Source organism: Dipodomys merriami, unplaced genomic scaffold, assembly GCF_024711535.1.
Source record: "Dipodomys merriami isolate MVZ:Mamm:240054 unplaced genomic scaffold, mDipMer1.0.p SCAF_273, whole genome shotgun sequence".
In the NCBI taxonomy this organism is placed as follows: domain Eukaryota; kingdom Metazoa; phylum Chordata; class Mammalia; order Rodentia; family Heteromyidae; genus Dipodomys; species Dipodomys merriami.
The window spans coordinates 690,713-830,947 of NW_027204193.1; the positions used below are offsets into that span (position 1 = coordinate 690,713).

Consider the following 140,235-nt stretch of genomic DNA (forward strand, 5'->3'; position numbering starts at 1 on the left):
CTAGTCAGGGGCGCGCGGCCTGGTCACGGCTGTGCCCGGCCTAGTCAGGGGCGCGCGGCCTGGTCACGGCTGTGCCCGGCTTTGGGGGCGCGCGGCCTGGTCACGGCTGTGCCCGGCTTTGGGGGCGCGCGGCCTGGTCACGGCTGTGCCCGGCTTTGGGGGCGCGCGGCCTGGTCACGGCTGTGCCCAGCTTAGTCAGGGGCGCGCGGCCTGGTCACGGCTGTGCCCGGTCGGGGGCGCGCGGCCTGGTCACGGCTGTGCCCGGCTTAGTCAGGGGCGCGCGGCCTGGTCACGTCTGTGCCCGGCTTCGGGGGCGCGCGGCCTGGTCACGTCTGTGCCCGGCTTCGGGGGCGCGCGGCCTGGTCACGGCTGTGCCCGGCTTCGGGGGCGCGCGTGCGCCCAGGCGGCGGCCGCGAGCGACGCGCAAAGCGGGGCCGCGGCGGCCCGGCCCCGGGGGCTCCGGGAGGACGGGGTCAGGAGCGCCGGGCGCCGCCACAAAGAAGCGCGCAGAGGAGCGGGCGCGGCGCGTCCCCCGGGCGCCGCGGAGGGAGCGCGCCCGCACCGCCGCGCCCGCGCACGCCGCCCCCGCCGCCGCGGAGATCCCCGCGCCCGCCGCCGCCGCCCAGCCGCGCCCTCGGCCGCTCTGTCCGCCCCGCGCTCCGCCCCGCGCCCGCCCCGCGCCCGCCCCGCGCGGCCCCGCGGAGGGGGCGGCCGGGCCTGCGCAGAGCCGCCTCCTCCCGCCCCCGCCCCGCCCCGCGCCGCGCCCGCCGCCGCCGCCGCCGCTGCCGCCGCCGCCGCCGCCGCTGCCGCCGCCGCCGCTCGCCGTCCGCGCCGCAGTGCGAAGGGGCGAAGATGGCCGGCTGGCAGAGCTACGTGGACAACCTCATGTGCGACGGCTGCTGCCAGGAGGCCGCCATCGTCGGCTACTGCGACGCCAAATACGTCTGGGCGGCCACGGCCGGGGGCGTCTTCCAGAGCATCACGGTGAGCCGGGGCGCGGGCCGGGTCCCCGCGGCCAGGCCGGGCCGGGCACCCTCCCCGGGGGTCCCCATCACGGCCAGGCCGGGTGGGCAGGGCAGGGCCCGGGTCCCCGCGGCTAGGCCTGGCCGGGCACCCTCCCCGGGGGTCCCCATCATGGCCAGGCCGGGGTCCCCGCGGCTAGGCCGGGCCGGGCACCCTCCCCGGGGTCCCCATCACGGCCAGGCCGGGTGGGCAGGGCAGGGCCCGGGTCCCCGCGGCTAGGCCGGGCCGGACACCCTCCCCGGGGTCCCCATCACGGCCAGGCCGGGTGGGCAGGGCAGGGCCCGGGTCCCCGCGGCTAGGCCGGGCCGGGCACCCTCCCCGGGGTCCCCATCATGGCCAGGCCGGGGTCCCCGCAGGCCCGGCCGGGCGCGCGGGCGGCGCGGGTCCGGCCCGGCCCCGGTGACTCGGCGAGGCCGCCGTGCGCGGCCCCGGGGTGGACGCGTGCGTCCCGGCTCCGGCTTTGCGGGGTTTTTCGTGCTTTAATTCTACAAGATGGCGAACTGCCATGGCTCTCCCCGTGGAGGGCCCCCCGCGCCCCGTTACCCCGCTGTGCCGCGGGGCGGCCTCGGGCGCTTCCGAGGGTCCGCGCGCGGGCGGCCGCGGGCCGGGGTGGCGGGGACGCGGCGTGGCGGGGACGCGGCGCCCGGCACGGCCCGCACCGCCCCGCGGCCTCCGCGCGCCCGCCGCGCTCTCCCGGCCCGGGCGCCGCTCATTGTTCGGCGAGCCCGCCCGGCGCCCCGGCCCGCGTCCGCGCGCGGCCCCGGAGTCGGGTGCGCCGTCCCCCCGCGGCGGCCCCGGGACCCACCCCGCGTCCCTTTGTGTGCGGGCCGCGCCGGGCGGCTGCGGGCGCCGGAGGCGCGGGGCCTGCCATGACTCGGCAGTTCCGGTGGGGGCGACGCCGCCTCGGGAGCGGGGCGCCCGCGGCCCGGCGCCCCTCCTCCTCCTCCTCCGTCCGCGCGGGCCGCGGGAGGGCGGGGACCCCCTCCGTGACCCTGACCCCGCACCCCCGCCCCGCCCCGCGCCAGCCGCTGGAGATCGACGTGGTCGTCGGGAAGGACCGGGAAGGGTTCTTCACCAACGGCCTGACCCTGGGCGCCAAGAAGTGCTCGGTGATCCGGGACAGCCTGTACGTGGACGGCGACTGCACCATGGACATCCGGACCAAGAGCCAGGGCGGCGAGCCCACCTACAACGTGGCCGTGGGCCGGGCCGGCCGAGGTGAGCGGGGGGCGGCGGCGGGGCGCAACCCCGCCGAGGAAGGGCTCGCCCCCCCTCCTCCCCGGCCTCCCCCTCCTCCTCCTCCCCGGCCTCCTCCTCCTCCTCCTCCCCGGCCTCCTCCTCCTCCTCCTCCTCCTCCCCGGCCTCCTCCTCCTCCTCCTCCCCGGCCTCCTCCTCCTCCTCCTCCCCGGCCTCCTCCTCCTCTTCCTCGGCCTCCTCCTCCTCTTCCTCCTCCCCGGCCTCCTCTTCCTCCTCCCCGGCCTCCTCCTCCTCCTCCCCGGCCTCCTCCTCCTCCTCCTCCCCGGCCTCCTCCTCCTCCTCCTCCCCGGCCTCCTCCTCCTCCTCCTCCCCGGCCTCCTCCTCCTCCTCCTCCCCGGCCTCCTCCTCCTCCTCCTCCCCGGCCTCCTCTTCCTCCTCCCCGGCCTCCTCCTCCTCTTCCTCGGCCTCCTCCTCTTCCTCATTCCCAGCCTCCTCCTCCTCCTCCTCCTCACCGGCGCCACGCGAGACCCCCGTGTCAGGTGGGGTGAAGCCGTGTCCAGTAGCCGCAGGTGACAGTCCTCCCGGGCCGCATCTCAGCCCCTGGCCCTCCCGGGTTTAGACCCTGCGCCTCCCCTCCTCTCCAATGAAGATCCCTGACCGCCCCCCTCCGCCAGGAACATGCTGGGAGAGCGGGCGTCCGACCCGGGCTGGAGAGGGAGCTGATCAGGTGCGGGTTGGAGACCTGATCAGACTCGGGTTGGAGAGCTGATCAGGATTGTAGCGAGCTGATCAGGTGTGGGTTGTAGAGAGTTGATCAGACTCAGGCTGTAGAGCTGATCAGATGTGGGCCGATCAGATTCAGGTTGTAGAGAGAGTTGATTAGGTGTGGGTTGTAGAGCTGATCAGGGGCAGGTTGTAGAGCTGATCAGGTGTTGGTTGTAGAGCTGATCAGGTGCGGGTTGTAGAACTGATCAGGTGCGGGTTGTAGAGCTTATCAGGTGTGGGTTGTAGAGCTGATCAGGTGTGGTTGTAGAGCTGATCAGGTGCAGGTTGTAGAGTTGATCAGGTGCGGGTTGTAGAGAGCTGATCAGGTGTGGGTTGTAGAGAGCTGATCAGGTGTGGGTTGTAGAGCTGATCAGGTGCAGGTTGTAGAGCTGATCAGGTGTGGGTTGTAGAGCTGATCAGGTGCAGGTTGTAGAGAGCTGATCAGGTGTTGGTTGTAGAGCTGATCAGGTGTGGGTTGTAGAGTTGATCAGGTGCGGGTTGTAGAGCTGATCAGGTGCGGGTTGTAGAGTTGATCAGGTGCAGGTTGTAGAGCTGATCAGGTGTGGTTGTAGAGAGCTGATCAGGTGTTGGTTGTAGAGAGCTGATCAGGTGTGGGTTGTAGAGCTGATCAGGTGCGGGTTGTAGAGCTGATCAGGTGCAGGTTGTAGAGCTGATCAGGTGCATGTTGTAGAGAGCTGATCAGGTGCATGTTGTAGAGAGCTGATCAGGTGTTGGTTGTAGAGCTGATCAGGTGTGGGTTGTAGAGCTGATCAGGTGCAGGTTGTAGAGCTGATCAGGTGCGGGTTGTAGAGCTGATCAGGTGCAGGTTGTAGAGAGCTGATCAGGTGTTGGTTGTAGAGCTGATCAGGTGTTGGTTGTAGAGCTGATCAGGTGTTGGTTGTAGAGCTGATCAGGTGTGGGTTGTAGAGCTGATCAGGTGTTGGTTGTAGAGCTGATCAGGTGCAGGTTGTAGAGCTGATCAGGTGCAGGTTGTAGAGCTGATCAGGTGCGGGTTGTAGAGCTGATCAGGTGCAGGTTGTAGAGCTGATCAGGTGCGGGTTGTAGAGCTGATCAGGTACGGGTTGTAGAGCTGATCAGGTGCAGGTTGTAAAGCTGATCAGGTGCAGGTTGTAGAGCTGATCAGGTGTGGGTTGTAGAGCTGATCAGGTGCAGGTTGTAGAGCTGATCAGGTGTGGGTTGTAGAGCTGATCAGGTGTGGGTTGTAGAGCTGATCAGGTGCGGGTTGTAGAGAGCTGATCAGGTGCGGGTTGTAGAGAGCTGATCAGGTGTTGGTTGTAGAGCTGATCAGGTGCAGGTTGTAGAGTTGATCAGGTGCGGGTTGTAGAGAGCTGATCAGGTGTGGGTTGTAGAGAGCTGATCAGGTGTTGGTTGTAGAGCTGATCAGGTGCAGGTTGTAGAGCTGATCAGGTGCAGGTTGTAGAGCTGATCAGGTGTTGGTTGTAGAGCTGATCAGGTGTTGGTTGTAGAGAGCTGATCAGGTGCGGGTTGTAGAGCTGATCAGGTGCAGGTTGTAGAGCTGATCAGGTGTTGGTTGTAGAGAGCTGATCAGGGGCAGGTTGTAGAGCTGATCAGGTGCAGGTTGTAGAGCTGATCAGGTGCAGGTTGTAGAGAGCTGATCAGGTGCAGGTTGTAGAGAGCTGATCAGGTGCAGGTTGTAGAGAGCTGATGAGGGCAGGTTGTACAGAGAGTTGATCAGGTGTGGGTTGTAAAGAGAGTTGATCAGGTGTTGGTTGTAGAGACAGTTGATCAGAGGTGCAGTATGTCAGAGATGCCAGTTTGAAGTCAGTGCATGCTTGGTCCAAATATTCTGTGGCCAACATTAAGTATTCCCACTTTTTCAAGAGAAATCTGAGATTGAGGGTTTTTTTTCCTGACATGTAATCGATATTCATATTAACCTGTGTAAGTCATTTAAAAGAAGGTCCTGTAGCCTGTTTCTGAGGAGTCAGAGCAGGCCTACCCATGAACAAAGGCTTTGAAGCTGGAGCAGGAATTTAAACCGTTCCCACTTCCCTGTGACCACCTTCAGGCTACTCCTGCTAGGTATGAGGAGCCCCAGTTATCTATGGGGGATCGATGTGATTTGAAATAGTAGACAACTGTAAGCATGAGCTGCTCTCAAAAACCTATTCTAGAAAAAAGGGAAGCCTCAGCCACAGATTTTCAGACGGCAGGTGCTGCTGACATCTAGTGGCAGTGAATGTGGAATTGGACAGAGCACCTGTACCTAGAGCTAGACCTCCCAATTGCATTAAAGCTGTTTCAGGACTTTAGACTCAAAAACAAGTGAGGATTATCTGTATGGATGAGACTTAAATACTTATACTTTAGGTTTTCCTGGCTGTTTAAAATTGTCACATTTCTCTGGAAATAGTATTTACTTGTTTATTCACACTTAACATTCTCACTGGTATGTTTTAGTGGAGTTTGTACTAAGTGTGTTAAAAATCTGAGAATTTGTAAACAAATTCTTTAAAGCTTGTACTTTTGGGAGCAAATATGAACTTGTCACATCAGCTAGACCTTTTTGCCTTAAAATGGTAGATGTGGTCACCTTTTTCTCCAGCTAGCGTGGACAGTGGTGTGCTCTACTGAATGTGAGGTGACCCCGCTCTGCAGTTTCGGGCTGTTTGTAGGTTTCAGAGCTCTCCATTCTGACTTTAGTGCTTGATAGTTCACGGGAAACTAACTTGTTAACTCACTGATCAGGAGCTATCTGCTATGTGAACTTTCTGGATTAACACTCTTTTTGAAACCCCTTTCTCCTTTCTCTTTCAGTCTTGGTCTTTGTAATGGGAAAAGAAGGGGTCCACGGAGGCGGATTGAATAAGAAGGCATACTCAATGGCAAAGTACTTGAGAGACTCTGGGTTCTAGCTGCTAGGCAGACTGTGAAGTATTAGGGGAAATTGCTCTTACACTTTCCTAGCTGTAAGCTTAAGTCTTATTCTGGAAATGTTACTAGCAATGCAGGTGATGGGGTGTAAACCTGTGTCTCCTTTGTATCCCTCTGTCGGTGGGGAAAGGCCTTTCTTTATGCTCCCCCCCACCCTCCCCCACGCCCGCCCCCCTTGGTAATTCTGCTCACTTCTGTTTTGTTTCCTTGTGTGCTCCAGCATTGGTTATAGTCATGGGAAAGGAAGGTGTCCACGGGAGGCACACATAACAAGAAAGCGTGTGAACTGCTTTATCCCCGAGGCAGCCTCGTGCGTGAGCGGCCTCTCCCCGTCCACCTAGCCGAGGTCATCACCTCTTGGTGGCTAGTTTTTCTTTCCCTGTTTTCTAAGGTCATGATTCCTGTTTGCCCAATGGATCATTTGTATGTTAACCACTGTTTGTAACCAACCCTTACCTGGCAACATAATTGCAGCACAATAATGATTTGCATGATACCTTGAAATTGGGGGGAGGGGGCATGCCAAGTTGGGCATCACTTTGTCTTAGCAATTAATGGGATATTGATTACTAAAATAAGTTAATATTAAGCAAGGTGCCGGTTGTACAATCTCTAATTTGAGCGACGTCTTGTCCGCACTTTGAGCATTTACTTGGCTCATTTAGTCTTCCTTTTGTAAGGCATGGTTGGGAGGAAAACGTGCATGCATCTTTCCGTCACTCCTTCCTCTTCTCTCAACCCCTCCCTTCGCAATAAGGTATTTGGTTTGCTTCCATCCTCTTTTGTGCAGTGCCTGGTTTATTTAGCCAATTAATACCCCTTTTGTTGATGAGTGAGAGCTGCAGTATTTGCTTTTAGTGTTGTGGGTGCACTTGAGACAGTTATTCTGTAGTATCACAGGAGGTGACACAGGAAGAGCACAACTGCAAAACAAGAGCAAAAGGCACTTCCTCCCATGACCTTATAGTAACCATAGCGACTGAATCCCCATCATTCTGAACTCCATCTTTGCAATAGCTCAGATTTGTGTTCCTGTCTTCCGCTTTGCACACCAGCTCCACTCTTTAGTGACACTGAGCAAGGTTGCCATTATGGAATTAGGTACCCCACATAACCATCTGGAGTGCGTCCGGTTTGTTCCTCATAGGACCAATCTTTATTTGCCGCTTTGGTTTTTATATGAAGTTGCATCATTGTGGACTTGGCTGTCTTGTGATGATTTTTTTTCATAATGTACTGTGTGCCATACTATTGTTCAAATGAACTGTCGCTATTGTGAGATGGATTTTAACTGACCTATTAAAGGGTTTCTTTCGAATGGCACTACCTTAGGGATATTCTAGTAACTGCTTCTATTGTTTAGGCCTTGTGGATAATGTACAGATTTAAAAAACAGATCTTGTTGCTGGTTTGTCCATTTCTTTCCCTGCACTTTGTTACATCTGGGATACAGTCTAACTCATCTGATTTAATATGCATTTAAAAAAATGCCATAACTATTAAACACCTTGTTTACAGACAGATGAAATAAATTTATTCCAACCAAATATTCTAGACTCATGTTGTTTATGCAAATTGTTGACTTACTGATAACGTGTGTGTGTGTGTGTGTGTGCGCGCGAGCGCGTGTGTGTACGTGTATATGGATCTCAAGTGTGGGCAGCCATGCTTGGCTATAGTTGACTTTTGACACAGTGGGAATATAGAAAACAAGCCAAGTCCTAGGAGGGCCAGCATAAAATTTGAGTACCTACAAATCTACTTTTCGTAGGCTTTGGTCTATTAAATGTGGCTTTTAGTCATTTTGGGCCTGTTTTCAGGTTTATGAAAAAATGGACCTACCTGCTAGAAAGAAAGTATTTTCTTCTGTTAATCTAGTTGATTTTGAGAGGCTCCACGAGACATTATGGGTTCTCCTGGGTTGAACTGTCAGGGCTCTTCTACATCTGAGCAGAAGCCAGTCCAGAGACTGGCTTCAAATCTAAGAGCATTGAGGTGCAAGACCTTGCGCTTTGTGGCTCTCGGAGTAACCTATTGACCATGATCAGATAGTTTAATTCTGGAGTTTCGGTATGAAAGTGTAGCCAGTGGTGTAGATTTAGTCCTGTTTGGTCATTATTACCACGAGATATCAAGCAGACATTGAGAACAGGAGGCTCACGTCAGTGGGTCTGAGTGAAAGTGGAGCTGTACAGAGACAAAGCCCCACTGTGGCAACAAGGTTCTGTCAGTAAGCCAGGAAAGCCCATCTCAGAAATGATCACCAGGGCCCTTGCTCATCCTCCAGTGGCCTGTCTGCTGCCTTTGAGCAACAGTGGGCTTGGGGTTGCTTTCCTTGCTTAAAATGCACTGTACATGAACCGTTTTCTGAGCAGCTCTGAGGCATTCATTCTGAACTTGTACATGCAGGCTATGAGAATACATAGATTTAGGGCAGACATAGCCTGGAAACTGAAATCAATCGATTCAGCCTTTTATTTCCCACAGTGCAGTGTCTTTCCCCCCCACACCCCCCATTATTTTTCTTGAGGAAAAAGTACATTTCTTTTAAATTACATCATTTTTTTGGTTACAATTTTGGGCAAATGAAAAAATTTTACAATTAGGTGGTAGTTAATGATCACCATGGTGAAATCCTTAATGGAACCCCTGAGAGAGTAGCAGGCATGTGCGGGGGAAGGGTATAGAAGGGTGTAGAAGGATGGCTGACACTAGAATAGGAAAAGCTGGTCACTGGCCACCTGCCCAGTGTCAATAGAAAAACACAAAAATATATACATGCATACTTTGTACTTAATTCTGTGAAGTTGGCATAAAGAAATGGATATACATACTTGTACACCAAGATCTCCATACAGAGCACATAGGATAACCAGACTCAGAACACAGATCGGGGCTCAACGTCAGACAGGAGGTGGATAGATGATTTTGTTCTTTGAGCAAAATAGATATTAAAGAAAGACAGAAACATATTTTATGTACACATGTCTGAAGGCAGAATGTCCAGGTAAGTTTATCCCTAGGCTAAGTTTCTGAGTGACTACATTTTGATTTCCAGTGTTTTAAATGTTTCATAATCTGAACTGTAAAATTTGTTTTTTAGTAAGTTTATTTTCATTATTATTTATGGTCCCATTCAATAAGCTTATTCAATGAAATGATACGTAACTTTAAGTAAATAATAAGAGAAAAAGGACAGGTCTTAGCAAGTGCTATTAAAAAATACCTCATAAGTTGTTGTTTTACAACTAAAGTACAGATTTGGAACTTGAAAAAAAATCTTTGACCCGGAAAAACACCTAATTCAAATGGAAAGGAACCAGAGGTCATTGTTCTCAACTGTGGACTAAGAACTGAAGAAGTAAAACATACGATATATAATAATATACTACAGTGACTTTTACAGTTCTTATTGAAAATACTCTATTTTAAGCATGACTTTAAAAGGTTTTTAAAGCTAGTATTTATCATGAAATTATTTGCCACACACTGATAAGTGCTTTGAAACCTGACTTTAGGTTAGATGAAGTTAAGGTAATGATCAGAAAGGTTAAGGCCATATAACCAAGCACATTTCAACTTATGTGTAATCTCCGTGGCAACTGTTTCTCAGGCCCATGTTCCTCTTAAAGGAGCAAGGGGTGAGGTAGTAGCAACAATGTGTGTTACATTCAACCTTTTTAGAGCACATATTTGTGTGCATGTGCATGTGCTAGTCCTGGGGCTAGAACTCAGGGTCTGAACTTTTGGTGGTTAATTGGAGTCTCACTGACTTTCCTGCCCTGGCTAGTTTCAAACTGCTGTCCTCAGATCTCAACTTCCTGAGTTGCTGGGATTACAGGTATAAGCCCACTAGTGTCTGGCTTCAGATTATACATACATATGCACACTTCCAATACTTTTTTTTTAAGCCACAAAAGGGTCATTTCTCGTATATTTCTTGATTCAGTTTTCCATGTCTTACAGCTATTGTGAAAAGACACTATCATTACAGCACGGTATCAGGATATAACTTATTTGGGGATGGTTTTGGTTGTAGTCCAAATGCCATAAACTTCTAAAGTGATCTGTTTGATGTGGGCCGTGGTCCTTCTAGAGCACTCTACACGTAAGTTTAAGGCTAACGTGACAGTACAGTAGACACTCACTGGTCCTTAGAGTGGAAAACATATTTATTAACATCCAGCTCCCCTCACTCAAGGCCATATAAAAATCCTTAGCATTTTGATTATACATAAGTATTTTTTACATAGTTACACTAATGTATGATTTAGCTTTTTCATAATACATTGTTTCAATACATTAGTTGTTAAACATAAGCAGCACTTACTTCCAAATCCAATACTTGGGTAATTTCCTCCATATGTGGTTTATTAGCAGGGATAGTTAGCACGAGATGCTCTTTATCAAGAGGTATATGACCAAGTGTTATCAGCTGCTGAAGTGTGGTGTTCACATGCAGTGTCTTGACCTTGCTCTGGCCACAGCAGACAACCCTTGAGGACACTGGAAGCTGTGCCTAACGGCCAGACAGTGCTTTGAACAGCGGAGTCAAATTCACACACAACACTGCAGTACTAAAAACCAAAAGAAAAAAAGGTAACTTTGAAATCTACACTAACTGCAGGTCTTTCCTATGTGGAGAAGACAACTTGAGAACAGGAAGGAAAGACAGCTTTGTGTTTCTCTGTGGGGCTGAGAGGAGGAGAAGTGCACAGTTACCTTGCTGCCTCTTAGTAATGATGGCAGTCTGGGCAAATGGCAGAGCAAGCGTCCAGCTCCGCAGGCCGGGTGACTTTATGGAGGTGCGCTGGCCCAGGTCACGCCACATGGCCACGGCACTGACTTCCTGTGTAACACACACTATGCATACTGCAGTCATCTGGGCCTTCATCACAAGCTGTACTCAGGATTTAACAAAATTGTCTGGCTGTATCTGACCCCCCAAAGCACTAATTTGATGCCTGAGTTACAGCACTAGTCTGTCACTTGTTAGTAAAATGAAGTATGGGGTCAAAGCCTGTGTCAATCATCTGATGAAGCTAGAATAGCAAATAAGTTATTTCTACAGAAATCTAAAGGGGGCAGAAAACCAAGTTATATACCTAAATGAACATTCTGAAGACAGTAAGCCAACCACCACCTCAGTCACACGGTGTTTGCTATGTTGTAATCATGTTCACCAGGCTGCAGCTGGACCACAACACTGTGGTCGCTACCTTCATTCTCGGCGTCACTGCTGTCCGTGTCCTCGTAGTCCGAGGACTCGGTCACGTTCTGCTGGGAGTGTGCTTCCGACAGTGCTCCGAAGGACGGGGTGCTGGCGGAGGCGAATGGCCTGAGCAGAGGGGTGTGCTCCGACACTTCGTTCTCTTCTCGGCTGCTGTCGGTGTCAGAGTCTGAATCGCCTTGAGAAGGAACAACTTTCTGCTTGCAAACAGGACATGTTTTTTTGGTTTTTGTTAACCAAGGGTCTACACACTTGCAGTGGTAAGCTGTTAAAGCAAGAGAGACAACTTGAGTTAGGGCTCTATGGCTGAGGACATTGTATTTCATCTGTGTTTTACTTCACATTGTGAGGTACAGACATGAATGTGCACACCACCATTCTTCCTAGTAGAGAACCTGGCCTGTGATGTTAGTCCATCTTTCCTGGATGCACCAAACCAAATGCAATTATTCCACATGAAAATTCAAGGCACCACGTGACCTCTCCTACCATGGGAACAGGGGAGGATCCTGAGCTTGTCTCCATCCTCATACTCATCCAGACAAATGGCACAGACATCATACTCATCTCCTGAAATGGAAAATCATGAGCAAAAATTAAAATACATACAGCTTTTTTTGGTACTGGAGTTTGAACTCAGGGCCTTGTACTAGTGAGCCACACCTCCAGGCCTTACTGCTTTCGTTCTTTCTGGATAAGGACATACGTTTTTACCCAGGACTAGCTTCATACCTATTTGCTTTCTGTGTAGCTGCAATTATAGGCATTAGCCACTGCACCCAACAAGTAGAAAAGCTTTTTAGCTTTTCATAATCTGCAACTTTATTTTCCTTAGTTGGTTATTTTGAATTTTTTTTTTAATTATCTGATCTTTAATGATGCCTTTGTTGGTTTCTGTCAGACACAAAAGATCTGACATTTTAAGTGATTGGCCTTTTAGCTAAATTAAAAATGGATATTAAGTTTGCTCATCCTATCAATGGTTTTGATAAGATTCATATTAGAGTTTTACATAATTATTCAAGTGCTACTTTTGAAATACTTTATGCAAAGAACAAATTTCTTTCTCTAAGACGTTGATTAGTTTTTCCATGCTGAGGACAGGTCCCAGGCATTCTAAGCAAGCATTCAGACCAACCAAATATTTTTAATCTATCAATGAATAAATACAGATTTGAAACCACTTCTGCAATTTCTGTGGTGTTTTGTCAAATGTGTAATCTGACATCCATTTTCATTCATACAAGTGTTTTCCCAGCTTTGGATGGTGAGGAAAATGAGATAAGCAAATGGCTAGCCACACAGAGCCAGTCTTGGTATTTATTCCTAACATCACTGCCATTTAAATTATCTTACTTTTGACTGTACCACCTTTATCATCACAAAGGTGTAATTCATAGCTTCTTGAAACTCAAATTGTCCATTTTTAAAGGAAGCAGCAGTCTGGAAGTCTTTCTTAAACACAGCTGCTTTTCCAAAAAATTGGCTAATGACCTAGGCTGCCTTTGTGACTGCTTTCACTTCAGAGTCTTCCACTGGACAAACATGTGAGGGACCAAAGGCAGTTAAGTAAGCTCTATAGCACTGGTTAAAGGTCTGTGCCTCTCTGACCTTTTATTTCCTCATCTCTAACTAGAGGAGACAGGGTAAGAGGGATAATAACAGCACCCACTTCACAGAACTCTGAGAATTAATGTAACAGGTAAGAATTCAACAGCTGCTGTGTTTAGCTTAGCACCACGCTACACAGGCTTGATGGGGCAGGAGAACAAAAGGAAGTCTAGAAGTAGGCCTGACCCAAAGAAGTATTTTATTTAAGACATTGTTCAGAACCGCTACACATGGTGATAATAAAAAGTATTTCAGCCATTCATTATTTTCTTAAACTTCTGCCCGCTAGGCACCAAGTGGTGTATGCCTGTAATTTTAGCTATTTAGGAGGCTGAGATCTGAGGATGGTGGTTCAAAGCCAGCCCGATGAAGAAATCAGACATCTCCAATGAACTAGTTTCAAAAAGCTGGAAGTATCACTGTGACACAAGTGGTAGAACACTAGCCTTGAGCCAAAGAAGCTCAGGAACAAGGACAGCACTCAGGTTATTCAAGCCCCAGGACTAGCAAAAAATTTTAAAAATGTATGTACATACACTCTGCCAGAGCAAAAGAGCATCCCCCATAAACACTGTGTGGTGTTAGCCAGTATACAGCAGTGTACCAGTCATCACGTACATGCAACTGAACTAAACCTAATCACCCACCTTTCTTGAATTTATGTACAGGGAGTTTCTTGAGTTGGTCTTTACGAAGCCTGTTTCTTCTAGCTCTATGTCTGTCCTGGACAAATTTTGTGATCTAAAAATAAAAAGGAAGAAAAAAAGATATTAAACATGCAAAAAGAAAATGGCCATTAAAATAGCAAATCTTTTAAGTGTCTAGATTAAAATTAAAAGATAGTTATCAATCATACACTGATTAGTTATTGTACTTTAATTCTAGCAGCATAACTGGACAGAGATAATATAGAATACCCAACTTTCAAAATTACCAAGTAAAATAAACAAAGCACTTTACACTGTAAAGGAAGTACACAGAATGAGAACCAAGAATCCAAAACACCACCCAAACTGGGCTCTGTAGCTCACACATGTAATCCCAGACACTCAAAAGACTGAGATCTCAGGCTCGTAGCCTGACAGGAAAGTTCATGAAACACTTACAAAGAGCCACAAGTGGAGGTAAGAGAGAGCGCAGCCGTTCTAAGTGAAAAGGCTAAGTGAGGGCACCAAGTCCTGAGTTTAAGCCCCAGTACTGGCACGAAAGCAAAACCGCTCACCATCTGTCGATGTGCATTTATCATGTCCACTTACCATTTTATCCCAACAAAAAACAAAAGTATATGTCCACACACCATACATAACCAATCCTGCTTTATTTACTAATGCTAAAAAACTAAAAACAACCTAATGTACATCAATAGGCAAATGTACAAACTGGTATACAATCAAATACAATTCAGCAGTGAAAGGAATAATGTACTCAGTGACAGGTGAATTCATGCTGTGTTTAGAACACAGTCTTGTTAAGAGTGCACAGTTCCACTTACATAAAGGAAAAAAGGAAAAGTTAACCAATCTAAATTTATAGCGATAAAACAATCAGATGCAAACATTAAAATACAGAGGCACACAATAAATGTAGACTGACTTCACCAGATTTTTAAAAAAATAATTGTATCACAGTGTATAATGAAAAAAATTCTAACTGTATGCTATTTAGAGACAAGACAAAAGTGAATGCCACACTTAGAAAACAGTAGTGCAGGGGCTGGGAAGGTGGCTCAGTGGTAGAGTGCTTGCCTTGCATGCATGAGGCCCTGGGTTCGATTCCTCAGCACCACATAAACAGAAAAAGCCGGAAGTGGCACTGTGGCTCCAGTGGTAGAGCACTAGCCTTGAGCTGAAGAGCTGAAGGACAGCGCCCAGACCCAGAGTTCAGGCCCCATGACCGGCAAAAAAAAAAAAAAAAAAGAAAACAGTAGTGCAGCCCTACAAGCCCAGCACTTGGGAGATAGAGAAGGCACTTGCAAGTTCAAGGTCAGCATGGCTAAGTTGTCAAAACATGTCTGGAAGCCTGGCGCTGGTGGCTTACACCTGTAATCCTAGCTACTCAAGTGGCTGAGATCTGAGGATCGCTGTTCAAAGCCAGCTGGGGTAGGAAAGTCTGTGAGACTCTTATCTCCAATAATCCACTAGAAAACTGGAAGTGGTGCTGTAGCTCAAGGGGTGGAGCACTGGCCTTGAGCTGAAGAGGGCAGGGACAGCACCCAGGACCAGAGTTCAAGCCCCACGACCTGCAAAAAAAAAAAGTCTGGGGAAAAAATGCCTGAATGACACATGAAGGCAAAAGAAGCAAGAAAAAGTAAAAGGACAAAGACACACCAAGAATACAGTAAGCAAAAGAAGCTGGCATGTCAGATAAAATAGAATTTAAGGCAAAGGTCACCAGGAGACAGTCATGGCAAAGACAAAAATGACACTTTACCTAGAAAATAGCAAAACAGAGGAATGAAAATTCATAGACTGAGCAATGTATATCTGAAAGAGGCCAAAAAAAAAAAAAATCCACCAGATGAGACCTGCCTGGATTGGAGCTACCAGGGACATGTGACTAACAACTGAAACCTGGCTAGTCCAAACAGATGTGCATGTATATACAATGCAAACAGGATGACAAGACCTTCATACAACTAGCATATAAAAACATACTAGTTTTAAATGTTGAGATACATTTTATACATATTAGGTTAAATAATAACAGTATTAATCTTTTGTGCTAGTACTGGGGCTTGAACTCAGGGCCTCATTCTCAAACTTTTTGGCTCAAGGCTAGTATTCTACCACTTTCATTTCCAGTTTTTTTTGCTGGTTAACTGTAAGAGTTTCATGGGCTTTTCTGCCTGGACTGGCTTCAAACCTTGATCCTCAAACAGCTAGGATCCTCAGTAGCTAGGATTACAGATGTAAGCCACCAGCACCCGCCTCACCTATTTCCTTACTTTTTTAAATTTGCTACACAACAATGTAATAATAAAATGTGGCTCACAATATTGTTCTATTGCTTTACAGAATGAGAATCTCATTTAGAAAATGAGAATACATACTTGCCTAATAAGCATGAGGCTCTGAGCTCCAACAACAGTACTACCAAAAAGAAAATAAGAATATAAAAAAACTATATGGTAAAGACCATACAATTGTGTGAGTATACTAAAAATTACTGAAGTATGTGCTTAAATGGGTCAACTTTATACTATCTGAACTATATCTTAATAAAAATGTTAAAATACTAAAAAAAAGATTAAACCAAAACAAATGGACAGTGAACTGCATTCTATAAATCTTTTCATGTACGTGGGTAATATTTACAAAATGTGATACAAAATGATGGTTCAAAGGTGTTTGAAAGTAACCAAAGAGTCTATATATAGCAAAAGTGGCATCTTCTGATCACAATGCAACTGAATCAATAATCAGTAGGAAAAAAAAGGATACTGAAGACCAAGTATTCTGTCAATTTCCAACCTTCCTAAAATATTTCCTACGTCTTGGGACTAATCCTGGTGGGTGTGAGTGAAGAGGCCAGGCCCTCAGCCTGCCCTTCACCACTACGGTTCTGAACATGAAAAACAAACCAAAGAGCTAAGGAGGCCTTCCACACCTGGGAACAACTGAGCATCAGGACAAGAGAAAGGTCTGGGAACAGATAACCTCAGTATATTGTTTAAAATCTTAGAACACATACAATAGACAAGAACTTTTGATTTCATACGGCTAAGAACCATTTTACTAAACTTGTTACTGCAAACTATCCATTTCTGTATTTACTCAATACATCTTACATTTCTGCTCTTAATTTTTACATTTCATTTCAAAATAAGTAGTACGCATATGTATACTTTCCCCAAAATATTACAGCATGAATATTATTTCTTAAGCCATCTTACAGTTCTTTTGTTTTCTTTTTGAGGTATAATGTACATACAATGGAAAACACAAAGCCTAAGTACACAATTTGGTGGGTCCAGACAACCCAATTATATATGTTAGGTGTATATACACTTATACAACCCAAACCTCTTAATAGATACAGAATGTGAGCTGGGCACCAGTGGTTCATACCTGTAATCCCAGCTATTCAGGAGGCTGGGACCTGGAGGATCACAGTTGAAAGCTAGTCTGGACAGAAAAGCCTGAGACTATCTTCAATTAACCACCCACTATAAGCATGGCCGAAGTGGCAAAGCACCAATCCTGAGTGAGCAAGCAAACTCAGAATGGAAGGCCCTGATTTCAAGTGCCAATACTAGCACAGACACAAAAAAGACACAGAACATGACTTTCATCCCAGAAATCCCCTCACATTCTTCTCATTCTGCCAGAAAATCACCTTACTGATTTTTTTCCCACTCACTTTCTTTTAACCTTTCATAACTTCATACAAATGGGCTCATATAATGTCTACTGTTCAGGCAGGGCTTCTCTCTTGACAGTGCTATGTGCTGAGATCCATCTAAGCTGTTTTCTTTTTTTTTTTTTTTTTGGTCGGTGTGGGGCTTGAACTCTGGGCCTGGGCGCTGTCCCTCAGCTCTTCAGCTCAAGGCGAGCGCTCTACCACTTGAGCTACAGCGCCACTTCCCATCTAAGCTGTTTTCAAAGTCACTGTACATTAATTTACCTACCATGAAAATGACTATCAAGATGAGACAGATGCCCACGATGATGAGGAAGGGGATCAGATAGTACTCCAAAGGAAGGCTAAATTCAGGAACTAAGATAATGTGGCCCCTAGAGGAAAACAAAAATTAGTAACTGAGGTCAGTAACAGTTATCAAACTAGGATGTTAATGAAAACAAAGAGAACAATTTTTTTCTGAATAGCCTGAAATATAATTAAAAGAAATTCTTGGATTAGGCAAAAAGAATAAACCAGGATGGGCATACAGCCATTACATTCAATGTACATTGAAATGGAAACACATAATGTGAGGGTTTGGGAAAGATGGAGGCAAATTGGCAGAAGCAACCCTTCTCCGCTCTCCACATTCTCCACTTCATGACTGAAAATAACCATGGGATCATATGTGCTGTGGAGTTGTGCAGAACAGAATGCTGCTTAGGCCCTCACTAATCACATCAGTAGTTACTGGGACAGCACTGTGACACAAGTTGACTGCAACTTCGAAACAGAAACAGTCATCAGAGTAAGCACACTGCTGGTGCTACATGAGCGAATATGACGTGGCCTCAGAACTTTCAGTAACCTTTATTTGTCTAGGAAGGGTCACATCACTCAACACTAACTGTGCTACTAAACTAGCATGTGCCAGCAATGAATGCGACCGTTTCCCATGCTGGATGCTTTTTATTTTAAAGGTAGTACAGCCAAGTACTTCACAAGACAGGGGGTTCAAGGTAAAATAGTAATTTGCAGTAAAAGGGAAATTCAAACAGGTTGATTCCTTTCCTCAAAAGAATGATGCTTAGAATCCACATATTTAAATAACATAAACACAAGTTATTACGTCCAAAGAATTTGGCATAGCTTTACCAAATGCAAACAAGAAATGCTAGTGATTCCCTCCCAACCCTATTGGAATTCTGGATACAGGAGCTTGGCTTGCTTCAGTCACTTTCAGCAGAATGGAGGTAAAGGGTTTCACAAACGTGCACAAATACTAAAGTAATACATACACTAGCATAAAAAATGAGAAGGCAACAGCAGGCCTGGGCTTCGCTCTTTGTGGATAATGTCCCTGGTTCATGGCACAATTGCTCTGAGCCTCTGAACCAATGGTACCATTCTGGTCTAGGAGGCCTTTCTATGAGACAGTAATCATCTGTAGCCCCTGCTTCACTCTCTCCAACATGCTATAAATGAACACTGCTAGGGCGTAGAAGCCAGACTACTGCACAGCTGAATTCACCAAGTGTAGCTCTGTAATGTCTTAATAGTAGCAATGCTTATCCTCATGCATTTTCTTCTCTTTTTATGCAGATGTCTTCCTAAGACACAGCTGTCCTGTGTCCTATGAGGCAAGAAATAAGAGCTGCTAGGATAAGAATTGAGAAGTCCTAGCCAGGTGCTGGTGGCTCACGCCTGTCATCCTAGCTACTCAGGAGGCTGAGATCTGAGGATCATGGTTCAAAGCCAGCCTGGGCTGTTAAGTCCATGAGACTCTTATCTCCAATAAACCACCAGAAAACCAGAAGTGATGCTGCAGCTCAAAGTGGCAAAAAGAGCTCAAGGAACAGCACCCAGGCCCCTGAGTTCAAGCCCCACAACTGACAAAAAAAAAAAAGACTCACTGGCTTGAATTTTAAATCTAATATTCTTGGGGCTGGGAAGGTGGCTCAGTAGTAGAGTGCTTGCCTTGCATGCATGAGGCCCTGGGTTCAATTCCTCAGCACCACCTAAGCAGAAAAAAAAAAAGCCGGAAGTGGTGCTATGGCTCAAGTGGTAGAGCGCTAGCCTTGAGCTGAAGAGCTGAGGGACAGTGCCCAGGCCCAGAGTTCAGGCCCACGACTGGATCCAAAAAAAAAAAATCTAATATTCTTCATAACCAAATAATGTTGACCTGTGGTGTTTCAAAGCATTTCAGTTCATGGTCATGACATACTGTGGGAACCTGGTATAGTGGTGCACTTCTATACTCCCAGCTACTCACAAATAGCAGGTCCAGCAGCCAAAGCAAAAAGTGCAAGACCCAGGCCTGTGGCTTGAGTAGCAACAAGGATTCATTATGCGGATGTTAAACCACATAAAATTAATAAAAGGCTTTAAGCATCTTAAAAAGCTCAATGCCCAACTGACCCATCTTTTTCTTAGCCAAACTAATGGCAGAGGTGGTGAGGCAGAGAATGGTGGCAGTTATCAGTCCTTTGGCCTCACTTCCTGCCTGTCCTGGTCTCCTACTGCTAAGCCTGCAGATTCACCCTTGTCCTCATCTCAGGTTAATCTGGATTTGAAAAAAGAGGTATTTAAGCAGCTTCAGTAAGTATCTTGCCACCCTACCTTCACGTCCACCTCTGCATACAGTGCACTCCACTCCCATCGGCTCTGCAACTAACATTTGACCACTCAAGCAGCATCCGAAGCAAACTGAAGAGTAAGTCTTAGTCTCCTTTGCATGCATTCCCAAGCTAATTTCAAAGTGAGTGTCAAGGTCTACGTTGCTTAACAATAACCTTTTTATTTTTCTCATTGATACAGGAAGAAGCCCTGACTTGTCTGTTTTTTTCCTGACAGCCAACACCTGCTAGCCAATCTCTGAGCCTTCAGTGGACCTGCAGCCACACCCCAGACCAACTTGCCAGCAACACCTTGAGAGCAGTTCAACTACTGGATACCCCCACAACGCTAGCAGTACGTGGCTGAACTTGTCCCTTTAGGACAAAGCTCCTGACAGTCTCCCAGGACATCGGGCAGGCCCAGCCCTCACACCCTCTTCCTGCCAGCACAGGGGGCTCCTTCTTGGTTAGGACTCCTGAAGCAGCACAGGATTAGCATTTACTGATTATCTGCTCAAGAGTCCTGTGCCCAGAGGTAGGGTTGGACTATGACAAAATAAGAGTCCCTTGCCATTTACCATGAGAGAGAAGCTAGGGAACCTCGAAGTTTCCCTATTCTAACTCCCCATTCTCAAAATGAAAATGAGTCCACAGAGACAACATGTCCCCCTGAAGGCAGTATTCCAGCAGTCTTTCCAATGTCTGAACAGCAGATAGGGCCAATCTACATGTCTAAGTACATAACACTGTACGCACAATTAGGAAACTTAAAAAGCTTTACGACATATTTGCATGAATCCAATCTCTCAAGAGGAGGCATAAACTAACATGGGAAATCACAGTAGGTAAAAAGAAGATGGGGCTAGAGCTCAGAACAGCTCTGGAGGAGGGCAGTGCCAATACCTTCTTTTTCAATGCTTCATGTATTTTACCAGCACATATATTATCTTTTAATGTGTAAGATACAATTTCAAAGTTAAGATCAAAAAGATTCTAAAATATGTATTAAACTATGAAGGATTTTTCTAATGATGGAACAATATCAAGGTAAAAAGTATTCATTCTTCCTCAATTACACAAACCTAGCTGACAAACTAACATATCATTTGTTTTTTGATACATCAAAAATTAGATTCTCCTAAAATAAATACTTTGAGCATATATATGAACAGTACATTCGATTAGGAACACTGTGGGGGAAACTGACAAAAACAGTTGACAGGAAATACTCCCCCCTCCTAATCCATGTTCAGCTCGGATCTTTATGGGTTCCCCACTCTCCACCTCACACTTAGAACTGGATTTCAGAGCACTGGTTTCCCCTTGCCAAGCCTTGCTGATACGTGAGGGTAACAGCAACCAGAGGCTGCTGTGAGGAACAGCTATGGATATAAACCTTGTGCTCATGAATACCTGACACCTGCTAAATGCACAATCCATCTTAGTTGTGCCTTTGGTTAGTGCTTCTGTGATGATCCCACTTGGGTTCTGGGGGTCTGTTTCCTGGAAGGGTGCTGGAGGGCTCACGGCAAGGCCCTATGAAACGGCTGCTCCTTAAGTGAACTGCAGGCTGTATACAACAGCTGTAAAGATGTATGCAGCAAGTTCTCCATCCAAACTTTTAGAACTTCAAAATACTAATTTCATCCATTTTACTAATTTCAGCTAATTTATTATGCAAATTTTACGAGAGTATAAAATGGACAGTTGTATCTTTTGAGCAACATTGGTTCCAACATGAGCCTCTGTAGCATTAAATTTTTGCTATATAGTTGTACACAAAAGAAACGAGATAGCTGAGAACCAGCGGCTCATGCTGTAATCCTAGTTACTTGGGAGAAAGAAGATGGGAGGATGGTGGTTTGAGGCCAGCCTGGGCAGAAAAGTTCACACGTGCCTTTCTTAACCCATACCAGCACACAGCACCAGGAGCCTGCCATACTGTGTTATGTGGGAGGCTCAGAGTCGGAGGATCATAGTTCCAAGCAGAAAAATTTGAGACTCCATCTCCACAGAGGGAAGCCTGACACAATGGCTTAGATGTTCATAGCAGCATTAACAGGGCTGAAGCATAAAACAGGTGGGTCATGGACCAGGCAGAGAGGAAAACAGGCGTGCAGGCATGGCTCAGCAGTAGAGACTGCACAGCAAGCAAGAGAGCCAGAGTTCAAGTCCTAGTACCACCACCACACCAAAAAAGAAAAACGTAACACTATATACTAGAGTACCACACATCAAGTCTTAAATTCAGACTTAAAAAGTGAAAATTCAGCACAATAGAGTTCATCTAAAACATAATCTTGATTACAATTAACATTATATAATTTTATCCTTGAAAAAATTGTAAGTTACATGATTATTTCTATTATTCATTACTTACCCTTTTTCATATGTGAACTCATCTTTCAGGGAATTTGCTGATGATTCACCAATAAAGACAGATGGAATGTCAATTTTCTTTAATATATCAACTGTAGGAAAGAGTAATGAAATTATTTGTAAAAGCCTGTTTTCTTAGTGTACAATCAACTCAACTTTCACAACAGCAAAAACAACTGGAACCAATTACAGTCAACATGTCTATCAGTTGATTTTTCCAGACTGCAGATTTATTCTCATCATTGAAGTAGTTTAGTTTAGAAACAAAATACCATTTACAATAACAAAGCTGGTATTTTACATAGATACATTACCTCACTAAATTCTCTCAACAGGCCTATAAGGTTGAGACAATGTTTGAGACAAACTTTTTACCCTTAATATTTTCACCTGATTTACAGAAGGAAAATGAGGAAGAAATCCTAGGTTTTCTTCCTACAGATAACTTAATTGCTAAATAACAAAGATAAAAGGCTTTGACAAACCCATTTCCCTAAGAGACAAACAAGCAGAGACCGGGAGCACCTTCCAACAGTTCACACAGAAGCACGGCCACCACATCAGGCCCTCTGTGGAGGCAGGCTGAGAGGAAACGCCATCAACTTCCACTACCCCTGCAGCTCTTAAAGCCCCACATCATGACTGGTATCGAAAGAGATGTGAAACTTATACCCACAGTCACACCAAATGCCACCAAAAGAATTCTGTAAAATGACCCATCACTCAGGAATAGAAATAAAAACTATCATTTTTTAGTGTTACTACTAGAAAAAACAGCTTTATTATGGATGAGCTGTGAGTTAACAGACTTGGCCTTAGGGAAAGCCCTTTACTTTCTTTTCAGTTTTCAAAATAACTTCATTTTATTGTATCTTATACATAATATACATAATAAAGAACTTTGTTTTATAATGCATAGTCGGTATGCATTTTTTGCGGGAGAGCAACAAAAAACAAAGCACACCACACTCCTTCCCTTCCAAAGACACATTATATTGGAAGTTATCAAACGTTCTTGTAAGCCTTGGCAAATGAGTACAATTATCTACCACAACTGAGACTCAGAGTGTCCCACCAGCCTCCAAAATTCCCTCACTGTCTTTTAAATTAAATCCTGTCCTGACTATAGCAACCACTAAGCTGGTTGTCTTTTTGATCCTTATGAGACTGGTAACCTTGGCAGATGAAGGATTTTGCATACACAATACTGTTTTATGTTAATATAAGCACTCATTCCTACACACATCAGCCACACACAGCCCATGGAAACCCCAAGGAGGGAGGAAGCATCGTCACTATTTCTTTTTTCTCCCTTACCCTAGAAAGCTAAACAAAGAACCAGGCAATGTTCTAGATGCCTCACAGTTCTCACCTACTCAAACCTCACAGCACCCTCTCACAGATGAGAAGACTGTCATGTACCGGGCGCCAACCTGGTAGACAGCATCCAGAAAGCACTTCATTAGCTTAGTGACCAGTATGCAAGCAAGCATACTTTATCACTGCCTGGAACAGGCCAGCTGCACAAGAGTAGTGACTACAGGAAAAGGGGAGAAACAACTCAGAGGCACGTTCTAGCGTGAGGAATGGGCACCCTGGATCCAGGTACAGTATCCGGCTCCCTCGCAGGCCCCTTCCACTCTGCCTGCCAAGGCATATCCCACCGACCCTCCTGCATGCAATCCTTCCAACCCAGACAAGTCAAATGCAACGTCAAATGATTCCCCCTTTTATAGGTAAAAATAACAGGTGCAGAAAAGGTTAGATAACTTTTCCAAGGGCACAGGCTAGTTTGTGTGTTAACTAGCCTGGGATAAATCCACACTTCTTGGCTCTTACCACTACACTGGCTTATTCTGGGGTTCCAGTATGTCACCACTTTCTGGCTGAAGTACAACCAGCACACTTAGTACCTGAAGTGTTGGCAGCAAGATACTCTGAGAATCTCCTTCTAGACATGACACTCTCTACTCATGGACACACCAATGCTGCTTATTGCTAGGGACTGTCTTGAGAAGAAGAACAGACACAGGCCTCCTCTGATATATTCTCTAGTATATTCCTTTGCTCTTCAATGATGGCAATGGGATTGTGATTTCCACAGCATTTGTGCTGCAATAAATGAAATGCTTAAACACACACATATGCACAAGTATGGGGTAAAATATCTCAGAAGATGATCCAGGCAATAAAGTCCAGATTAAAAACTGAATGATGTTTGAAATGTAACAGTTGAAGCATTTCCATGGCAACAACAAAATTATAGCGTTATATGCTACTTTTAATATTTAGCACATTCTCCTTAGGAACTGACAACTATGACAAGAAAGTTTTATGGTATACAATGACAAACATGTGGTAGGGTACGGACATTCCTAGCTTGTATTGTTTTGGGGGAGGGGGCATGACTGCAGTTTGACTTCAGCTTCACACTTTCAAGGCAGACACTGCTGAGCCTTGTCTTCAGCCTGTTTTGCTCTGATTATTTCTCCTGTCCTCCCAGGCACACACCTGAGCCACGATCTGCTCATCTGAGGCTTCCTGTCATAGCTGAGATGACAGATAGGTGATAGATGTACTCTGCGATTAGTTGAGAAGGGGTCTCAAAGACTTTTCAGCACAGGCTGTGCTCAAGCTGTGATTCTCCCAAGCTCAGCTTCTTAAGTAGTTAGGAATACAAGAGTGAGCTCCTGGTGCCTGGCCCCTACAAAACTCTTATCAAAAAACATGCTGACACCAGGCCACCAGTGGCTCACACCTGCTATCCTAGCTACTCAGGAAGCTGAGATCTGAGGATCTTGGTTCAAAGCCAGCCCAGGTGGGAAAGTCCGTAAGACTCTTATCTCCAATAAACCACCAGAATACTGGAAGTGGTGCTGTGGCTCAAGTGGTAGAGTGCTAGCCTTGAGCTGAAGAGTTGAGGGACAGCGCCCAGGCCCAGAGTTCAGGCCCCATGATCAACCACAAACAAAAACAAAAAAACCAAAAAAAAAAAAAAAAACCATACTTATCCCAAAAGGACTGATGCCTGGGAACTACTAATAGAGAACATAATGAGCTGAATTTAAGGGAAATGGAAGAAGGAAAGCCCAGTTACATCTTAGTTTCTGTCAAACAGGAGAGAAGAAAAGTGATACCTGTACTTACTGTCGTTGGATCCCATGCTAATAAGGTCCTCAGACTCAACATTGTGAACTATGGCTGCTTTGTAGCCTGCTCTCTGTGCATTTAAAACCTGAAAGTCAGAAATCATGTAACATTAAAAATAACATATCTACAGATAGTCTTGAATATTAACTATTTTAAGAAAATTGAAGTATACCATTTTATAATCATTACCTACTGGTACATTCCTCAAAGTGTTTCTTTAATAATTAGGCTTTTAAGAATACGGAAGGTGGCTCAGTGGTAGAGTGCTTGCCTTGCATGTATGAGGCCTTGGGTTCGATTCCTCAGCACCACATAAGCAGAAAAAAAAAGCCGGAAGTGGTGCTATGGCTCAAATGGTAGAGCACTAGCCTTGAGCTGAAGAGCTGAGGGACAGCGCCCAGGCCCAGAGTTCAGGCCTCATGACTTACAAAAAAAAAAGTAAAATAACTCCCTAAAATAATTTCCAAGTCTAGTCTAGTTCTGTTTTAGTTATCAGCATTACAGTCATTCAAAACTCTGCTGTAATTCACTAATCAATTTAGAAAAACTCAGGGAAAGCCCCCAGAACTAAATTAGATCTGACAGCTAGGTAAAAGAAATGAGGCCCATGTATTCAACCTGTCAGGAAAGTTGGCTTAGCAAAGAGAAGCTCTTCAGTATTACCCTCGACTTCTCTAAAATCACCTGTAACAAAGACTTAATTTCTGAAAGGGACAACAGTGCGGGTTAATCAGAATAATTTTATCCTATTACTGAAAACACTGAAGAGGAAAAATGAGCCCAAGAAATGGATTCACTTATCCTGTTTGTTAGTCTCCACAGCACCAGCAGTAAGAACTCATCAAATGTCACTTGAACAAGTTGGATTAACAGGGCACATTAGAACATTATAAATACAAGTGATTAAACTGGAGAGTCAGGGATTTTTAAAGAATTAATTAAGGTAAGCAGTTCATCAGCACAGTTCCTACTACTCTAATGTAAGGAATAAAAGCAGAACAAGGAATGTTTTATATTAAGTGAATTTTATTACCCAACTAAAACTGAGAAAATTCCACTCACCACAGCCTCTTCCCCACAAATTACTACTTCCCAAAAGGAGGGAAAAGATTCTTAAAAAGAATATTACAGTTTCTAACCATTATTACTTATTTAGCATATATGATAACTTATTATATTAAAACAGCAGTACAGTCTTCACTTAAATTTTATTTAAAACATACTTTTAGGATTACTGTTGCTTTTTCTGATGCTTTAATGACATTCTAACTGCTCTCCAAAATTAACCAAAGTAACTGAGATATGTTTCTTACTACATCTAAAAAGCACCTTCTGCTGGGAGCTGGTGACTCATGACTGTAATCGTAGCTACTCAGGAGTCTGAGATCTGAGGATCACGGTTCAAAGCCAGCCTGGGAAGGAAAGTCCATGAGACTCTTTATCTCCAATAAACCACCAGTAAATTGGAAGTAGCACTGTGGTTCAAGTGGTAGCTTTGAGCTGAAGAGCTGAGGGACAGCGCCCAGGCCCAGAGCTAAAGCCCTACAATCAACCAAAAAACAAAAACAAAAACAAAAACCACCTTTTGCTATAGACATATATATTTTTTTTTTTTGTCGGTCGTGGGGCTTGAACTCTGGGCCTGGGCGTTGTCCCTCAGCTCTTCAGCTCAAGGCGAGCGCTCTACCACTTGAGCTACAGCGCCACTTCCGGTTTTCTGGTGGTTTATTGGAGATAGGAGTCTCACGGTCTTTCTTGCCCGGGCTGGCTTTGAACCGAAATCCTCAGATCTCAGCCTCCTGAGTAGCTAGGATTACAGGCGTGAACCACCAGCGCCCGGCTAGACATAATTTTTAAATAAAATATTAGATCAGTATAAGAAGTTATTTACTAATATAACTTTCAAGTTTTAACTTCTTTAAATCTGAATAATATACATAATTACTCAAATTATACAATTTAACTTATTTTTTTCTCCACAGAAGTTACAGATAGCAGAGTAAAGATGTAACACATAAGGAAACATACAGCTGTAAGCCCATCCTGGGAGGCAAAGGTGGAAGGATCAAAGTTGGAGGCTGGCCATAGGCAAACGTGATGCTCCAGGCAAAAATGAGAGCTTCAAGCAACTGAGGAGAAATACTTTTCTTATCCAAATGCAGTTGTTCTCAGAGATATAATGCAAAATTATATCACTATCAAAAACTGTCTCTGATAACAAAATAATAAAATTCGGGGCTGGGAAGGTGGCTCAGTGGTAGAGCGCTTGCCTTGCATGCTCGAGGCCCTGGGTTCGATTCCTCAGCACCACATAAGCAAAAAGAAAAAAAAAAACACAAAATAATAAAATTCCTAAAACAGAAAAATTCCTAAAATCGGAAGCCACTAAAATAGCAAGGAAATTTGTAAGCTTAAGTGTGAACTCTCAAAAATAGAAGCATGTTTAAAATTTTAACAAGTATGGGGATTTGTTGTTGTTTATATTGATTTTCAAGATAAAGAAATTAAATCAAGGAACACATTAACATATGGACTAAAGAGCTTATGAATACAAACAAGGAAAATATATTCCTGTTTAGGAACTATAAAACTCATATGTCAGTCAAATTAAATTACATTTCAACTAAGCAGCAGCTGGTATTTTTAAGAACACACGAGGCAGAAATAAAACCTAAATCATTTAGCAATCATGTGGAAGATTTCACATTCATAAAATGCAACCTCAAACACATGGTGTCAGCTGGAAGCAAAGGATTCAAGACTGAGGAATAAAAAGTGAGCACAGTGAACAAAAACCTAAATCCGAAACAGCCGTCAAAACTTAAAACTATATTAAAAAGCATTCTGAACTGTACTGCCCATTTACCTTGTTAAGGAGACTGATCAAAACTTTTAGATCGTTGTAGACCAAGTAATGCATTTTTATCTAATCAACACATTAGGTATAACTGAATAATGAAGCACTTAACCAACAGTGCCAAAGAAGAGACTGTAAACTTGTTACTATAAACAGCCAGCACATCAGAAGACTCTAGACTGCTAACGGAAGAGCTGTCTGAAATAAGCCCAATTGTGAAAGAAAAGCTGGAAACGACATAGTAGTTCATCTTTTTTCCAGTCTAGACAAACTGATACTACTGACACTAAGAAATATACCTTATATGAAGAAAGAAGAACTCGTAGTTTCAGGACCATCATGAATAAAGACCATTTGAAGAACACACAGGTATAAGGAGTTGGAGGAATCCTCAACACAATGCCTATCATATGGCTCTAAACAAAAGCTGTAAGAATATCTATTTGTTAGATTTATATTTACTAGCTCCAATATCAACACACTCCTACAGCATAGGTATTCCTTCACATATTTTAGCAATAAGGAGAGGGCCTAACACCACACTCAGGCCTAGCTGGGATTAGAACACTACTTCTTCACCAGGTCAGGCAGAGAGGCACAGGCTATCATTTGCATCTGAATGTCCCCACAAAAGTTCCAAGCTAAGGTTTGGGTCTTAACCTGGTACTCTCAGAGAGTGGTAAATCTTTATGAGGAAAGGCTCAGTGGAGCTCTCGATGCACGGATCCCTTGAGGACTGTGAGACACCCTGTCTCGTTGCTCCCTTAAGCTTCCTACCAGCAAAAGGCGAGCAGCTCCACTACATTTAACTTCCTTGCTGCTGGCTCACAGGGAAAAATAAGGCTTTTCTCTCTTGAACAAGCCAGTTCTCTCCAGTCTTGGTTATAATAGCAGAAAGCTGACTAATGTAACTGGTTTCCCAATGGATCAGGATAAGGAACAGAATCACCAACCATAATTAATACTTTACAAATATCTGGGAAAGAACATTAAAGGAAGAAAGTTGAGACTTCTGTAATGTTAATCTCAAAGATTCTGAGGGAAAAACAAAATCTGTAAACAAAACAGCATATGGCAAGAAGAAAAGTGTTAAAATAATGTGCTAAGTTTACAGAAACTTAGAAAAGAATAATGACAAGACAAATGTTATATTAAAAACAAAACAAAATGAGAGAAAACACAAAGAATGACCTGAGTGCTACTGAGGGGTAGAACAGCCAATTAATTATAATTATAGTCTTGAAAGTATGTAATCTGGAATTAAATCCTGCTTTTCTTGTATGTAAGTTATATAAATTTAAGCAAGTAACTATGATAATATACTCAACTTAAAAGGTTCAGGGCTGGGAAGGTGGCTCAGTGGTAGAGCACTTGCCTTGCAAGCTGAGGCCCTGCGTTTGATTCCTCAGCACCACATAAGCAAAAAGAAAAAAAGCCGGAAGTGGCGCTGTGGCTCAAGTGGTAGAGCGCTAGCCTTGAGCTGAAGAGCTCCTCAGCTCTTCAGCACCCTGGCCCAGAGTTCAGGCCCCACGACCAGACTGCTCCGCCCCCCCCAAAAAAAGTTATTCTAAGGATTTAATCATTTAATATACACAAGGCACTTGTTAGTGCTTAGACAGTGCCTGGCATATACTAAGTAAACTGTAACTACTTATTCAGCCCCATCCAGCAAGATAGTCACAAAAACAACATGTCCTTGTATGTCACTTAGTTCTGCTAAAAAAGCACACACACAAAGTTTTACTTTAGTCATTGTGTACAAAGACATTACTAACAAATGCTGCCATTCCCAAGCTTTCTCAAGTGAAGACCACTGATGATCTGACCTTCCCCAGCTCTCCAGTCACTCAAGGGCCATCATGTGCCCGCTTCAACAAAGCTGCCCTTTCTCCCAGCAGCAAGTGTGAGATGTGACTTCTTTTTTCTCCCTGTGCTAGATAAGAGTGTATTACCAACAGTCCTTCCACCTCCTCATATCCTCCTTCTGCTCTGTGCAGAGAAACAAACTAAACCTGGTAAGAATTTTCCTCTTTTAAAAATTAGCTGCATAAAAATCCCAGAGAACACTATTAGAAGCACATGGTTTTAATGGTTAAGCTTTGTGACATTTATTATGAAGGAACAGAGACATGTTCCCATTTCTTCTCAAGTTATGCTCTGAAAGAGTTGACTTTTTGATAAATGACATATTACCTACTGTATGCTTATTTAGGCTTAGCAATAGTTGAATTATTTCATTAGAAAGTATTTTTGGTAGGGCTGGTAAAGTCTTCTTTGTTGAATGAAAAATGTCATGTTTATTTGTTTTAAGAATACCAGAAGCCAGGTGCTGGTGGCTCACGCCTGTCATCCTAGCTATTGAGGAGGCTGAGATCTCAGGATCATGGTTCAAAGCCAGCCCAGGCAGGAAAGTCCATGAAACTCTTAATCTCCAATAAACCACTCAGGAAAACACAAGTGGAGCTGTGGCTCAAGTGGTAGAGCACTAGTCTTGAGCTGAAGAGCTGAGGAGCAGAGCCCATGCCCAGAGTTCAAAGCCCCATGACAAAAAGAAAAAAAACAGAAAACAGAAAATGCCTAGAACTTAAAAAATAACATCATTGTGAAGTCAAACATGGTACAAAGGAAAGCAATTTTTAAATGCTGTGAGAAATAATCTAATAATCAAATTATAAATAAAAACAAGTTTTAAATTTAGAAGTACTTAGAAGTATACTTTAGTTTCCAGGCCAAGTCTTATTGCTACCAAGAAAAACCTAGCCTACATTAGCATCTTCAAACTATAGACTGTGACCAGTGATGGCACAGCAACATCACCTATTGGGCCCAAGTAAAACCGGCTTTTTAAATTAAAGTGAATTTCATACATCAAAAATTCTAGGTAGGGGCTGGGAAGGTGATTCAGTGGTAGAGTGCTTGCCTTGCATGCATGAGGCCCTGGGTTCAATTCCTCAGCACCACATAAGCAGAAAAGGCCAGAAGTGGTGCTGTGGCTCAAGGGGTAGAGCGCTAGCCTTGAGCTGAAGAGCTGAGGGACAGCGCCCAGGCCCAGAGTTCAGGCCCCACGACCGGAGACAGACAGACAGACAGACAGACAGACAGACAGACAGACAGACAGACAGACAGACAGACAGACAGACAGACAGACAGACAGACAGACAGACAGACAGACAGACAGAAAGAAAGAAAGAAAGAAAGGAAAGAAAGGAAGAAAGAAAGAAAGAAAGAAAGAAAGAAAGAAAGAAAGAAAGGAAAGAAAAGAAAGAAAGAAAGAAAGAAAGAAAGAAAGAAAGAAAGAAAGAAAGAGAAAGAAAGGAAGAAAGGAAGAAAGGAAGAAAGGAAGGAAAGAGAAAGAAGGAAGGAAGGAAGGAAGGAAGGAAGGAAGGAAGGAAGGAAGGAAGGAAGAAAGGAAAGGAAGGAAGGAAAGGAAGGAAGGAAGGAAGGAAAGGAAGGAAAGGAAGGAAGGAAGGAAGGAAGGAAGGAAGGAAGGAAGGAAGGAAGGAAGGAAGGAAGGAAAGGAAGGAAGGAAAGGAAGGAAGGAAGAAAGAAAGAAAGAAATCTAGGTAGTGAAAGTGCGACTTCATGAAACGTTCTTGTCAACCTGTGTGCTGTATATTCCTGAAGAGAAATCCTCCAGCTGTGGACTGCACCGCCATGCGGAGCTCTTAGTGTTCTGTCACTGTATGCAGTCAGAAGAGACTGCTGCTTTCGCATACACTGCAACAGTGCCATCACACAACACGCCACACGGAAGCAGTCCCCATCTCACAGGACTTGCAGCGTGGCTGCTTCCAGAGGTTTATGCTATGTCTGTCACATGACCAGTACCACAGACCATAGTGTAAAATACAATTAGTAAGTTTAAAGTAAAAATAACTCTTTTTATCTGGTGACATTAAAGAAAACCTCAATGAAAAAATATGGAACTATTTATATTTTCTGTTAGCTGGACGTAAAGGTAAATCTGCCCTTAAAACAAACAAACAAACAAAAGCCCTCCTTTACTTTGTAATAAACTATACCAGTTAAACCAAACAACTATTAAAATGCTACCTAAATATTTAATTACTGGAACTGCAAGTCTACCAGGGAAGTGAAGGATTTGGTTTACTGTATGCTTTTTGGTTGGCTATGATCAATTCATACTCCAGACAAATTTTATTTCTCAACCTATCACAGCAGAAGCTCCACTGCAACCCACTCACCACTGAAAATAAAGCTTTGGAAGAACTTTTTGTTCAACAAAGGGATAACTGTCTGTACTTGCTATCTGCCTACCAGGAACACGGTAATGACAAAGACTCATATTACACTTGAAAAATCAGACAGAGCAGGGGCATCCATTGCATGGACGCTCACTGCCACCCAGTGACAGGCTTGAGTACTGCTCCTTTGCTGGGCACTATTCTCCAAGTTTCAGGACACAAAACTGGATAAAACACATACTACTAAGAAGCCCAAGTTAGAAAACACGTATCTATGTCTGTTCTACACAGAATCAGGCAAGTGAGGAAGATGTGGAGCAGAGAGAAAGAAGTCAAAAATATACAATACTGCTGAGGCTTGCTCAGGCCTCCGCAGAGAATCTTTCCCATTTCAAGTGTTTCAAATACAAGATGAAAAGCCAGTAGGTATAAAAAACATCAACATGTGGTAAACTCGACATCATTACATTGAAGACGTGAAATCAATGTACAGACACTTCGAACAGAAAACTGACTGTGAAGATCAAACACTAGTTTAACAGGATCTGCAGATATAGGATAATGTGAAAGTTAAAGAATTTTACCAACAACAGTGTCCTTTATGACATTTATTTCCTAGTAATGTTACATACTAGAAATATACTTATATTAGTCATCTGTGAGTACACATTTATTTTTATTACTTAAACTGCACATTTATGAAGTATATATGAAATGCTTATAGTATCCACGTTCTATTTCAAAACACACAAAAAACAGTTAAAGCAAAAGGACAAAGCGGACGTGAGGGTGGCACAGCTGTAACCCTACTTCTTGAGAGCTAAGGAGAGCAACACGCATTTGAATCCAGCCTGGGTTACAGAATGAGACTCCATCTCCAGACGCCAACTCACGCAAGCCTGACCACCTGACCACACACAGGTCTCTGCAGTGTGGACTGGGTTACAGAATGAGACTCCATCTCCAGACACCAACTCAAACCTGACCACCTGGAAGTGGCGCTGTAGCTCAAGTGGTAGAGCGCTCGCCTTGAGCTGAAGAGCTGAGGGACAGCACCCAGGCCCAGAGTTCAAGCCCCACAACCGCCAAAAAAAAAAAAAAAACCTGACCACCACCTGACCACACACAGGTCTCTGCAGTGCGGACTGTTAGTTTCCATCCAACTTAACATTTATAAGGTCCTCAATGGATCCGCTCCAAAAAATACACTCCAGCTTCTGATTCTAAATCTTTCCAAATGCCAAAAGATAAAGTTCCCTGGAAAATTATTGCCACCACAAAGCAACAGTAAGCCCATCACCAGCTCAGACACACAAAACTCTTTCCTCTACCGCAACATCTACTGGAGATAAGAAAAGTACTGCCCCTACAACATAGGGAAGAAATGAAGAAAAGATGATTAAGAGGAGGCTTGGAAAATAAGATATGTCTTAAAATCTGGCTATCATCCTCCTTTTTCAGTCAGAAGCAAAACTTATGTAGAATCTTATTCTCACATGATCAAAACAATGTAGGTGAAAAGAAGCAACAGGAAGACTCAGAAGAGAAAACAGGCATCAATTCTATCTATGGGATAAAAATGTCTTCTTAAAATGAATTCCAGAACGGTAGCAAGCAACCCTGCCAATATCAAAATCCTTTCCAGTACCGGCTAATACCAAACCCATTCTCTGCACATCAGTTTAGGAACACTGTAGGCACTCTGGATGAGCTGTCCCTTAGAAGACAGTGCAAGGCTCTAAATGACATTTTACACTCATTAACAATCCAGTGACATAAACTATCTTTTCCCTCAGGTCTCTGAATATCCCTGAGGCATCTGAATATCTTTTGTGTGTGTGTGTGTGTGTCAGTCATGGGGCCTGAACTCTGGGCCTGGGTGCTGTCCCTCAGCTCTTCAGCTCAAGGCTAGTGCTCTACCACATGAGCTACAGTGTTACTTCAATTTTCTGGTGGTTTATTGGAGATAAGTCTCATAGACTTCCTCAGATCTCAGCCTCCTAAGTAGACAGGATTACAGGTGTGAGACACTGATTTATGGCAAGACTTTTTTTTTAAATAACTAATTTGTTTATAATCACAAAGTTGTATAGTTACAAATGGTTCTCTTTAAGATATGATTTCAATGTTCTTTCAGTAAGTGGGCATTTTCAGAGGAAACTGACTTTTTAGCAGTATTTCCTGTGAATGCCTTAGGGTCAACTTTCTAACTGAAAATTTTAACGCAGGCTAAATTTATTTATGAAAAGGCCAGCAGAAGTTTTTAACCTCAAATGTGCTCACTCTTAGCAAAAATTAATAATCGCAAACAATTACATTTTGTCACAGAAAAGAACACTATTGTACAAAGATAACAAAATGGCATTGTTTTTGCTTTTCCTCTGAAGAGCTGAGCTTCTAGAGAACACAGTTTGTCAGTGTCAGTGTTGTTTCTGGCTGCTGGAATATCCCACATAGTCACACGTGGACTCTGAATTCTTTAGCCTCTCTTCAGATGAGGGCCAGACAGATGAGAAGACTCAACCAAGCCTCTTCCAGCAGAAGACAAATGTCTCAACAACAGTGCTCTCAGTGTGTGGAATCCAAACCCCTACCATCCAGGAATCACTGAGAATATTCCTGCTGCCTTGATGGCTGAGTCACAAATCATTAACTTTTAAAGAAGAAATATGAGTCTGAACATTACTAACAAGAGTTTGTGGTTGAGCCTTGTCTGACAACCCTTTCTTGCCCTCCCACTATGCACTTTGATAGAAAATGAACACATAAACATACTTAAGGGGCTGGGAAGATGGCTCAGTGGTAGAGCGCTTGCCTTACATGCCTGAGGCCCTGGGTTCGATTCCTCAGCACTATATAAGCAAAAAGAAAAAAGCCAGAAGTGGCGCTGTGGCTCAAGTGGCAGAGCACTAGCCTTGAGCTGAAGAGCTGAGGGTCAGCGCCCAGGCCCAGAGTTCAGGCCCCACGACCAGACCCCCCCAAAAAAAAAACTTAAAATATGAACTTTACAAACACTGTAACACATAAAGAAGCGAAATAAACATAATAAAATAAGGTCCTAGAAGCAAGGGACATATTTGCCAAGTGAACTGTGGCACACCTAGACAGCTAAGTCCCCTGCCAGAGGGAACACTTCCCCAGGAAATGACTGACATGTTTCCTGGCACATGCCAATTGGTAGTAGGACGGACAGCAAGATAACCAGGGACAGTCTAATAGATATAAAGGCACCAGCAACATCAGCACAGCGCACAACAGTTTACAGACTTCAAGAAGGTAACATGGCAATAGTGTGACACCTAGGGCAGGGAAGAGAAAGGGATGAGCTATAATAATGGAAAAATCACAACCTATGTTATAATATTCAGATTAATGGTACATTGTCAAAGGAATAGGACAGTTTTCATCCATCCTCAAAATAATATATATACTCTAAGCCAAGTGTGGTGACTCATGCCTATAACCTCAGCTACTTAAGAGATCTGCAAGACTGCCATTTATAGCCACTAAAGTGAGAACCTCATCTTATCAAACAAGCTGGTCAAGATGATATATGTCTGTAATCCTAACTATGCACAGGTAGGAGGACTGAAGTTTAAGGCCAGCCCCAGGTAAAAAATACAAGACCTATCAGAAAAATAACTAAAGTAAAAAAGGCTGGGGCATTGCTCAAGTGGTAGATACCTGCCTTGCAAACCAAGAGGCTCTGAGCTCAAACTGCAGTACCATCGTAGACAAACAGACAGACAGACACGTGACAGACATAGATAAAACTATATTTCCTTTTCCAAGTGAATAACCATACATCCCACCTAACAAGTTAAGTTCTAACAACCAGCCTGCTTTCTTGTCACTAAAGACTTCCTATTCAGACATTACATATAATAACCAAATCACAGAATCAACAGAATTAATTTATTTTCATTCCTTCTTGGCAAGAAATAGAATGTTATAATGATACTTCCTTTTTTTGTTGAAACAATCTGTAATTTCTACAATTTAATTCTGGGTTAATTCCTGTAAGGATTTAACCTAAAGATATAGATAACTTTGAGGAGCAAGAAATCTTGATTTGATTTCAATCTCCAATTTACTTCTCACTTAAGACAATTGAGAGTCTAGACTGCATTAAGTACACAATCATAATAGTATGTGTTACGTGGCAAGCATCCTACACTTTCACACCTGTTACCATCATCATTTTATCCCTTTAATGGGTTTATTATGCAAGTGTCCCTTCTTCCATGTAATGAAAGCTAGTCAAAATCCCTGCACAGCAGGCTTGTGAGCAGCTTTTCCTGCTGCTTGGTAGCCCACCAGCAGCCACGCTGTGGAAAGTACTTTTTTTTTTTTTTTTGGGGGGGGGGGGTCTGGTCGTGGGCCTGAACTCTGGGCCTGGGTGCTGTCCCTCAGCTCTTCAGCTCAAGGATAGCACTCTACCACTTGAGCCACAGCGCCACTTCCGGCTTTTTTCCTTTTTGCTTATGTGGTGCTGGGGAATCGAACCCAGGGCCTCATGCATGCAAGGCAAGCACTCTACCACTGAGCCACCTTCCCAGCCCTGGAAAGTACATTTAGCAATATGTGTCTTGTAAATACAGTGCCACACTCGCCCCAAAGTAGTCCACTACAAGCAACCTCAAGGATGCCTCAGACCGGCCTCAATATGGTCTTTCTGCCAGGACCGAGCTACAGACAGACAGACTTCAGAGCAACCCTGGTGACACACACAGTGTTAACTAAAGTAAGCTTCTGCAGTGGACCCAAAACAACACAAAGTTCAATCACAGCACTAAGACTGGTGAGCTGCACCAGGCCTGGAGGCCAAGTGGCTGCGCCCACTAACTAACTACTGCAATCAAGTTTTTTCTACGTCTCACCTGAATTTTTCTAGTCTTAGAACTGGGTAGACTTCTCTCAGTTCTGACTCTGTGCAGTACCTAACCCCACTGTTTGGGTTTTGCTTTGTTTGTCTGGTTTGCTTTTCTTGCTCAAATAGGCACTCTGGGACATATTAGCCTGTGGACCTTTCCTTCAGCAGTAGTGAGGGAGGTTCTATGTGAGCTTTGCTTCCCTCTCTGAAATGCCAGCTTAAGCCACTTCCAGGAGGAACAGAATGAACTTATACTAAAGGAGAAATCTCAATGTCAGTGTCAACAGAAATAAAGATGGATTAAGTCATTAAAGTGAAGGCTGAAGTTTCCACTCCTAGTTTAGACCCAAGTAATATTCCATTAGTAAGCCACACTTCAAGATACCTGCCCATGCAAGGCACTAGTGGCTCATGCCTACAATCCTAGCTACTCAGGAGGCTGAGATATGAGGATTGAGGTTCAAAGCCAGGCCAGGCAGGAAAGTCCATGAGACTCTTATCTCTAATAAACCACTAGAGAACTGGAAGTGGTGCTGTGGCTCAAGCAGTAGAGCGCTAGCCTTGAGCTGAAGAACTGAGGGACAGCACCCAGGCCCAGAGTTCAAGGCCCACAACTGACCCAAAAAAAAAAAAAAAAAGATACCTGCCCAACACCTGAAAATTCTTAGAATTAACAGTAGTTCATTTGTCCTATTCAACTTACTCATTTTCAGCTTCACTAAGTGGAGAGTCCTGAAACAAATGAACTGTTCCTCTTTCTACCAGCTCCTGAAAGGTGCAGCTGAGACAAGTGTGGAGGCTGTCTTCCACGACTTCCCTATCTCCTCTCGTCAACTCCTTGCCTTCACTTCTGTTTAAGACTGAATTATCTTGTACATTGGCTTAAATCTTTTCTCATAAGACAGAATTTAATTCACAAATAAGAAAACAGTACCTTTATATCAAAATTACAGTCCAATCTTCTAATTAGCACAACAAAAGTGCCAGATGAATTGTCTTTTAGTGGTGGAGGCGCTATGGGTTCACAAGCATTCTCTGGCTTTGAGTTAATCAAAAAACCCTGAAAAAGAATTGGTAATAATTATCTATTTCACTCAACAAACCAAGTTACCTCTACAGATACTTGTAGTTTGTTTTACATATTTTGCAATATGATAGTTGTATTATCAGAAAGCAATGCAGAACTTCTCAAGTAGTTTTAGTTCCATAAGAGCATTTGTTTTTCTTAAGTGAGCTCAGTCTCTCTTAGTATTTAAGTTGGTTTTTTAAAAATCTATATGTAAGATAGTACTCCATTAATCAAAATGCCTTATACTCATAAACTGACATGTTGAATTGAAATCCCTTTGTACAATAACTTAAACAAAAAATAAAGAGATGGTTACTCCAAAAATAACCAGTTTCTATGTTGGTATTTTCTTCAACAACAGCATTTCTAAAGCAAGAAATGTTCTTATAAAGTTTTAACTACTCTGGAGACATAGACAGTGGCATTGTGGTTGAGGCAAGCCCAATGTGCTGGTGTCTCCTAGCAGTAGTGCTAGCCACTCAGAAGGCTGACATTTTATGAAGGCAGTGCGAAGCCATGAGTCGCTAATCTCCAATTAACAACCAAAAAGCCAGAAGTAGAACTATGGCTCAGGTAGAAAAGCACCAGCCTTGAGCAAAAGTGCTGAGAGCACTGAAGTTCAAGCCAAAGAAACCAGCATATACACACTAAAAAAGAAAAGAATAAACCAACATTCAAAACCTACGCTGTTCCATAATATTAAAAAATCATATTGTCATTAAAAATAATGTAAATCCTTGTTTTTCACCAAGAAGAGAATCCAGATACACAATTTAAAAAGGCAAATAGCAAATTTCTATTAGTGTTGGATATACATTTGTAGTATATATAAACATTTACATAAATATATTTATAAACACATCTACAAACACACATGGCATATATCCTAAAAAAATACATCTGAAATATACCAAAATGTGTGGCTACTGCAGAATACAATAACAGATGATCTTCACTTACTATTTTTTTGTTTTTTGGTTGGTCATGGGGCTTGAACTCTGGGCTTGGGTGCTGTCCTTCAGCTCTTCAGCTCAAGGCAAGTACTCTACTGCTTGAGCCACAGCGCCACTTCTAGTTTTCTAGTGGTTTACTGGAGATAAGAGTCTCATGGACTTTGCTGCCCGGGCTGGCTTTGAACCTTGATCCTCAGATCTCAGCCTCCTGAGTAGCTAGGATTACAGGCATGAACCACTGGCGCCCGGCTATATAAGGATTTTTTTGTTGTTGTTGTTGGTCAGGAGGCCTGAACTCTGGGCCTGGGCGCTGTTCCTCAGCTCTTCAGTTTAAGGTGAGCGCTCTACCACTTAAACCACAGCACCACTTCCTTCACTTACTTTTTTTAAAACTAACTTCAACTAATTGTACAGGAGGCGTCATTTTAAACATGGCCTTTTAAGTCCATTTACAATACACCAATATCAGAGCAGCCAACACCCTTCTTCCCTCCCCCACTGGCATGTTCTTCACACTCTTTGGGTGAAATTCATATCAAGGGCTCATATACCTTATGGGTTTTAAGGTTAAACTAGCTAGAAATGTCATTCTTTAAATAAATAAGGAACAATAAAAATCACTATTTTCTTACCTTTAAACCTTCCGTTGGAAGTCTATAACCAAATCTTGCTGGGAGATCCTCAAATGTCTGAGATGCATTTTCAAAATTATACTAAATATAAAATTAAAAGAAGTCAAATTTAAGCCAATTTACATCTGGCATTTTAAAAATTATTAAGCTAGATATAGTATTTCCAAAAGTCTGGCTTACTACTGTAACTTATTACAATAAAATCAGTTTTGTGACTATTCATCCATTAAAATAGCAAGGAAGATACATAATTTATAACATACAACTTCAAATTTGAATCTGACTTCATGTAGGGAAGGAAACAGTATTAACTCATACTTTTAGAGCATTGTCAAGTTCATGTAGGTTGAACAATTTTACCCAGAGCTGAGCAAAAGGGGAAATAAACAATGAAATACAAAGAGAAAACTCTTTGACAACCTTCCTCTTCCATTAAGATATTCAATCTGTTCTGCAATATTTGAGTCTTCTACTAAGTCAACAACAATAAACAAAGAAAACCACTCTGTGCTTTTAGCAGGTAAAAATAAGGCTAGGAGTATAGCTCAGGGGCACTTTCCTAACACACACCAGGTCCTGGATTTGATCCTCAGCATCACACTCACTCACTCACTCACTCGCTCACTCACACACACCACACACACATACATGCACACACATGATAGAATGGTAATAATATAATTGTAAGGTGAGCTTGCTCAATCATTTGTAATTTCCAACCTGCTATGTAGAGAACAAAAGAATAGGAAGACAGATAAAACCAAGCAAAGATAGTAAACAACTAACTTTTGAAACAGTGGTGAAATCTGTCATAGATTAGAGGTGAAGATACTTTTCATAACCCATAAGTTCTGACTAGCAAACATCAAAGAACAGTTTTTAACCATAGAGCAAAAAGATGAGATAAGTGGGCACATCAGTAGTTCATGGTTGTAATCCTAGCTACTCAAGAGACTGAGATTAGAGGGTCAAGGTTTAGAGATAGCCCAGGCACAAAATCTGTGGGATTCCTTCTCTAACTATCCACAAAAATATCAAGCTGGAGGTATATCTCAAGTAGTAGAGTGCCAGCCAAACTTTCACAAGGCCCCGGGTTCAAGCCACTATATTAAAACAACAACAACAATAAAAGATAGGATAAAGCAAGGGCAATAGATAACACTAATTGTAACATAGATAGAAAAGGAGGCAAGGATCAAGTGAACCTTAGAGCATCACAAAAATAAGTCACACATCCAGTTTATTTACATCACTCCTAAATCACACTCATTGGGGAGTCCCAGTCTAGCTTCTTGTGTCATCTTCAGAAATGCAAAAATAAACACTTCCACCATAAAAAGTATTATATAGAATTATTCTGTGTGTGTGTGTGTGTTATACTCTGTGTGTGTGTGTGTGTGTGTGTGTGTGCGCGCGCGCGCGCACGTATAAAAATAGCACAATGAGGGGCTGGGAAGTTGGCTCAGTGGCAGAGCGCTTGCCTTGCATGCCTGAGGCCCTGGGTTCAATTCCTCAGCACCACATAAACAAAAAAGAAAAAAGCCGGAAGTGGCGCTGTGGCTCAAGTGGTACAGCGCTAGCTTTGAGCTGAAGAGCTGAGGGCCAGCGCTCAGGCCCAGAGTTCAGGCCCCATGACAGGACCCAAAAAAAAAAAAAAAAATAGCACAATGAGGGCTGGGAAGGTGGCTCAGTGGTAGAGTGCTTTCCTTGCATGCATGAGGCCTTGGGCTCGATTCCTCAGCTCCACATAAGCAGAAAAGGCTGGAAAAGGCGCTGTGGCTCAAGTGGTAGAGTGCTAGCCTTGAGTGCCCAAACCCAGAGTTCAGGCCCCATGACTGACAAAAAAAAAAAAAAAAGAAAAGCATAACGAAACCCACCAAAAACTGTTAAAAAGGAAGAGGATGGAGGGAAACAGGTTAAGAAAGAGTAACAGATAGATGCAGTGATCAACCTGTGAAATACAGATTGAAAGAAAAGATATGGAAGTAGAAAGGGGACTGTTTTGGAAAAAGGAGAAGAGGATACTATCTTTTCAATGTCAGAACTGCTCTAGTGGTCTATGAATTCTCTTACGCCTCTCTCTTGGGAGGAAATGGTCTCTATTACTTCCCTACTAGCACCAAGCAAATCAGCTGCACAAAGAAAGACCCAGAGTATGTCATATGTGCATATATATATATATATATATATATATATATATATATATATACAGAGTTAATTCTTCTTTTCCTAGCTTTACAGAAATGAAATATAAGACATATATCTACTTCCAATGTAGAGGAAAGAAAAAAACATGGCTGAGAGAAGACTACTAAGGTTTTGGGGAACACTGTTCCCCACTAAAGCCTTTTTTCTTTTCACCAACAAAGATAAAACATCTATGTTTCTCTTTGGACTTATTTATTCTTAGATTGAGTCAGTCTTTCAATAAACATCTTTTAGAATGTCTTAAAATACCATCAATATAATATTGAGATCTTACAGCCTTTAGAAATATGCTTGGCATCAAGAAGCCAGAAAAACTCGACATAAGCCCACAAGCATGTAGATGTGTGTGCTGAGTATAAGAGGTACACATGCTCAAGAACAACACCACTTCTCAGATGTAGCCTGTGCATGAACTCATGCTAGACATCAAGCAACACAAATGAATCAGGCTCCACTTTCAAGTAATGGTGTCTGTGCTTGGGTATATTTATAGGTAAATGCCTGTAAGAGTCTATCATGGAGGATTTTTTAAAAAGTATGTTTCTTTTTAAAAAGACATTCCCTATGGGATTTTTTTTTTTTTTTTGGTCCGGTTGTGGGGGCCTGAACTCTGGGCCTGAGCACTGTCCCTCAGCTCTTCAGCTCAAGGCTAGTGCCCTACCACCTGAGCCACAGTGCCACTTCCGGCTTTTTTCTTTTTGCTTATGTGGTGCTGAGGAATCGAACCCAGGGCCTCAGGCATGCAAGGCAAGCGCTCTACCACTGAGCCAACTTCCCAGCCCCTATGGGATGTTTTGAAGACATAAATAATGTTGTACTTACTGCTAAAATGCTTGCTTCTACAGGCAGTAGGTTTAGAGATGCAAAGAGCTGGACAGTCAGGATGGTGTAGATTTGTGTGGCTGACAACATGAGCATTCCTATGGAGAGCAGCATCTCGTAAAATCTCCTGTAGAAAAGGACAAGAAAGGCCTTAAAAACTGTTGATTTCTTTCCAAGAATACACCATCTGTTATCATGAATTCCTAATATCCAAAAGCATTCTTTTACAATCATACAAATGCTAAAATTAAAACACATTTAAAAGCATTTAGGCAAATAACCAAGTGTTTTTTCAAATGCAAAAACTCCTAAATCTTAATCTCTTCTAGACTCAAACATCTGAGATAAGCAGATAGAAAAGTGATACATATATATACACACACATATATACCTATTACTTTTTTTTTTGGTCCGGTCGTGGTGCCTGAACTCTGGGCCTGAGCGCTGTCCCTCAGCTCTTCAGCTCAAGGCTAGCGCTCTACCACTTGAGCCACAGCGCCACTTCCGGCTTTTTTCTTTTTGCTTATGTGGTGCTGAGGAATCGAACCCAGGGCCTCAGGCATGCAAGGCAAGTGCTCTACCACTGAGCCACCTTCCCAGCCCTATACCTATTACTTTTTAACACTATGCATTTCTACCTCTATATCTAAATGGCAATAGGGCAGTTCTCTATATCAGTCCCTATTTATCTTGCAGCAAATCAAGATACTAAATGTTAAACAGTAAATAATAAATTCTCATCAGCAAGCCTCCATGAATTGTATAAAATGCTTGTAAATAAGCACATTGTTTACAAACATGAGATACAATAATGAATTACTTTACTAAATACTACCAATTTATATAATATCATTTGATGATGATTACTGTTGCTAAGTGCTCTAGATTTGGAAGCTACTTCAGAGTAAAACTGAATCTTTGACTCATTGATGCTTTTGACTCACTACTTTGACTGAAAACAAAGTATCTGTGAATAATTTTTAACTACCATCTTTCAAGGCCCTTAATATCAGAGATGAAATCAAAGTGAAAATAAGCTAAAATATAGATTTGTTCCACAGACACAAGGTAGTTTAGTGGTTGACATGGACCAAGACAAGAAGGCTTGAGACAGAGAAGAGGGGCAGACAGGAGTGGGGAATGACTGTTAATGGGTACAGATTTTGGAAGAAGGATGTTCTAAAATTAAACTTCAGTGACAGTTGCAAAATTTTATATTAAAAATAACATCTGTAAATTCCAAGTGAACAACACCACTTTTTTTTTTTGCCAGTCCTAGGACTTGACCTCTATGTCTGGGTCCTGTCCCTGAGCTTTTGTGCTCAAGGCTAGCACTCTACCACTTGAGTTACAGCTCCACTTTTTTGGGTAGTTCTTAGCGGAGATGAGAGTCTCACAGACTTTCCTGTTCAGGCTGGCTTTGAACGGCAATCCTGAGATATTAGCCTCTTAAGTAGCTAGGATGACAGGAGTTGAGACACTGGTGCCTAGCTCAAGTGAGTGAATTACACCACAAAACTCTTCAAGATGTGTAGCTTTGACAATTGCTTTTAAAATACATCTGGTAACATTCTAGGAGGTAGGAACAGTTAACCCAGCAGTACTGAAATTGCTGCCCTTCGGAAGAATAGCTATCCTGATTGTAGACTGGCCTTTGGCTAGCATCCCACCATCTCCAAGAATCTAATGCCTAAATTCTGGAAGAAAAGATAGGGAATAGCTCTACAATATTAAAATGGGCAATAATTTTGGATATGATACCAAAATACTGGCAACCAAAGGAAAAACAGATAACCTGGATTCTATGAAAATTAAAGACTTGTAGGTATTGGAGGACATTGTCTGTGCTTTGGCTAGCATCCCTGTCATTTCCTGGTTTAAGAAGTCTAGAAGGAAAGTTATAGTTCTTGTTTAGATCAAACAGATCAGCTTGGTGCCTATTTTTTCTTCCTCATAAAATGGATTAGCATCTATACCCTACTTTGTAAGAATACGTTTTTTTTGTTTTTTTATTATTTTATTTTATTTGTGAACATATTGTACAGAGGGGTTACAATTACATGGGCAGGATAATGCATACATTTCTTACCAAGCATTGCAGCCTCCTCCTTTGTTTACCCTTCACAAGAATACCTTTTTTTATGTCATTTCTGGTCAGAACTTGCTCATGTTCAATAGTATGTTTGGATGAATCTAGAGGACTCAGCATGTGGTTGTACTCTTGGCTGTGATTTATTACAGCAGAAGTAAACTCAGCAAAGGGAACGGCATGTGAGGTAAAGTGCAGAGTAATACAGGTGTAAGCTTCTAAGAGTCCTTACCCAGCAAAATCACACAGATGAGCCCAGTTCCTTCTAAAAACTCATTTGAAGCGCCAGAGTTTCACATATTGCCTCTTAAAGTCTTTGATACATTTTGAGTTAATTCTGGTATACATTATAAGGCAGAAATCTAAGTTTTACTCATTTTGCAAATGGATATCCAATTTTCCCAAAAGTACTCATTGAAAGAACTATACAGAACCCCCACACATGTACCTACTTAGTCTTGTTGTCCTTATCAAAACTCATTTGACCATGTATCTTGGATTTTATTTCTGGGCTCTGTGTTCTATTCCATTCGTCTGTCTACATGACAGTTTCACACTATTACTGTAGCTTTGCAGTAACCTTAAAGTATGAGACATCCAACTTTGTTATTTTCAATATTGCTTGGCCTATTTGGAATCCCTTGAGATTCCATAAGAAGTTTAGAATAAATTTTTTTCGATTTCTGCCAAAAAAAAAAAATCATGAAGATTTTGGGACTGCGATAAATCCATAAGCTGTTTTGGGTTGTATTGATATTTTAACAATACCAAGTTGATTCATGGATATATTTATTTGTTTTCCATTTCTTTCACTTAAGTTTTATAATCTTCAGTATATAAGTCCTTTTACTCCTACTGTATATTTTATTGAGTTTTGCTGCTATTATATACAGAATTGTTTTCTAAGTTCCCTTTTTGATGTGCTCACTGCTAATGTATACAACTGCAGGTGATATTTTTGTGCATGTTCTGAACATGTGTTCATGTGTGTGTTCGTGTGTGTCTCAGACTGGGGTTTGAACTCAAGAGCCTTGGCACTATCCTACCTGTGAGGTTTTTGCTCAAAGCTGGTGCTCTACCACTTGAGCTACAGTTCCACTTCCAGATTTTTGGTGGTTAAGTGGCGATACGTCTCATGGACTTTCCTGCCCAGGCTGGCTTCAAACCACAGCCCTTAGATCTTAGCCTCCTGAGTAGCTAGGATTACAGGTGTGAGCCACCATCTCCAAGCTCCCAACTTATTTCCCTTTTTATAACTTGACTTGTTATTAAGTTGCTTCCTAAGCTGTGTTTCTGAGTCATTGAAGTCTTAATTGCTCTATGGAATGTTATATGGATGTCCCCCAGAAGCTCAGGTACTGAAGGCTTGGTCCTCTACACAGTACAGCCAGGTTCAAAGGTGGAGCTTTGGGAGGCAAGTGGATCATGAGTGCTCCAACTTTATGACTGGATTAATACATTTAAGAATGAGAGAGAAGCCAGGATCTGGTGGCTCATGACTGAAATCATAGCTACTCAGGAGGCTGAGATCTGAGGATCACAATTCAAAGTCATTCCAGGCAGGAAAGTCCGTGAGACTCTTATCTTCAATTAACCACCCGGAAATCAGAAGTAGAGCTGTGGCTCAAATGGCAGAACACTAGCCTTGAGCAAAAGAGCTCAGGGACAACATACAAGCCCTGAGCTGGGAGGGAGGAGGGGGAGTTGTAGTTTTGTTGATTTTTCTCTTGACCTCATTTGGAGAACTAGAGCACCCTAGCTGGTAAACGTGATTATCTGCATGAGGTAAGGGCTCAGATGACAGTTACTCATCCAGTTCTGGTCTGGTAACTGCAAATTTTAAAAATTCCCAAGATTCACAGCAAATCCTAACTTTACATTTAAATCTGTGGCAAGACTTTATACCTCCCCCATACAAAATTAACTTTTTAAACTTTAAGAATGACAGAAATATTAAACAAGAGTTGAAGATCGATATTCCTTCCAGAAATTTTCTTTGGATGACTCAACAGTCTTGTGCCAATGAACACTCATGTGACAGCCATGTCCTGAAGAAAGCCTCAACGTAAGCTGTCATCCATTGCTCAAGCCACATTCCTTAGCATCACTGGCTTTTAAAAACTGGACCAAAACACTCTACTAAAATAACTATCTCTAAAAAGCCAGAAGTGGAGTTGTGGTTCAAGTGGTAGAGTGCTAGCTTTGAGTGAAAAAGCTAGAAGACAGTGGCCAGGCTCCAAGTTTGAGCCCCAGTATCACCACCACCACCACCAACAAAAAGGTTTTTCATTCTTATCTTGTACTTTTCCTGCCCCAATCCTGAAATCATCCATTTCTGTATGGGAAGATGCTTGTTTGTAGAAACCTTAAAAATATTTAAAGTTTTAGAGGACTAGAGCAAAAAACTTCCTCTCAAATGATGGGGAAAAAGATTTGAACTGTTTTTATTTCACTCTAACTTTATGATTATTTTTGAACATTTTAATTATAAAATGTCTTCCAAAGTTTAAAATAAACAATTGAGACTTAAATATTATCCCCATACTGCATATTGCTGAAATTTATATGATATAAAAATCGTTGTGGTTTCTCTCAAGAGTTTGTTGTTGTTGTTGTTGTTTTAACAAGTACACTTTGCCAGTCCTGGGGTTGAACCTCTGGGCCTAGGAATTGTCCCTGAACTTCTTTAACTCAAGGCTAGCATTCTACCATTTGAGCCACAGTGCCACTTCCGGCTTTTTGAGAAGTATATTGGATATTGGTGATAAGAAGCTCATGGGCTTTCCTGCCCAGGCTCCTTTAAACTATGATCCTCAGATCCTCCTGATTCATGAGGATTATGGCATGAGCCATTGGCATCCGGCTTCTCAATAGATTTTGAGGTTTAATTGCTAAGACTGTACAGAGAATATAATGTCCAGATCAGAGCTCTAATCCTGATTCCATTACTTACTGACTTAAGTTAATGCCACTGTATTAGCGTCTTCATATATTATTACATTGCCATTTAGTAAAATTTTTATGATTCTAAAAATAATGTCCATCGGAAGATAAAAAGCACTGATTACTCCTCATCTTAACTTTTGTGACATCTTTATCCTGTGTGCTGCCACAGGTTCCAATTGACCCTTGCTCTCTACCTCACCTTGAGCTCTCCATTCTGAATTCCAGTAACCCACAAAGCCCTGGGTCACCCAGCACAAGGCCTTGTACATTCACCTTAGTAGGCTGCCACTGTTTTTATATCATTCATATCAGTCAAAGTGCTTCTGCCTTTTATCTAACCATGACTGCTTTTTATCTAACCCTGCAGACTCTACATCATTGGTATCTTACTATGACATATATGGTTTTTAACTTGAAGCTATATCAAATATTTCCTCTTATTAAAATCCTACAAAATCATCACCTTAATAGCTACTGATATGGCTAGTTCATGACTTTCACTATTCCTTCTATACATAATATTAAATTGAAGCCAACTATTGCTATTACAAAGTTTTATTAAAATATAAATGTTGGGGCTGGGAATGTGGCTTAGTGGTAGAGTGTTTGCCTAACATGCATGAAGCCCTAGGCTCGATTCCTCAGAAAAAAAAAGCCAGAAGTGGTACTGGGGCTTAAGTGGTAGAGTGCTAGCCTTGAGCAAAAGAAAGCTCAGGGGCAGTGCCCAGGATCTGAGTTCAAGCCCCAGGACTGATTGACAATCAATCTTTTTTTTTTTTTTTTAAACATTTCTGACTATCTTAGGGCAGATTCCTACATGTGGAATCACCACATCAAAGAAACATCTTGTTACTGTTTGAATAGGAAATGTCCCTTCAGACTCAAGCATTAGGTTTGGTCCTAGCTGGTGGAGCTATTTGGAGAGTTGGTACTTCTACCAAGCTCATGTCAGTTTCCAGTATCACTTCAGCCTTTTCAAATCCACCCTTCCTGCACTTACACATCTTGCCTCAGCTGCTGTTAACTACTCTGCACTGAATTCCAACCTCTCAGCTTCTACTTTAGCCCTGGGCCTTTGTTCCCAGAATATTGAGAACATTGCTCTGGGTTTCTCGAGTGATCACCATATATAAAATCCTTAGCCTGGCATTTAAGGATTTCCCTAATCTGCATCCAGATTTCACCAGCCTGCTCCTTCCCTGCCTTTCCCACCTCTATACCAGACTCTGGAGTGACCCTGTGTGGAGCTTTTTTCTTCCCTCCCTAATCCCACTGACAACAACTATTCAAATAGCCATATCCTCAATGAGAAAGGAAGGAGGCTGAGACCCATCATTTGCTGAACATATGCAATCTTGTGCCTGACAAATTATACTAATCTCCAAATACTAATAAGGAGAAGTTAAGGAAACAAGTTTACCCAATGGGGCTGGGAAGGTGGGTCAGTGGTAGAGCGCTTGCCTTGCATGCCTGAGGCCCTGGGTTCAATTCCTCAGCACCACATAAGCAAAAAGAAAAAAGCCGGAAGTGGCGCTGTGGCTCAAGTGGTAGAGCGCTAGCCTTGAGCTGAAGAGCTGAGGGACAGCGCCCAGGCCCAGAGTTCAGGCCCCATGACCGGACCAAAAAACAAAAACAAACAAAAAAAAAAAAACAAGTTTACCCAAAGTCACCAGCAAGTAAGAATCCGAAATAGTCCACTGGCATTCTGTAACTTTTAATGAAATAGGTCAGTAGAGGGGCAGGCTACAGTTAATCCAGCATGAGCAACTCTACTACTTAGCTGTGTGTGAACTGAGCAAGTTATGTATCTAAGGTGTTTCAAAAACACATGAGCTGTTATAGGTCTGAGTTTCCCCATTTATGAAAATGGCAAAACTCAACTATCTGCCACATTGATGACTGTGAGAATCATTTGAGATCAAGTACTTAGAAGTCTATTTGGCCTATGGCAAATAATGTTAGCTGTTATTACTGTTTGGCTAGTTATACACTATAACGTAGAAACTGACAATGTCAATCATATGCTGTCAATATTCACAAGTCTATTTTTATGCAGTGTAAAAGCTTAGCAAGGTGTTTTTATTTATGTTAATATTTACAGAATACTAGAATTTTTAAACCATGACTGATCAACAAACTTTATTAAAAGGAACTCACTTGTCTACTATTTACTCTTTTGAGACAAAGGGAAATGCATTAGCAACTCTCTTCCCCTTATTACATGTGAAACTGGCATATGCAATACCATACTGTGGTAGCATGTCAAAGGATACAAACTGCTATTTTTATTGAAACTCCTTTTGCCCTTTACTAAATATTACTAATTTCCAATTTTAAAATGTCCAAAATCATACTTTTTATTTAGAGATCACACTATGAACTGAACTGGTTTGTTAGATACTATGATATGCTAACCTAAAAATGGTTTACTCTTGGCTGGGTGCTGGTGGCTCACGCCTGTAATCCAAGCTACTGAGGAAGTTGAGATCTGAGGATCGTGGTTCTAAACCAGCTTGGGCAAGGAAGTTCATAGGACCCTTATCTCCAATTAACCACCAAAAAAAACTGGAAGTGGCGCGTGGATCAAAGTGGTAGAGTGCTAGCCTTGAGCAGAAAAGCTCAAGGACAGCACCGGGGTCCAGAGCTCAAAGCCCAGGACTGGCACCAAAAACACCCCCCCCCCACACACACAAATAGTCCCCTCCAAAGTGCTGGAGAGAAATGAAGAGAAATGAAAGCTTAACCCCATAAACTTCAGTAGTCAACTGAATAGCTGAAATTAAGCAATAGCTTAGGTAAAACACACGTATATTTAATATATGCACATACTAATAAGACAGTTGTTATGCCTTATGCACAGAAATAACTGTGCTTCTACTCAACCAATTAAAAAAAAAATACTTTAAAGCTTAGCTATGTAACAGATTTTCTTTTTGGGTGCCAGACTTTGGACTAGAACTTGGCCTGGACTCTGTCCCTGAACTTTTTTGCTCAAGGCTAGCACTCTATCACTTGAACTGCAGCTCCAGTTCTGGCTTTTTTTGGTAGTTAGTTGGGGATACGCATTTCCTGCCCAGATAGGCTTCGAATCACAGTTCTCGGATCTCAGCCTCCCGAGTAGCTAGGATTACAGTGGTGACCCACCAGATTTTCTTTCATTTAATCTCTGCAACTTTTCCCTCATTTATAGATGTCACAGAATTAATAAGTGGCAGAGGGGACCTAACCTGACTGAAACTCGGAATCCAGTATTTTGAAACATTTGTTTTCTGTAATCCATGATAATGCATTTAACATTTACATCTTCCTGATGACGCATGCACACAGAAAGGGGGGGGGAACCCCTAAAGGTTTATGAAAGGTTTACTCCTCCTCCACCCTTTGGGGCCTTGCAGGGCAGCGCGGCAGGCCAGCGCAACTCCAGTTTAACCTCCTCAATCCGGGGGTTATTTTGAAATGGACCTATCTGCTTGACCCGCCAGAAACTGTCCTAAAAACGGGTGAGAGACCAGCAGGGCGCCCCTCCCTGAGCCGGCCCGACCGGCCCGGGCGAGGAGGCCCGGGAGCAGCGCCCCGCCCGCGGCCGGCCCGGCCCGGCACCGGCCCCGGGGGCGGCCGGGCCGCAGGGGCGTGACGGCTGTGGGTGCGCGCCGGCCCCGGGGGCAGCGCCCGCCGGTCACCGCTGCCCGCCCGCCCCGGGGGCAGCGCCCGCCGGTCACCGCTGCCCGCCCGCCCCGGGGGCAGCGCCCGCCGGTCACCGCTGCCCGCCCGCCCCGGGGCAGCGCCCGCCGGTCACCGCTGCCCGCCCGCCCCGGGGCAGCGCCCGCCGGTCACCGCTGCCCGCCCGCCCCGGGGACAGCGCCCGCCGGTCACCGCTGCCCGCCCGCCCCGGGGACAGCGCCCGCCGGTCACCGGTGCCCGCCCGCCCCGGGGACAGCGCGGCCAGCCCAGGAGCCCCGGAGGCAGCGCCCGCCGGTCACCGGTGCCTGCCCGCCCCGGGGCAGCGCCCGCCGGTCACCGCTGCCCGCCCGCCCCGGGGACAGCGCCCGCCGGTCACCGGTGCCCGCCCGCCCCGGGGGCAGCGCCCGCCGGTCACCGCTGCCCGCCCGCCCCGGGGACAGCGCCCGCCGGTCACCGGTGCCCGCCCGCCTCGGAGGCAGCGCCCGCCGGTCACCGCTGCCCGCCCGCCGTCAGCGCGGCCAGCCCAGGAGCCCCGGCGGGCAGCGGGGGGGGGGGGGGTCGGGGTCCGGGAGGGACCGCGCCCGGCTCTGTGGGGACGGAGGGAGGTGGGGTGCTGCGAAGGGCGTCGCGGCCTCCGCCCCGCCCGCCGAGTCCCGGGACGGCGCCCGAGGCCGGGACGGCGAGGCGCGGGGCCCCGGCCCAGCAACTTCAGGCGCGGCCGGCGGGCGCGGGGGCGCGGGGACGCGGGGGCGCGGGGCGCGGGGGCGCGGGGGCGCGGGGGCGCGGGGGCGCGGGGGCCCGGGCTGCGCCCCTCCTCCCAGTCGCCGCGCCCGGCTCGCGGGCCGCCGCGGGGATCCGGGCCGCCGGGCCGAGGCGGAGCTCGAGCGCCGGGGAGATGTGCGCCCCGCCGGGCCCCGCCGCCGCGGAGCGGGGCGGGCTCTTACCTCACGCCTGGCCCCGAACACGGGCTCGCGGCCGCGCGGCGGCGGAGGAGTCCCTAACAGGACCTCATGACTGGAGGTCCGCGCCGACCCACCGCCCCAGCCCGCCGCGGACGGCCGCAGCGCCACGCGGAAGTCCCGCCCCTCGACCCCCATTGGCCCGCGCCGAGGCTGGCGGAAGGCTATTGGGCCTCGGAGGTGTCTGTCCAGGCTCCGTCCCCCCCTCCCCCGCCCCCACCCCTTCGCGCGGAGGCTCGCGGCTCGCCTCAGCCGCGCGGGACGGACGCCCGGTCCTCGGGTCGCGTTGCCGGCCTCGTGACGCGGGCCCCGGGAGGGAGGGAGTCAGGGCGGGGTGCGGCGCGGGGGCTGCTCCCGGCGGAGGACCGGCTGCGGCCCCGGGAGAGGGGGCCCGCTTGGGCCGAGGCCTGCGGGGGCCGCGGCGGGGCTGCGGGGCGGCGCTGCGGGGCGCGGGCGGGCCGGGCCGGGCGGGGCTGCGGGGCGGCGCTGCGGGGCGCGGGCGGGCCGGGCCGGGCGGCGGGGCGGTGCACGGAGCGCCTGGCCTGGGCGGGAGGAGTGGGCGCGTTGTGCGGGGCGCGGCCCCGCGGCGGGGCCCAGGGCTCGCGGAACCAAAGTGAAGCCCCGATCTCCCGTGAGCCCAGACTCCGCTCTGACCCTTCGGGAAGGCGCGTCCGCTCGGAGCCCCGCGACTGGCGAGACGCCCGGCGTTGACATTGTCCGCCCCGTCCCACCGCCACCGCCGGGGTAAAAAGCAGACCGGCCGGAGACGTCCGAACTGCAAAGGTTGCAGCCCCGGCAGTAAAACGTCAGCAAATAGGAGATTCTGGTCCTTTCTTTCAGCCAGGAGGTAACTAACCCAGGCCTCGGACCCTTTCAGGGGGCAGAGAAGTCTACCTAGTGACCGTGGAACTCCACTCCATCAGGACCTAGCAGCCCTGGGGAGAGTCCCCCAACTCTGCTTTTCCTTTGTCCTTTTTAAAGTTTAAGCTCACAATTTAAATCTCATTTAGACAATTAGAAATCATTTTTTAAAAGCTATCAGAGGAACTTCTATTATCCATGTATCCTATGACCATCTATATACATAGATTCTGTACATTCTTAAATTTCCACTGATTGAGATGACAGTAAATGCTCAACTATTGTATAGTCCTTTTAGGAAAATCACAGGTAAACTGGGGGTGATGGCCTCACCTATAATCCTTTCTATTCTGGAGGCAAAACTGGAAGATTCAGTTAAAAGCTATCTGGAGATCTCACCTCAAATCAATAACCTGGCATGAACCCAGCTACCTAGGAGGTATGGGCAATGATGTAAGATTCTCTGTGAAAATTAAGTAAAACAAAAAGTTTATTTTTTTTTCTGTGGACTGGGAAAGAGGGTAGATTATCATTAACACCTCATATATGATCAACCTTGCCATTAAAGATTGCAGGACCAAATATATTTATCAAGAAACAGGGAATTGGGCACTAGTGGCTCATACCTATAATCCTAGCTACTCAGGAGGCTGAGAACAGGCAGAAAAATCCCTGTGAGAGACTTACCTCCAGTTAACCATTAGAAAACTGTAAGTAGCCTTGTAGCTCAAAATTGTAGACTGCTAGCCTTAGAAAAAGAGCTCAAGGACAATACCCAGGCCCTGCAAGCCCCACAACCTACAAAAAAAAGCCGGGGGGGGGGGGGGGGAGGCTGGGAAGAGGGAAAATCCACAGAATAAGCAACACCACAGAAAAGGTGAGAACACAGATTGAAATGGTCCTGTCTTAATCCTTGGGTAGTTGATGAAAATGGAAGTTGTCTACCATTTAGATGCTAGAGAAGAGAGAGACAACAGCCTGAGGTCATAAGCAGGGCACTACTAAGCATGATGCTTAGACTTCTAAGTAGAGAGGTTAAAAACAGACTTTCAATTTACAAACTTGGTTATAAAGCTTTCCATCTAACACAGTGATAAGTTGTATTTCAATTAGTGAACTTTTTCATCTATTTCAGTTAAGTTGACAATGGTATTTTATAACTACTTTTTCCAATGCTGCTTTTGTCTTTCTAATTGTAGACTTCTTTCCTGTTCACTGTAGATCACTTCCCGTACCAAGCATGAACTTATTTCAACTACCAGTTGTACAGTTTTGCTTTCTGGAAAGAGTCTGCCTCTGGTTATGAGCTCTGTAGTCAGGAAATTCTGGCTTCCATCTTTATACTGACTAAATCCTATCAGTCTTAGCAATTTATTTATTTATTTATTTATTTTGGTACAGTTGTGGGTCCTGAACTCTGGGCCTGGGCGCTGTCCCTCAGCTCTTCAGCTCAAGGCGAGCGCTCTACCACTTGAGCCACAGCGCCACTTCCGGCTTTTTTTTTTCTTTTTGCTTATGTGGTGCTGAGGAATCGAACCCAGGGCTTCAGGCATGCAAGGCAAGCGCTCTACCACTGAGCCACCTTCCCAGCCCCAGTCTTAGCAATTTAATGAGATACTTCTGCCTCTGGTTTGTTCATCTTCAAAGATAAAGACTTGAGAGTACTGCTTAGTGACATTTGCCATGTGTTTAAATGATCAAATGAAAGGCAGTAGGTAGGCTTAGTAGGAATAATAATGAAATCATATTTAAATATTAAAAACATTTTAATGCCAAAGCTATTATCTATTCTTATATATATGATATATAAGAATATATATGTGATCTTACCTATGATACTGTGGACCTGCTCTTCTCATATATATATAATATATATTATTATAAGTGCTAGTTCTGAGTTTCTTGGTAACCCTATTTAGCACATGACATACAATTTTTGCTTTCATTCAGTATTTACCATAGAGCATGTTATGTATCACAAATCAGAAAATATTTTTATTTGTTGTGCTGGTCCTCGGGCTTGAATTCAGCCTAGGAACTGTTCCTAAGTTTCTTTTGTTCAAGGCTAGTGTTCTACCACTTGCATTACAGCTCCACTTCTGGCTTTTTTGGTAGTTAATTGAAAATCAAAGTCTCCTGGACTTTCTTGCCTGGACTGGCTTTGAACCAGTCTTCAAATCTCAGCCTCCTGAGTAGCTATTACAAGCGTGAGCTACTGGTTCCTGGGCAGAAAATATGGTAAAATCAGTGTAGACATATAGTTATCTCAGAGCTTTAAAAATGAACATATACATAAAGGCACATTGCCTATGTGCATCTAGTCATACAAAATAATATTTATCTAAATGAATTCTGTCCAGACATAATGGCATTAAACCAGGGGAGTCATACAAATTACAGAGGAGAGCCTCCTTACATTCTAGTAAAATGCTTACTGGATCTGCTTGACTAAAGACATTTATATCCTTGCTCACTCTGAGTAGTGATTGAAATAAATCCCAGCAACACCAAGTGGGGTTGAAGAAGATCACAATTGTAAATGGCTATATAAATAAAGGCAAATACTTTTAAGAAATCTCAGCTGCATTGTGTTGCTGTTCAGCAGCTCCCATTACGCAAGAACAGGGTGAACACATACACATTCATCTCCCTGGTGCCAGGAATGTTGTCCCGAACCCCTTGGCAGGATCAGAAATACTGCCAGAGGACAAATACAGAAAGTTGTTATGGAAACAAGCCTGCTTCAACTCAAAGTTATTTACAGATGACTTTCAGGATTATCTCATGCTACAAAACCAAGTCTTGCTTCATCCAGGCCAGTACTACAAATACCTATTTTTAAGGTTTCTTCAGACAGCTGTCCTAGAGTTAACATGGTCTCCAGAGACAGGGTGGTGATGACATCACCAAGGGTGATTTGTGTGTAGCATTTTTGTGTCCCACATTCGAAACTTGTTCACACTTGCCTTGCCATTGTCCAGTGTGTAGGCTGCCCTAATGCAGGAACAGGGTGGCTGTTGACTACAGCATGTAGCAGGGAAACATTTCCTGTCTCTCTGGACCCACCTATGATAACTGTGGACCTACCCTTTTCATTCTCTCCAGTCCCTCTCCAGGCTGGACAGTAGCAGCCGCTTCTGGCCATCAGTTTTTGCCCTTAATTTGTTTTTTGTTTTTCCCCTTCTCTGTCCTTAATTGTGAATTGGAATTTTTCCAGCTATTCAGGAGCATCTTTGAAAAGAGGAAGCTTTTTGTTTTATTCCTCTTGTTCTGAAAAAGTGATTGAATAATGAGGATTTTTATAGCTTTTGAAGGATCTTTTGAACCTTTTGATGTTTCAGCAGATGAAACGGTGGAAACTGTCAAGCTGATGATAAAGGTATGCACTTTGTCCCAGAGCCACTAAAATGTATATTGATTTTAATTATGCAGTATAGCTTAATGAATGTGTTGGATGTTTTCAGCAAGCAGTAAACTGATGAAACCATTTGAAAGTACCACTATTTGTTTATAAGATAGGTTGGAGCCCGGCGCTGGTGGCTCACGCCTGTAATCCTAGCTACTCAGGAGGCTGAGATCTGAGGATCGCGGTTCAAAGCCAGCCCGGGCAGGAAAGACCGTGAGACTCCTATCTCCAATAAACCACCAGAAAACTGGAAGTGGTGCTGTAGCTCAAGTGGTAGAGCGCTCGCCTTGAGCTGAAGAGCTGAGGGACAGCGCCCAGGCCCAGAGTTCAAGCCCCACGACCGACAAAAAAAAAAAAAAAAAGATAGGTTGGTAAGAATTTAGTAGCTTTGGAGAGGTTAGTACCAGTATCACCAAATAATAGTAATTATTACCATATTATATTATTATACATATTATTACTGAAGGAAAATCTCAGTTTCTTAGGGCTGGTGAAAATGAAAGTGAGGACCCCTCCCTCTTCATAAACGTTTGGGATTTCTATAGACTCCAGGTTAACCCTGTCTAATATTTTTCCCTTTATCAGAAAATAATTATAATACCAATTGGAAACATATTAGAGATAGAGGAGAAAGATACATACACACAGAGGACGGAAGGCAAGGGAGAGAAATAGATTACAGTTCTGGTCTAGTAATACAGAGACATCCTGTCTTCATAATATGCTATTGATTTTTAAGGATTATTTCCACATTCCTCTCTCTGAGGACAAACAAGGCCGGCGGTATCTGGAGCTAGTGTATGCTGGAGCTGCTCTAAGGAACAGCTGGAGTCTTGCTGATGTTGGAGTATCTTTCTGCTCAACTCTTAAATGCTTTGTTAAGGTATGATGATCAGAGTAACATTTATCCAAGGTGTCTATTTCACTTTGAATTAAGTTGTGGACAACCCACCCAAATTAGTTTCTTAACCTGGAAGGAGGTGGCTTTTGTTTTCTTTTGTTGCCTTCTGTCTTTTGTAAAATGCACTTAAACATACTTTGTGCATGGACAAGAATTTTGCCCTCCTGCCTACTCTTTTTTCCCCTTTTCTTCTCCATCCTCTTGCTGCCTGCCTCACCCCATCACCACACACCAATATTAGAGCAAGACTAAGGGACAGGTCTGAAAGATTTACAGAGGAGCATGGCTCAGGTGCCAGAGCACTGCCTAGCAAGTATGAAGCCCTGAATTCAATCCCCAATCTGGAAGAATCTCACAATACTTTAAATGAGAGGCGATGAAGAAATTAGGTCACTCCCAGAGGCCACAATAATTAGGGCAGTAGAGTGTAGAAGAAGAAATTCTCAGTAATGGTAAGAATGATAGGACTGTTTATGTATCCAAATCTAGCCAGAGCAGAAATTGAATTTGATAATAATCGTTAACACACAGCCCTTTCCACTTCTAGAGTGCCCTTAATTAATGATGCATAACTTGGGACCTCTGGCTAGGCTTTATATTTCACAGAAACATAAAATGGTAAAATATACAAAATTTTGTGCCTAGAGATTTTCTGGAGTTACTGTCTTTAACTTGCAACCTTTTTTTTAAAGGGACAGGAGCCAAAAAAAAATTTCAGAGCTAATTGCTCTAGCATTTGTCAAGAACAAGCTTAGTTGAAAATAGATTTGAAGGGGCTGGGAAGTTGGCTCAGTGGTAGAGCGCTTGCCTTGCATGCCTGAGGCCCTGGGTTCGATTCCTCAGCACCACATAAGCAAAAAGAAAAAACCCGGAAGTGGCGCTGTGGCTCAAGTGGTAGAGCACTAGCCTTGAGCTGAAGAGCTGAGGGACAGAGCCCAGGCCCAGAGTTCAGACCCCACAACTGGACCAAAAAAAAAAAAAAAAAAAAAAGTAAAAAAGAAAATAGATTTGAAAATCAAAAGAAATTTAAAAACCAAATTTGTTAAATTCCCATACCTGAACTGTTCAGCTTGCTGTGGAGAGGTACTCAGTCCCATGTTGTCAGTTGTTTTAAATCTTCATGTGGTCTGCTGAGTGTGATCCTGCCCTGAGTGTTGTGAAAATCTGCCTCCTAAAAGGCACATGGTGTCCCTGAAGCAAGGTAAAAATGAATGCACTTAAGTGCCTGAAGTGATAAAGTGAAAAATTGGTTTGTTGAAAGATGACATGTCTTTAGTAGAAGTTGGTTAGTGTATAGGAGTCAAGTATGAGCATTGGAGGTGTTTCCTTGGCACTACACCTCCCACAGAGACCCACAAACTCACCAGCCCCCACAGAGACCCACAGATACCCAGGGTCTACTGTACTCTTTACCCCACAAGAAAACATGAGCCTCAAAGAACTACTAAAGTACAAAGTCTCCATTAAATGGGCACTTACTTTCTCATATTTAACATTAAATTTTTTTTCAGGGGTTGGAGGCATGGCTCAATTGGTAAAGCATTAGTCAATGAGTAAATGCATCAGGTACAATGGTCTCAGATGGAAAGATAGAAAAAGATGGGGGAAGAAAAAATTGTTATTTCTAGTAGTCCTTTAATATGCATTAAGTAGTAAAGTATTAAGTAGTAAAGACATGTAAAATAATAAGCATTGCATGACCCCACTTGCATAAACAAAAGACCATGTTATAATGTTTTATAAACATTTATTGATATATATTTTTTCTATCATTGAAGAATGTTTAATTTTCCAAAAATGAATTAACAGCCAGATGCTGGTTGCTTACACCTGTAGTTCTAGCTACTCAGGAGGCTGAGATCTGAGGATCATACTTCAAAAACAGCCTGGACAAGAAAGTCCATAAGACTTTTATCTCCAATGAACTACCAAAAGGCTAGAAGTGAAGTTCTGGCTCCAGTGGTAGATCAACAGTCTTGAGTAAAAAAGCTAAGGGACAGTGCCCAGGCCCTGAGTTCAAGCTCCAGAACCAGCACAAAAATAAATTAATAATTAATCAATAAAACAAATCAACATCTATCTCAGTGATGTAAACTTCTCACAGAGCACTAATATTTTCTGGAATTTTAACACCATGAGTAGGATACAGAGGTAAAATAATTTATTCAAGAAGGCCAAACTAAAATATAACTATGTTCACAGAATTGGCTGACATACAAGTTTCAATTAAAACTCTCAGGTTCTGTGGAAATCTTCCTGAGTATCTTCTTCTGTGTCTAACAGAATCACATTTAGGAATTGTTGTCACTCATATTCGAAAGGAAAATAATGTCTTTATTCTGAAGGAAGAGAATCACCTAGTGTTGGCTTACCTCTAAATAAATTTCTGTTTAGACAGTAAAATAAGTTCATTTCTAAAGTCCACACTACTTACTATACAAATACAAGTTGAAAAAAAATAAGCTTATAATAGCAAGTTCTCTTCATTAAATAAATTAAAAAAAAAAAAAGCCAAGCACCTACACCTGTAATCTGAGCTACTTAGGAGACTGAGATCTAAGGCTCACAACTTCCAAGCTAGCCTGGGTAGAAAAGTCCAGACTCTTATCTACAGTAAACTACTCATAAAAGGCCAGAAGTGGTGGTGTGGCTCAAGTGGCAGAGTAGTAGCTTTGAGCACAAAGAGGCATAGTACATGAACATTTTTATTGAAAAGTAAGACGTTTTGTGTGTATCTCCTACCATGGCATCTTGGTTTGTTTCTAAAAGGAAAAAATCTAATATTAGGTATGCCCAGCAGTGGCCTGCATATGGTATTGTTTACTTAATACCATCTGACTTCATTGGGTATAATTAGCCAGCCAGTCCTGATTCAGAATACTTGGGGAGCAGTCTCACAAAACAAGGGTGGAGAGGCGCTTTTCATGCAAGGTGGCAGTTGCCATTAATTGGTACCTGTCTGCTCTCTGAATGTACCCAGAAGGCAGAAGCATCTGTCAGCCACAGCAGACTACTTCCTTTTGCCTGCTATACCCTTTCATTCTTTCTCTCCTTGCCCATTCATGAAGAGTTACTTGAAGAAAGCAGATTTAGATCGCCTCTCTATCTCTTAATCTTGTAGTTTAGCATTAAAGGTGGAGATTATCTGCTTTTTTTTCCGACTACCTAAGAAAGTCATGATTGTGCTAAATCTACAAAACAGGAAGCACAACCAGTTTCCCTTTTCATTAAGAAAGAGGAAATGTAATCATCTTCTCCTCCCCACCCACTTCTCATATTTGCTGGTTTGGGCTTGATTAAACTTTGCTAGCAGGATTAATATTTTCCTCCAACTTTTCAGCCTGCCTCCACTAATGATATCTCAGCGCCACTCTCTTTCTCATTTGGGTTGTAAGATAAAAGGAACATTTAAAAAACTTATACTTTACAGGTGGACACGTTGCAACAATGAGAAGTACAAGTTGTTATGTCGAAAACGAACTTTACAACTTTGGTGGGGGGGGGGGGTCGGGGAGGATTGGGTGGGGGGACCAGGGGAGGATGGGAAGGGATGGGAAGGGGAAACAAAGGAGGAGGCTACAATGCTTGATAAGAAATGTACTCATTATCTTGCCCATGTAATTGTAACCCCTCTGTACAGTATTTTCACAATAAAAAAATAAATAAAAATTAAAAAAAAACTTATACTGTAGTTTTAATAGTAAAAATACGGGGTTACTGCATTTTTAAAACAACAACAACAAAGCAAATAGACAGTGGGGAACACTGAACAAGGAGAGAAGCTTTCCCTGCCTCTCTCCCTCGACTCAGTTGAACTCCTGTTGCCTTCTTAGACAGTTTTTGAATCAACCAAAAATTTAGAACCCACCGTATTCCAAATCAAAGCGCGGGAGAAGGGAGGGCTTCACCCAGATCACACCTCTGCCGGTACAGTGTGGGTGTAGATGGTCCACATCGTCCAGGTGTCTGCTGTGTCCACTAAGTGAGAATGGTCTCGGGGCTGTCAGGTCTCCTCCAAGCAGGGCCTTCCTTAAAGTCACTAGTGTCCCCAGAGATGGATGAGGGGTTCCACACACAATCACAGGTCCTTCAGCTGTACTCATGAAAAATATCCCGAGGTTTCTCACAAAAAGGAGTCCCACAAGATACATTTTTTCACCAACATTTAGGATAATAAGGTAGTGAGAAATTGATCATGAATCATTTCCTGCTCCTCATGCAGCAAATGGGAGTTACAGGCTCAAGATGGTAGCTCCTATCTGGTGCTTTTATCCCTTTTGAGGTGGGCCAAATCATCTAGTCATGTCATTTAGCAACTCATCCTTAGACGGTAGTTCAGGGTGGGCGAGACCAGTGAGGTCCACAGGTGGCCTTCCAGACTTCCTTTGCCTGCTGCATCCTTTCATTCTTCTTTCCTTGCTCAGTCACGAAGAGTTACTTGAAGAAAGCAGATTAAAATCCACTCTCTGTCTCCTAATCTTGTAGTTTAGCTTTAAAGCGGAGATTATCTGGGTTTTTTTTTTCAGTTTACTTCCTTTTTTTGACCTCTGAGTCTGGCCCTCCTGATTGATAGTTGTTTAATCTTTTTGTTTCTCCTTCCCCATTCAGGACAGGGGAGCAGGACAGTCAGAACTAAACTGGCCTTTGTTTTCACCCTTCACTCCCTGTCGTGGAGGCAGTGGCGGCTCCAGGACCCTCTCACACCTCTGTCCCTAACCCCACCAACAAACAGTGAGTTCCTTCCTGCTCCTTTCTGTCACTCCCTAGGAAGAAGATAAGCCCGTTCTCTATGTGTTCAATGCTGTGACCCAGGAGACAATGCCAGTCTTGGAAGACATTTCTCTTTTGGATAAAAAAGTGTCCGATCTCCGGACACTTGTGACTGGGCAATGTGGCCTCCCCGTGAGTGTCTACTGTCTCCGCACCCCACAAGGACTGGAGATGTATGACTGCAACACCCTCAGGGACTACCAGGCGGACCTTGGTACTGCACACCTCCACAGCATAAAATACTATTCTGAAACCGACTCTGTGCACCCTTATCTTAAAATGGTGCCAGTTAGATTAAAGCAATCATTTATATACAGTGCGGGATGAGGTGCCTCACCACACAGCCCTAGAATCAGATTACAATCTCTCTTTAAATATTGTACTTTCAGGTTTCTGCTGTAGCTAGCCATCAAAAAAGACAAATCCAAATTTGACAAACTCTACATTGAGTTTTAACCCTATTAGACCATGATTTGAATCTGAAAGAGTATTGCATGGGGGGGGGGGGGGCGGTAAAAAGATTATTGCTTGGGGAGAGTGAGTCCTTGCAGACGTTAGCAGGTGAGGCTTCAGCTGAGTCCTGAGTTCTCCCAGGGCTTTGAGTTACCCCAGGGCTTTGCAGGCACATGGGTGAAGTAGGCTTCCTTCCCATAACTGCTAGTGAGGCACTGATCCATACTTCTCCTGGCTACTGTGTCTGCCTGGCAATATTCCTCATATTATTTCAAACTGAGGCAGCCAAAACTTTGATATCAATTATTGTCCCCATTTTTGACCAGAGAGAGTGAAGTTATAAGATCTGTCCCTGGCGTATCTGACTAATTGTGCATGCTTGCTGGATGTTGACCCGTCTGGAGAATGATGAAAGCTCAAGCGATGATCGAATTGTCCAGAGAAATGCCAGAAGACAAAATGAAACTGGGAGAAATGATCATACTGTCCTCAGGTCCTACGCTGTTCAGATCACAATGACATCATAGAGCTGAAGAATTCAGAAATGGCCTAACCTATCTTTTTTTTTTTTTTTTTTTTGGGTCCGGTTATGGGGCCTGAACTCCGGGCCTGGGCGCTGTCCCTCAGCTCTTCAGCTCAAGGCTAGCGCTCTACCACTTGAGCCACAGCGCCACTTTTGGCTTTTTTCTGTTTGCTTATGTGGTACTCAGGAATTGAACCCAGGGCCTCATGCATGCAAGGCAAGCACTCTACCACTGAGCCACCTTCCCAGCCCCCTATCTTTTTTTTTTAAAGCATAGTTTTTGAATGGCTCACTCAAGATGTAGGTTGCATGCTTTAGATATGAAAAAAAATCCCATTTTAAAGTCATGCAGCCAAAAAAAATAGTTCAGGACAAAGCTCTTAGTACAAGCAAAGTCTTTTAATTCCCTTGCAGGGAAAATGTGGAGATGGGTTGAGTTAGCAGATTTAAGGTGTATATTCTGCCTGTAAAGGTGGAGTGCTGAACACTGTGAGAAGTGCTACAGAGAGCTGTGTAGCAAGGGCCAGAGGCCAGCATTGCCAGGGCTTGGGACGTGCTGACATCAAGGCAAGCGGGCATCAGTGGAGGCAGACGGTGCGACATGGGGGCTGTTGGAGTCAGGAGGGAAGCAGGGACTTTGTTCTTTGACAGATGATGAAGAACACACTTTCACCAGGCTGGGAAAAAGCCAGACAATCCCCAAACCTTTGATCCAGTGAAAGGTTCTCAGTGAGCTCAGGGAGAACAACTTGACAAAGCAGATGGGGACAGAAAGATTGTAAGACTTAAAGTGAGAAGTGCGGGACAAAGGGCTTTCCGGGCGACAGAACATTTAGTAATTCAGTAACTTACTTAGAATCTGTCCAACTAGCCAGGTATGGTGGAATTTAATCCCAGCTCTTCAGGAAGGGAAGGCAGAAGGATCAGGACTTGGGCTGCATAGAGTAAAAAAGAAAAAAAATATATAGTACATATACAATTTTTTTTTTTTTTTGCCTGGGGCTTGAACTCAGGGCCTGGGCTCTGTCCCTAAGCCTCTCAGTGCTCAAGGCTAACGCTCTACCACTTGATCCACAGTGCCACTTCTGGCTTTTCTGTGTATGTAGTACTGAGGAATCAAACCCGGGGGCTTCATGCATTCTAGGCAAGCACTCTACCACTGAGCCACATTCCCAGCCCACCTATATTCTTTTTTTTTTTTGCCAGTCATGGTGCCTAAACTCCGGGCCTGGGCGCGGTCCCTCAGCTCTTCAGCTCAAGGCTAGTGCTCTACCACTTGAGCCACAGCGCCACTTCCAGTTTTTTCTGCTTATGTGGTGCTGAGGAATGGAACTCAGGGCCTCATGCATGCAAGGCAAGTCCACTGAGCCACCTTCCCAGCCCCCACCTATACATTCTTATATAAAATTATATAGGACAGATGTTCATTTTAGTTCCATTTCTAGTTCTTAACTCTGCCCAGGTTTTCCTCTCCTCTGCTTCCCTACATGCTTATCTGCTTGTTCTTCTGTATATGTTTTCCATGTGATGATAAGCAGACATCAGTCCTTTCTAGAACAGAGTGAATGACTGTGTGCCTGTTTTTCACCTTCTGATGCTGGTGACTGGTTTTTACTTCAATGCCTCCTGCTTGTATTCATGACCAGCTAGAGTGCATGGCCCCTTGGAAACTAACCCGGGAGCAGAGAGAGTCCTGCCAGTTCCGATACTGATTTCTGGGCCAGCTCCAGGACAGCTCTGCCAACACTGGGAAACATACTGTGCCATCTTAATTCTCTTTATTTATGAGAAAACTGGGGCTTAGAGAGGTGACCTGATCAAGGTCATACTGCCCACAAACAGTGACCAAACCTACAACTGGGTTCTTTTCAATCATTTATATGGACAAACCAGCAAGCTTTTATTGATGTGCTTTAAGTTCTGATCAATGTTTTACTTTGATTCCTCAGTGTAGGGAGCTCCAAGCCAAGGTAAAGGTTTCCATATTCAGGAAGAATGCAGACATGGGGGAGACGGGAAGCCGCCACCGACAGTGTTGGGACTGTGGTCTAGAACAGGCTGGTGGCTCTCAGGTGCTCTCCAGGCTACACTGTGTATGGTGGATGGGTTTGCAATGGGAAAACAGGTGTAGCTTTGCAAAGCTCAATTTCCTGGGTCCCCTATTTGAAAAGAACCTGCAGTTAGGGTAGTTAGGAGACTTGCATAGTGTGGGGTCCTGAGACTTGAGTTTTCCTACTTTTACTGTCCTCTCCGTGAAAAGCTTGGGAAGTATGTCCTGAAGCAACCCAGCAGTTTTCAGGAGGTTCCAATAGATCCCCTAAGCTAAAGAAGGAATTTAAGTGTGTGACAAAGAAGGCATTAGAGACCTGAGACCCTGAAAGGCTAAAAGGATTATTCAGTCAAGGGTGATTAGAAATTCTCTGAATATTTAAAAGTTGAGCATTTAAGAGAAAAAACTCTCAATTGCTACCTTTGTTCTTTGAGAAATAAGGACCACTTTACTACAAGTAATTGATCGCTTGTTATTTGCTTACAATTGCTAGCAAACAGGGAATTGATGTGTCCGTTCTGTGTGTGTGTGTGTGTGTGTGTGTGCGCGCGCGCGCGCATGCATGTGTCTGTATCTGTGTGTGCTGGTACTGGGACTTGGAACCAGTTCCTTAAAGTGGAACAAAATCCCAGCTCCAAGGAGGTGCCCTTCTGATGTTAAAGAGGATTAAGCTAGAGGCAGCTGAGAGCCTGGGGGCAGGGATGGACAGATAGGCGGACGGGAACCCCCATCCCTACATCTGATAGAGAGAAGTTAGCCTCCAATAAGTCTTGCTAGTGGTAGTCTACAGCTGGCAGCTGGAGAGCAGAAGACCCTCTGGGCAATCAATCTAGCAGGACTAAGGTGGCGGCTGACACTGGAAACGCTGGAACCATGAAGCAGAAATGTGACCCCTGAGATTAAGGCTCAGAGCAGGAAATTTAAAGATGATTCTTCAGTCCTGAAAACCCAAAGACAGTGTAGGCTGGTGGGGTTCACCACAAGGGGCTCAGGAGGGGCTGGGTCAGACAAGGCAGGTAGGATGCACAGGGGAATGCCAGCTCTCCACTCTGGAAGGACCAGGGCTGTTCTCTGTGCCTGGAGCCCAGAGAGCTCACACAGAGGCTGTGTCGCCCCAGCTATGGGAGAACAGTGAGGCTAGCGCTTTCCATGGCTCATCTGTGATGATTAGGGTGCACAGAAGGGAAATGGCTTTCCCAAGCTAATAGAGGCTCAAGTTTAGACAACAACAAAATCTCCTTCCAAGATTACTTCTCCTTGGTCATCTGGCTCATGTCTTGGTTTGGAAAAGCTTTCCTTATCACTAGAAGTGTTGCGGACTGTCAAATCATAGTGATAGACTGAGCTAGAACTACCTTTTTAAAAATACTAATAATAGCCGGGCGCTGGTGGCTCACGCCTGTAATCCTAGCTACTCAGGAGGCTGAGATCTGAGGATCGCGGTTCAAAGCCAGCCCGGGCAGGAGAGACCGTGAGACTCCTATCTCCAATAAACCACCAGAAAACCGGAAGTGGCGCTGTAGCTCAAGTGGTAGAGCGCTCGCCTTGAGCTGAAGAGCTGAGGGATAGCGCTCAGGCCCAGAGTTCAAGCCCCACGACCGACAAAAAAAAAAAAAAAAAAAAAATACTAATAATATTAGTACCCGTTAATTGTGCAATGGAGGCTTTATTGTGACACTTGTAGCCTGTAAACTAAATTGCTTCCTTCTCGTGATCCACAGGTACAACACTTCGTCTGGATGTCTGGGATGGATGGAAGGAATTTCTGATGGGCTGTCTCCTTGGACAAAAACTCAGAGTCCAACGCTATTTATCAAAAGAAGGACCAGTACTCAAGTAGGGGGATAAAGCAAATGCAGCATTCATGGACTTAACTTCTTACTAAGGCTCTGTTACAGCTGAAGCTCCACGTGAATGCTGCTGGCCCCAGTTATCCAGATACTGGCTGGAGTGGGGCTACAGAGGTGCCATGAAATAGTTAAATAGAGACTGTTTAGTGTGGTTTGGATTTTACACTTTGAACACTTTTGAACATACTTATTTTCAGAATAAGTAGGTTGCCACTCACATTCTATTATTATTATTATTATTATTATTTTGCCAGTCCTGGGGCTTAAACTCAGGGCCTGAACACTATCCCTGAGCTTCTTTTGCTTAAGGGTAGCACTCTACCACTTGAGCCACAGTGCCACTTCTGGCTTTTTCTGTGTATGTGGTACTGAGGAATCGAACCCAGGGCCTCATGTATGCAAGGCAAGCACTCTACCGCTAGGCCACGTTCCCAGCCCCCACCCCATACTTCTTTTTTTTTTTTTTTTTTTTTTGGGTCCGGTCGTGGGGCCTGAACTCTGGGCCTGGGCACTGTCCCTCAGCTCTTCAGCTCAAGGCTAGTGCTCTACCACTTGAGCCACAGCACCACTTCCGGCTTTTTTCTTTTTGCTTATGTGGTGCTGAGGAATTGAACCCAGGGCCTCAGGCATGCAAGGCAAGCACTCTACCACTGAGCCACCTTCCCAGCCCCACATACTTCTTAAAGTATATTTGATGTGGTCTTTATCTGAGTGTTCACGATCTGCCACAGGTGAAGTTGCTCATATGGCTGGTGAAGAGGAGCAGGTGGGTTAGAGGAGGAGCCTACACAGTAAGGCACTCTGGCCAGCTGCTCCCACCTGCCTAACTGCACGAACCTCTAGGGTTTAACTCAGTGGTGGTTCAGGACAGTGCCCCTTCCTGAGAGATTCAATTCAATGTTACAAAAGGCATAAAGTGACTGGTTAGGGGAGCCACTTTTTCAGTCTTAGGAAATGCTCAAATAGTTTACACTAACTTCTGTTTGGATCCTGATCTCACGATCAGGATTCAAACACGTAGCTGTGTTTCAGAAGAACTGAATGCAATTCGAGACCAACACTGTTACATGTACTGTCTTACTTCACGCTGACACCTTATGAGGTGTTGCAGGTGCAGTACAAAGGCCAGTGCAAACCCAAAACAAGGAAAGAGGAGGTGAGAAGTGGAGACAGGAAGCAGATGAAGGATGGGGTCCTTGGAGGCCAGAGGAGGAGTCTAAAGTTAAATTTCACCAGGAAGCTACTGGAGGCTGCAAAACAGTAGACAGGCAGCCCCCAGGTTATGGAATACAATGTTCACTGTGTGCCACATGGCTCAAGACGGGATGCCAGCATCGGGAAAGTGGGAGGGGAAGGGGAAGGTAGGACGCCAGCACTAGGGAAGGCTGAGCAGAGAGGAGGGGTGTAGGGAAGAGAGAGAGGTCAGGTCAAGATAATAGTACTGACAGGGAGAAGCCAGAAAATTCTAAACCATGCGGCATTGCTTGCAGTCATTTCCATTTGCTACTACATGTGAGTAAGCAGGACCTGTAAAACTTAACCTTATGTTACCTAAGCCTTTTCTTAAATATGTTAAGGGAAACAAACATGGTGCTGGTTTTTGTGTTGCTGACTTACCAACCCTCCCCCCCCCCCCCCCCCCCGCCCCACCTGTTTTCCTCATACAGGTATCAGAGAAGGGTGGCTCTGTACATGGCTGCCTTTCACGGCTATACTGATCTCAGCGAGTGGGCCCTGAAGCAGGGTGCCAGGCCCCACGAGGCAGTTGGTGCTCACCCCTACCGCGCTTGGTGCCATGAAGCCCTTCACGCAGATGTCTCCAGATGCCCGGTGCATGCCGCTGCAGAGACTGGCCAGCTGCTGGTTCTGAAGGCCTTTGTCAACTGCAGCGTTCTGTGTCTCGTATGCAGAGACGCTAGGGGACAAACCCCACTGACCATCGCGGCCAGACACAGGCACAAAGACTGTGTGGTATATTTGCTAAGCAAAATGTGGTCCACGGTGCCTTTTCTGAAAATCGCAGTCCCGATGATGCTTTATATTAAAATAAAGCAATGGATCCTCCGAGCTCAGAATCACAGCCTTCACAAAAGCCAGCTTAGCAGAGCAAGAGGCTTGGGGGCAAAAGTGGGAGACACTGTGATGGTGGATGGCTTTACCACCCCAAAGATGACCTCCAAGAGCTGGCATAAGGCTGGGAACAAGGACTCACAAAGCACCCTGAGCAAGCTCCCACCCCTTAAGGGGCAAGCTGCAAGCAGGAAAGCTGGCAATGCTCTGGTAGTTTCACAGAGGAGCTCCAGAGAATGGACCCTCACGTTGCCGCCGCTGGTAGATGCAGATAGGTTCTCTGACGTACAAAGACCCCAGCAAGAAAACCAGAAGATAATTACTGCTCCATCTGGGAAACAAGAGGCGCACATAAGAAATACATACCTTCCCCAAGTCCCCCTCCCTCCATTTTCAAGAGTGGGCTGCTCCCACCCGCCCTTTTACTATGCATCGCCACGTGCTGAGGGTCTTCTGAGGTCCTCCTTTGTGTCTTTCTCACAGTACAGTGGGAGGACCCCCCGGGAGAACGCGGTCTACTGCCTAGCTGTGGCAAGGTAATGCTTTCTCCTTTGAGCATGCTGAGTAGACTTTAATACAGCAGGTCCTGGGCAGAGAACATTTTGTAAAGTCCTCCTATAACAGCGTCAAAGACCACATCTTGCTGCACATGGCAGTTCATGCGTACAATATGACACTCAGGAGACTGAGGCAAGAGGATCACAGGTCCAAGGCTAGTCTGGGTTACATAGCCAGGTCACGTCTCAGGACACCATGTCTAGGACACAGGCTCATGTTTAGGACACAATGGTAGTTGTGTATATTCCCTTACTCCTCCAGCTCTCTGGAGGAAGAGTCATGAAGAACTGAGCATCACTCTGATCTGTTACTGAGGCTGGGTTTTTGGAGCTAAGAGGAGAATGTTAATTATAGCTCAAAGGAAAAGAAAAACTTAGCCAGGCGCTGGTGGCTCACGTCTGTAATCCTAACTACTCAGGAGGCTGAGATCTGAGGATCATGGTTCAAAAAGCTAGCCTGGGCAGGAAAAGCTGTGAAACTCTTACCTCCAATTAACCAGAAAAATCCTAAGTGGCGCTGTGGCTTAAGTGGTCGAGTACTGGCCTTGAGCTGAAGAGCTGAGGGATAGTGCTCAGGCCCAGAGTTCAAGCCCCATGACCGACAAAAAAAAAAGATAAGAAAAATGAATTATGGGAAGAAGCTGTTGAAATGGTCATGGAGAATGGATATTAATGAAAATAGAAGGAGAGAAAGGAACAACACTGTTGTTTAAGTAACAGTTTAAGTACAAAGACTGGAGCACATGTACCCTGTAGTGGCTAGGGTGGCAGAGAAGGTGAGTTAAGAATGCAGTCCACTGAAGGGGACTTCAGGCACACTCATTTGCACAAGGTAAGTTTAGATCATTCAAATGCATTTCAAAGAAAATTCACATTAAACCATAGGACCTGCGCATTGCCAATGAACTGTGTGGATGCCTATGATTAGAAAAGCATAGTTGCATGGTTAGCTTTTCTCCCTCAGTATGATGAAAGGGTAAAAGAACAAAGCTAGATTGTCGCTGCCTTTTTGTAATTGGCTGTGCATTTCAATTCAACTTTATTTGAGCGAGTTTGTTGCCACCTAGTGGTAAGACAAACCTGGGCTGTAAAACGCAGAATTTTAAGATCCCATCTGAGGTTAACAGTAGATGAAAACTACTTACGTTGCAGTGCTTCAGTCTTTGTAATTTGTGAGAGATCTGTGGAATTCGAAAAAGGAGATAATCTAACTAAATTAAAATATAGAACCAGGCATGGCAGCACACACCTGTAATACCAGCACTTGGAAGGCTGAGGATTTTTTAAGTCCTTCCATAAGTGCCTATATGGTCCAGCGTACTGTGAGGTAGAGTGGAAATATATGAGTTTGTTTCTGAGAATCTAGCCCAGGCCTTGTGCATGCTACAAGCATCTTACCACTGAGTTACATACCTAGCCCCTGAAACCCATGCTTATGTATAGTTTCAGATGACAGCGGCCACCAGTGCTTCCTGGGTGGAGTATTTCCTGAGGGAGTAGCATGTGTATAAACAGTAACACTCATATGCCACACTCATATCACCCACAGAGCTTGGTGGATGTGCACGCTTCCATATATCCATGTAAACACCACCCAGGTCAGATGCAAACTGTCTTCTGCACCCCAGATTTTTCCTCATGTCCCCTGCCACACCCCCTTCCTGGAGACCAAGAGGTAGTTGGGTTGGGCTGGCTTCTCCATGTTTATAAATGCATGTTATCCTCCTCCAGGAAATTGGCTTAATTTAATCCAGTTTATAGTCTCTTCCCACAGTTACATTGTATTTGTGCACATATTCCTGAAATTACCTTCTACTATCATTAAAAAAAAAACTTTTAAAGCAAAATACCCCACTGGTTGGGCCCCAGTGGCTCCAGCCTGTAATCCCAGCTACTCAGGAAGCTGAGATCTGAAGATCCAGGTTCAAAGCAGACAAATCTAAGATACCCTTCCTTATCTCCCAATAACCAGTGAAAAGCTGGAAGTAGAGCCATAGCTCAAGTTGCAGAGTGCCTGTATTGAGCAGAAAATGCTAAGCAAGAATACAGAGTTCAAGCCCCAGTACTGGCACCCAAAAAAAGTTCCTACCGTGAGTCTGGGGGTAGGCAGTGATCAGGGAACAAGTGGTACATAGGAATGCCTACGTTTTCACATGACGCCAAGTAGTTTCTGTTCCTAGTTGTAGGTTCTGAATTCTAGTGCTGCCTTGCCGGAGAAGAGTCATTCCCTAGATAGACCAACAGCAGCAACAAAACCAAGACAAATATCCCCTTCCTCTCAGCTATGGACAGAGGTGAGAATGGGCTTCCTTATGAATCATGTCGTTGTCTTGCAGTGCCTTTAAAGAGAAACGCTGGCTTCAGCAGCTAGGAATAGCAAGAGTCCTGGCCAAAAAGAGCATTTCTACTCTGACTACCCAGGAAGGTCTGGCCGTGTGTGAAAGCCATCCACAAATTACACTTTGAAAAGTCATGGCAACCCTGGTTTGGGCAAAGACCTGGTGAGATGGAGTCTCCAGTTCTCCCATGAAGACCATCCTCAGCAAGTACGGAGTGTTTGCCGGTGTTTCCTTAGATCCCAAAACTCAGGAGAGATTCTGAGGAAGAACTCACAAGCAACAATGGCAGTTGCTTACCATAGGATAGAGGATGGGGTGTTTATTGTTTGATTTTCTGCTTTTCTGGATTTTTTTCAGTGCTTTGAGGTTTTTAAGTTTTACAAATGTAGAACATAATAAAAAAACTAGACCTAAGTTTAAAACTTTTACGAGAAAGTCCTTAGGAGAGTTACAAATGAGGACTGCAGACATCTTTTTAACTTCTGCTGGAAGTTTCTATTAACTTTAAAATGAAGGTCATGTTTACAGATAATGTATTGGGTGGGTGGTAAATGTAAGGACCAAGGGCCTGACATAGATCTGTGCAAACAACATTGACCCAATCCAGATGTGGACCACTTTATTTGCAATCAGAAGGTGTCTTCAAGCCCCTTTACAAGGCAGTCTCAGGCCAGATTCCCAAGTCACTGTGCCTGGGTTATTTTGCTCTATTGATGTTTGGGGATTCAATTACATGGCCGCATGTGCCAATGCTAATTTGTTTTATTGCTTACTGTGCATTACTCAATTGTACAGATACAGTATAATCTATCTGTTCAACTAGCTGGAGATTTAGATTGTCTTTGGTTTTGAGATACTATGGATGAAGCCCTTAAGAACATTATTGTAAAAGCTTTTTCCTGGACATATGTTTCCATTTCTTTGGGTAAACAACTAGGAATTACTGGATCATAAGATGAATGCACACTTAACATATAAGAGTGGTCTAAGCGTTCTCCGGTGCTTTTCCCATCTCACACTTCCACTAGCAATACACAAGCGCAGAACTTACCTCGTGAGCTTCACTAACGTTTGCTGTCAAGCGCTGTCATTTGAGCCATTCCGTGGTCCTCTTGCTTCAGCGCCCTCAGTGGGTTTATGGGTATGTTTTGATGAATAAACGGTTTTAGATTTAAGTACAAGTTACTGTTTTTATCATCCATGCTTTGTTTCCTTTCTTTTTTCTTTTCTTTTTTTTTGTCGGTCATGGGGCTTGAACTCTGGGCCTGGGTGCTGTCCCTCAGCTCTTCAGCTCAAGGCCAGCGCTCTACCCCTTGAGCCACAGCGCCACTTCCGGCTTTCTGGTGGTTCATAGGAGGTGAGACTCTCACGGGATTTCCTGCCCGGGCTGGCTTTGAACTGCCATCCTCAGATCTCAGCCTCCGAATGGCTAGGATGACAGGCGTGAGCCACCGGGCCCGGCCTGTTTCCTTTCAATTAATACTTTTTTTGGTGATGTTGGAATTTGAACCCAGGCCCTCGAGCTCACCGGCTTTTGGCCGGTCCCCCACCCCTTGAGCCACACCTCCAGCCCTGCTTTCTGCAGGTCATGTTAGAAACGAAGTCTCACAGACTTTGTCCATGGGCTGGCTTTGAACCGAGGTCCTCTGACCTCAGCCCCCGGAATAGCTGGGCTTGCAGGTGTGAGTCTCTGGGCTCTGACAATTCCTTACCTACCCTGGACTCGGGAGGTACCTTCCTACACTTTCTTCTGGAAGCTTCACTGGTTCAGTATCTGTGTCTCTCTGTCTCTGTTCTCTGTCTCTGTTCTGTCTGTATGTCTCTCTTTGTCTCTGTCTGTCTCTGTCTGTGTCTGTCTCCGTCTGTGTCTGTCTCCGTCTCTGTCTGTCTGTCTCTGTCTCTCTGTCCCCCCCACCCCCCGCCTTTCCTCCCTCCCTATTCCCACTCTTTCCCTCTCTCTCCTCGGGCCCCGCAGCTGGGTTTGGGGAGCTCCGGGGAGCGCGGGGCCTCCCGGTCTCGGGTTGGCAGCGCACTGCCGCCGCGGCCCGCAGCCCTGCGCGGGGCGGGCTGGAGGCTGGAGGCTGGGGTCCGGGCCTCGGCCGGCCTGGTCCCCGCAGCCCTGCGCGGGGCGGGCTGGAGGCTGGAGGCTGGGGTCCGGGCCTCGGCCGGCCTGGTCCCCGCGGCCCGCGGCCCTGCGCGGGGCGGGCTGGAGGCTGGAGGCTGGGGTCCGGGCCCCGCCCGGGAAGGCGTCCGCGCCAGCGCCGGGCTCCAGAAAACGCCTCTCCGCGGCTCCGGGGGCGGGCCTCCGACGCCCCGCGGCGGCTTCGTCCCGGGAGAGCCGGCCGGGACGCGGGGAGCCGGGACGCGGGGAGCCGGGACGCGGGGGGCCGGGACGCGGGAGGCCGGGACGCGGGGAGCCGGGACGCGGGGAGCCGGGACGCGGGGGGCCGGGACGCGGGAGCCGGGACGCGGGAGCCGGGACGCGGGGAGCCGGGACGCGGGGGGCCGGGACGCGGGAGCCGGGACGCGGGAGCCGGGACGCGGGGAGCCGGGACGCGGGAGCCGGGACGCGGGGAGCCGGGACGCGGCGCCACGCCGGAGCCTGCTTCCGCCGGACCGCGCCGGAAGTGCGCGGGCGGCGCCGCCGGAAGTGCGCGCGCAGGCGGGCGGGCGGCGCGGAGTGGAGTGGAGCGGCCGAGATGCTGCTGGACCTGTCCGCGGAGCACCGGGCGCACCTGGCCTTCCTGCCGCGGGTGGACCGCGCGGGTGAGGCCCGAGGCGCGGGGAGGCCCGGGGAGGCGCGGGGAGGCCCGAGGCGCGGGGAGGCCCGGGGAGGCGCGGGGAGGCCCGGGGAGGCGCGGGGAGGCCCGGGGCGCGGGGAGGCCCGGGGCGCGGGGAGGCCCGGGGCGCCGGGAGGCGCGGGGAGGCGCGGGGAGGCCCGGGGAGGCGCGGGGAGGCCCGGGGAGGCGCGGGGAGGCCCGGGGCGCGGGGAGGCCCGGGGCGCGGGGAGGCCCGGGGCGCGGGGAGGCGCGGGTGGGGCGCGGGGCGCGGGGAGGCGCGGGAAGGCCCGGGGCGCGGGGAGGCGCGGGGAGGCCCGGGGCGCGGGGAGGCCCGGGGCGCCGGGAGGCGCGGGTGGGGCGCGGGGCGCGGGGAGGCGCGGGAAGGCCCGGGGCGCGGGGAGGCGCGGGGAGGCGCGGGAAGGCGCGGGAAGGCCCGGGGCGCGGGAAGGCCCGGGGCGTGGGGAGGCCCGGGGCGCCGGGAGGCGCGGGTGGGGCGCGGGGAGGCCCGGGGCGCCGGGAGGCGCGGGTGGGGCGCGGGGCGCGGGGAGGCGCGGGAAGGCCCGGGGCGCGGGGAGGCGCGGGGAGGCGCGGGAAGGCGCGGGAAGGCCCGGGGCGCGGGGAGGCCCGGGGCGCGGGGAGGCGCGGGGAGGCCCGGGGCGCCGGGAGGCGCGGGGAGGCGCGGGGCGCGGGGAGGCCCGGGGCCGGGAGGCGCGGGGCGCTGGGTGGCCCGGGGCGGGGCGCGGGGAGGCGCGGGGCGCGGGGAGGCGCGGGGCGCGGGGAGGCGCGGGGAGGCGCGGGGCGCGGGGAGGCGCGGGGAGGCCCGGGGCGCGGGGAGGCGCGGGGAGGCGCTGGGTGGCCCGGGGCGGGGCGCGGGGAGGCGCGGGGCGCGGGGAGGCCCGGGGAGGCGCGGGGCGCGGGGAGGCGCGGGGAGGCGCGGGGCGCGGGGCGCGGGGAGGCGCGGGGAGGCGCGGGGAGGCGCGGGGAGGCCCGGGGCGCGGGGAGGCCCGGGGCCGGGAGGCGCGGGGCGCGGGGAGGCGCGGGGCGCGGGGAGGCCCGGGGCGGGGCGCGGGGAGGCGCGGGGCCGGGAGGCGCGGGCGCCCGCGCTCACCTTCCCGCTTGCTTTTCAGTGGTCGCCGAGTTCGGGCGCATCGCCGTGGAGTTCCTGCGGCGGGGGTCGAACCCCAAGGTCTACGATGGCGCCGCCAGTAAGAGGGAGCGGCCTGCGGGCCGGACGGGGGGCTGTGCTGGGGGGGCAGCTGCGGGGGGGGGGCAGGCCGGCCGGCGCGGGGGGGGGGGAGTTGCGGGGGGGGGGGCAGGCCCGCGGGCAGTGCGCGCTGCTGGCCACTCTCTGGCCAGAGAGGGAGTGGCTTATGAGCCCCAGGGTTTTGCTCCTGTCGCAGGAGGGGTCACCCTCCGTGGTGATCTTCTGTCAGGCCACAATCCCTCTGGTCCCCCAAGTGGCTGGGGCCGGGGGAGGGGGGGGGTGGGGGAGCATGTCAGCAAGTCTTCTAACAGTCCCTTATATCAGCTTCTTTATACTTAAAAAGGCACTGGTGCCCTGAACCGGTAATCCTGGCTACTCAGGAGGCTGAGATCTGAGGCCTGCCTTGCAGACAAATCCTAGAGACTCTTAACTTCCAGTTAACCAGCAAAAAAAGCTGGAAATGGAGCTGTGGCTCAAGGAGTCGAGCACCAGTCATGAACAAAAGAAACTGAGCGCCGGGCGCTGGTGGCTCACGCCTGTAATCCTAGCTACTCAGGAGGCTGAGATCTGAGGATCACAGTTCAAAGCCAGCCCGGGCAGGAGAGACCGTGAGACTCTTGCCTCCAATAAACCACCAGAAAACCGGAAGTGGCGCTGTAGCTCAAGTGGTAGAGCGCTTGCCTTGAGCTGAAGAGCTGAGGGACAGCGCCCAGGCCCAGAGTTCAAGCCCCACGACCGACAAAAAAAACAAAAACAAAAAAAAAGAAACTGAGCATCTGAGAGGTCCAGAGTACAAGCTCCAGTACTGGTACAAAATAAGTAAACCTCGTATCATCTGCCTTGCAGGAATGCTGTGATACTTAGTAAAATACTGTGTGAGGGCTGTGGCTAGCTGGTTGGGCTGTGGGGAGCTTTCTTTTGCTGAAGTGTGTTTTCCCTGGAGGACTGTGGCCTGGGGGTGAAGTCAGGTTCCTCCTCTGCCAGGCTAGAAAGGGAGTGCTGGCTCGGGGCTGTGCTTCACTCTGCATGTTGTCATGGTTCCTAGGAAGGAAATGCTGACAGCATCTGAAGGGGAGAGGAGACTCGCCCAACTTAGTCTCCTTCATTGCAGGGCTTGAAAACACGGGAGTACCTGAAAATGTTTACTTTTAAATGTAGCTTGAGTCACAGGAAAGAGAATACACAAAAATGTGTTCCATTTTCACCACTTTTTCTCAGGAAAACTCAATGTGAGTAGTGACACCATCCAGCATGGTGTGGAAGGATTAACATACCTCCTCACAGAGAGCTCAAAGCTCATGGTAAGGGCTTCTACTGACTGCTTTGATTAACCTGGATTCTGTGTGTGCATGTGTGCGTGGTGGGACTGGGGTTTGAACTCAGGGCCTGGGTGCTGTCCTTTAGCTTTTTTGCTTAAGACTACAACTTGTGCCACAGCTCTAACCTGCTTTTAATGTTTAATTGGAGATAAGAGTCTCACTGACTTTCCGGCTAGGTCTTCAGGTCTCAGCCTGCTGAGCAGCTAGTATTACATGGGTGATTAAGTGTTTGCATGTACCACTAAGTCAGATTTTGGAAGAATAGGCTGTGGTTTCCTTTAAACTATAAAGAATCTTGTAGGCAAATGCATTATGGGATATCATGTACACCTCTTGTATTTTTTACTCTTTTTCTGAACTCTTTTTTCTGATTGTACAAGGGGGTTACAATTTAATATGTCCTTCTTAAGTGTGTAGTTCTCGAGTGTATTTACTGGACAAAAATAAATCTTGATACTCTGTTAAACTCAATTGACTTTAGATTTCTGAACTGGATTTCCAAGACTCTGTTTTTGTTCTCGGATTCTCTGAAGAGTTGAACAAATTACTGCTTCAGCTTTATCTGGACAACAGAAAGGAGATCAGAAATATTCTGAGTGAACTGGCGCCGGCGCTGCCCAGCTACCATAGCCTTGAATGGAGATTGGATGTACAGGTACGGCTTTTTCAACCTGACATAAGATATAGATTGTTGGGGCTGGGAAGGTGGCTCAGTGGTAGAGTGCTTGCCTTGCATGCCTGAGGCCCTGGGTTCGATTCCTCAGCACCACAGAAGCAAAAAGAAAAAAGCCAGAAGTGGCGCTGTAGCTCAAGTGGTAGAGCGCTAGCCTTGAGCTGAAGAGCTGAGGGACAGCGCCCAGGCCCAGAGTTCAGGCCCCACAACTGGACCCCCCCAAAAAAAAAAAGATATAGATTGTTTAAGAGTTAGCCATGCTTTTTTTTTTTTTTTTTTTTTTTCAGGTAAGGGGTAGGTTTATTCAGTAGACCTGCTGGGACCAGGCAAGGTTGGCACTCCATGTGGCTGGGAAAGGCCTGGGAATGAGAGAGAGCTGGGAAGAGAGGAAAGAGAGAGAAAAGAGCCAGAAAAGAGCAGAGAGAGGGGTAAGAACAGTAACACTCACGTGGTATTCAGGTAAGGGGTAGACCTGCTGGGACCAGGCAAGGTTGGCACTCCACGTGGCTGGGAAAGAGAGAGAGCAAGAAAAGAACAGAGAGAGAGCTAGAATAGAACAGAGAGAGCAAGAAAAGAGCAGCCAGAGAGCATCTGGGCCTAGGCTAGGCCTTATGTAGGGTATGGGCGGGGAAAGGTGTGGCCACATCAAATTCCTCAGAGCAAAAAGGGAAGAACAAAAAAAAGAAAAAAGAGGAAAAAAACAGAGAAATCCCAGCTATCCTGACTTTAAGCCTTTATCCGAGTCACGGCACCATTTATGTTAGGTTTTTAAAAAGAGGTAGCCGAGTAAGAACTGCACCAGCACGCACGTGGTATTCAGGTAAGGGGTAGGTTTATTCAGTAGACCTGCTGGGACCAGGCAAGGGTGGCACTCCACATGGCTGGGAAAGGCCTGGGAATGAGAGAGAGCTGGGAAAGAGAGGAAAGAGAGGAAAGAGCTAGAGAAGAGCAGAAAGAGGGGTAAGAACAGTAGCACTCACGTGGTATTCAGGTAAGGGGTAGGTTTATTCAGTAGACCTGATGGGACCAGGCAAGGTTGGCACTCCACATGGCTGGGAAAGAGAGAGAGCAAGAAAAGAACAGAGAGAGAGCTAGAATAGAACAGAGAGAGCAAGAAAAGAGCAGCAAGAACAGCCATGCTTATTGTATTCTTGACTACCCTAACCAAATTCTGGTTGGAAACTTTGATTTAATATCCTTTTTCAGATATTTACAGTAGTTTGTTTCCCTTTGTTTTCAATATGTTCAGCTATTTCACTTGTGTAGTTTTTAAGAAATAGGTATTTGGGGTAAGGAGAAAGGTATGCAGGTTTCCTTTTAAAGTGTAGCACACACAAAGGGAAATAAACAGTCCAGTGCAGCCTGAGGAGTTGTCACAGATGGAAGGGACCAGACAGGACCCATGCCCTCCTGCCGGCCACGGCATGTTCTTCTTTAATCCTGCCTTCCAGTGCATAGACCTACTGGCCTTGTACCTCCCTGCGTGCACACACACCCACGCACACACACAGAGTACACACGCAGTGATCCTCTACATGCTCTGTGGGGGTGAAGTTTGAGAGTACTTGTCTAGCCCTGCATTCATCCCCAGAAACATAAATACAGATACTTCATGTCTTCCTCTCACATTATTTTTGTGAGATTCATCTTTTAGCTTATTTTTTTCAAGTTTTATCAAGGATTTATTTTAGTAAAAAACGGTTAAAGTAGGGAGAAGCAGAAGAAACATTTCTTGCTTCTTGTATAGAAAAAGTAGTTAAAGACTCACTTTGAGGTTGAGTGCCAGTGGCTCACACCTGTAATCCTGGCTACTCTGGAGGTTGAGATCTGAGAAACGCAGTTTGAAGATAGCCAGAGCAAGAAAGTCCATGTAACTCTTACCTCCAACTAACCAACAAAAGGCTAGAAGTAGAGCTGTGGCTCAATTGGTAGACCACCAGCCTTGAGCAAAAATATCAGGGGACAGGGCCCAGGCCCTGAGTTCAAGCCCCAGGATCAGGATTAGCGCAAAAAAAAGAGACAACCCTTTATGTTTTGTTTTTAAATTTCTCTATTTTTAAAGCCATAAATAAGAGGAAGAACCAGGCATAGAAACTTGCGCCATGAGTCCCAATTACATGGGAGTCTGAGACAGTATCTCTTGAGGCCAGGAGCTCGAGACCAGTCTATTTATATATGTACAAAAAGACATACATGCATATATATTAATAAATACCATAAACACATAAAAGGATGTATGCATTTATGCAGAGTTTGAGGTCTTTGCTACACCATCAGCATTACAAGTGAGGCCCAGCCCTGATACTGGGCCTCAGGAATTTGTTGTACACCCTGGGTACTGACTTCTTTGTTTCATGAGTGTTGCTAAATAGCTTCTTCCAGTTTGGATTGACTTGAAGGAAGAAAATACATTAATGTAACCTTAAACTAATTAGTTTTGTCTCTATGGTTTGTGCCTTTTGTACCATGTTTAAGAAAGTTTTCCAAACCATAGGCATCATTTGTATTCTTATTTTTCTCTAGAGAGTTTAAGGTTTGCTTTTCATTTTGAAGCTTGTCACTTTATGTTTTGAGTTTTGTATGAGGTGTTAAGGCAGTGTTCACTTGTTACTGTGCCTTTTCCATGGACCATCCAGCTTGCCAGCAGAAGCCTCAGGCAGCAGATTAAGCCGTCAGTGACCCTGAAGCTGCACCTGGATCAGAACGGAGGCCACAGCACCAGAATTGTGCAGACGGACCCGGCCACCCTGCTTCATCTGGTCCAGCAGCTGGAGCAAGCATTGGCGGAGATGAAAACCAGCCACTGTCGGAGGGTCATCCGCAACATCAAGTAGCGGCAGGTTCAGCGTTGTTCCGCGTCCGGGGTCGCCCTTGAAGGCCGGGGTCTTGTTGAGCAGTGGTCACTCGTAGACTGCCGGTTTCCAGGGGTGTTTTTCAAGAGCAGTTTCTTGTTGAGTGATGGCGATGAGCATATCCCTGGATTTCTTCTTCTGTTCTACACTGAGGCTATGGTCAGAACTGACCTTAAGTTCCTTCCCTGGTGCTACATACAGACAGCTTCGGGACAGATGGAAATTCTTTTGTATTTTAAACGTGTAAATATAGTTGAAGCAGCCATCTTCTATATAGGAGTATTCTGGTTTCAGTGTGTTTTTGTGTCTGCTTACCATTACAATTTTCTCCTTGTTGATCAAGCTTTGAAAACAAAATTCACAGTTTAATACTATTTAGGAGTTTAGTGTTTTGGGATTTTAAAAGCACCCTACATATTTACTAGCATAGAATTATTTAAAAGAAAAGATAATTTTTCTAACAATATGCCTCCACTATTGGCAGCCGGTGCAGCTTTGTATGTGATGACAAAGTAGTATTTTCCATCCAGATTGTGATGGCTAATTCACTTCAGTAGTACTCAAATTTGAGTAGTCATGTACTACATTTTTTTTATTTTTGGTCCGGTCGTGGGGCCTGCACTCTGGGCCTGGGTGCTGTCCCTCAGCTCTTCAGCTCAAGGCTAGCCCTCTACCCCTTGAGCCACAGCACCACTTCCGGCTTTTTTTCTTTTTGCTTATGTGGTGCTGAGAAATCGAACCCAGGGCCTCAGGCATGCAAGGCAAGTGCTCTACCACTGAGCCACCTTCCCAGCCCCCATGTACTACATTTTTGAAGGATAATTTTCTTGATACCCAGGGCAACTAAAAGACAGTATCATTTGCATCTTTAAATTTCAAACACAGACACTTGATTATTCAGGTATGAATTGCAGTCACTGTTTGAAGGGCATCTTTATTATGATACAAACAAATATTGTTTCTTCCTTGCAAACTTGATTTCTGTTTGCCTGTACTGAGACTTGAACACTTGCTCAGATTGCTTGCTTTTCTGGTACTTTGCCATAATTAAGCCATATTTCCAGCCAGGCTTTTTTGCCAGTTATTTACATATATACTTACATCTGTAGGTACACACATATATGTACACATACATACACCTAGTGTTTTGTGTGTGTTTATGGGTGTGCGTGTATGTACATATATGAATGAGTGTGTGTGTGTACTTCAGGTCTGTTCCCACCTCATGACCCTTCAGGCTCAGCCTCCTGGCTGCTGTGCAGGCACCACCACTAGCTTGTTATTTTATTTTTACAATTCCTTTCTACCAGCACTCAGCTGTACATGCTAGCCACAAGCCCATAAATGGTGTGTACAATAACGGAGAACTATAGGATTTGGTACTATCAAGGCTTGAACTTGAGTCATTTCACTTGGTACACAGGTGCTTCTACCATCACACACCTCCACCTTTTTTGGTTATTTTGCTTTTTTTTTGTCAGTTATAGGGTTTGAACTCTGGGTGCTGTCCCTCAGCTCTTCAGCTCAAGACTAGCGCTCTACCACTTGAGCCACAGTGCTTCCAGTTTTCTGAGTGGTTTATTGGCGATAAAAGTCTCACAGACTTTCCTGCCCAGGCTGGCTTTGAATCGCAATTCTCAGATCTTAGCCTCCTGAGTAGCTAGGATGACAGGCGCGAGCCACCAGTGCCTAACCCCAAGTTAGCATTTTCTAAGTTGGAGTGTTCTGTTGAGTGTGCATCGGTGCCATTACTGCATCACAGTACCACGGAGCACACATGCTTTCCTCTCCTGAGCTTCACTCACTACTCTTCAGTGGCCAATGAACTACTCTTTGGTTTTCCTTCATTGCCAAACAGTCAGCTCGGCATCCCAAACTCAAAGGATTTTTGCCTCTTCCCATTAACCGTGTGAGGTCTTTTGCCTCACTTGTTTTTTCTTTTCTGTTACATGGACCTGTAATCCAGTTATATGTAGCATTGTATGGGGAGAACAAAAAAAAAAACAAATTTTGAACCCTTTCCTAGCTCCTTTGACATCACCCAGATTGAATTTTGTTAAATATTTATTAAGTGCTGGGAGTGTTTGCCGTTGTGTGTCGAGCAAAGGATAAAGTCCTAATCTTCTCAGTTTAGTGTGTGCTCAGGTCATTCCATCCTGTTTAATCCATAAGCTCATTAGGATGGAAAGAATCCAACAGCTGGGGCGGGGGCGGGGGGCGAGGGTGAAGAAGGGGCTCCCATGGTCGGTATCTGCTGGAAATGCTTTCCTTAGGCTCTCCTGAGAGGTGTTAGTCTGAAAAGGGGCTCCTTCCGACTGGCATCTGCCGGAGATGCCTGGAAACCCCAGGGTGCCGTGGTGGAGCTGTGGCACTGCGGGGGAAGCTGAGCTCAGGGCACAGTACGGTGGGGGAGGGGGGCACTCAGGCACAGAGAGGTGGCAGGATGTACTCCCCCACCACTCAGGTGGGGCTCCCTGGGGCACCCAAGGTGCGCGTGGAGAAGCAAGTGGAATTCTTTTTCACCTGCGTGCCGGTGTTCAAGGAGAAGCAGATGCCTGTGGTTTTCAGAGGAATGTGCTTAGTTCCCAGAACTCTCAGTTAACTCAAAGACTAAAAACACAGATTAAAATTCAAAGAATGAGGAAAAGGGAATACAGGGAAGTCTGAGTTTCAGCAGGGAAAGTATAGGTGGCGAGGATAGGATTTTCTGGCATGGTTTGAAGAATCGTGTCTTTATGACACATGAATATACCTAGCCCAAGAGACTTAAGTGAGTTGAAGGCTGAAGGGGTTTTTTTTAAAGTTAACTAAAAACAAAAAGGTTTTTTTTTTTTTTTTTTTTTTTGCCATTTTGACTATGCTCTTCGAGAAGGCAGAAGTGACTTATCATTGATCTTGAGCAGTGGAATGAAAGTCTTTTGTGAAAACCCATCAGCTTGCTAGGGTTTAGCTATTGTGTATTCCATCCTGGATATTTTTGCTTCCACTCTGCAGTTCTTAAACCCTTGGAATCATTTCGTGTGAAATCTCTCACTGAGCTTTGCCTTAAAAAGTTGTTTTTATTGAGCTGGTGATATGACTTAGTGTTAAGAGCACCTGTCTAGCAAGTGAGAAACTCTGATTTCAAACCCCAGTACCTGGGGGCTAGGAGGACACAATTAGACGGCAATGGTAGCTCACACCTGTAATCCTAGCTACTTAGGAGGTTGAAACCTGGAAGATCTTGGTTCAAAGCCAACCTGGGCAGAAAGGTCTGCCAGACTTTGTCTCCAGTTAACCAGCAAAAAATCTGGTCTGGCGCCATGACTCAAGAAATGGAGCCACCAGCTAGTAAGCCTAGTGAGAGCCTAAGGCCCTGAGTTCAAGCCCCCTCTCCTCCCCAAAAGTGAGAAGTTAGAGGAACTGTGGATAAACTTAGCTAAAGTCAGTCCACGAAAGGCTATTTGTATATCCTTTTACTTGAATGTCAAAGATTTCTTACTGAGATAAGATGTGTGGATGTTCAGAAAAGACAGGGAAGTCTGTGTTTACTTCGTCTATTTCCTTATCTTGGAAAGGTAAAAACCGTTTTGAGAACAGAGCAGTTGCTTTTGTTGAAGTTTACTCTGCAGTCTTGCTTTTTTCTTGGTGGTTGGTACTGAGGTTTGAACTCAGGACCTTGTACTTGCTAGGCTGTTGCTCTGCTACTTGATCCTCCTCGACCTTGTGTTTGCTGTTATTGTCTTGAAGTTCAGTCATCTGATGGCTTCATTGAAACTCTTGCTTTGCTCTCTTAAGGGAGTATGGAGAGACAGCTTTCTTTTTTTAACGAGCCGGTGGCTCATTGGACATTGTGCCTTTAGGTTCAGTTCAGGGGGAGCCTTGATCCTTTCGTTCTGTTTCAGTTTGCTGGTAGAAATAAAACAAATACCATCACATAAATATCAAATGCTGCAGTGTGCCTACCAGGGAGTGGACATGCGTGCATGTCCTGGCACTGCCGGGATATCTTGGTGTCCCACCTTAGTCTCCCATTTCAACAAGGATTTCAACCCCCTGCCTCCTCCCCCAGTGGGACGGCACCCCCCACCCTCTCTCAGCCCTACTCTCCAGCATCCTGACACTTCTGAGGCTTCTACTTAGCCATCTTCCTTATCATAAAGATGCAAGCATTTCCCATCTGACTCGTCCTCACATCCCCTGATTCACACCCCACTCCTGATAACCATTCTGATGACTTGTTCCAAAAGCACCTTTCCACAGAGTCTCTGGCTTTGCATCTCCGTCCTCACCTTATGAGCTATCTCAGCAGCATTTGCCATGCTTAATTGCTTAAATGTATACTTTTCCTCAGCCATTTCTGGGGGAAGGGGGTGTTTTCCCCTCCCTTTGTGGTCATTCTTCATTTTGCATTCTGTATCTAACACCATATTCTCATTTTCCTTTGTAGGATTCTCTCGTGTTTCCCAGAGTCTTGTCCTAAGCCATTTTTCTTCGCAGACTTGTGCCTGGTAATATGGTTTGTTCCACAGTGTCCCCATCAGTTTTCTGACCATGTTAACCGTGGGTCTCTGGTCCATACTGCCACCCGGGTTGACATGTATGTAGCCATCTACCAAATGCTGCACATAACACTCAAGGTGAGTACAATTGTTCTACAGACTTGAGCTTCTTTTTGTGCCCGGTGTTGAGGAACTGTGGGGTCTTACTACGTGGTTGCTGGGCCCAGGGCTGTGCCGCTCTTGGTTCCTCTGTCTACTCACCACCTATGGCGGTGGCCTTACATTCCCAATGTTCTCGGGTCCTGTGCTTGTTGCTTTGGCGTTCTTTTGCCTGGTACCTGTGCGACGTCCAGCCGTCCCGTCTGGCCTCTCCCCTCTCATAAGAAGCCCCATCTTCCCAGACCCCAGTATGTCCCTCACCCATGGTCAGGATTATATCCACAGAGAAGACCCATGCTCCAGCTGCTCAAGACTCCGCAGGTGATAGAGTCCAGATGTCTTTATGTGGCTCGGGTCTGGCCCTGGCCTCCACATGCTGCCTCCTCTCTCTCTCTCTCTCTCTCTCTCTCTCTCTCTCTCTCTCTCTCGAGGCCTCCCTCCAGCCTCCCACTCCTGATGACCCATTCTGTGTGGCTCACTCATCTGCCCACAGCCAGGAGCCCCTTCCCTGCGCACGCATGCTGCCATCCTTGTCAGGGATCCGCCAGGCTTGACTGAATACTAGACTGGTTTTCTGTTTCCCTCGCAAGTCACTCTCTTGCTATGAAAGGAAGACGGGGAGGAGAAGGGAGGGTGGGGTGAAACGTGGAGGCCACAGTCTTGTGCATAGACGCCATTCTGCACTGACCTCACAGACTGCGTCAGCCTTTCTTTAGCGTAAACACCGTTGGCTCCGCAGGGCCCACTCAGCTGGAAGGCCAACTGGCCAGGGTTCTTGGTTCAAGCCACTCATTTGCGATTCTGAGGGGCTTGGGAGTGTTTTGATTCCCAACCCCAGCTTTGTGGATTCTGGGATCTATGGAGTCTCTGCATGCGCTTGTATTGTACAGTGTAAAGTTAAGAACAGGCAGTTTTACAGCCTCCTCCTCTACCTCTGTGACTTGCTTTACGGACTCATGTTGAAGTCTACTGGAGAATGAGAAATTCAGATCGTCGCAACTCAGTGGCTCCCTGATTTGCCCATTAGTGCCTTCAACTACAACTGAAAATGGCTAAGACAATTAGAATGCCTTGGTGGGGTAGCTGTGGGGCCCAAGGGCAAACTTAGTCCTCTGGCTTTCTGACTTTGGTTGGTGGCCCTGAATCTTTCTCTTGCTTGCCTTTGTGGTTGATGGCCTGCTCTTAATCATGGCCCTGCTGAAGACTGGCAGATGCGGGGAAAGGTGGAGAAGAGCCTGGTTTTGTCTGTTTTGTGAGATCCCCAGGTGCTCTCTGATTGAGCTGCGTTAGGTCACAGACCATAGGCTGATTTATTAGACTCTCCTGAGATAAGAGTAAGGTCCTGGGCTGGGAAGGTGGCTCAGTGGTAGAGCGTTTGCCTTGCATGCATGAGGCCCTGGGTTCGATTCCTCAGCACCACATAAGCAGGAAATAAAAAGGCGGAAGTGGTGCTGTGGCTCAAGTGGTAGAGCGCTAGCCTTGAGCTGAAGAGCTGAGGGACAGCGCCCAGGCCCAGAGTTCAGGCCCCACGACCAGACCCAAAAAAAAAAAAAAAAGAGTAAGGTCCTCTTTCCAGAAAGCTTTGTGGCCCCCAGATGACGACGGGAAATGCTGGAACTGCCCGTGTCTGTCACGTCTGCAGTCCATCAGCCTAATTGGTGACAATGCTGCTGCCAAACTGTGTGGTCACCTGTTAGGCGTGTGAGATGGTCCCCGTGGCCCAGGTGTGTTTCTCCACCAGTCCCCACGGCAGTCACTAGTAATAAGCTAGATGTAATTGTATTCAACCCAAAACTGTGCCGCAAGAAAGAAATGGAAAACAGAATTTGATTTCCATCCCACCAACGGATGGCTTTTGTTCCGTGATTCCATAAACAATGTTTCTTGCCTCATTTTGAAAGACAAAAAAAAAACAAAAAACGTCTGGACCCTCCAGAGAGACTGTTTTATAGATAGCTCCTCTCCTGGGTTGGGCTGGGCTTTTACTGTTCATAGTTTTAAGTATGAAAGCAATAGCATTTACATTTCTCAAAAATAACTATTGAATTACAATATTGGCTGTGCCTTTTAATTACACATACTAGGGAAAACACCAAAAACACACAAATTCCCCTAAAATCCCTCTCTCAACCTATCCCCGGGGACAGCCAGTCTCCTTTGTTGAGAATTCGCTGCGTGGATCTGCGCTCCACAAATACCCTTCTGATTACAATTTGGCATTGCATGAAAAGTCTCCCACAGACAGAAAATGTGCTAACCAGCAGGCATGGATTTGAGTCCTGCTTGCAGTTCTGTTTCTCCTTGCAAGTTAGTTAATTGGCATCCATCAGCCCTCAGAGTCCCCGTGGGTCTGTGTGCGCCGACACTTAAGTTTATGAGTTAGTCGAGCTGAAGACCAGATTCTAGAACAAGGCTTCGTCAGGGATCTTGCTGGGCTGGAGAGCCTGTCACTCATGTAGCCTTTGCCATCTCTCCTCACCAAATTGCTGGTAAATAGCCCAGCAGGATTCGTTTTTACCATCCAGAAATGCAGAGCCTCAGTCCTTTGGGTGTTTACCCAGCAGGGTGCTCGTGGCCTGCCGCGGCAGCCGGTGAATAGAGCACCACCGAGGTGCTGACCAGACCGCAGGGCCAGATAGGACAGGGCCCGCGGGAGAGGGATGCTTGTGGTGAGGACAAGCTCAGTAGCTACAATCTGAGTCTGGAGCAAATGACTCCAGAACATAAAATCGCTGTGTAGTGCAGGCTGGCCTCAACCTTGCTACCCTCCTACCGCAGTCTTATGAGTGCCAGTGTTACAGGAATGCACCACCATACCCGCGCACTCACAGTTCCTGAGTGCAACATTTATTATAAAGCGGGCACAATTATGCATAAAGACTGACCCATAGGCTGGAGGAATAGAATAGAGAATGTAGAAACAAACCCCTACCTATGTGGCCAAATAAATTTTTATAAGGAAGACGAATCATTCTATCTGGAAAGGATGGTCTTTGCAGCATCTGCTGCTGGGGAGGACATCCCACTGCACACTGCACAACAGTGAAGTGCGCCCTCCCCCAGTGCACCCACAAAGCTCAACCTGACACGCTTCCTGAGCGCAGCACCTAAAACAGGACAGCGCATCACAACCTCGGGTCTGCCAGGGGTCTCTGGTCGCATCAAAGGCGTAGCTAACAAAGAAAACAGACAAATAACACATAATCTAAAATTTTGAGAAAAAAAAAGCCCAGCTGAACTGGACTTCAGGAGAATTTTAGCACACTGTATGAAAAGAGGCTGTCAGCAAAATGAAGAGGCAGCCTGTAGAGTGCGGATCTAGTTCATGTACGAGAATATATTTTAAATTAAATAAGGAGAACTTGGAGGGAGCGCCTGAAAATCAATGACAGTTCAAAGTGAACAGAGGCTGCACATTTTCCCTGAGAAGTATGCAGATGGCCAGTAGCACGGGGAAGACCCTCGGGGTCCACTCAGCATTAGGTGAATTGAAACTACAGTGACGCTCTGAGGGAGGTGGAGCCCGGAAGACCTGTTTCTGGAGGATGTGAGCCAGTCTCAGGACATACGACCCCTCCGGTATGACATCCTGGAATGACAGACAGAAGGCAGAGCGTCACCCGCACCCGTCACCCGCACCTCTCAGGACACTGGCTCAGCCTCGCAAGGCCTGAACGCCACTCCCCAGCTCAGCTGTGGCTGTCACCCTGTCTTTGCCCGTGGACACCAGAGGGCGTATGCTAAGTCCCAGATCCTTCACTGGAGCATGTAGGGGATTTTCTCAACTGGAGTTGCAAACTTGCTCATCATCTTGAAGAGCTTCAGAGGACAGTTGGACACTGGGCTTTCTGATCTTCAGAAGCCCTCACTAGCAAGCACACCACACACCCGAGAGGAAGGAATGCTTGCACAGGACCCCCCCCCCCCCCCCCCATCCATCCATCCACACATTCCAAGGAGCGGTGGCTCTTGCTAAATAGGAAGACAGACCTGCCTCTCTGGGCACCGGGCTCACCTGTGCCAAGGTGCCGCGGCAGATCAAAACACCTGAGGTATATAGAAGAGAACGTAGCGCTTTTGCTTTGTCTTAGAATTGGCACAGGTAACCCTAACGGTTCCTGTAGACAGGGGTTTTATTAAACACAACTTCATTATTTATTTCTTGTCCTGGTCCTGGAGCTTGGTACAGTAAGAAAAGAAGACACAAAGTGCAGACTCTGACCCTGAGTTACTTCCTCGTCTGCTCTTTACGGGGCTCAGAAGTTGAGTTCACTGGTTCCAGTTCCTTCCTTTGCTAGAAGGAATGTTTCATAAATGTTCTGTGGCTGTGAATCCATCTAATCTTAGCAATAATCCACGTGCTCAGAGCTGTCATTAACACTGCTTTCCACAACTGGCAAGTGGTCAGATCTGACCCCAGCTCTGGGGCTTGCACTGGCAGGGCCGGGCCCTCCCGGGCACTGCGTACACCCGCCAGCCGCGTCCCCGGTCGTTGGGAGGAAGCCCTCCTGGCGTGGCACCCAGCCCAGGCATGACTTCCTCCAGGTCATTCTGGACCTGGCTGAGTGTCCAGCCCAGGTGGACGCGGTATCCGGACAGCCTTGCTCTCCCGCCCAAACCAGTCAGACTCTGTCTTCAAGGAATGTGTTCAAGGAAACGATACAAGCTGCCAGTTGGGAAGATGAACTAGAACGGGAAGGTCTGGCATTGTTGGCCACTGGGAGTCAAATGTGGGCAGAGTCCACGGAGGAAGGAGAGGAGGAGGGCTGGGGCCCCTTGAGGAAACAGGGAGAGAGCTTGTGACCCCGAGTCTGAGGCCAGCCTGTCTCGGTGACGTGGCTGTGGGGTCTCGGCCCAGCGAGGCCGTGGCTGAGCCTTGGTCCCTGAGAACTTCCCCTCAGACCCTCACGGGCACACACGCAGGCCAGCAGGCAGGGTGCTGTGAGAAGAGATGGTTTTACTCAGGTCTTTCTAAGCTCCCTGGAAGGCCCCACCCTCTCTTCATTCCTGAAGCAGACTCGGCCACACTACGCAGGAGGAGTTTGTCTTCATCTCTGAGGACACTCCTTTGTTAACTAACTGCTGATCTGGAGGTTGAGAAGTCTGTGGGCAGTCCACCTACTGTCACGGACACTGAACGTGGAAGCTTCCAGAATCCCGTCCTGACCCGGGAGCTGAGGACACTAAGGACAGCCGGAGGCAGGGGCAGCCATCAAAGGCGGCTTGCTTTCTTGGCTCTCTACCTAGACTGTGCAGGCCGCCCAGCTCCCCCCCAACCCTTCCCCCCCCCCCCCGCCCCCGCCCGGCCCTCCCCCTGCCTTTCATCCTGGGCTCTGGCTGCTGGCTTCTCCAGGCTTTTCCATTTGCATAAGCAATGCACACAACGCAGAGTTCCTGCAATTTTAAAGACAGCTGGCCCTCACATCTTGGAAGCTGATGTCAGGAAACATCTGGAAGAGGACTAAAGTTACTGCAGGCCTGACCTAGAACAATGGAAGCAAGTTAATACGGAAAATTCAGTACAGGGGCTTGTGCAATAAAAATGGCCTGCCAGGCCAGCTTATAAAAAGGCTTGTGCAGAATCCTGTTGTACCACTGAGCAGTTGGATACAAGTCCAGCTAAAACTGAAGCATTGCCACTTTCCTTTGGATCTTTGTTGTAAGCCTCCCCCCTCCCCTCTCACGCGTGGGTGCATGCACGCTCTCTCTCTCTCTCTCTCTCTCTCTCTCTCTCTCTCTCTCTCTCTCTCACACACACACACACACACACACACAATTTTTCTACCTCTACCATTGAGCTCTGTCCCTAGCCCCGAGTCTTTTCTTTCCTTAAAAGTTTCTCTAGGTTTCCTGCCAGCCAACCATACTAGGCTTCTGAGAAAAATCATGGACTTGCCTTGTGTTTTGTAAGAACATCTGGCCAGTTGCCCTTCTTTGCCCTGTTCTCTCTAGAAAAGACAGAGTTCTCATACATGTGTACAAAGCCAGTGCAAAGTTGGTTGAACTGCACAAACGTGCTTAAACCATTTAAGTCTGAACATTCTTTTTCTTTTTTTGGGGGGGGGTCCGGTCGTGGGGCCTGAACTCTGGGACTGGGCGCTGTCTCTCAGCTCTTCAGCTCAAGGCTAGCGCTCTACCACTTGAGCCAAAGCGCCATTTCTGGCTTTTTTCTTTTTGAACATTATTTTTCAAGGCTGCATATCGTAACAGTTTTTTAAAATGAGCTTCAGAGCCAGTTGGGTAGCTTGTGCCTATAATCCTAGCTGCTCAGGAGGCTGTGATCTGGGGATCAAGGTTTGAAACCAGCTAAGGCAGGAAAGTCTGTGAGACTCTTATCTCCAATTAACCACTAAAAAGCTGGAAGTAGTGCAGTGACTCCAAGTGGTAGAATATTAACCTTGAGTAAAAAGTTCAGAGCCAACACCCAGGCCCTGGGTTCAAGCCCCATGACCCCCCCCCCCCCCCCGCCACAAAATAGGTTTTAGAGTTTGAATTTAGCTTCTCTTCTTAAGCAATTATGTATAAATGTTTCTGTTTGGGTATATTACTTAGTATTTCTTGAACTAACTGCAAGATTGTGGTAGTTATTTCTACCTACTTTAATTGGCTAATTGGCCCTAGAAATGCCTAGTCAGCTGCCCATGGCATCCACCATCATTGCAATTTGTTGATATCCAGGGATTAGGAAGCAGTCTCCACTGTCATCTGTTTCTCAGTCCAACTCAAACACATTGAGCCTTTGGTTTCAATTCCCTGTCCTATAAATGTGGGTTTGGAATTAGACTTTCTCTCCAAGCATTGCCCACTGCAGCGATCTATCTACCGTTTCCCTTTAGTTTCTGGAAACTGCCGTGGAATCTTGTCTCCTGGGTGGATTCACAATTGCCAGCTCCTTCCGACCGGGACTTGCATTCCTTGACAACTGCTTTGTTCGAGAGCAGCCACTCAAAGTGGGAAGGCTTCGTCTCGGCTCAGGGTTTGAGGAGTTTTTGGCCCTGGGTCGTCTCGGCTCTGTTGTTTGGGGCTTGCGTTGAACAGAGCATCATGGTGGAGAGGGCGTGGAGGTGTCCACAAGGGGGTGGGAAGCAGACAGACCGCTAGACCCTTGACCTTGACCCGCCGAGTCACCACCCCACAATGTACTTCCTCCAGACGCTGTGGGTTCCCACCACCTCCCTCGTGAATGCATCAGAAGCCCTTCCCCTGGTTAGGTGCGAGTCCTCAGGACCCGTCACGTCCTGTGAGCGGCCGGGAGGCCACCAAGCCTGCCACGCAGGAGCCTCTGAGCGCTCACACAGCACCCAAGTTCTGGCTTTTGAGAGCTGTGCCATGCTTCCTGCAGACATGGCTTCCTCCGGTTACGGAGCTGTAGCTTAAGGAAGGTGCAGTTCACCTGTGTACCAGACGTCTCCCTTTCCCAGGACCACCAGCTCCCACGGTCCAGCTTCTCAACTACGGAACGTCTTTTGCTATCATTATTCCCTCCCCTCTTAATTTCTTTAAATCACTTTACTTTTTTTCTTTTTTGTCAGTCCTGGGGCTTGAACTCTGGGCCTGGTCGCTGTCCCTCAGCTCTTCAGCCCAAGGCAAGCACTCTACCACTTGAGCCACAGCACCACTTCCAGCTTTCTGGTGGTTCATTGGAGATAAGAGTCTCACAGACTTTCCTGCCCAGGGTGGCTTTGAACTATGATCCTCAGATCTCAGCCTCCTGAGTAGCTGGGATTATAGGTGTGAGCCTATAATGGAGGTTTGGAGATCTTAAAGAAAAAACAATTTTATGTAATCACTTAATCTCAGTACAAATTATTTTTAAAAATTATTCAAAGCCGGGCGCTGGTGGTCTTTAAGAATTTAAAAGAGAGTGAGGGAAGGGAAGACACGGTATAAAAGGAAATGTACTCATTACCTGACTCATAACTGTAATCCCTCTGTCACCTTTGGAATATCACCTTTATAATAACAATAAGGTAACCATTCCAAAAAAGATTTTCAATGATTTATTCCGAAAACTTAGGTTTTCTGTGCCAGAACCCAGAGCCCTCTGATGACACAAACTCATGACTCTTGGAATGATTCCGTAAAGGGGTCATTAGTTTCGAGCTGGTTTTTCACTCTTTTGGCCGACATAACTGCTGCGTGTTGTCGTAAATGTTTCTGTGTGTTGGCCAAGCCCTCCTGGGTTGTTTGTCACCTTTTATGTGGACGTGGACGTAAACAACATGTGTGGGCCAGATGGGGTCCCCATGACACATGCCTTCCCCACCGCAGGCTTCCCGGCACCAGCGCCGGGGCTGCCACCCCCCACGCTGGCCAGCTCCTTCCAGCCTGCGTACTGGTGATGACAGAGAGACAGGCAGATGGACAGACAGAAAGACAGACAGTGTCAGAGTTCTCTGGGTGACTGAAGTCATCTACAAGGAGAAAGCTGACCATCCTTCATTCTGCAGTGAGACGTGGGTCGATTTGTACATTTGGAGGGGTGGAGATGGGGTTGTGGAGTAAGTCGTGATTGTCAAGGACCTAGACTGCTGGCAAATGTTAGCACGTATGTTTTTCATCTAAATTTTCTTTTTTGGGGGGCGGGGGAGATCCTAAGGGAGGAGTCCTGTAACCAACATGACGGACAGCCTGAGCAGCAGTCGGAGAGGGGTCTACCATCAGCTTGCCGCGCCAAGACCACGTCTCTCACATGCGTGAACACAGAGAGTGTCCTGCGCACGTCAAGATGAAAAGCACGGGTTGGTTCTTGCTGGCACCTGGCAAGCCTGTCCATCCAGGGACCCAAACGTGCCCAGAAGCCCCTGCCATCACCGCTGCCCAGTGTGGTGGCTGAGGCGCGCCTTTGAGGGCCGGCGTTGTACATGCAACTCTGGTTGGTAGAGCTGCCGAGCTAAAGCCCCGTGGCCCCGAGTGTTTGGAGGAGAGTCGGTGTGGGCTGAGGTGGGATGGGAACTAATCTCACGCGCAGAGCTTTTGTGGTGCTGGTGGGAACACCGTGGGGGCGTCACAGTGCTGTCCGTATGGAACGCACGTGGTCGGTGTGGGTTGGGAGCCTGTCAGCCTGCGGAGGAAAGGGACCCAGGGAGGCAGCCACGGACTCCTGGGGCTGCGCCTGGGTCAGTAGCAGGTGTCGGCGTTCACTGCATCTCTTTTGCATTTTCCACGCAGGAGCATTTCCAGGTGGTATTCCGGGTGTCCTGTATTTTAGTTCTCCAGACCACACAGGACTGTGCAGACTTCAGAGGGGGACCCTGTCCAGAAAAGGGCCACAGAGTGCAGGCTCCAGCGGAGCAGTGGGAGGCCGCCGTGGCACCGCTTGCTCTCTAGACAGGTGTCAAGTGTGACATGGGAGGGGGAAAGGAGGGGGGAACATCGCCTAGACAAAGTAGCTGAGTTCCCGCCAGTCAGAAAGAATCAGGAACGGTTCATCTTGGTGAGGGACGAACCATACTCGCTTATAATTTGGTCCTGGGACGGCGCCAACTCTTCTTCTCTATCATTTAGTCCTGCGTCCAGAGCATCCACACACCCAGGCCTGTCACCGGTCTGCTGTGCCGGTGAGGAGATGCCGACCGGGGTGAGAAGAGGCCGGGACAGGTATTCTGCAGGCTGATACTCACCATGGCAGGGACCAGAGCTTGATAAGATGGCGTCTCTGGGATCCAGTCTCTGGGAGGGATTCCTGAGAATAAGGTGCAGGTGTGAGGATCTTAGCACGTTAGACACCATGTCTAACGCATTCTGAAGCTACACCCAGACCAGTGACGGCAAAGGGGCCATCTCTGAGGGAGGCTGGAGCAGGAAGGGGCTCAACAGCAGGTGGGGGCTGGGGCCGGGGGAGGCAGATTCCGCCGTTCCGTTCTCGCTCTCTTTCTTGCTCTCCGCAGCAAGGGCTATGGTCTGCGTCACCAGTGTCCTTTTGATCCCCCAGGCGGCTGGTGGAGATGGCCCCGCGTGGTGAGTGCAGAGGGCTGGACTTCGTGACAGCCACCCGGGTCACACCGTGAAGACAGCGGTGCTGCTCCTGAGGCCACTCCCTCTGGGCCCTGGAGGTCATGGCCCCTAAGTCTGCCCTGGCTGCACCCAGCGGTCCTAAATTAGCGGCACCTTTGCTACCAATGTGGGACACTGAATGGGCACGCTTCCCGCGGGCCTGGCTCCGACGGTCTCGGAGCTTCACTAAGTCCAAAGCTCTTCCTGCCCACAGTCCTTCCGTCCATCCCTTCTTCCCCCTTTCTCTCCTTCCTTCCCTCCTCCTGTACCTCCCCTCCCCCTCCCCCTCTGTTCCTCCCCCCCTCTGTTCCCCCCTCCCCTCTCTGTTCCTCCCTCCCTCTCTTCTTTCTGCAGCATCACTAGGCCACGGTGTTCTGGTTCTTCCCCGTCCCCTTTACTCTTCACAGACACACCCCCCCCCCCCCCCCGCCACGTCTCCTGCACAGCTGTCTTGGAATGTCCTGGTAGATCCCACACACCATGCTCATCCCTGTCTATGAAGGACTGACCCTCCCCCCCCCCCCCCCACTGTCCCAGGCCCTTACAGAGGCCAGGCAAAGCCCTGGTATGTGTGAACTTGTTTGATGTGCTGGCAGAGCAATCCACCTGAGCCCTGCTGTAAACACCCCGTTGTGGCCCCAACTGAAAGGCCCCCACCTTCCTTGACCTAGTGGCTTTTTCATGAACCCCTCTCTCCTTACTCAGGCCTCATATAAACACCCAGCTCCTGTCCCAACTCTCTGGCACAACCCCAAACCCATTGGAGGGTCTGTGCCCCTGGCTGTTCCTCAGTAAACAGTCCTTTCCCCCTTTCCCATTCTCCTCCATTCTCCCAGCAGTCTACCTCACCCTCTGCCTGTCCTTTTCCCCCCTCCCCGGCCCGGCTCTGCTGTGGATGCGGATGTTGGTGCTGGTCTGGACCCACGACTGGGTGCTTTGGCTCCCTCTAGGATGTGTAGCCGGAGCCAAGTTCACGTTCAAAGCTGCCCTGGGCTCCTCGTGTGTTCTCTTCCCTCCTCCTTTCACTGGCTCTGATAATGGGGACCTTGTCTCCTTTAAACAACAGAACTGCAAGTCAAAAGAATGACATTTTCAGAAGAATGGAAATTTCTGATTTAAGTGAGGTCCTCCCGGGTTCAGATGGAAGTACGGACGAGGAAGACAGAGCACCCTTGTTTTCAGCGGGCTCCCGGCTGCTGCCCAGAGCGGGGGCCTGGTGCAGGAATGACCAGGGTTTCCGTGGGGGGAGGTTGTGGTCATGGGGAAGGTCCCCTGCCAGGAGAACCCCTGGGGGTGGCTTCCAGTTACCTCTCGCATGCTAACAAAACTGCTGGCTGTGAAAAGCCAGTCTAGAGGTGAAGGCCAGGACTACATGAAGGCTGTAGGTGACTCTGAGGACCCCCTCTTCCATGTCGGCCCCCTGCTGGGGTGGCTCTGCAGTGACCCCTCTGGCCAGGGCTCCCAGAAATCCACCAGAGGATCCCGAAGCCTGTGAGGCTGACCTTCAGTGGGCGAGGCTTTCTGAGCATTTCTGTGGGGCCTTCAAACCCTAATACCACGTTTGGAAGCGTGGGGAGTAGTGTGGGTGTGGTGAGGGGTCTGGGGTCTCGCAAGAGCCTCCTGCTGCTGGTGACCGGGAACTGGATGTGATTTGGGGTGAAAGCTCATCACACACTGGGGCAATGTGTCACAGGCAGATGGCTTATCTGAGAATGGATTTAAACACGTTCCAGGACACTCATCCTTCCCCATTGGCAGGTACACGCTGTCATATTTCATTGGGAAGGAAAAGTCTTGTACGGTTGCCAGAGAACTGCATGATTAAAAATCTAGAGGTGTTTTTCCTTAAAAGTCACGAGCCAGATTTATTTTTGTGGGTTCAGTGCCAAGTAGCCAGACTTTGAGCACCGCGTCCTGTGCTGACCTCCAGCTGGGCAGTCTCTACCAGAAAAGAGCCGCGACCACAAGCTTACAGGCAGTAGGTACAGAAAGTTTTATCAGGGCATAGTGGCCCAGGTCCTTCTGTAGTCCAGCTACCCAGGACAGGGGCAGGGCTCTCATAGTAAGACACCCCTCCCCCAAAAAGCTCCCCAAACCCTCAAACAGCAAAAACCTACAAAACAAAAAGGACAATTAGAATTGTCAAATAAATCAGTAGGGAAAGCGTAGGCATCTTCTCATTTAACCAAAATGTCTTAGTCCTGTGAACAAATACCGTCAGAATCTTCTTCCTGTGGAACAGGAGATGATGGAGCGTGAGAGGAAATTCACAGAATGGCCAGTAAAATTTCTTCCATTGCCTATCTGCCAAAACAATGGGCGGCAATGAGTCAGTAGACCTGTACTATGCCGCGAGGTTCGCACCCACGCAGTCCTGAAATTGTTTAGCTCTTAAGAACCTAGTGGAGACTTCCAGGCCACAGAGTCCTGGGACACATCCAAACTTGGAGTTCCTCAAGGATTTGCACATGCCAGGTTACTGGGGAGCTATCATTAAAAATACATATTTTATTTCAGTAACAAAACACATTCTGACTTCCAAAGGACCAGTTTACAACTAGCTTCAAAAAAAAAAGAAAAAAAAAAACAGGGACTGCTCATTTCATGTTAGTGATGACTCACCTCACAAATCCTTCTAATGCACGGAGTTGTTCCCACAGTCAGGGTTTATTGCACTGCAAGTGCCTCTCTCACACATTGGAGTTTTCACTTATTTAACGAGAGGGAGGAGACAACTAAACTTCCATTTTAACTTGAGAAGTATTGAATAATCATTAGTGTCAGGGCATCTGTGAAATACTGTAAGTTCTTGGAGAAAAAAAATGTCAGACTACTTCAGGAAAAGACAGTGTCTGTTCTGATGAGGAAGAAATTAAGATTCTGATTCCATTAAGTCAGAAGACAGCAGAACTTGGAAGCCTGGGAGGCAAGGAGAGCTCAGGTCTTGGCTCTCTTAGTATGCATGACTCCATTGTCCAGACACGAACGTCTCTACACCTGGGTTTTCTCAAGTATAACGCAGCAGTTCTAGGAGTCTGGTCTCCAGCCCACCCACTCCCAGGCCCACTGTGAGACTGAGGCATGAATTCGGTACCTGTGAGATCGTACACATATGTATTTACTTCTAATTATTGTTGGTATACTAACAACCTTTAATGATCATGTCTTCAGTCATAGCGTCAAATTAGGGTTTATTGTGGTCAAACACTGTATGAAAATGAGTCCATCCTCTTCTCTAAAATTGCCTGAAAAAAAACATATTTTAAGGAAAAACTTTTAAAGTCATTTTGTGAGGATGAAGTCAGCTTTCAAGTCACATGTGAGCTGCATCACACACTAGCTCTGGATCCTGCTTTGGCTTGGTAAGTTATCTCTGCTCATTGGTTCCAGACCACAAATTGACCTTGCTTTCTTCATTCTGTAGGGCTGAGGATCCAGCTCAGGACCTTGCTTGTGCGAGGCAGGAAAAGTAGCCCAACTTGAGTCTGGACAATGCAGAACCAGAGAGATAATAGTAGTATTTGCCTTCGGTCAACAGGAAAACTTCGACGAGGGAAGAGAGGTGGCTGGAATAGCTGATGAAACCAGACCTAGGACTTATGACATCACCAGCCAATGAAGGTCTTACTAGGGGCAGACTCTTCCAGACTCATCTTGCAGCTGACTTCTGTTCCTATACATAGTGAGCTTCCAAAAAATCTGCATTTGCCCAAAGTCTCAGGAGGCCGAGGTAGGACGGTCACTTGGGCCTACGAGTTTGAGGCTACTCTGGTCAACAGACACTGCCTCCTAAAGAAAGTCTTTGTTGAATGGTTAGATACTATACACACACACATCTCACAGGTCATATTAAGTTATTAGGTACACTTCTGCTGCTGTTTATAATGTAGTAATTTTTAAAAAAAAGAGATGAATAGTGAAAATAATAAAGGATAATAATTTATACAGGTACAAAAGTCTGGAGAAAGTAATTGCCCCAGGACACTGTTGAAGCAGTAGAGAGCAGCAGCAGAGCCATCTCTGCATCTCTGTGAGTGCATCTGTGATGGGCTGTAGAAGAACAATGCAGTGCGCGGAGGGGGGTGCCCGCCCCTAGTCCTGGCACGCAGGAGGCTGGGGAGCTTTTAAAGGTAGCCTGGGCCACATAGCACGACCTTGTCCCCCGCCACCCCCTAAAGAAAAGGAATAAGACAGGATAAAGCAGAATAGCAAGTGAAGCTGAACAAGGAGTGGGGGCTGGGAGAGCAGTGCAAACATGGCGCAGCACACGTTGGTGTGGGGTTAAGTCCCCGCGCCTTTCTACATACTGGGTGCCGTATGCTGGATGTGCAGTGCCCTGCTCAGGTATCCAGAGACTCTCATCTCGATTTGGAACTAAAAAATAGCTTTATGCAATGGTTTTCTGGATTTAAAGAAATTGTCCAAACCCATCTCTCTCTGTTCAAGGCCCTGATGTGTTTTGCTCTGCTCCAGTTGCCGGTGGTGACCCCAGGCTGCCGCTGGGAACCTCTCCACACGGGTCCAGCAAGTCTGAGCAGGTTCTGCGGCAAGGACTGACGCCCCACCACATTTCCAACCCCAGCAGAGGGGGAGGGGGTGCGGATAAAGCTCTCCTGAGGCTAAGATGGCAGACCACAGCCTCTGAGCTAGATGGCCACAGGTACTGAAGCTCCTGGTGAGGTACGGGAGGGCTGGAAGAGGGAAGGAAGGCCTGTTAGAAGCTGCACCGATGGTGTTGAAGGAGGGATGGGTAAAACCACCCGAGGTTTGCTATTGGGCCTTCGGCAAAGGTGTGTGTCCCACGTGGAGCCATTCGTGAAGCAGTGTGTGCACACGGGGCTGAGGTACTGCAGGAAGCGGTGCTGCGCTCATTTCTGGTCCAAGAACAGGGAAGACCTGGTGAAAGAGAATGATGAAGACAGTGGAGTTGGAGGACCTTTGTGAGCAGATCCAAGAAGGGACCTTGAGGGATCGCTGGCCATTTGCTCGGGGATGGGGGTATGCATAAAGGGCATCCGGAAGACAGGTCAGCTGGTGTGGGATGTCGGCTGGTGTGGAGATGTCGGCTGGTGTGGAGATGTCGGCTGGTGTGGGAGATGTCGGCTGGTGTGGGAGATGTCGGCTGGTGTGGGATGTCGGCTGGTGTGGGGATGTCGGCTGGTGTGGGGATGTCGGCTGGTGTGGGGATGTCGGCTGGTGTGGGGATGTCGGCTGGTGTGGGAGATGTCGGCTGGTGTGGAGATGTCGGCTGGTGTGGAGATGTCGGCTGGTGTGGAGATGTCGGCTGGTGTGAGATGTCGGCTGGTGTGAGATGTCGGCTGGTGTGAGATGTCGGCTGGTGTGGGAGATGTCGGCTGGTGTGGGAGATGTCGGCTGGTGTGGGGATGTCGGCTGGTGTGGAGATGTCGGCTGGTGTGGAGATGTCGGCTGGTGTGAGATGTCGGCTGGTGTGGGATGTCGGCTGGTGTGGAGATGTCGGCTGGTGTGGGAGATGTCGGCTGGTGTGGAGATGTCGGCTGGTGTGGAGATGTCGGCTGGTGTGGAGATGTCGGCTGGTGTGGAGATGTCGAGGGCAGCAGAGGGGCGGAGGGCAGCAGAGGGGCTGAGGGCAGCGGAGGGCAGCGGAGGGGCTGAGGGCAGCGGAGGGCAGCGGAGGGGCTGAGGGCAGCGGAGGGGCTGAGGGCAGCGGAGGGCAGCGGAGGGGCTGAGGGCAGCGGAGGGCAGCAGAGGGGCTGAGGGCAGCGGAGGGCAGCGGAGGGGCTGAGGGCAGCGGAGGGCAGCGGAGGGGCTGAGGGCAGCGGAGGGGCTGAGGGCAGCAGAGGGGCTGAGGGCAGCGGAGGGCAGCGGAGGGGCTGAGGGCAGCAGAGGGGCGGAGGGCAGCGGAAGGCAGCGGAGGGGCTGAGGGCAGCGGAGGGGCTGAGGGCAGCAGAGGGGCTGAGGGCAGCGGAGGGGCGGAGGGCAGCGGAGGGGCGGAGGGCAGCGGAGGGCAGCGGAGGGCAGCGGAGGGGCGGAGGGCAGCGGAGGGGCTGAGGGCAGCAGAGGGGCTGAGGGCAGCGGAGGGGCTGAGGGCAGCGGAGGGCAGCGGAGGGGCGGAGGGCAGCGGAGGGGCGGAGGGCAGCGGAAGGCAGCGGAGGGGCTGAGGGCAGCGGAGGGGCGGAGGGCAGCGGAGGGCAGCGGAGGGGCTGAGGGCAGCGGAGGGGCGGAGGGCAGCGGAGGGCAGCGGAGGGCAGCGGAGGGGCGGAGGGCAGCGGAGGGCAGCGGAGGGGCGGAGGGCAGCGGAGGGCAGCGGAGGGCAGCGGAGGGGCTGAGGGCAGCGGAGGGGCGGAGGGCAGCGGAGGGGCTGAGGGCAGCGGAGGGGCTGAGGGCAGCGGAGGGGCGGAGGGCAGCGGAGGGCAGCGGAGGGGCGGAGGGCAGCGGAGGGGCGGAGGGCAGCGGAGGGGCGGAGGGCAGCGGAGGGGCTGAGGGCAGCGGAGGAGCGGAGGGCTCGAGGCCCCGGCCCACGGTCAGCCAGGCCGCGGAGGCCCCTCCGCCTCCGAGGGACACCCAGCCACCTTGGGGGCGCCGTCGCGGGGCGGGTCCGGGATCCGGGCCTCGGGGCGGGTCCGGGGGTCGGGGCGGGTCCGGGGGTCGGGGCGGGTCCGGGCCTCGGGGCGGGTCCGGGGGTCGGGGCTCGGGGCGGGTCCGGGGGTTGGGGATCCGGGCCTCGGGGCGGGTCCGGGGGTCGGGGGTCCGGGCCTCGGGGCGGGTCCGGGGGTCGGGGCTCGGGGCGGGTCCGGGGGTTGGGGATCCGGGCCTCGGGGCGGGTCCGGGCCTCGGGGCGGGTCCGGGGGTCGGGGGTCCGGGCCTCGGGGCGGGTCCGGGGGTCGGGGCTCGGGGCGGGTCCGGGGGTCGGGGGTCTGGGCCTCGGGGCGGGTCCGGGGGTCGGGGGTCCGGGCCTCGGGGCGGGTCCGGGGGTCGGGGCTCGGGGCGGGTCCGGGGGTTGGGGATCCGGGCCTCGGGGCGGGTCTGGGCCTCGGGGCGGGTCCGGGGGTCGGGGGTCGGGGCTCGGGGCGGGTCCGGGGGTCGGGGGTCGGGGCTCGGGGCGGGTCCGGGGGTCGGGGGTCCGCGCTGCGCGGCCCCGCGGAGAGCCCCGGCAGCGACCCCGGCCCGGCCCGGCCCCCGCGGCTCCGCGGCCCCCGCCCCTCGGGCCGGTTTCGGTGCGCACGGCCCGGATGAAACACTTTCCCTTTGATCCCGCCCCAAGTCCGCGGTCAACTCAAAGGAATGCGACCCGGGCTCCGCGGGGGAGGCCGGGCGGGTCCTCGCGCCCAGGGCGGCGGGAGCCCGGAGTCGGGACGGGCGGAGGGGGGGGAGGCGGGAGGGCGGAGGGGGGGAGGCGGGAGGGCGGAGGGGGGGAGGCGGGAGGGCGGAGGGGGGGAGGCGGGAGGGCGGAGGGGGGGGGAGGCGGGAGGGGCGGCCCCGCACGGCACTCCACAGGATTCACCGCCCCTTCCCGGCCCGGGCCGAGGACGGCAGGCCCGGACCCCGCCCGGCCCCGCCCATTCGCCGCCAGCCCCGCCCTCGCGGCCCTCCCATTCGCCGCCAGCCCCGCCCTCGCGACCCTCCCATTCGCCGCCAGCCCCGCCCGGCCCCGCCCATTCGCCGCCAGCCCCGCCCTCGCGGCCCTCCCATTCGCCGCCAGCCCCGCCCCAGCCCCGCCCCTCGCCGCCGGCCCCGCCCCTCCCGGGGGCGTCACTCCAACTTTGTTTGTGGGACCGTCCGGAGCCGAGCCGCAGCCGCAGCCGCGCGCCGCCCGCCGCCCGCCCGGCCTCGCCCCCGCCCGCTCGCGCCGACCCGGGGGATGTGAGCGCCGAGGCCCCTGCGCTGCCAGGCTCCGCATCCGCTCGGGATCCCCCGCCCGCTCTCGCGCCGCCGGCCCCTCAGGGCGGCCGCGGCCGGCCCGCGCAGGTAGCTCCCGCCGCGGCCGACCCCTCGGGCCCGCGCCCCGCGCCCCGCGCCGCCTTCCCGAGGGCGTGGTAGCCGCCCAGGCCGCGGCCGGGCGCCCGCGCCTTCCCCGCGGACATGAACCCGCCGGCGGCGCCCCCGCCGGGGCAGCAGGTGATCCACGTCACGCGGGACCTGGACACGGACCTGGAGGCCCTGTTCACGGCGGTCATGAGCCCGCGGCCCAGCTCCTGGCGGAAGAAGGTGCTGCCCGAGTCCTTCTTCAGGGAGCCGGACTCGGGCGCGCACTCGCGCCAGTCCAGCACCGACTCGTCGGCCGGCGGCGGCCCGCACGCCGCGCCCGCCGCGCCCGCCGCGCCCCCGGGCCCGCGCCCCGCCGCCGCCGCCGCCGCCGCCGCCGCGCAGCACGTGCGCTCGCACTCGTCGCCCGCCTCGCTGCCGCCGGGCGCCGGCACCGGGGCCGGGGCGCCGCACGCGCACCTCCGCCAGCGCTCCTACGACGTGACGGACCTGCCCGAGGAGCCGCTGCCGCCCGGCTGGGAGATGACCTTCACGGCGGCCGGCCAGCGCTACTTCCTCAAGTGAGTGCCGCGGCGGAGGGGGCGGCGGGGCAGGGGGCGGCGGGCGGCGGGCGGCGGGGCCGAGGACGGCGGGGGGCGGCGGGCGGCGGAGCCGAGGCCGGCGGGGCGGGGGGCGGCGGCGGAGGGGGCGGCGGGCGGCGGGGCCGAGGCCGGCGGGGGGTGGCAGGGCTGCGGGGCCGAGGACAGCGGGGGGCGGCGGGCGGCGGGGCGGCGGGGCCGAGGCCGGCGGGGGGTGGCAGGGCTGCGGGGCCGAGGACAGCGGGGGGCGGCGGGGCGGCGGGTGGCGGGGCGAGGCCGGCGGGGCGGGGGGCGGCGGGCGGCGGGGCGGGGGGCGGGGGGCGGGGGGCGGCGGGCGGCGGGGCCGAGGCCGGCGGGGGGTGGCAGGGCTGCGGGGCCGAGGACAGCGGGGGGCGGCGGGCGGCGGGGCGGCGGGGCCGAGGCCGGCGGGGGGTGGCAGGGCTGCGGGGCCGAGGACAGCGGGGGGCGGCGGGGCGGGGGGCGGCGGGGCGGCGGGTGGCGGGGCGAGGCCGGCGGGGCGGGGCGGCGGGTGGCGGGGCGAGGCCGGCGGGGCGGCGGGCGGCGGGCGGCGGGGCCTCGGTCGGGGGTCGCGCGCCCGCCTCGCCCCGCCCCGGCCCTCCGGGGCGCAGATCTGCGTGGGGCGGCGCCGGGAAGGCGAGGGTCCCGCCCGGCCTGGTGGGTGGCCCGCGGCCACTCGCGCGCTCCGCTGGGAAGCTCTAGGCCCTGGGGCCCCGACCGGTGCGGCGGTGGGTGATGCGGTCGGTGACACGGGGGGGGGGGGGGTGACACGGGGGGTGACGCAGTGACACGGGGGTGACGCGGTGGGTGACACGGGGGGTGACACAGTGACACGGGGGTGACGCCGTGGGTGACACAGGGGGGTGACACGGGAGGTGACGCCGTGGGTGACACGGGGGGGTGACACAGTGACAGGGGGGTGACGCCGTGGGTGACACGGGGGGTGACACGGGAGGTGACGCCGTGGGTGACACGGGGGGGTGACACAGTGACACGGGGGTGACGCCGTGGGTGACACAGGGGGGTGACACGGGAGGTGACGCCGTGGGTGACACGGGGGGGTGACACAGTGACACGGGGGTGACGCCGTGGGTGACACAGGGGGGTGACACGGGAGGTGACGCCGTGGGTGACACGGGGGGTGACGCAGTGACACGGGGGTGACGCCGTGGGTGACACGGGGGGTGACACAGTGACACGGGGGGTGACGCAGTGACACGGGGGTGACGCGGTGGGTGACACGGGGGGTGACACGGGGGGTGACACAGTGAAACGGGGGTGACGCCGTGGGTGGGGTGACGGCCGCCTGGCAGTGGACCTGCCGGGACGGGTCCGGAGCAGTACAGCCACACCGACTCCCCTGGAGCCCTTCGATGGAATGACTTTGACCGTAGATGACCGTCCCCCGCGAGGTGGGTTAGAGAGCGTGTTCTCAGACGTCCTCAGATGCGGGAGGTGGCTGCTGGGTGGCGGTATCTAAGCTGGTTGCGCTGGGGGGGGGGGCCAGGCTGGAGCTGGACGCGGAACCTGGAGGCCAGGCTGCCGTAGGCTTCCCCGGGAGCTGTGACCAGGCCCCCTTGCTAGGCACCCCTGCCTACCCATAAGAACTCAGAGCTCCTTTGAGTGATCCTGTCCCTTCGGAGTCATGGTTAGAGAGCCAAGACAGGCCGTGCCGTTTGAAAGGCTGGTCAGGCTCTCCGCTGGCACGAGGTCTGATGCTTGCCTCGTGCGTGTTGGCGGCGGCGTGGCCACCAGTGATGGATGAGGCCTGAGATGGCACAATGATGGACAGAGGCTCCTGCTCCAGCCAAGTCTTTGACTCATGCTGGTGACAGAGCCCTTTTTCCTGTCCATCCCAGAGCTGTTGACATCTTGAGTCAAGAGCTGTTTTATTTTTGTTTGTTTCTGGGATTGGTCAACAACAGCGATGCCAGGCAGTTTTCCCCTGATCCTCAGATGTCAGCCTCCTGAGTACAGAAGCTAGGATAACAGGGGTGAACCACCAATGCTGCGTTTGGGGTCAACTGTTGATAGTATTTCTTGACTTCCCATTTTGTGATCCAAAGAGTCTGTGGGTCACAACCAGTCCTTTACTCTCACGCTAACCTTACATTGCCAATTCTGGGTGACAGCCATTTATTCTTTCTTTTAGTCCTCTCAGCAGGCCTACAGACAGGTCCATACTATCTAGTCTTACTGTGTAGAGACTGGGGCTTACCAAGGTTAGGTCAGTGCCTTGGGTGCCATGTTGCAGGTGAGTGGTAGAGGGAGTGAGACCGCATGACCCTCAGCCCCGTGGGCTGCCCAGCACAAGGCCACCTCTGTCAGGTAGGTCCCTGAAATGAGGTCTCCCTGGTGACAGCCTGGAGTGGCTTCTAGCTGAGTCTGGGGGACCCATCTGAAGTCTCATCGTCACTGTGGCAGAGATAATGCAGCCAGAAACGGGCAGCACGCCTACCGTGCCCACTCAGATTGCCATCTGTCAACATCTGCACCATAGTTGGTGTCCCAGTTCATTTCTGTCATCCCAGTGTTCAGGGGTTGAGGAAGCTGTATTGTGAGTTCAGAATCAGATCCTGTCTCAAAATGTCTAAAAACATTTTTGTAAGTGGAAAAGTAGTTCAGCAGTAGAGCACCTGCTTAGCAAGTGCAAGGTCTGGGTTCACTTTCCAGTAGCATGTACATGTACACATATACACACGCACAGACACACAGTTTCCATTGGAAATAAGAGCGCATACAGTAAATCCAGGTGTTGCGAGGGTAGATAAGAGAATTTTCCAGTGAACCTAGCCATTTTCTGAAAACTTGTTGGGGTTAATTGGATAATGTTAGCATATCGTCTCAAGAACAAAAAGATCCAGGCTGCTTCCGAAGCTTTTATAATTGCAGAGATTGAACATGTGGTTGACGTTTTTTTTTTTTTTTTTAAATTGTATTTTATTTTATTTGAGAACATACTGTACAGAGGGGCTACAATTACATGGGCAGAATAATGCATACATTTCTTACCAAGCATTGCAGCCTCCTCCTTTGTTTACCCTTCACTTCCCTTCCCTGCCTCCCCCCTCCCCCCACCCAATTTTACCCCCCTCCCCCCACCCAATTATACCCCCCTCCCCCCCCACACCGAAATTGTAAAGCTGGTTTTGACATGACATTTTGTACTTCTCATTGTTGCAACAGGTCCACCTGAATCCTTAAACGATTTGTTTGTCCCCATCTCCTACACATGATATACTGATATCAAATATAGTGAAAGCGGGGGTTACACTGTGGGGGAGGGACATACAAAGCAATAAAGGAATAATCTTATAAATGCATTAGAAATACATGCATGAAAGAAACGAAAACATTAAAATACAAATTTAAGGGTTCATTTTCCTAACATCACATTATCTGGCCTTTTCCGCTTGACTCATACCTATACTAGATATTGCAAATAAGGGAAACCATGGGACCTATGCTTCTTTGGGCCTGGCTTACTTCACTTAATATAATTTTTTCCAAACCTTTCCATTTCCTAACAAATGGGGAAATGTCATTCTTTCTGATGGAGGCATAGAATTCCATTGTGTATATATACCACATTTTCTTGATCCATTCATCTACTGAGGGGCATCTGGGTTGGTTCCATATCTTAGCTATGGTAAATAATGCTGCAATAAACATAGTTGTGCTGGTAGCTTTAGTGTGGTCTTGTTTGTAAACATTTGGGTAAATGCCCAAAAGTGGGATTGCTGGATCATAGGGGAGATCTATGTGAAGTCTTTTGAGGAACCTCCATACTGCTTTCCAAAGTGGTTGAACAATGTGGTTGACGTTTGAGGGAAGTCTCAGTTTGCTGACAAATGAGACTTCTGGAAACTTTGGCCTCTCGTCCATCCTCTCCCTCCTCTTCCTCCTCACTTGGGCCGTGAGAAGGAGAGACAACCTAAGGTTTACACAGTGAGTTCTGAGAGCCCTAGTGTATTCAGATTCTTGTGAGCAGAGGGCTCCTGTGCACTCAGTCTGGGGTATGTTAGAGATGCCCCTCATTTCTTCCTGCTGGAGCCAGTGTTTCACACACCCATTTTCATCAGGCTGCTGTGTGCTGGCGATGATCTGTAGGCCACACTTTGGGACCGCATTCCACTCCCCATTCCAGTTCGGGTGGTGAGAGACCCTCAGTCTCCACGGCCGTCCCACATTGAAGAGCTTGCAGGCCCTCCTGAGCCCCTGTGCAGCCCTGTGCACTTCCCAGGGAACTCAGGCCCACTTTGCTGTCAGTCTCCTGTCCCCAACAGGAGAAGAGCCAGACCACACCTGGTTAGATGGCGGGGTCCAACCTGTGTGCAGCTGCGGTCACCGCACCACCTCCTGGCATACACAGGCTCACCAGGACACACCACACCACCTCCCAGCACACACTCACCAGGACACACCACACCACCTCCCAGCACACACTCACCAGGACACACTGTACCACGGCCCAGCACATACTCACCAGGACACACCGTACCACCGCCCAGCACACACTCACCAGGACACAGCACATCACCGCCTGGTGGGCAGAGCAGGCTCACCAGGTGTGCCCTGCCTGCCTCTGTCTTATCGTGGTTATGCATCTGAGTCCAAGCGGCTGCATGGAGTAGCAGCTGCGTCTCTTCCATTGGCTCCACTCCCTCTGGTCTCTGCATCTTGGCATAGGAGTTACCTGTGCCTGAAACTTTTTTTATTTTTCTGGTTAACTCCTCTGCCTCCAAGGCACCAGGCTAGATGCCACTTCCTGCCGAGTGTCCCAAGGTGCCCTCGTGGGCCCTGCTGTTGTGGGTGCGCTCTCCTCTCGCTGTGCCATGGCCCCATAAGGGTGGGTGTGATGTGTGTGTGACCCGAGCACAGAGCTTGCACAATCTTGTAGCCCAGTGTTTAGTAGTACTTTAGCCATTTGCCTGCGCAAATGGTCTTGGGCCCACCGTGCTGTGGGGTGAAGTTCCACAGTGTCCGTGGGCCTCTTGATCAAATGTTCAGTCACAGCTTGAGACATTCCACAAGGGGAGAGGAATGGATGAGGGACCAGTGTTTAGATGGGATGTAAATGGAGTGCTGAGAGATGGACGTGGGGAGAAAGGGTGAAGCACTAGCTTCATCTAGAGTCTGGGAGTGGTAGAACTTGGTACAGCAGTCCTCCTGTCTGCTGAAACCCTCCATCAGTCATGTTTTCATTAAATTCAGCAAGCGGTGCTTTCCAGGCTAGGGCCCAAGTCCTGTGCCCACCGAGCTTCAATTTCTGCTTATACAGGGAGAGGGTCGGGCCAGGTTGTCCCTGAAATACTTGGTGTGGTTTTGGATAGTTTCTCATTTCCTCTGAGGGGGATGAACTTCTCACAGACAGAAGAAGTGTAGTTCTGGAACCATTGTCGTTTGCCAAGAATGCCTAGGCTTGGCCCCCTGGTGATGCCCAGCCAGTGTCTCTCTCTTGACTCATGAGTCAGCGTGTCCACATGACTTTTAAACTAAAGACGCTTTGAACAGGAGCTGTGCATATGCCATGAGGATGTTCTTTTCCCTTCTCTAGTCCTCTGTCCTCCTTCTCAGGGCCCTTCCAGAGAAACTGCATGCCAGCAAGCCCGGGCAGGCGTCTGTGAGCTGAGCCGTCTCAGTGCGGCACCAACGGGCACCAAGGGGAGCCATGCGTGTGAACCTCTGCCTGGCTCTCTGAACTCAGTGCACCCCACAGGCATTTCCCTTCCTTGCATAAAGTTCTGCTTTGTTTCTTTGATCGCTACTTAGTACTTAATTGTTTGGATGTGTCATTACTACTTTTACCTGGTCTCTATTCATTAACATTTAAATTGCGCTCTTTAGCTATCTGCTAAAACTTGGCTAGAGGGCGGATCATGGGAAATTCACCGTTCTGATCTCTCGATCCCCTGTGAAGAGGACCACAGTTAATATCCTACCTGGAAATAACCTGTGTACAAAGGCCCTCTGTCTAGTTTCTTATCCAACTAGCTTGTCTGTCATCTGGCTTCACCCACGGTCTTCTCTGTCAGTCTGCCTGTCCCTATAGACCAGTGTGTAACGCTGCTGGGAGGATGCAGGGCCAGCTAGGATGGACCTGCAGCCAGCCTAGAGGTCGAGGACACTGTAGCGTGAAGAGTGGCTCCTCTGTGACACCAGTGGGCAGAGGTCATGGCCCAGGACAGTCTGGAACCAGGAGTTGCATGGTCAGAAGCTTCTGTAGCAAAACAGCCTTGCTGTGACCTCCACCTGTCTGCTCCCTCTCCACCCGCCCAGTGCTCACACATCTTCCTGCTTTTCCATCTGTGCTGTGCTGCTTTTCCTGGGGGCAGGTAGAGGCAGGAGCCTCTGGGGGTGATTTCAGTAGGTAAGTTTTGGAAACTTGTCAGGCTTGGACTCTCCCGTGTTGCTGCCATGGGCTGCCAGCCCTCCTGTCAGGAAGGACTGCATGTTGGCTTATTTAAGCACCCTACTACCATGAGGTTGAATTTCCTAACACTAAATCCGGTTATGAGATGGAGAATTCCTTCACCAGTGCTGAGCTTTGGGTACAAATATTAACTATGGCCATGTCCCCGCCCTGGTTTGTAGTGTGTGGGGTACGTCTTACTAGCAGCCATGAAAATACCTGATTACGTGTGGAGGATATCAGTTAAAATTACGTAATTCTGAATATTACGTAAGCATTGTTTCAGATGAACATTTATCTTTCCTGTCTTTGTGTTTTGGTTTGCCAGAACTCACTGATGAAGCAATTAAGGCAGGTGAAGGTAAATTCCCTAGATTGTGTTTGATTCTATCAAGCTGGCTTGTGTTTAGAGACATTTTATAGTTCAGGTCTGTGTTGTGGGGAAAGGACTGTTCCCTTGGTGGTGTTTGTCTAATTTAGGAGCCTCTGGTGGCCTTGTTTCAAGCTTGGGGTTTGTATAGACAGGTGCATTTAATAGGAAAGATGAAGGATCATAAAAGGAGCAGTAAGCTTTAGGGTTAGGGTTCCTCCTGGCAGCTCGGAGGCTTTCTGGACACACTTTCTGCATGGCATTGCCATTTCTCACAGGTGTTTGCTTGTGTACCGTGTGAAATACCAGCACATGCACGCAGAGCTTGGCAAATACATTTAGCTACATGTGCAGTTTAACATAAAACCTAACCAAAGTTTGCATTGTAGAGAAACTTAAAGGAGGGCTGGGAAGGTGGCTCAGTGGTAGAGTGCTCACCTTGCATGCATGAGGCCCTGGGTTTGATTCCTCAGCACCACATACACAGAAAAAGCCGGAAGTGGCGCTGTGGCTCAGGTTATAGAGTACTAGCCTTGAGCTAAAGAGCTGAAGGACAGTGCCCAGGCCCAGAGTTGAGGCCCATGACTGACACCCCCCCCCAAAAAAAAAAAAAGGGAGAGAGAGAAACTTAAAGGAAAGGAAGATAAAACCCAAGAAAGGATCAGCTACTTAGAGGCTGTGGTTTAGTGTCCCATCCCCCCATTCCCCCGCCCCCCCCCCCCCAGTCCTGCAGGAAGGTTAGTCATGGACATTGTGTTGTGAGTGTGGAGACTGACGGGCTTGGCTGAGGCTCTGCGGCATTCTCGGGAAGGTCCAGCCCTCAGTGGAGCCTTTGTTCTTTGTGTGTCTGTTGCTTATGTTTAAGAACTCTTGGATAATCAGTGATTTTTAACATATTGAACCCTGGGGCTTGGGGGCAGCTGGGAATGTTACCACTAAAGAAATGATTTTAAAACTTTGGCAGATGAGTAGAAAAGCAGTTTTTTTTTTTTTTTAATAGCATGGCAAAGTGAGTCAGGTTTAGCCACTGTACATTCCTTTAACCCAGTAACTGGCCAGTCCTGGTCGATTGGTTGAAAACATGAAAGGGCTCAGATTTCTGTGTTAGACACACACAGGGCTCAGCCAACCTTCCTCACATGTGAACGTGAGAACAGGTCTGGCCTCTGAGCAGGGCAGCAGCAGCGGCTGCGGATGTTTGCCTGGTCTGGCCTGGGGTCCCAGTCTTGCTAGGCTTATAGGTGTGAAGAGATTGGGAAGTCTTGAGTGACACATGTCTTCAGGAGTCCATGTGTGAGAGATGCAAGGAAGTGTTGTCCGCTCTGTGTGAGCAGGGAGCTCACAGAGCTGTTCCTTTGAAACAGAGTCTGTCTGCACAGGGACAGTAACAGCTACTGAAATGAGACAGAAAAGCTTTATTGTGGAACAAGATAAAAAAGACACATTGTAATAAATGATAGCTACTGCCATTGAAACAGGAGGTTTCAGTGTCATTTCAGTGTAACTATGACAGTAAAGAATACATCTTTACAAATAGGGGAGTAGTGTGGTGTGCCTTGAATCCCAGCACTTGAGAGGCTAAGGCAGAAGGCTGTGAGCTCCAGGCCAGCTTGAGCTACAAAGCGAGACCCTGTCACAAAACAAAGTGAAAAAAACAAGGCACAACAACCTTGTGTTTGCTTAGACAGTGCTTTTTCTTTCTTTTTTTTTGAGACTGGGCCTTGAACTTGGTATCTGGCACTTGCATTTTTGCTCGTTGAGTGATGCTCTTCCACCTTAGTCACATCGTGCCTCCAACCTCAGAAACTGCCCTTTATGACAATAGGCTGATTGGATATAAGGTAAAGGTTTTCACCTGTGAGTTTCTTGGGACTAGAATGATGTAGTTGATCAGTTGGTACTGGGTGTAATCTTTATCGGTGGGCCTGAATTGATGTGGAGAGCTAAGGAGATATTCCCTCAGTCCTCTGAGCCTGGGCTGTTGGATCTGATTAACAACTCTGAATAGGCTTTGAACATGAAGATTGATGAAATTATAAAATTTTTCAAAGCTTACTGATCCTGGTGGATCACAAGACAGTGCAGAAACACAGAAATCCTGTCTGCAAGGTTTGTGTAGGACAGCGGCCCAATTCTTGTGATAAGAGGCCATGGGATAGAGAGAGCCCGGGAGGCTGGTCAGCGGCCCTGGAGGTGGGGACGTCCAGCAGCATAGTGTCCTCAAAGGCTTCGAGATACTTCGGGTGGCCTTGGCTAAAGGACAGGACCAGAAATGTTGCCCAGGTTGTGTGCGGGACGGTAGAGAGAAATGGAAACTTGAGAATCTTAGGGAGAATGGTCCATTCTTGTAAAGAAACTTAAAGAGCAGCCTTTGTTGTCCCTGTGAGGACGTTTTGAAATGCAGTGACTTGAAGATGGAGAGAATGTAGTCTGGAGTTTCTGAGTGGTGGTCTGTGGTGCTGGCGCTACGTCGCTGTGGATGGAGGGGAGGGGGTTCCGAGATGGCCTTGTCGCCAGTGCTTGGAGCTCCGCCCCCCCCCATGGGAGAGTGGGACGCGAGGTGAGCCTCCGGCCCAGACCTGCCTTGGATGAGCTTGGAAACCTGCTTGCTTCACCCAGCAGCGGGCTGGGCCTCCTTGTAATTCCTGAGCTTTGATTATGGGGGTTGTTCAGGACAAGAGCGGCTTTGTAAAGAGCGTGTTCCGTGCTCTGGGGTCTAGCGTGACTGGCGGATATAAATTGCATGGAAGCAATTAAATACAAAGGAAATGTCATGTGGGCTGGATTTGAATGTACAGACTTGTGGCATTGATTTAAAAACTAAATGGAGAAGACTGGAGAGTGAAAAATAAAGGAACAGAGAAGATGGATAGGGTAAGAGTCAGTGACACACACACTGGGATAAAATGGCCATTTAAAACATTTGGTAAAAAACTAGAGGTTTTGGAGACAGGCTTGGTGTATGGTGCTCGTCTGTGAGGGCAAGGCCCTGGGTTCAAATCCTCCCAATACTGAAAAAAAATCACTAAAAACCAAGAGCTGGCCTTAGGCAAGTGTCATGGCTCTTCATGTCAGAGGCTGTGCTGCTGGCCCCGGGGTCTCTTTCTAGCCAGCCACCTTCACCTGGGTAAGCGTGATGGCCTGTTAAGTGTGTGACCAAGCAGGTCTAGAGGAAGTGGCCTTGGGGTTGAAGAGTCTTCTCTGTGGTCCACGCATGGCCATGGCCTATTTCCCAGTGGCTCCTCTGTTGACATCTGGAAGGAGGGGTGAGTCTGCTGTGCTTTAGGTGGAGAAGACTTTCCCACCTCCATCTCCTCTGCTGCCTGGAGAAACCACCTGCTCCAGGTCCCCAGAGCAGTGGGCTCTGTAGGTAGTCTGGTACTTCATCTCCTGTGTCCAGCAGAGGTGTGAGAAGCCCATTGTTTGCTCAGCTGAGCAATGCACGAGGTCATGTGGGATCTGCCCCGCTCATACCCACTGCCGTAGGAATGGCTGCTAAGGTCAGGGTGGGCATGGGCAGAAACAGTGCTTTAGTCAGATGTAACAGGACAAGGGATTCGCTCCGCAAATGAGCTCAGTCCTAATTGGAATACCTGCATTTGCCCTGTTAGAGGGAATTCATACTTTGTTTGGCTATTTATGCTGGTATTAGGGCTTGAACTCAGGGCCTGGGTGCTGACCTTTAGCTTTTTTGCTCAAGTCTGGTGTTCTACCACTTAAACCACAGCTCTTCTTCAGGCTTTTTGCTGATTGTTTGCTAAGAGTCTCACAGACTTTTCTGCTCTGGCTGAGTTTGAACTGAGATCCTCAGATTGTAGCCTCCTAAGTAGTTAGGATTATACAAGTGGGCCATCGGTGCTCAGGTTTTTTTCCCCTCCCTCCCTCCCTCTTTCTTTTTTCCTTTCTTTCTTTCTTTCTTTCTTTCTTTCTTTCTTTCTTTCTTTCTTTCTTTCTTTCTTTTCTTTCTTTCTTTCTTTCTCTCTCTCTTTCTCTCTCTCTTTCTCTCTTTCTTTCTTTCTTTCTTTCTTTCTTTCTTTCTTTCTTTCTTTCTTTCTTTCTTTCTTTCTTTCTTTCTTTCTTTCTTTATCTTTCTATCTTTCTTTGGTGACGCTTGAACTCTGGTCCTGGGTGCTGTCCCTGAGCTCTTCAGCTCAATGCTAATGCTCTACAACTTGAGACACAGTGCCACTTCTGGTTTTCTGGTGGTTTATTGCAAATAAGAGTCTCACAGACTTTCCTGCCTGAGCTGGCTTTGAACTGTGATCCTCAGATCTCAGCCTCCTGAGGAGCTAGGATGACAGGTGTGAGCCACCAGTGCCCTGCTTTTTCTTTTCTCTCTCTCTCTCTCTCTCTCTCTCTCTCTCTCTCTCTCTCTCTCTCTCTCTCTCTCTCTCTCTCTCTCTTTCTTTCTTTCTCTTCTTTTTGTACTGGTATTTGAACTCAGTCTCTTGCTTGCTAAAGACTAGTACAATACCTCTGAGCTCAGACTTTTGTTGTAGACCTACATGGACCAGAAACCAATTTTCCCTTCCTGTACTTTTGTAGCACCTCACCCAAATCCTAGCACATATACTAGGGATTTGATGGATAGTTCCTGAAATAAGTGTAACCGGTTCTTTTTATTTCTCTATTATTTAGATAACTTGGTGACTCTCTTCCATGTAGTATATACCAATAGACAGTTATTGAGCTCTTCTGTGCACTTCTCTGCTTAGCACAGTGGGTAACTAGAAAGCATATTTTACTGTGGAATGTACCCCATTCCCTGTATTTAACTTCTTAGTCTCATTGTAAATTCTAAGAAGTTACCTCCTTCAGTGGAGCAGGGTGACCTAATAGAAGGAATAACAATACATATATTTAGGATCCCGGGTGACTTCCACATTCCGCTCTGTGGGAACGTGCCATCACCACCACCTCCTTCGCCTCTCAAAAGATCTCAAGATTGTAACCTTCCAATTGAACGGCTTCTTGGGATGCAGGATACATAGAGGAATTCAAGGTCTGCACAGACTGAGCAAGCAGATGAGCCGAGTCAGTGGTGACAGGACGGGTCCCAGAGGGACGGCCGCGTCCCCAGGCTTAGCCACAGCCTTTCCTTCATTCTCTGTGGTGTCTCCATCATCCACTTTCTGGAAAGGAAATTTAGTGGGATAAGCCCAGGGGGAATTTTTTTTCCTGGAAGCAGCCCATTCTAAATCATGTGAAGATTTGGTTTGAGCTATTTTGCTCCTTACATGTCCTTTAAGGTCACGCACACCCAGCGTTTAGTAAGTAAGCTCCTGTCTCCTCACTGTATTTGGGAAACTGTCCACCCTAGGCAGTAGCACAGAGTCCATGTTCTTGGCTCTCCCTTTCCTCCCACGGCCGGGGCTGTGGCGTGGTTGGTTCTCATTCCCCCTCCCCCCTTTCATCAGGCTCTTGTCTTTCTTTTCCTCTCCTTTTCCGTCTCCTCCGACCACCCTGGCTCGGCCGCAGCCTCTCCCTCGTGGTGCCCAGGCGGATGCTGACCGTCCTTCCTCTCCTGTCCCCTTGGCCCCACTGCAGAGCTCTCCCTGGTGTCCCATCCTGTCAGGATGGCCTCCCGCCTTGTCCCGCCTTGTCCCGGTCTGCAGCCTGAGGAGCCTGCCCGCACCACCTGCCTGCCTGCCTGCCGTGATGACAGGGCCCCCGCAGCGCCCCTCCCCTTCCTGGAGGCCCCTCCGTCCAGTCCAGCCTGCCCTGTCGGTTCTGTAGGCCTCACTTCCTGCCCAGGGCCCTCGCCTTGCCTCACCCAGTTGTTCTCAGAAGCCCACCTGGGTTGAAATCCTCAGGGGCCTGCTGTTCTTGTTGGCCTAGCACCAAGCGGGTTTCCCAGACAGCATCAAGATTCATAGGTGCAGCACCTTACTTAGCATGCGGGTTGAGAGGCCAGGGTTGTGCCAGCTGCGTGCTCTCCTAACCTTTAACTGAGGATCTGGAGGGAGATAACAGCCCAGGTTCCTTTCACTGTAGTTTGGTCCTTTTGAGATAAGAACCACCAGGAGTCCAGGCTGGTCTCAACTCCTGTTCCTCCTGCCTCTCCATCCTGAGAGGCTGGGGTTAGTCAGCTGCTCAGGGTTCTTTTTTAACTTTCTTAACAGATTACACTTACTTTTTTAAAAAGCTTTGTTGAGATGTAATTTATATATCCTATAACTCACCTTTTGAAAGTGTATAATCCAGTGGGTTTTTTAAAAGTATACTTATGGATACGTGTGGCCACCAATCTTAGAAGGTTTAATCATCGTGAACAGTTCCCCTCGGGTTGGGTGGCGCCCCACCCCGCACACGGGTTCTCCCTGGCTGCAGGGGGGATACACGGCTGAGTCTTCACCTTTTACCTTTGGATGGGTTGCCAGCTCTGGTGGCTTCGTAGTTGCAAATCCGTTTCCCTCCACTGCTGGTGGCTGGAGGGGCAGAGTGAAGATGGACAGACTGACAGACTGTGTTGTTGGCGGCAGAGACGGGCATCGGGAGTGGTGGGGTTTCCTGGTCAGACGTTGGGGTTTGATGCGTGACTGCCACTCAGTGAGCTTGCATAACCTCAGCAAGCAGCAGCCTCCTTGTTTGTAAAATGGAAACTTCCCTGTTTCCTTAGTCATGCTGGAAAGGGGGCGGGGCCTGGGACAGCTCAGCTACTGCCCTGGACCCTGAAAAACAAACATCAAAAGTCATCAGTTACAGTGATGCTGCGCCTCTGCCCTTCCTTGGCCAGCAAGCCATTTGTGATGCTGGGTACCGGGCCGGACTCTGGTCAGGACCGGCATGTCTCCCTTTGATGTGCTAATGGTCTTTCTCCATCTCCAGTCCAGATGTCTGCCCTGGCCACTATTTCATCTAGCCACTGGCAGGAGTGTGGGGAGGGAGGGAAAAGTGGGAGAGTGTGTAGGAGGGGAGAACGTGAGAGGAAGTGTGCTTCATTCTCTGTGGGATAGGCTGGAAGAGATGGTTGTTTTCCTGTGTCCTCTTGGGGTCCAGCCGACACCCCAAGCTTGTTTATGGCTATTCACTATCTATTGGCTCTTACGTGTGGAGGAGTTTGTAAATGAAAACAACTGGGTGAATGAGAGACAAATGTTAATTTGATCCAGACTTTAATTGGACGTGGTGTTTGTTAACTGTGCCACTGGTTTCCTAGCATTGTTTGTCATAAAGGACCCAGGAAATTGTAAGGGACCCTTTACGGCTGCAGTTTTAGATTTTAAGCCCTGCCTAACACAAGAACCGATTTTTAAAATTCATTTGGAGGTAAGGAGGATGTAGAAACACAGTGGCAGATCTTTTGAGAGAATAGAAATTACGAATTTTCTTCCTCTGAACGTGCCTCTTCATCTGTGATCTTGGTGGGGGGTGGAGGAAGTTGGGTGGGGGACTCTGTGAGCTTTCAGAACCCTGAACCCCTCTCTACTCTAGCCCAGATGAGTGGGGGCTCGTGTCTGGCACCCTTCCTGCCAGCCTTACCTGTGCCCAGCCCCCTGGCAAGGGAGAATCTTTCAGGCTGATGTGCTCAACAGCTTCTGTGGGGAGACCGGGACAGAGTGTGCATTTCATGTCAGATCTGTCTTCCTGCCTTTGCGTGGTGGCCCTTTTTGGAAATAGGCAGAGCTTGGAAACAAGAAAGCAATACGTAAAGGAATTGTCATTTACTGCCTTGACATGCAACCTGCTCAAACAAGTGGGAAGTGAGCCTGGACCTCCTTCAGAGGTGACCTCAGGGCCCGGGGCCACCTGACCTGGAAAGGAAGGTTTAGTCACCCGAGTGCTTAGTCTTCCTTGTTACTTCGTGACTCAGCTTCCCCCAGGGCCTGGGGCTGAAGCTCCTGATTGACTTGTGGACTCAGGTTTGCCCAGCGAGGTCAGAGGAGCTGGGCACGTGACCCGGGCAGTTCACGTCCGGTGCCATCCCAGGACCTGTCTGTCAGGCCTGTGTTGTGGAGCAGAGCCGGACCGTGCCTGTCTGTGGAGGGGCAGGAGCAAGGTGTGACCCTCCAGACGGAGGCCAGAAAGGAAGGTGGAGCTTGGCTACTGCCCGGAGCCAAGCTGCTGGTTTTCTTGTCCAGTTTTCTGCACCTGCTTTGTTTATTGCCATAGCACACCTTTGTTATTTTGAGACTTCTTTAAAAATTATAGTTCTTTTAGATTTTAGGATTTTCTACATTTTCCAGTAACTGGAACGTTGATTCACCCTTTCTCGTGGCACCGAGGAGCAGATCCCCGCCCTGAGCCCCTCTTTTAAGCCCTGCCCCTCCCCTCAGTTCCTGGGATGTTTTTTTAGCCAAGGTAAAGAGGCACTGGAAAAACGCTCGTGTTTCCCCAGATGTCTGCATGCACGCTCTGCAGACTGGTGCTTTCCTGCACAGATTCCCTAGTGGACGGCTTGGCTGCTTTGGTTTTGAACAGGCAGCAGGATTTGTTCATCAAGGAGCCCGTGTCTTTTCCAGTCTTCAGACTGGGCAGGGTGTCATGGTGGGGAGTACTTGCTTTGCTTTTCATCTCTTCATCGCACCTATCAGAAAATGCTCTTTTTCGTCTCCCACTTCCTTGAAATCCCTGGCAGGTCTGACTGCCAGGAGAATGGTCTGTGGCCTTGTTCCATCTGGTTAAAGTCTGGAGTCGCCAGACTCGTCCAGGAAACCACGTCACCATCCCCTACGTGGCCCACGTGCCCAGCACACAGGACGCGGGGATGAGGCGGGGGGTGCACGTGTGCTTCGGGCACACAGGGGTGGGCAGGGCGCGGGGCTGAGCCACGGCCAAGACTTGGAAGAGTTCATTTTTCAGTCCCAAGGGCTGCTTCGTCACAGGAGACTCACACCTGTAACACCTCGAAGACAGTGAAGACTGTGGGAGGGCCTGTGGTAAGAGAAGGGCACCCACCTTGGAGGGCTCTGGCGGCTGCACAGCCTGGGCCCAGCTGGCCTAGCACAGGACTGCACAGCTTGGCCTGGGATGGGTGCCAGCCCCCCGCAGCTGAGCACGCTCACCTGCCTGCCTCCAGCTTCCTCGTCCTTAGGCACGTACACAGGACTGTCTTGCCAACAACTGTAGTGTCCTCCCCTTGTCGCCTTTCTTGGCTTGGCTTGGATTTGGGGTTGACTGTATCTCACACGGATAAAAGTGGGGGTAGTGTTCCCCAAAGGAGGTTTGGGTTGTGGTCGGGTAGTCAACATCAGATGTTCACCCCAAGAGTGGCTGTCAGATAAAATACAGCTGTTGGTGTCGCTTGGCATTTCAAGCCTCATGCCCGTAATCCATGCTCCTCGGTGTCTGAGGTTCCCGTTGGTGCACTCACCCCACGGCCATGGGGAGAACGCCATTTGGAGGACTGAGACTCCAGGCCAGCCCGTGCGGAAGAGGCCTCAAGACGCCATCTGCATGGAAGGAGGCCGGCTCTGGCACGAGGAATCCCGCTGGGCAACATTTGAGACCTGTCTCAAACAGTTAGTGCAAGAAAGGGCTCAGCAGTAGAGCACCTGCCCAGCAAGTGTGGGGTCCTGAGTTCAAATCCCACTATCGTCAAGGGAGTTTTGAATTTCATATAAACACACTCTTCAGTAGAAGTGCATCCGCATGTTACTGTAGTGAACGTGTTCTAAACTCACGTTTTATTTCTGATCTGAACTTTAGGCATTACTGGGCATCTTGTATTTCCATGTGTTCAATCTGGCAATGCTGAATCCCTGAGACACTTCTCAGTGCCCTGTTCATGTTTCCGTGAGCTTCCAGCTTACCTAGCCTAGGATTTCTTGGCTTTGGAGAGGTTCGAGGGAGTGGCCCCGTGGGCGGCAGAACCTTGCTCCTTCCTGAATTAGGAGAGGGTGGGGCACACTCGAGGTGTGGCCTTGGGCCCGTGGGTGTTCGAGGAGGGGCAGCGCTATTCTTGGATGCGCCCTGTGTGGGTTTCATCACCCCACCCCGCAGGCTCAGGTCACCGTCCTCCTTCTACGCACCTGGGCCAACCCCTCCAGGAGATTTCCTCCAAACCTGGGGAAAAGGGGAGTAGCCAGCCATGTGGAGTCTGTTTTGGGGGTTTCATGCTAATTATGTGCAGAAAAAGCCCTCTTCATTTGCATGTCAGATATAACATTCGTTCTGGTCTGTTGTTTTCCCTGATCACCCCACCGGGGATGTGTGTGGCTGAGCGGGCATCCTCCTGGTGCTCAGCCTCGGGTTGGGTGGTGCTGGTTTCTGGGGAGGAGACCGTGGGGTCTATCATGGCACTGCACAGTCTGTTCGTCCACACGGGCCGCCCTGGACACCGACTTCCCGGTGGGGGCTCGGATGGGACATCATTTGGTGGCTCTATTCTTTAAATTTTTTTTGGTGCCAGTCCTGGGCTTGAACTCAAGGAATGGGTGCTGTTGCTGAGCTTCTTTTTACTTAAGGCTAGTCCCTTCCATTTGAGCCACAGTGCTGCTTTCAGCTTTTTCTGAGTAGTATTAGAGATAGTCTCACAGACTTCCTGCCTCAGATCTCAGCCTCCTGAACAGCTGGGAGGAGTACAGGCATGAGCCACCAACCCCTGGCTTCAAGTTCTTTAAAATTACTTACTTAGTTTTATTTAAGTGGTTGTGCTGGGGGATTTTGGTTACACAAATCAGTGTACAAATACAGTCCAGCCCTGCCATTGTTCTCCATCTGTTAACTAGCCAGACCCAGTCATGAGTACCAGCACTCATAGTGGAATTAAGTTACCTACAGGTATTTCCTACTGAAACAGTCTCCTGTGTGTTTACCCAGTTGTACCTCAGTTTGACGCAGAAGGCCCTGGCTGTTCTGGTTCCCTGAACAGTGTCATGGGTGACAGGGACTTGGGCCGGCATGGCTGGGTGGCTGTAGCAGGATGGTTTCTGAGCTCAGTGGGGCAGACACTTCTAGGAAGGCTGGACTTACGTGGGAAACTGGGGTGCTGAATAGGAGTAAATCAGTGGTTAGGGAGGCGGCATTTGTTGGGGTGCTGAAGGGAATAAACGAGTGATGAAGGGGGCGGCATTTGGTTTTGAGTCAGGGCTTTCTGTGCTCCTTCCCTCATGAGAAAACACTAGTTTGCATGTGGCCTTAATTTCTTCTTCCTTAAAAACCAAAACCAAAACCAAATCGCCAGAACTCTCTCATGGAAAGCAGGGGTAAAAGGCAGACTTGTCTTATTTTATTCCATTAGCAGCAGCTTTTCCTGGTCGGACATTTCTATGAAGATGAAAAGTGTTGTGATTTGGTTTTCTACGTTTGGAAGGAACCGAGGGAACCAGCTTCTCTCCTTTAGCACAAGCTCTGGTCTCCCTCTCCCTGGGGGTAGTCTCACCTGGGAGACTTGGGGGCATACCCCGGCCGTGAATGCAGCTGAGTGTGGCGAGGTCTTCCTGTGCCCTGTGTGGCTGGCGGAGATGAGTGACAGGTGTCTGGCTGGCTCACACCTGCTGCTGTGTTATCTGGTGTCCCAGGGTGGGTCCTGGCATCTGACCCCACGATTTCCCCAGCATCCAGATCTCTCTGCCTCTTGGCCACATTCCCCTCTCCAGGAGATAAGGACATGGCCTGGGCAGATGTTGGCACAGGTCATGGGCCTCCTGTGCCCCGAGCCTCGGTGTGTATACTGCGTCTCTCCTGTAGCCCGGTGGAGCAGGGGCCTCGATCGGATACCATCCACATTCCATCCAGACACCATCCAGAATGAAACAAGAGGGGTCGTGGAAGCCGGCATGGTAGGGCCGGAGGCAGGGCAGAGGGGGCGGTGGTTCTGTGGGAAGAGATGTGGATGGAGTAATGCAGCTTGTGGGAGAAGGTTCTAGGTCCTGCCCTCAGGCTGGCCTGAGAGGTCACAGAGCCTCAGGGAGAGAGGGACCCCAGGACACTTAGACACCGTGGCCACTTGTCCAGGTCTGTGAGGGTTCAGGAGATGCGACCGCTCGTCCGTGAGTGGCCCCCAGTCTTCCTTCCGGCATTCCTCTCTCTAGGCCCCTGGTCCAGTATCAGTAGTCCTAAAAGCAGTGACATAATTCTACCCGTGCAGAGCTACGTTTGCCCACAGAAAACAAGTGAATGGGCCAGAGTGTATGCTCAGGCTGTGGGGTGATTCAAAAAGGAAGATCCCTTGCTTTACACAAATTGCACGGATGTTTCCACCATCGGTGATGTCACCATCGATGACTCAGTGGCTGTTCAGTGGTCTGCTTTCTGTGTATGTTCTGTGTCTGGCTTCTATTTCCAAGCAGTTGTTTATTTCTTATTTTACACTTGGTAAATGTCCTGGTTGCTTCATTAGAATTCATTCTTTAGAACCAGAGTAACTGGACCAAAACTAGTACTGCTAGTTGATGGGGAAAGGATTATGATGAAGTCAGAGCCATGTGAGTTAGTTATTCAACTAGCCAGTTATTGAATCAATAATAGTTGTATATTATCCATGTTACATGTGTACTGTATTACTGGTATAAACTCATTATTTAGTATCCCCAGACAGTTGTTCATATTTTCTTGGTTTCAGAAAAAATAAATCTGTTATTCAAGTAATAACAACTTGGTAGAAAAGATCCCAAGCTGGGCGCCAGTGGCTCACGCCTGTAATCCTAGCTACTCAGGAGGCTGAGATCTGAGGATCGCGGTTCAAAGCCAGCCCTGCAGGAAAAGCCGAGAAACTCTTATCTCCAATAAACAACCAGAGAACCGGAAGTGGTGCTGTGGCTCAAGTGATAGAGTGCAAACCTTTGAGCCGAGGAGCTGAGGGACAGCGCCCAGGCCCAGAGTTCAAGCCCCAGATCCCAGCCCTGGAGAAAACATCTTGAATTTATTTTCCTCAGTGTGGCTGCTCTCTCGCTGCATGGCTTTTAGAGAGGCAGCTACTCAGGGGCCAGCTCTGGTAACAAGCATGCAGGAAGAACCACTGTCGCCGGTCCTGTCACAGATGAGGTCGCGGGGGAGCAGTAGGACACACCTGTAATGCCAGCACTGGCTGAGGAAGGAGGTTGGTGAGTTCAAGACTAGCCAAGCCCAGGCTGCATAGACCCTATCTTAAAGAAAAGGAGGTGATGTGGGAGTTCTGGCAGATGAGGGTCTGTGTTCTTTTTGCTGGGGAGGATGTAGGGCATGGAGTCATAACATCTACCCAGTTGGTTTTTAGATAAAAGTGAGTGAGTGAGAGTTAAAGCAATAAAGATAAGGAAGCCCTGATGATTCATTAGGACATTGTGGCTCTTGGGTCCCAGAGCAAACATTTTCTGGGGCCAGAGGGAAGCCACGCAGGGTTTGAGAAGCCTGCTGTGCATTGGAACGGTAACAGAAAGCCAGAGGTGAGGTTGCTGGTCTGCCTTCCATGCACACCTTTTTGGAATACCTGCAATGCCCAAATGACGTCAGACCCCGAAATGTGTGCAGTTCTTTAAAGCCGGGTCTGTAAGTTAAAGGGTCACAGGCCTCTTGGTATGACTCCACCTCCTCCAGAAGGAAATGTGCTATTCAAGTTTCCTCCTCTGCTTAGCCCAGGCCCTCCTGTGTGTTTTCTTTTTGTTATCCAGCAGAGTTGCTGCACCTGGTTACCTTGACGGACACATCAAGAGCGCTGGAAAGTCAGCTTGCCGGTCTCCAGACCATCCTGGCCCACGGGGCTGGCACCGCGGTGCCCTGGCCCTGCCCTGGGCTCGCACAGCGCAGCACTTGCGCTCTGCGTTAGTCACTTCTGTGGTTTTCTGCTTCCTTCCAATAACAGAGCTTGAGTTATTTGAGAGAAAAAAAAATCACAGAAGTACGATTTCACAAAGACTTCAGTGATTAGAATTGCCGTCTGGAATTTTTAAAACTAGACAGTGAAGCAGCAAATTTAAGAAGCTTTCAAAGTTTAGACACAAGAAATGTCTCTTTATAAGGGAGGGCTGTGAGCCGTGGGGTTGTGGGTTCTACCCTTTAGAATGCCATATTTAGTAAACCTCAAAACCACCAGGCAAAGTACAAGCTGGAGTAGAAAAGCAGGTCATTCTGTGACATTTTCAGGCCCATAAAGTGAGAATAGCAGCCAGTTTGTTCTCAGGGACCTCGGGTTTGTTCCGTGAAGTGAATCCCAGTCCTGGATTGTTCTTGCTAAGAGTGGCGTGGATTTGTGCTCTTCCTAAGTGGGAGTGGGAAGCTGGATTATTTCACCATGCTCCAAATTTGGGGCAGTTTCTCTGATGTCTCCCCACTTCTGTCATCCTAAACAAACAGCCTAATGGGAGGCCCCAGAGGGGCAGAGCTAAGTGCCTGTGTAAAGCTGGTGTGTGGTCCCCTCCACCTGCAGCCCGGAGACAGATGGTTTGTTCCTGCAGGTGGGCAGACACTGTGGTGACTTTTTGCAATGAAAATGCTGTTAGTGGAAAGACAGATGGGATCTGGTCCAGAACTTGAGGTACCAGTGGGTAAGCACTAGGTAAAAAGGATCTGGTTGTTCATTTCAGCTCCTATAAGAATAGATGTGTGTGCGTGTGCTGTGTTGTGTGTGTTGTGTTGTTGTGTTGCAGAAGGGGCATTTGGTTGGAATGAAGTTTCATTCCCCATAGCGTCTTCTTCCTGAAGGCCCTTGGAGTTGAAGGCAGCTCACCCGACCCTCCGTCCCCTCCGTCTCCAAGCGGAGCTCTGCGGTCAGACTTGACCATCCTGTGGTTGTGTCCATTTAAGGGCTGGCCTCATGGGTTCCAGGAGATCCAGTTATCCCCCGCATCTGGCAAGCTGAGGTTGTGTACACTCACGGGCTCTGTCCAGACCAGAAAAGCCTGCCCTGTCCTGTGAGCCCTGTCTGGGCTAGGTGGGCCAAGAGCAGGCTTCAGGTTCCAGGTTCCTGACCTCAGCTCTAGCTCAGTTTCCTAATGGCAGAATCAAGACGCTACAAAAGCACCTTGGGGATACAGCTCTTCTCTAGGCCAGCGAGCCCAGGACTAGAAAACACAGTAAGTCAGTGTGGATGTTAGCAGAGCCACACCTCAGCCAGGCATCTGAAGGAAGGTGTAAGGGCAGAATCCTACATAACTTCGAGAGGATCCCTGGTTTGGAAAACAGTCTAGGAGCCAAGTTCTTAAGTTCCTGGGAGACCCGGGCTATTGAATGTGACAGGGTCCCCAGGTTCTGTCTGTGGAGGGAAATCCCTCCGAGGACAAGTTCCCTGGCCAGCACGCTTGGTCAGTCCAGGAAGACCAGGCCTCCTTGGCTATCAGTTCAAGGTGCAAGTCTCCAGGTGTGCTCTTGAGAGCAGTTGGAGTTGGAGAACACATAGCCAGAGGGCTCTGTCCAGATCCTTCCTCACTCACGTGTCTCAGTTTGTGTGTGAAGAGTTTTTGGGGCCCTGAGATTTGTTCATTCTTCCAGAAGTTGCAGGGGTGGGGGTGGGTGGCAGGGGTTTGCCTTCAGGGCAGGAAGTCCCTGTCCCTGCCTCCCCGGGCCTCACCCCAGAGAGGCATGGCCCATGGCTTCCAGGGTGACTTCTCCATCTGCCAGCAGCAGGAGGCCACCTGTCCCTTGTTTGCCTGGTGGCCTGGGTGTCTCTCAGTTGGAGGAGGGGGTAGCCTCTAGCACCGATTCATTTTTTTCTCCCAGAGTTTAGTGGCACTGGGCGGGGATGGGGGGCCCAGGCCTCAGCTGGAGCCTCGCCGCCCTTGCAGTGGTGAGCCCAGAGACTACATCCAGACAGAACTGGGTTCAAATCTCAGCTGTGCCCCTTGTGAGCGTTCTTGCAGATCCACCTCCAAGGTGCTGAGGACTTTGCCCGCACCGATGGCTCTCTCACCTCTGGCATTCCTCTCCCTCTTCTTCCCTCCACTTACCTGCAAGTTTCAGGGCGTTGGGGACCATGTTGTAGGGGCAGTGGGAGGATTAGAGCAGAGCATGCTGAGCACGCCGAGCACGCCGAGCCTCTGGCTCCGAGCCCTGCAGGGCTAGATGCTGGGAGATGCGGGTCCCTCCGCTGTAGAGCGCCTCGGTGTCTGCTGCCCCACAGGCGTGCCTAGACCCGTCTGCTGCCTGCAGGAGCCCGTGGCCCCAGGCTGGCCAGCACAGACGGATGGCCCGCCGGCTCGAGTGCTCCTCCCGCTCCAGAGGTGACAGGTGCGGCTCTCAGACCTCTCACTTTAGTCCATCCCTAAGGGCTTGACAGTAGCTTTTGGAAAGTACTTAAAAGGAAACCGTAGTTCTTTATTCAACAAGGATGATGCCACACACATATCCAGCTTTGAATATGCACATGGCTCTGCTTCCTCCAAGGTTCCTCTGTGCTGTAACAGGACCTCTCGGCCAAGGATAGACTGTTAATGATGGCCTGGTGTAGGCTTTGTTTTTGATTCGGTGGGATGGGGGTTGGAGCTCATCAGTAACATCGGAGTTTGGATTTGTCCAGTTTTCAAAGCCTCCATGTCCTGTGTTAGAGCAATAGTGGGACACAGGTAAACCCAGACAGTTGTGACGTTAAGGTCAGTGAAGTCACACTGTACATGCCTTGTGCTTCTGCGAGGGGCTATGTGAGTGCTGGACTTCATTGAGCCGTCCTCCATCCTTGGCCTCCAGGTAGCTGGGATCGCAGTCAGATCCAGCTGTCCTGGAGTGAGTGCAAGATGATCTTCGAATTTGTTCTTCCCCCTGCTCATCTTGGTTTTGGGGGGCGGGGAGGGGTGGCCAGCACAGTGTGGCAAGTGGAAACTCTCTTCAGCAGCTGTTCTAAAGCCCAAGGGAAATGGGATAGTGACTTCCTCAATCGCCAACTCAGTTCCTGCATCAGTGGTGATGTAAGATCTGACCTCGGCAGCCAGGGTGGTACAGTGGTAGGTGCTTGCCTAGCGCATGCAGGACTGGGTCTGATTCCTAGCATGGGGGAGGGGGTTGTTAAGAGCCTCGACTCACCTCTGGCTGGGGCAGGGAGAGCAGCATTTCTGTCCTTCTTCCTGTCTTTCTTTCCTGTCAGGATGATCTTCAGAGGTCTGGGCCAGTAGGGCCCGATAATTAAAACATATCCTAAGTAACTGGCATTCAGTCGGCAAGAGAAGTTGGAATACAGTTTCTTAAAGCACATGGCAGGATGCAGGAAATTGGTGGAACTAGGCAAGTTCAAAGAAAAAACAGAGTTCTAGCCAGGGGATTTGATTCAGTTACAGGGAGGGGGAGGCATGGATGGGGTGGGTGAGGATGGGGTAGAATTTTGAAAGGAGAAAAGATCGGGAGTTGTGGGAAAGAGAGAGAGCTAAGCCAGGCCTTGAAGCCTGAAACTGGGAGGGTAGGGTTTATGCGCCAGGCAGAGAGGAGACAGGAAGTTCCCCACAGCCGGGGAGAGCGCAGGTCCTCTGAGCTGTGACGTTGGCGTACTTGAACCTGTGGCTGCCCCTGGGGTGCCTGGTGAAGGGGTGTTTTCCGCAGAGGGTACTGACTCCTGAGGTTTCCCCTGCTGTCAGGATGGCCTCCATCCACCAATATTGTTCTCTGGCCTTTCTTGTTTTATTTTGTTATCTTGGATAAACAGAGGGAGGCTGATTCATTTTTCAAGAAAAACAGGATGCACTAAAATACTGCGGGCGACACTGAGGCAGACCTGTGCAGGCACGTACAATCTTGTTTATAAAGGGAGCGGGCAGTGCGGCCGCAGACCCCACCCGGTCTGCTCCTTCTCACTCCCCCACCTGGCTGGCCCCTGCACGGCTCTTGGCCAACTTGCCGATTTCTTCAGAGGTCAGCGTCTCAGCAAACCTGGACAGATCACAGTGAGCAAGCAGGGCTGCTGTGAGGAGTTCCCATGGAGCTGGATTGTCTTTGTGCTGAGTGTGAGAGGCTGGCTTAGGACCAGAGCAGGGCACGCACGGTGACTGAGAAGCCTCGGCGTTGTGCAAACAGGATGTGCGCCAGCAGAGAGGCCGCAGGGCCCTTGCTGCCTCTCCTCCCTCACCACCATTCCCGTACTCCGGGTCCTTCATCCTCGTCTTTCTTTTGGGCTTCTTTGGTTTCTTGGAGACAGGCTTATCCTGGGGAACCCAGGCCAACCTCCCACGTCCGGGCCTCCTGCCTCTGTCCTCTGAGTGTTGGGCTTATAGGCAGGTCTTACCATATCCAGTATTTTTTTTAATTGTTTGAACAGCTGAGGTTCAAGTATTCTGGCACCTGGTCAGAGTACACCTATGTTTTAGTTATGTATTTTATGTATTTATTTAGTTTAGTGAACACCTTGCATGTTGTTCTATACCTAAACCAACCCACAGGTGCATAGGTAAGGCATTTCTTACTTATTTTACTTATTTATTTAATGGGCCTGGGTGCTGTCCCTTAGCTTTTTTGCTCAAGGCTAGTAGTGTTCTACCACTTGAGCCACTGTTCCATTTCTGGCCTTACGGTGGTTAATTGGAGATAAGATTGGCTGGCTCCAAACAGGAATTCAGCCTCTTGAGTAGCTAGGATTGGAGGTGCGAGCCACCAGCGCTGGGCTATACAGCATTCCTGATAATGGAAGGTTACAAATGCCCTTCACCATCTAAATTGTCACTGTGGTGTCTTCTTTGAAAGACTTCTGTGTTTTTAAAAAGATTTGTGGATTACAATGGCTGCACTGCTGAGTCATATGGTTCTAGAGAAAAGGAACATCCAGGCATCACTGTTGCTTGTGAGCAACATCAGCAATCACACTCCAGGGAACCCATTTTCCAGCTGAAACACAACTGCAACCTGATGTTTGAAAGTGGCCAAGAAAGACCCTGCCTGCCTGGTGGGGCCCGTCCGGAGGCAACGCTGCGGTGGACGCCGGGCAGGAGCGCATCCGGAGGCAACGCTGCATGTCAGCAGGGCTTCTCTGAGGATTTTCTCTTCTAGTCATCTTTCTCATACTCAAACTTTTGTCTTGCAGTGATTGTACTAGTGGGTTTCAACTTAACCTACTGTTTGTGTGCCCAGAGTATCTTGATCAGGGTCATTCCTCCATCATCTCCTCCTCCTGCCCTTCCACCATTCCTCTCCATCGTTCCCTGTCCATCCTACCCACTCCATCCTTCCCCCTCCCCATTCCCCCTCCATCCTACCCACTCCATCATTCCCCCTCCATCATTCCCCCTCCATCATTCCCCTCCATCATTCCCCTTCCATCATTCCCCCTCCATCGTTCCCCCTCCATCGTTCCCCCTCCATCATTCCCCCTTCATCATTCCCCCTCCATCCTACCCACTCCATCATTCCCCTTCCACCATTCCCCCTCCATCATTCCCCCTCCATCCTACCCACTCCATCATTCCCCCTCCATCATTCCCCCTTCATCATTCCCCCTCCATCCTACCCACTCCATCATTCCCCTTCCACCATTCCCCCTCCATCCTACCCACTCCATCATTCCCCTTCCACCATTCCCCTTCCACCATTCCCCCTCCATCATTCCCCCTCCATCCTACCCACTCCATCATTCCCCCTTCATCATTCCCCCTCCATCCTACCCACTCCATCATTCCCCTTCCACCATTCCCCCTCCATCCTACCCACTCCATCATTCCCCCTCCATCGTTCCCCCTCCATCATTCCCCCTCCATCCTACCCACTCCATCATTCCCCTTCCTCCATTCCCACTCCATCATTCCCCTTCCACCATTCCCCCTCCATCCTACCCACTCCATCATTCCCCTTCCACCATTCCCCCTCCATCATTCCCCCTCCATCCTACCCACTCCATCATTCCCCTTCCACCATTCCCACTCCATCATTCCCCCTCCATCATTCCTCCTCCATCCTACCCACTCCATCATCCCCCCTCCATCATTCCCCCTCCATTCATTCCCCCTCCATCGTTCCCCCTCCATCATTCCTCCTCCATCCTACCCACTCCATCATTCCCCTCCATCATTCCCCCTCCATCATTCCCCCTCCATCATTCCTCCTCCATCCTACCCACTCCATCATCCCCCCTCCATCATTCCCCCTCCATTCATTCCCCCTCCATCGTTCCCCCTCCATCATTCCTCCTCCATCCTACCCACTCCATCATTCCCCTCCATCATTCCCCCTCCATCATTCCTCCTCCATCATTCCCCTCCCTCCATCATTCCTCCTTCATCATTCCCCTCCATCCTACCCACTCCATCATTCCCACTCCATCATTCCCCTCCATCATTCCCCCTTCATCATTCCCCCTCCATCATTCCCCTCCATCATTCCTCCTTCATCATTCCCCTCCATCATTCCCCCTCCATCACTCTCCTCCATCATCCCCCTCCACCATTCCCCTCCATCATTTCCCCTCCATCACTCTCCTCCATCATCCCCCTCCACCATTCCCCTCCATCATTTCCCCTCCCCTTCCTCCACCCCTTCCTCACCAGTGACATCAAACATCCCTCTTCCCTCTTCACCTACGTAGGTGAACTCCGTGACTCTTCGTCCTTTTCCTTTTTTTTTTTTTTTTGGTCAGTCATGGGGCTTGAACTCGGGGCCTGGGCGCTGTCCCTTATCTCTTCAGTTTAAGGCTAGCGTTCTACCACTTGAGCCACAGCACCACTTCCGGCTTTTTCTGTTTATGTGGTGCTGAGGAATTGAACCCAGGGCCTCATGCATGTGAGGCAAGCATTCTACCACTGAGCCACTTTCCCAGCCCCTCTTCGTCCTTTTCCATTGTCTTGCCTTCCTCCCATTCTCCCCCTGCTCTGAGATGAGTTTCAGTTTCCTGATACTCACTGTGTGTTCAAAGGGGTTTCACGTGGAGAGTCACTCCTGCATAGACTACACTTGCATCAGCTTGGTGGCACATATCTGTGGATGTCCCTGTGTGTGTTTAAAGTTTAAGTCTAACATCCACAGCTGTCTCTCTCTTTTCTTGGGTCTGATACTGGGGTTTGAACTCAGGACTTTGTGCTCTTGCTTTTATTGTACAGACACCATGTATTGGTTCAGGAGGGAAATTAACGACAGAGGAAATCATACTCTTAAGGAATCTTATTTCCAGTGTAGAATAAAGGTATTTCAACTGCCAGGGCTGTGTTGGCAGGTAGGGGTTGTGATTTGGGGTGTTTTCCCCATTCTGCTGTGGATTTGGTTTAATATGTGTGAACATTTTTCCAGGACTCGATGCTAGGGTGTGGGCCCGGGCTGCACTGAGCTGAGACAGAACCTGTGTATCTCAAGTTTCAGCCTTTGCTGTTGAGTGCTGCTTTTAGAGGCGGTTTGTCCAGTAGCCCATCTGACCTTGCACTCAGGATCGTCTGCCTCAGCTTAGGTAGTGCTGACATTATAGGTGTGCCCCACTCCACCTGGCTCTGCTCGTCTTGGGTCTAGATTTTGAGTGGCGCCAGGCTTTAGCTCATGGAAGGGTCAGGCCACAGTTCAGGTTTGCCAAGGATGTATTAGCAAATGCTACTTGTTTGGCTATTTGGTGTTTATCCACATTTCTAGTCCAATCAGTATTTGATAGTCTAGAATGCTGTCTCTCCCTCAGTGATGTCTTCATAAGATTTGGGGTGGAATGAAAAATCCAGGGGTCCAGGCCGGTCTCTTGACTCCTGATTATCTTTGAGATCTGAGGTGGTGGAAGTTTCTTCCTTTGCCCAAAAGAGATAATGGCTGCCATGACGGAGATTTCTATGCAAGTGCATGAAGAAAATAATGTAAAGAAAAGTGTCCTTTAAATCACATGAGTGTGAACTGTGACGGAGCTTAGCAAGCAGTCAACAAGCACTTGTGACCTCCCATAATGCACCTTGGATTTCGCTGTGTCGCAGCCAAGTGTTCCGTGGAGGGAGTGCATGGTGACTAGCTTAACGGAGGCTTGGCGCTGCCGTGCTGTGCTGACTCTGGGTGGGCCTCGGCGCTGTCGGTCTCTTCTCCTGCCCTCCCTCTCCTTCCTGCTGGACCTTGCGGTCTGGGTGGGCCTCGGCGCTGTCGGTCTCTTCTCCTGTCCTCCCTCTCCTTCCTGCTGGACCTTGCGGTCTGGGTGGGCCTCGGCGCTGTCTGTCGGTCTCTTCTCCTGTCCTCCCTCTCCTCCCTGCTGGACCTTGCGGTCTGGGTGGGCCTCGGCGCTGTCGGTCTCTTCTCCTGCCCTCCCTCTCCTTCCTGCTGGACCTTGCGGTCTGGGTGGGCCTCGGCGCTGTCTGTCGGTCTCTTCTCCTGTCCTCCCTCTCCTTCCTGTTGGACCTTGCGGTCTGGGTGGGCCTTGCCGCTGTCGGTCCCTCTCCCTCCTGCTGCCGCCCGTCGCTCTGCCTGCTGCCACCTGGTCGTCCTGCTCCTAGACCAGCGTCTTCCCCTGGCCTCTGGCGGAGGGACTGCTCCCTGCCGTTTGTGGGCGCTGGCAAACTTCTGAGTAAAACACTGGAAATACTTTTGGCCTTACAGTTCACAGTTACCTCTAACTGCAGCACCTATGTGGGCAAATGTGGTCATATTCCAGTAAAGCTTTATTTCCCACATCAAGTTACCTGCTGGCTGTGTCCTCAGCTTCAGGATCTGACTTCTGCGTGTCACCATCTGTGGGACTTCCGTGGGCTCCGCTTCCTGCCTCCTCTCCCTTCACCTCCTCTCCACGGCTCTCAGCAGCCATTTCCAGCTCAAGGAACTCTATTTATTCTGTGTTGGATACAGGTTACCATCTTGAGCCAACTTCAGGTTTTTTTTAAATGTGTAATTACAATGAAGAGTGGCCATTTGTGACTTCAACAGCTGGGTTCCTGATGGGGGGAACACACAACTCCTTCCCCCCACCCCACTGACCCCCTAGCTTTTTTTTTTTTTTTGTCGGTCATGGGGCTTGAACTCCAGGCCTGGGCGCTGTCCCTCAGCTCTTCAGCTCAAGGCGAGCGCTCTACCACTTGAGCTACAGCGCCACTTCCGGTTTTCTGGTGATTTATTGGAGATAGGAGTCTCACGGTCTCTCCTGCCCGGGCTGGCTTTGAACCGCGATCCTCAGATCTCAGCCTCCTGAGTAGCTAGGATTACAGGCGTGAGCCACCAGCGCCCGGCACCCCCTAGCTTTTACATTACATGAAGTGCTCTGTATTCTCTAAGAGGAAACGAGTACCAAACTAAAAGCTTCATTTCATTTCAAATCATTGGAGCAGGTATGGATTTGGTACTTTATTCACAGTCGCAAAACTGGCAAGCTGATTATGGAAGTGTGGGTCTTAACGATGCTCAGTTTTTAGACGCGCATACTTGATGTTAGAAAGAACCGTGGCTTGTCAAGGGAAGAGGCCTGGTTCCCACGGGAGGTAGTGCTGTGGACTCTCCTCCCCACGGGGCCGTGGAATTACCAGGCACCTGCTCTCTCTGAGAGCTAGCGGGGGAGCCGTGGGCGTCTTCTGACCTGCTCACGGAGGTTGGCACCACCGGTTCTGAGAAGGAAACCTTGCCGTTCATCTCTGTGGAGCGGAGGCAGATGTGGACATTGGGTTACTTCCTCTGTGGAAACTTTTATCTCTGTGTGCTGGGTGACCGGCAAAACAATAGCTTGCTGTGGAGTTTCAGGAATCAAAGAAGAGGAAATAGCATGGGGGTGACCACAGCTGGCAGGCGGGAAGGTGAGCCTGGCCAGCCACCTTCTGTCAGGGCCACATAAATGCCACACAGCCTCTGTCATCGCCGTCCAGACCTGCTGCTGTGACGTGACCACACGCAACTTACAAGCAGGTGTGTGGAGCCGTGTCCATCCATACAACTTTATATGTGTAGACAAAAGGTTGGGATGTGGGGAGGTGTGGGGAATGGGCATGGTGCAGCACTCCTATAATCCCAGCTACTTGAGAGATGGAAATGGAAAGAACCACAATTCAAGGCCAATATGGCCAAAAAGTTAGGCTCCATCTTCACAAACAACCCCTGTGGGATGGCTCATGTTTGTGATCTCAGCTACCTGGGAGGTATAGGTGGTCTAAGGCCAGCCCTGGGCAAAAACACAAGATCCTGTCTGAAATCAATGGCTGAGGTTGTGGCTCAAGTGGTAGGGCACCTAACTAAACCTGTCACGAAGGGTGCCTGTGCTTCGTTAGTTAAAACTGTAGAAACCATTGTGCGGTTGCAGGGAGTTGGAGTGGGTAGGGCCTGGCTGCCATTTCCTGAGGGCCTGGGCAGATCCTCTCACGTGGCTTGGTGGCTGCATGGCCTGCAAGGCAAGGCAAGCGCTCCGCCACTGAGCCACCTTCCCAGCCCGTCGTAGTCCAGTCTCTAAGGTCTGTTGGCTAAGTGTGGCTGGGTTCCGATCATCGAGGGAGTGATAGGATTTCCTAGGAACTTCCTGGCCCACGAGGCACAGGGCTGGATGCCCGGGCAGTGATGCTGTCTTGGATATGCTGGGGTGGGTACTGGCCTCATCTTGCCATTTAACGCGTAGACTGCTCATATGGATCAGAGCTGTTCAGGCTGCTCTGTGAGATTACAATACATCCACGGCTGGTGAAGAAGCCACGCTGTGTCTCATGGTCTCAAAGCCGGGATTACGAGCATGAGCCAGCGGCTGCTTTCTGGCTGTTGTGTGGCAGCTGGCATGGTGCTGGGTGCCTGGCTGAGGGGGAGGCTCGTGAGCAGCCCCGGGCTCCCTGGCGTGGGGAGCAGGCTTGGCCTGGCCCTCGTGAGCGGCCTGGGCTCCCTGGAGCCTGGAGCAGGCTTGGCCTGGCCCACCTGAGTGGCCCCGGGCTCCCTGGCGTGGGGAGCAGGCTTGTCCTGGCCCTCGTGAGTGGCCCCGGGCTCCCTGGCGCCTGGAGCAGGCTTGGCCTGGCCCACGTGAGCGGCCCTGGGCTCCCTGGCGCGGGGAGCAGGCTTGGCCTGGCCCTCATGTGGTATCTCCCTTGTCTCTGGGACAGCCGGGCTCCTGGGTGAAGTGCTTGTCTCCTCACTTAGTGGCCCTTCCTTCCTCCAGAGCGCAGGCATGGAGGGCTGTCGTGAGCTCACTGCCTGACATGACTCCAGGGGTTCAGGCCACCGTGTGCTCCTCGGTGAGGACACAGGACCCGCCACCTCCGCCCTGTGTGGCCTTTCTGGGGCCTGGCCTCCAGCACCTGTCCTCACACCTGCCTGCGGCCTGCCAGTGTGTGCTGCAGGGGTGTGGGAACGGCCACGGGGGCGGCTCACAGAGCCCCCCAGCAGCTGCCCTGCCTGCGGCTGCGGGCCGGGCCGGGCCGCAGGGATTAAGGCATCCCTGGAAGTGGCAGCTGTGACCCCTGGGAGCCCTCCAGCTCTGCCTCCCTGCTTTCCTCCACGTCCCACAGGCTCAGAATTTAGCCTCGTTTGATGGCACCCTATGTGTATGTATAGCAGGCTCTGTGCACACTGTTCCTGATTGTCCCCCATTCAAAGGGGGAAGCTGGCTAGGCCCCTTGCAAAGCCCTGTGCCAACGTGCCCCCCCTCCCGGTGCAGCGGTGCTGCCCTCTGCCAGCAAAATCCAAGGGAGATCAGACGTCTCAAGTTCAAGGCTGGCCTGGGCTGCATGTGGGACCCTGTCTCAATAAGAACAGGACAGGGACAAAAATGTTTTACGTAGGAGGAAATGTCAAAATATTTTGCAAAATATACTTTTGTTGTTGTTGTTTTGCTGATAATGGGGTTGAACTCAGGGCCTGGTGTTGTCTTTGAGCTCTTTTGTCCAAGGCTAGTGCTCTACCACTTTGAGCCACAGCACCCCTTCCGGTTTTCTGGTGGTAATTGGAGATAAGCGTCTCAGGCAGGATCTCAGCCCTCCTGAGTAGCTAGGATTGCAGGTGTGAGACACCGGCGCCCAGCTCAAATTCTACTATTGATAGCAGCATCACTACTGGTCATAAAGTGTGAAAATGTCTGAAAACTTGAATGGGCATTTCACAAACTCTCTGCGTCATGGAAGGCGATGCCCTCTCCGTCCTTGCTCTGGCCATGGCGTGGTCCTGGGCCTGGTCCGGCTGGCCTGGCCCTACCGCCGTCTTGCTCTTGGCATGTGTGTGTGTGGCGCCAGCAGAGCCTCGCCCTGGCAGCATCACTCTGGTTCACGCCGTCTCATAATCCAGTCACAATCCAAAGGAAATGTCCGTTGAGTTTTGCATTACTAACGTGAACCAAGAAAAGTCTAACAAAACTTTCTGTGGAGCCGGGCAGTGAATGCAATCTCTCATGATTTCTCTGGGGTAGCTTGAGGCCTGAAGGCACGCGAGCGGGGACAGAAGGGGGACGGGAAATGGAGGTAGAGTAATGAGGGGAAAAGTACAATTAAATTATTAGCCTTATCAGGAAGGAACTGTGTGGAATTGTTTCTAAGCTAAAGCAATCACAAAGCTGTATTTCCCCTTGGTTTGGAAGCTTCTCCATAAACCTCTATTAAGATGTCAGTGTTCCTTGTGAAGCCGTCTTGATTTGCATTCCCATGTACAACCATTAACAAAAGACCCTTTATGTCTCCGCACAGCTTGGTTTCAGACATGAACTCTGTCTTCCTTTATTATTTCATAGAATTTGGTTACTTGACCGAACTTACTAGTAAATCATTCCTTGAGGAGTTGGAGAAGCCAGAGTCTTACTGGTGTGGTAAGGGCCAGTTTGGGAGCCTGGGGAGGAGGGGAGCGGGGGGGGGGGGACGGAGGGACAGGGGAGGGCCCACCCCCAGAGACCCTGCTTCCTCAAAGTAAGACCTGCGTGTACCCTCAACCTCTAAGTTCTTGGCTAAAACTTTTTTTTGACGTTTGTAAATAGGTTTCCATAGTTGAAACCTAGAGTATAAAGAATCCTGTTGTTTCCTTTTTGTTGTTGTTGTTGCTGTTGTTTAAAATGAGGCTTTTTCCTAAATATCTGGATATCAGCCAAGTTAATTTGGACAGTGACAAGCCTATCAGCGGGGTGGGGTGGGGTGGGGTGGGGTGGGGTGGGGTGGAGCTCATGGCCAAGCAAGAAAAGTATCGAATGTTCTCCTGCATGTGGAATATGTGGAATCTACACCTTAAAAAAAGAGTGACATGAATGTGAAACGGGACCAGGTGGGGCGGGAGCAACAGGAAGGGTAGAGAGCAGCAGGCGCAGTGGGGGAGGGCCATGTGTGAAAACTGGGTAATACCTCCCACTCCACTGGTTTAAAGGGGCACGGATGTCCTAGAGGCAGTGGATTTGATCAAAGTACATTACGTGGCCTCTGACGCGGTCACGCGGCACCCTGTGGCCACGAGGCTGCCGGTTTATATTTACCGTGTAAATAAGACACGCATTATTTATTTCTCAAACGTGCTGGAAGGTTGCTTAGCTGTTAGCACAGGGGGCAGGACCTGATTTACAAAGTCTACAACCACTATGGAAATCCGCGTGCAGGTCCCTAGACCCTGCCTTAAGACCTTGCTGAGTGTCAGAGGATTAGGAGTTGATACACGCAGGCCTGTGTATCTACCTCACCTCTGCTCCCAGCGGCCAGGCGTGGGGTTAGCAGTGGGTAGAGCGCGCGTGCCTCTTGTCCTTTTGGCCCCGGGTCTTTCTTAGCTTACTGGGTTCTTCCTAGTAAGTACCAGTACTTCCTGCTAAGTACCAGGTAGTTCACTTATGGTAACTCAGGATCCTGTGAAGACTGAGTTCTCAGTACTTACTAAGTACTAGGTCACATATAGTGAATTGGTTATGACCCTATAAGGGCTGAGTGCTAGTAATTGCTGAGTACCAGGTAGTTCACATATGGTAACTTGGTTCTGATCCCATTAGGACTGAGTTCTGGCACTTACTGTACCTCTTCCAACCAAGGCCCCTTGGCAGCCCGCCCGCTCTTTCTTTATTTTGGATAGCTTTTACCCAGGCAGAGCCTCACCCTTGAATTGTTTTTGATGGCAGCAGACGGCATGTCGCAGCCCTTTGCAAACAGTGCCTGTCTGGCGGGATTTCCTGGACCCGGAGCCCTTCACCACCACTGGCCGGCTTCGTGAACTTTGGTGATTAACCTGGTTATTCGTCCTGTGGGACGCTAAGCTCGGGCTTCTGGGGCCAGCAGAGTCTCCGGGAAGCATCCGTGTGCTGGTTCGACCCGCGGCTCCCAGCCTCTGTTACTTGGAGTTGTGGCGTCTCTGTCCAGTGTCCAGCCCAGGCTGGTGGCCCGGGCAGTCCCCTGCAGAGCGCCCAGTTTCCCATCAGGGTCAGGCCACTGACCTGCTCTTGGCTGGTTTGCAAGCCATACTGTCAGAGGCATGGTCCACACGAGGCATGTTTCACATGTGTTTCCACACGCAGTGGTTTCAGTCAGTGGCTCCTCAGTTCCTCACAATTGGAATTCCATCCGGAAAACCTGAGAGTGATCGGGGTGCTCAGAGGACATTGCGTTTCCCTCTGTGTAAGCCTTTGGCGGTGTTGTCCCCATAGGGGACAACGGAGGTCCTCCAATACAAGGGATGAGAGTTCTCTGTGGGGGGCACGGCCCCGCACGTCCTTCACAGACAGAAATCCCTCGATTAGTAACAGGAGAGCAGACCTTCCAGTCAGTGGGAAATCTCCTGGCTCAGGGCCACAGTCACGAGGAACCTGTACCGAAAACGCAAATGTGTCCCCGAAAGGAAAAACCTGCACATCGTGTAGAGAAAACATATTTCCCGATTGTGCACTGTGCGTGCTCGCCCAGCCCTCACACGTGAACTGTGCATGTGCACCGCGTGTCCTCACCCGGCCTCCAGCAGCACACATGCACCGTGCATGTGCACCGCGTGTCCTCACCCGGCCCTCAGCACACATGAACCATCCACCGCGTGTCCTCACCCGGCCCTCAGCACACGTGAACTGTGCATCGTGCACCGCGTGTCCTCACCCGGCCCTCAGCACACATGCACCGTGCATGTGCACTGTGTGTCCTCACCCGGCCCTCAGCACACATGAACCATCCACCGCGTGTCCTCACCCGGCCCTCAGCACACGTGCACCATCCACCGCGTGTCCTCACCCGGCCCTCAGCACACGTGCATGTGCACCGCGTGTCCTCACCCGGCCTCCAGCAGCACACGTGCATGTGCACCGCGTGTCCTCACCCGGCCCTCAGCACACGTGCACTGTGCATGTGCACCGCGTGTCCTCACCCGGCCCTCAGCACACGTGCCCCGTGCATGTGCACCGCGTGTCCTCACCCGGCCTCCAGCAGCACACGTGCACCGTGCATGTGCACCGCGCACTGATGTCCTGGTCCTGCCCTCTCGCCATGCTTGGCGCGCCCATCATCCCGTCCACCCCTCTCGTGTCAG

General features: G+C 48.9%; 5 protein-coding genes and 2 long non-coding RNA genes across 12 annotated transcripts; 3 read left to right on the forward strand and 4 right to left on the reverse strand.

The window, feature by feature from the left end:
- Nucleotides 1-805: 805 nt before the first annotated feature.
- Nucleotides 806-7,448, forward strand: LOC138837660 (profilin-2). The gene is made up of 3 exons (XM_070036616.1): nucleotides 806-984; nucleotides 2,049-2,241; nucleotides 5,785-7,448. The coding sequence occupies exons 1-3, from the start codon at nucleotides 853-855 to the stop codon at nucleotides 5,880-5,882; spliced, it is 423 nt and encodes a 140-aa protein (XP_069892717.1). The 5' UTR covers nucleotides 806-852; the 3' UTR covers nucleotides 5,883-7,448.
- Nucleotides 7,449-10,055: 2,607 nt separating this feature from the next.
- LOC138837655 (E3 ubiquitin-protein ligase RNF13) lies at nucleotides 10,056-52,617 on the reverse strand. 2 transcript variants are annotated; one of them, XM_070036612.1, is made up of 11 exons: nucleotides 52,507-52,617; nucleotides 42,847-42,973; nucleotides 39,817-39,897; nucleotides 38,097-38,222; nucleotides 25,225-25,312; nucleotides 22,079-22,169; nucleotides 17,370-17,475; nucleotides 13,390-13,483; nucleotides 11,621-11,701; nucleotides 11,007-11,396; nucleotides 10,056-10,478 (listed from the first exon to the last, which is right to left on the reverse strand). In XM_070036612.1, exons 2-10 carry the CDS (start codon nucleotides 42,958-42,960, stop codon nucleotides 11,050-11,052), a joined length of 1,128 nt encoding a protein of 375 aa, XP_069892713.1. In that variant the 5' UTR covers nucleotides 42,961-42,973; nucleotides 52,507-52,617; the 3' UTR covers nucleotides 10,056-10,478; nucleotides 11,007-11,049. The 2 variants fall into 2 exon arrangements, with proteins under 2 accessions (XP_069892713.1, XP_069892712.1); XM_070036611.1 differs by having other exon boundaries at nucleotides 10,056-11,396.
- A 466-nt stretch (nucleotides 52,618-53,083) lies between these two features.
- On the forward strand, nucleotides 53,084-73,476 carry LOC138837650 (protein ANKUB1-like). Of its 3 annotated transcripts, XM_070036605.1 has the most exons (7): nucleotides 53,084-53,368; nucleotides 56,724-56,761; nucleotides 57,528-57,671; nucleotides 62,457-62,673; nucleotides 67,207-67,321; nucleotides 69,003-69,941; nucleotides 72,299-73,476. In XM_070036605.1, the coding sequence occupies exons 2-7, from the start codon at nucleotides 56,753-56,755 to the stop codon at nucleotides 72,426-72,428; spliced, it is 1,554 nt and encodes a 517-aa protein (XP_069892706.1). In that variant the 5' UTR covers nucleotides 53,084-53,368; nucleotides 56,724-56,752; the 3' UTR covers nucleotides 72,429-73,476. The 3 variants fall into 3 exon arrangements, with proteins under 3 accessions (XP_069892706.1, XP_069892705.1, XP_069892707.1); XM_070036604.1 differs by lacking the exon at nucleotides 53,084-53,368 and having other exon boundaries at nucleotides 55,404-56,761; XM_070036606.1 differs by lacking the exons at nucleotides 53,084-53,368; nucleotides 56,724-56,761 and having other exon boundaries at nucleotides 57,603-57,671; nucleotides 62,298-62,673.
- LOC138837664 (uncharacterized) lies at nucleotides 62,933-73,441 on the reverse strand. Of its 2 annotated transcripts, XR_011375391.1 has the most exons (5): nucleotides 73,353-73,441; nucleotides 70,449-71,143; nucleotides 69,112-69,736; nucleotides 64,288-64,370; nucleotides 62,933-64,183 (listed from the first exon to the last, which is right to left on the reverse strand). It is a non-coding gene; the product is annotated as an uncharacterized lncRNA (long non-coding RNA). The 2 variants fall into 2 exon arrangements; XR_011375390.1 differs by having other exon boundaries at nucleotides 62,933-64,370.
- Nucleotides 73,477-74,969: 1,493 nt separating the features above from the next.
- LOC138837658 (COMM domain-containing protein 2) lies at nucleotides 74,970-81,411 on the forward strand. The gene is made up of 5 exons (XM_070036615.1): nucleotides 74,970-75,067; nucleotides 76,209-76,286; nucleotides 77,504-77,586; nucleotides 78,086-78,259; nucleotides 80,914-81,411. Exons 1-5 carry the CDS (start codon nucleotides 75,001-75,003, stop codon nucleotides 81,109-81,111), a joined length of 600 nt encoding a protein of 199 aa, XP_069892716.1. The 5' UTR covers nucleotides 74,970-75,000; the 3' UTR covers nucleotides 81,112-81,411.
- Nucleotides 81,412-100,792: 19,381 nt separating this feature from the next.
- LOC138837634 (cell surface glycoprotein 1-like) lies at nucleotides 100,793-103,644 on the reverse strand. The gene is given in 5 exon segments (XM_070036560.1): nucleotides 100,793-101,757; nucleotides 101,760-101,901; nucleotides 101,949-102,153; nucleotides 102,155-102,990; nucleotides 103,507-103,644. Coding segments are annotated over 5 exon segments (2,286 nt in total).
- Nucleotides 103,645-115,944: 12,300 nt separating this feature from the next.
- Nucleotides 115,945-117,776, reverse strand: LOC138837668 (uncharacterized). Of its 2 annotated transcripts, none has more exons than XR_011375397.1 (2): nucleotides 117,471-117,776; nucleotides 115,945-116,240 (listed from the first exon to the last, which is right to left on the reverse strand). It is a non-coding gene; the product is annotated as an uncharacterized lncRNA (long non-coding RNA). The 2 variants fall into 2 exon arrangements; XR_011375398.1 differs by having other exon boundaries at nucleotides 117,464-117,776.
- Between the last annotated feature and the right edge of the window lie 22,459 nt (nucleotides 117,777-140,235).

Excerpts from the sequence above, each read along its gene's own strand:
- LOC138837660 (XM_070036616.1), top strand. The coding sequence starts at position 853 with ATGGCCGGCTGGCAGAGCTACGTGGACAACCTCATGTGCGACGGCTGC. Across the intron at positions 985-2,048 it reads GCGTCTTCCAGAGCATCACG|CCGCTGGAGATCGACGTGGT; the intron begins GTGAGCCGGGGC and ends GCCCCGCGCCAG. Across the intron at positions 2,242-5,784 it reads CGTGGGCCGGGCCGGCCGAG|TCTTGGTCTTTGTAATGGGA; the intron begins GTGAGCGGGGGG and ends TTTCTCTTTCAG.
- LOC138837655 (XM_070036612.1), bottom strand. The coding sequence starts at position 42,960 with ATGCTGCTCTCCATAGGAATGCTCATGTTGTCAGCCACACAAATCTAC. Across the intron at positions 39,898-42,846 it reads TAGAAGCAAGCATTTTAGCA|TATAATTTTGAAAATGCATC; the intron begins GTAAGTACAACA and ends TTTTATATTTAG. Across the intron at positions 25,313-38,096 it reads ACTGTAATTTTGATATAAAG|GTTTTAAATGCACAGAGAGC; the intron begins GTACTGTTTTCT and ends TCTGACTTTCAG.
- LOC138837650 (XM_070036604.1), top strand. The coding sequence starts at position 56,672 with ATGAGGATTTTTATAGCTTTTGAAGGATCTTTTGAACCTTTTGATGTT. Across the intron at positions 56,762-57,527 it reads CTGTCAAGCTGATGATAAAG|GATTATTTCCACATTCCTCT; the intron begins GTATGCACTTTG and ends TTGATTTTTAAG. Across the intron at positions 67,322-69,002 it reads AAAGAAGGACCAGTACTCAA|GTATCAGAGAAGGGTGGCTC; the intron begins GTAGGGGGATAA and ends TTCCTCATACAG.
- LOC138837658 (XM_070036615.1), top strand. The coding sequence starts at position 75,001 with ATGCTGCTGGACCTGTCCGCGGAGCACCGGGCGCACCTGGCCTTCCTG. Across the intron at positions 75,068-76,208 it reads GCCGCGGGTGGACCGCGCGG|TGGTCGCCGAGTTCGGGCGC; the intron begins GTGAGGCCCGAG and ends CTTGCTTTTCAG. Across the intron at positions 76,287-77,503 it reads GGTCTACGATGGCGCCGCCA|GAAAACTCAATGTGAGTAGT; the intron begins GTAAGAGGGAGC and ends ACTTTTTCTCAG.